A 142,222-nucleotide genomic window follows, 5' to 3' on the forward strand; every position below is an offset into this window, starting at 1 on the left:
CATATTAACCTTTCAATCTTTCCCATAATGCAGTTACCTCCAACTCCCGCCAGACCCAATTCAGAGCTGCAGTCAGCTCAGACCTTTGCCTGCTCTTGACAACACGTCCCCCTGTCCTGCTCCTCTGCAACCTGCCCCTCTTTTTCTTCATGTGCTGTGAAGGCATCATGTGGATGGGTGTTCAACTTCTGGACTGGGGATGCACAGAGCCTGAGGGACACACTTTGCAAACCTGCACCTTGCACTTTTGGGTTCTGGCCTGCAAGGTCTCCTTTATTCTTTTGGACCAAGGCTGTCTGTGGGAGAGGGCAGCCGCTGCCGGCCTGTCAGAGCAAATCAGCCTCAGGCAGTTTCTGAGGCTCTGGTATTTGAGCTTTGTTTTTCCTCTCTCCCAGGAAGAACTCATTGAAATAGTTTCTCTGGGAAAGACAAAGCATCTCGCCCATATGCTGAAGGATCACTTGGTAACTGCCTGTCTTGGTTTCCCGTTGTGCCCATGAAGGCGCCATCAGCTCTAAAGCTGACCTGTGGTTCCGTCTCCAAACAGCTATCTCAGATGTTACCCCCTTGCAGCCAGCCACACAGACTGAGTTGGAGTTCTGGCCTCTCCTAGCAGTGAGTGACCGTGTTGGAGGGGCCTTGGACACCTTGGGTAATTGCTAACTAAATATGAGCAGCTGGGGGAAGGTCTTCTGGTCCACGGGACAGCCAACGGGGCACTTCCCTTCTCTTTCCTAGTCAGGGTAGAAAGCTAGAAAGAATCCTAAAACTCACTATCCAAGTCCCCATTGTGTGGGGACAGAGGCCTGGCCTGAAGCCTAGGCCGGAGGGTTCAGTGGGAAGCAGAAGCGGGGAGACTGCATGAGAGGGTTCCTGCCAGCTTCACCAAGCCGGTGCTGCGCGGGATGAAGAAAATCAAGCCTGTCTTTCAGTGGGGCCCTGAGGTGGGGGGGCTGGAGGAGGGGGTGGCAGCTCTTTTATCAGCTGTCCCCAACAGAGGCCCTTCTCCCAGTCACCACGGACCAAAGCTCCTCCTGGGGGCTCCAGCCTGTCTGTCCAATGTTTGCCTTGCGCCTTTTCCTGGTGAGGCCACCCCCGGCACCACCTCAGGCCTCAGGACCACCTCACTGAAACAGCTCTTAGAGTGGGAAAGAAGCAAGCCCTCCACATCCCGTCCAAGTCTCTCATCTGGGCACAAGCACACACAGACGCCCAGGCCCTGTCCCTACGCCAGAATGGCCGCTCGCGTTTCCAGGCACGATGCCCCTTTCCAGGAGTGCACAGAGCCCTGGGCTGAGCTGGGGGCCGAGCTCCACGCTCTCTCAGCAGCTCTGAGCTGCACGCCAAGGAAAGTCTTTCAGATGGTCTCTGGGATGTGGAACATGGCGTCCAGCCCTAGTGTCGACCCCACACTTGAGGCACCCTGACTTCCGCCCCCTTCTTACCTGAGTATCAGCTTACTCCCATCTGGGGACTGAATATGGGGCAGATTCCAGAAAAAGGAGGTTGGGGCACCAACACCAACACCAACAACACCAATTCTGCCAACGGAGCCAGCGCAGCTATTTGTCTTCAACCACGGACAGCAAGGGAAGTTCCCGGGCTCGACACCCCCAGGCCCCGGATGTGAGGATATTGCCCGTTAGACAAAGGGAAGGCCCCAAGTCCGCAACTCATGTTTATGAGCTTAACCTTGTCCTATAAAGCACTTTGGAAAAGGCCCAGGTTCTCCCACCATGTACAGCTGCCGTTGACCTGGACAGTCCCTCAAGGTCCTTCAGCGGAAACCCGGAATGGAGTCACTGCATGTGAACCCTCGGGGTTCACTGGCTCTGGAGGTCAAAGTTGCTGTGGGTGACAGGTAACCAAGACTAAGGGCAAACTTGAAACATAAGTGAGTTAAAACCCACAAAAATAAGACATTTTAAATAACTAAACTGTTTTCTCATTCTTCCCTTATCATCTGAGGACGTTTTAGGCAAATGAAGCTTTAGAGCTTTTCTCCTTTCATTGGGTTGACAATGTTTTAAATTATATCCAGAGCTGTCTAATTTGCCTATTGCTCTAGGCTTACTGATCCTCAGGAGGTAAGACTGGATGGGTTAAAGTGGACGGGCTCGGGGGCTGAGACTGTCCATCTCTCTGAGAGTTGGGAGCAGCATTTATCAGGGGCCTGTGGTTAGCCAAGCTCGGCTTGGGCTCTGTGTGAAGATAAAACCAACTGGCTCAGATGGGCTCCTGTGGGGCATGGATATTGTTGGGAAGATAAAGCACATGAGCGTGAGAAGAAAGAAAAAAAAAAAGCAAAGCCCAGCAGAAGGAATGCAAGTGATTCCAATGCAATTGAATTAAGTGCAAACTCACTAGGAATGGGGGGGTTTGATTGGAGAAGGGGTTAGTCAGGGGTGGTTAACCACAGAAGATTGAGGAGGTGAACTCTAAGTTGGACTTGGAGGTAGAAGGGAGAAGTTAGGGGAAGCATTTATTTCATATTTGGGTGAGGTGCGTGGGGGTATGGATAAGTGAATAGTCACACACACACACACACACACACACACACACACACACACACACACAGAGCTTTGAGTAGGAAGAGGGTCAAGAGGACCAGGTTAGCCTAGACAAGTCAGTACTAGCTTAAAAAGTCACACTCAGGATTCCTGCAGCACCTCCCCCATACCCACCCCCACCCCAATGGGCACAGCACTCCCTCTTCTCTCCAACGCAGGCCTGCTGCCTGGGGTGCCATGATCATTTCCATAGCAACCAATTGCTCTGTGACAGAGACATAATTCTGACTCCAGGTAGGTTATGAACAGAAGAAACATATGAAACCACTAAGTGACAGAGATCTAGTTTTCCAGTAAGTGCCCTGCTAATAAAGAAGAGAAAATGCACAAACTAGAAGATAAATGGAACAGGAATGAGCAAATGCTAAATTTTCTATGAGGCATCAGCTGTTTGCTAAAAACAATAGCAACCTAATAGGTTCAACAAGAATGGCGCTGGCAAGGACAGCTCGGAACAGCCTCTGTCAGTCTGCAGAGTAGGGGCGATGGCAGAGCCCGCGGATGCACAGTGTCAGGGTTGTGAGGCAGAAAGAAGATGCCTTAAACGCATCATCTCAATCCTGCACACGTCCCTAGTGCCTTTACTGGAAAAACTGCACTGCTGCTGCTGCTGTGAATCCAGCATGACCTCGCCTTCATTCATTCATTCACTTATACATGCATGCATGCATAATTCAAGAACTCATCAGTGCTAGGTAGGTTACTAATTAGAAATAACTGGGAGAAAAGTCTGAATTACTAGGTATTTTAGAAGCAAAGCTTTCTTACTCTGAAAGCATGGCTGAGATGGTGCCTTCAGCAGGGAATCAGAGAGTCTGATCCAGTCTGAGTCTGCCACTCACACTCTGTATGACCTTGTGCAGGCCACTTACCAGTCTTGGTCCTCATCTTGTAGATGAGGTGATTGGTGATCTATGTGATGCTTCCAGATCTGTCTAGTTCAGAGGCCTGCTTTAAGTGTCTAAATGGTTAATATCAGAGTGAGTTGATGTGTTGGGCATTTTCATAGAGCAGAACCAAGACCGTTTACTCATTTACCATTTATTTCCACCTTCTGTTGATACTGATTGACCACTTACTATGTGACAGTCACAGATCTAGGCATCAGAAATAAACGTAAGACATGATGGTGGCTTCAGGGCCCTCATGGCCAGGTTGGGGGACAGACAGGCCCAGGCTCAGACCCATAGGGCACAAGCTGGTCTCCAAGTGCAGACAGAGCTCATCAGGTGTGGGGAAGGGCACCTCCACCTGCAGTCAAGAGCTCTCTCCACACCCTGGATGGGGCTGGAAGGAAAGGCAGGAGGCAGACTCAGAGAGGAGGAGCTGCATGGAGAGGGGGTGCTGAGGAAGCCCCACATGACCCAGGAAACTTGTGGGGAGTGGGGAGGAGGGTGATGCAGACAGGCCATGCCAGTTCCGGTGCTCTGACATCATGGTCATCCTTCTCAAAGATGTGGAGATTAACAGACCACATAGAAGAAGGGGCAATAAGTTAAGGGGGAAAAAAAAAATAAGCAGAATCCCAGGAGGGAAGAGCATAAGGTCTGGGCTTTGTGCAGGCATATTTGCCTCCAGGGGAGATACCAGTTGCTGCCTGGTGTTGTCATCACTAAGGCCTGGGGTGAGGCTAAAAGGTGGACACCTGGGGGGAGCTGGGAGTGAGTGCCCAGACTTGGAAAAGACTAAGGGAACATACTAGGCTGCCAGAAAGCCTGGAGCTTTCTGAACTCACCTGAACCTTCCGAGCTTTGGGCAGGGTGCTTTAGTCTGCCCTAAAACCGGCAGAGGGCTTAACGCGTGGTTTCAGTGCAGAGCAATGTCCGTCTTCTCAAACACCCAGAAAGATTTGGTGAGTGAATTACAGACTGTGGTGCTAAGGGGAGTCTTAGCCAAAGAGACAACTACCTGCCTTTGAGTTTTCCATGCTTGTCTACTTAACAGAATCACAAGGACTCCCATAGCCTCTCCTAAAAATTAACCAGTTAATCATTGAACACGCATTTTGCAGCAGCTAGTTGGTATTATTCGTTACACTACAAATTCTCAGGGCTCAACAGAGGCATTGTTCACGTCCTTGAGGAGTTTGTAGTACAGCCGGGAGTTTGCATATGCCAGTGAAAGTTTATATGCACTAAGTTATATCTATTAAGGGCTAAACCAGGAGTGCAAGCAGAGAGGATTACGGAGGTAGGAGAGAGCACGTGTGGGACTGTACATAGTCTCTTGGGACTGGCTGATCAGGAAGTCTTCATGGAGAAGGTGGAATTTGTGTGGGTTTTGAGAACAGCTAAATGGAGAGAAACAGGTCAGAACAAAGATGTGTTTGGGAGAGACAATGCTCTGCAGTAGCATTTAGCAGCTGCTACTTGTCTGAGAGGAAACCTGAGCACTAGCATGGAAAGAGGACATTTTCTGACATTGGAAATACTTCAATGTCAACCTCGACCCGAGTTTGATTCCTGGGTCTGCCACTTAGTAGCAGATAGGCCTGGGCAAACTCCTTAACTTGCCTTATCTAAATTGCCCCATTTATAAATTGAGAGTGTGGATAATGTTTATCTCAAAAGGCTATTGGGAGGATAGAATTAATGTGACAACAGGTAAAACACTTCCAGGAATACTTATCCCTTCTCCCTTTCTTGGCCCATCAGGAAAGCTGCATTTAAGACCAAAGGGAATAATTATTCCAGAAGTTCTCTGAGTGCCCTTGTAGAAGTAGATAAACAGATTGATCAGTGACAAAAAAAAATATGTTCTCATCCAGCCTGTGGGGTGAGTTAACCATGCATACTTTTCTCCGGATGTTTGACTTCCTGAATCTTCCCTGAACAATGCCATCTCTGTTCTGGCACCCCTGGCAAGCAGTCCCATGTGAGACAGGTTCTTGTCACATGTCCTTTTCCTGAAGTGAGTCACTAGAGAGTGGGCTGTAATCATAACCTTCACTAGTTAAGGGAGGTGAATGTGGATTGGAATGAACATAAACACGGTACAACTTGGTGCTTAATGTTCCTTTCCATGAACATTTTGCCCAAGGCCTTAACCTTGCAACTCAAAAAAGTAGGGTCGCATAATGAATGGGATAAACTGAATGACCGCTTGTAATCCACAAACAAAGGGCCTTTCAACAGCCCTTGGTCGGAGGCCTTATCTATTCCAATCAAATCTAGCCAGTTGCAAACTGGAGAAAAAAATGGGCGATCCTAATGAGAATTAGTCCCAGAAGAAAATTGAAAAAGACATTTTGTTACCTCCTCAGGAAAAGTGATAATGAACAGAGAAGGGAAAAATCTAAATAACTGCTGCAAAGACATAGAACTGAAACTGTGAGAATTGGATGCATGTCTTCTCCCTTTAGTTGTATAAGCATAAACTGATTTTATGATGGCCAGCATAAAATTAAGATCAGCAGTGCACAAATCTATGTGTAACCTTCAAGACCTTTTATTTCCCCAAATTAGATGTGACCTTAAAAACCGATGGTGTCTTCACCCTGGGCAGCTACGGTGGTGGAACAGAAAATAGTAGACTGGGATTGGGACAGGCTAAGTCCCACCCTTCACCCTGGCTGGGTGACCTTGGGCATACTCACCCTTGCTTTTCTGGGACTGAGGGTCTTCATCTGAGAAACGAATCATTTTTCTTGATAATTTACAGTTTTCTTTCAAATCCCTCCACCCCCCACCCCCACCAAGGTTTTTATTTTTATGGCAACTCAGATCTTGAACCTTAAAAAAAAAAATAAGGTAGAGAAGACAGCAATCCTTACCAGTGTCACTCTATCACCCTATACAGCTCCTCAAACACAAGCCCAGAAGGGGCTTCACTTTGGTGGAAGTCCTGGGCCTACATTTGTATATTTAAGTGGAACCCAAATACTTGCTCCCAGAGTGGTGTCAATGGTCACCCCAACTTTCCAAATTCTGGCAGGCACAGCAGGTCATTCTGTGAGCTGTTCTCATTCACATCCAATTTCCAACTGGTCCTGTTCCATGGAGCTCCAGCTGTACTCTGCAATTCAGTTCTACCAACACTCATTGCATGTTGCTGATATGGCAGGCACTAATGTGAGATGCTGTGAGCAAGCAAGCATAGCCCAGCCCTATGGAAGCTCGCACTCTAGTAGGGAACACAGAAATACTTGTAATCTGAGCCGAATGGAAGAATAATGCCCTGTGACAACACTTAGGAGGGTGACGGTCATTCTAGCTTGGGCAAAGCTTCATTGGGGAGGAGGCCTTTGTCCTGAGCTTTGTGAGACGGGTAGGATTTAGGCAGGCTGAGACAAAGGAAGAGCATGCCAAGCAGATGGAAGAGCAGGAGGGAAGGCATGGAGGCAGAAGTGTTCAAGTCATATTTAAGGAGTGGCACTTGCTGGATCTCCAAGTGTCCAAGAGTGATGAGCTTAGAAATCCAGGCAAAGGCCTTGTCATAGAAAGCCTTCAAGATTCTAAGGAATTTAGACTTTAGGGCAGAAAATAAGAAACCATGGACATTCTTGAGCAGGGATGTATCATGGTGGGACTTGTACCTCAGGAAGAGCAATCCATCAGCAGAAAGGCTTGGAGAGTGAGTTGAGGCAGAAAGAACAATGAGGGCATTATAACAAAAGTCTAGACCAGTGGTCATGGAGGTCTGAAGTTTAGTGATGAGACCAAATTTGGAAAGGAGGGAAACTTTGGACCGGTACTGTAGCAGCAGCAGAATGGAGACTCTGGGGCTGATGGGGTATGGGGATTAAATTCACACTGAGGCAGGAGAGTGTTGAGAGGGAATCCAGCCATCTTCTCTTCGTGGGCTCACAGGGTGGTTTATCCTGGGGTTGTTGTACAGAAGTTCTCTGATGTCAAAAATGAGCAGGCTTAGGGAAATTGATCTACTTTGGTAGAGATTGTGAGCTATCCACCAATATCTAGCTGCCTTACTTTATTAAAAATAGAACCTTTAATTTTTAGCTAGGCACATGCCTCCTACCCCTAGTTGGAATAAATACATTTTTCAGTTTTCTTGCATCAGAATGGGTTTGCATGAGTATGCTTGGACAGTGATTTGCCAGACTTTGGGAAAATATCATTTTTTTGTTGGCAAGAAAGCAGGCTGGATGGAGCTCGAGTGACCATCTTAAACCACTAGACAAAAACTCTTGTTGAAGATAATGGAGCTATAAGATAGTGACTGATGATGACTGTAGAGTTGCCATACCTGTCCCAGGCTGCCAACATCTGGATTTCATTGACATGAGAGAGAAATAAATGTACATTTTATTTATGCTACTGTTTTGTCTGTTTTATGCAACCAAATCTAACCTAATCAGTCCATATAATAAAAGTCAAAGGAGTATAATGCAAACTCATTTATAACTTTTTAAAAGTGGAAATATGTGTATCTTATCTAAGGATATTCTTCCAAGGATTTTAGCACCCAAGAAGCCAAATTATTCATTCAAAGATTGAGGGATGAGCAGAGTCTTGGATGGGGCAAGTCCATCAGGTCAAGTCTTGGGCCTTAGTCCATCAGACTCTATAGAAACTTCGCCAACTGTCTTCACTGCACAACCAAGCCCTCCACTCTCATGAGAGGGAAGCTCATGTCCTCTAAGCCCCATGTCTCTTTCCACTGAAAGAGCACTGCTCTCAGATTCTCGTTTTCCCCAATTCTATACAATTTGTGTCTTGTTAACATAAACTTCCTTTAAATCAGATGCAATACAACTGAGGATGACTCAGGTCTTGGAGTTGGAATCAGATCTGAGTCCTGCCCTTTCTATACTTGACATCTTAACTGGCCAGTGACTCATTTACACAGAATATTTTGGGTTGGTTTGGCAAGTGTTCACCGCTTAGATACTTTACATTCAGGATGTACTTTATCATATTAAGAGCATAGGGGATACGTTGTCTTAGGTACTAACTGCAGGGGACAAGTACAAATGAATAGCCAAAACTGAGGCTGATGTTAAAGGTTAGCTGCGGGGGAGGATCGAAGAACCAGTCCCCATTCCCCAACCCTGTAACGGACATCTAGAGGTGAAACTGGTTTTACCAGGAAGATTTCAAGATCAGTTTAAGCCTGCTGAAGTGGAGGTTCTAATCAATATCTGATAATATCTAAGATGTATTGAGCACTTTCTTTCTGCCTGGCAACGTTCTAAGCACTTAGATTCATCAAATGCATCACCTCACAACTACATGAGGCAGCTACCCCTAATACCCCCACTTGCAGACAGGGAAACTGGAAGCTGGAGATGAAGCAATTTGACCAGCGTCATTCAGTTAGCAAGTAGAAGAGCTGCTACTTGAATCCATGTGTTTCTCATTGCAGAGCCCTTAACTATTACCTTGGTTGTTCTTAGAGAGCTTCACAAAATTTCCTTCCTCACAATCTCCCTCTTATCAGAACGTATTTCTTCTCTATGACGCCAGTTCCACACTTGATGCTTTATCTGAGAAAACCTTTACAAACAGGCTGGTACTTGCCCTTTCCCAGGTGACAATATTTTAAGTTTGATAGAGGTTTTGCAAAGATATACTGATAAATCCACTGGAGGAAGGGTTAGGGGTGGAGAAAACTCTTAATCTGTAGCCTTTGCCAATTTCCATGGTGTAAATACTCCCACCATGACCAGTGCAGCTGGTAAATTTCCTGAATATTTGATGATTGCCTCCTGCCCAGCAGCTCCAGCACACCACTGGGCCGAGGGTTCTATTATAGCTAAGAGTGCCCACGCTGGCTGGGAATTCTGGGAATCCATGGCCAGCCTGAGAGAGTTCTGGCATGAGAGAGCCTTGCAGTCCCCTTCAAGGCATACCTGTAAGGGGGTCCCCACCTTCTTTTCCTCAGCTGTTTGGCCCAGGACATGCTGGGAGGTGGTGCTGTGGCCCACAGAGAGGCTGCAGACCTAGGCTCATGGCCCAGTCTCTCTTCTGAGGCTCCAGCTCCCCTTCTGGAAGCAGCGCTGTGACCAGCAGGTGGCAGCACTCTCACGTTCAACAGTCTGTGCCTCGGCAAAATGAGGGGCCTTTGTTCTGAGCCAGAGGCTGTGTCACCAAGAGAAAGGCCCTGAGGGGCCAGCTAATCAGCCTGTCCTTAGCTGACCTCCATCAACGTGAGCCAAGTGGACAGTCTCTGGCAGCGTGATATCATGAGAACAACCTTAGCAAACAGCAGAGACAGCACAGTCTCAACCCACACTTGCCCATCCTGAGGGCTTGGCCTGGGGCGGCCTCATAAAAACAGGTGGGGCTCCGTTCAGGAAGGGAGCTAAGTGCCAAGAGTGCTGCTTCCAGTGCTAAGGAGGAAACGACTCCTGCTTGCTCCCACCACCAGCTACGCTGTGGTGCTGCCTACCTTCTCTGCTGACTCCATGGGTTCTCACTTCCCACCAGGTGACCAGCTGTTCCAGCTTGCCCAGGACTGTCCTGGTTTTAGTACTGAAAGTCCCAGGTCCTGGGAAACTCCCTGTCCCCAGACAGCAGGCCAGCTGGCCATCTGAACTCCCAGTCCCCATCCCTGTGCAACGCCTGCCTGGCACGCAGTAAGCACTTTCGAAGGTGTTGCTGCTGCAGAAGGCAAAGCAGAAGTCAGGTGGGACTATAAGAGCTGACTGACCCCGAGAGACAGGTTGGTTATTTAGTTAATTGGTGTTGATTGATTTATTTAATTTATTTAGAGGCAGGGTCTCACTCTGTCACCCAGGCTAGAGTGCAGTGTCACGATCATGGCTCTCTGTAGCCTTGACCTCCTGGGCTCAAGAGATCCTCCCACCTCAGCCTCCAAGTAGCTAGTACCACAGGCACATGCCACCATGCCGGCCAATTAAAAAAAAATTTTGTAGAGATGGGGTCTCACTATCTTGCCCAGGCTGGTCTTGAACTCCTGAGCTCAAGTGATCCTCTTACCTCAGCCTCCCCAAAGTGCTGGGATTATGGGTGTAAGCCAACACACTCTGGCCTCATTCCATTGGTAAAAGCTGCTCCCTTTGCTTTTGGTCAGAGGTAAGAGCCAGAATGTGTGAGGGTGAATTCTCAAAACAGTCCCTTTCTTCTCCAGCTCACCTCGTATCTTTGACCTCCCTCCCTCTTCCTTCCTTCTCATGCTCACCCGCCTGCCTCAACAATCGCACCCTCCCCAGAGTCCAGCGGCAGAGAACTCTGTGTTCCAAGGAAGGGTGGAGCCTCTTAGAGTGGGCAGGTGGCAGGGTTGGTAAAAGAGGACAGGCTAGAGGAGGGGATGAGGCAGGCCAGGAGGTGCTCCAGCCACCTAGACATGGAGCAGCGGGATTTAGGCAGCCCAAAGAATCTGTGCAAGGTTTCCTGGAGCCCTCCTGCACCTGCCCCCACATCCAAGCAGGGACAGGCACATTCCTCTCTCCTCCTCCAGCTCAAGCCCCATTGTGCTGTGGCTTATCTGCTCACGTCACTGTGACCCCTCCGGATGGTTCACTTGGACTCCCAGTGCCTAGCTTGGGGAGTCAGGCACGGCAAATGCCACCCTGTGCTATGGCTTGAAGGAGGCCAGCAAGCTTTGCTTAAGTCAAGGCATGTGTGAGAAACTTGCAAATCCTTCTTCCCTGCTCTGGACATGGGGAGAAAAGGCAGACTTCTCGCTGTGGCCCTGCCGTGGCCCTCAGGTTCTGCACAGACTGGCCGTTGTCAATTCTCCAGGCTTATCTTGTGCTGTGTTTCCCAGCACTCACTGTGGCCATCATCCTGGCCTTCTGCCAGGCCCTACTAATGCCATGCTCTCTCCTGCCTCAGAGTCTTCACTCAGGCTGTTCTCTCTGTCTGATCAAGAATAGCAGGCAGGGTCTAGTTTAGACATGGTCATCCAAGAAGCCACTGTGAGCAGGGCAAAGTGAAGCTTTGATCTGGAGGATGTCAAGGGTCATGGTGTCCACCTGGGGAGGAGGTCTGCTCTGACAAGCACGCTCCCTGTGGCAGCACCAGCTCTCTGTCACCCTGTTAGGAAGGAGTTAATGGGCATTTACAAAGGCAAACTTCTCATGGGCTTTCTGTTTTAAATTTTCTATATAACTGACCACTCCTCATATCAAACTATCATACTCAGCGGGTTTGTATTTTCATTCCACTGGTGACAAATTAATGCAGGCATAGCCCTATTCTGGATAAAAATTGACCATCTCGGTGAAATCCTGCTGACTCCTGTCTCCTAGCCAGCACTTGGATTTGGTGGAGACTGCATTAACCTCAGGGTCTCAGTAGAGATTCTTAGGTCTTTGAGATTTCTGCTAAACGGCCCCCAATCTTCCATCTTACAGAATATAGGTCAGAAGTTTGGGCTACTTCAGCTGCCAGATCATAGTAAATAAATATTGAGTTTATTGAAGAAATACTGAGTTTATGACACAGAGTTTGCCAAATAAGCCAAATCCTATATACAATGCACAGCAACTCTGGTTATTAAGATATAGATAGAAACCCAGGCTGGCAACTATAGTCCCAGCTACTCAGGAGGCTGAGGCAGGAAGATTGCCTGAATCCAGGAGTTCAAGACCAGTCTGAGCAACACAGCAAGACCCCATCTCTAAAAAACAAAAAAGTTCAAAGCTTTGAGGAGGTGGTGAAAGCCTTTATTGGTGTCAAATACTCCATCTCAAGAGCTATAGAAAGATCTTAACTCTTCCAGAGAGACCATAGCCTCTGTGTAAGGCACTCTGTGTAAGCTCCATGAAGGACACCCAGGAGGCATGCATGCCCAGAGAGGAGCGGCACCTGCTCCCCCCCACCCTTGAAAGAGCCAGGCCATGATTCCTGTGGAAAGTGCTGCACCTCACCCAGCTGTGAGCAGCCTCTTCCAGGGTCCTTGGGGGTGGGGGAACCAAATCCCTAGGTTTGAATAGCATTTGGTCTTTTTCCAAGAGCCTGTGTCTACGTCTGCTTGCTTTTTGGGTTAGCTCCAGCCAATCCCTGTTATCTTTCACAGAGGAAGAAGTATCCAGCTGTTGGGGAAAGTCCCAGGATCTGGGGCCTTGGGCCAGTTACAGGGATGTTGGATTATGGCTGCTCTTTTCTTTCACCTATTTGTCTAGAAATGCAAACTATTCAGGTTGCCCATAGCAAAGAGGCCAAGGTTGGGAAGCTAAGGCATGAATGTGGTGAAGGAGAGTTGGAGGAAAAGGCTCAAAGAAACTCTGTTGGGTTTTGGGGGGTGTGACTTCAATCTTGTTCCTTCATTTCTACGTGGCCGAAGAGTCCCCTTGATTGACCTCACCTTCACCCAACCCCCACCCAACCTGCTTATTCACCTACACTGACACCTGCCCTTCAGTGAGAAGTCCCACCCTCCCCAGAACACAAAGTTCTCCCCAGAGTCTGGGAGGAAGATCTGGGGTGTGAAGGGATGAGGAGAGGGCAGTCAGGGCTGGAAGTGAGAGGAAGAAAGGGACGGTTTTATTGCTCCTCTCTCGTACTCTGGCTCATGCCAGAGCTGAGGTAGCAGGTTTTAAAAATGAAATGAAAGCAGCTCTCGCTTGTTAGAGTTGGTCATCCCTCTGTAGGCCCCTTTGACTCGCCTCTCTCCTTCAATAACACCAACTCCTGCGGCAACATTTATTGTGTGCTCACGGGGGCCAGGCACTTTGTGAGTCTCGGGGCTGGGAGTTGATGCTGTATTGGGGTCAACAGTCAAGGGAACAGCTAAATTCCAGCACAGTGAAGTTTGGGCCACAGTGAGTGGTGGAAATATAAAAGCTCCCCTCTGAGAATTGGAAAGCATCATATTTTTAAACAACTGTTCTTGGAGTTTACCCTCCTTCTTAAAGGAACCCCAGCTGCCTGTTCCCATGATGCCACTGCTGGAGTCTCAGCCCTGAGGTTGGGCAGGTGGGGGGTTGAGATTGTACCTTCTCTGTTTACTGAAGGTGTTCCTGTCTATCTTGCTGCCTATTCACTGCGGTCCCCATAGCTGAAAGTCAGTAGGCAGAACAGCTGGCCCGGTAGGACCCGTTTCTTCAATGAAACAGCCTGTGGCCCAGACAAAAGCCCCTGCATGGGTGGGTGGAGGCTAGGATGCTCTGGTGAGCCCCTTGGACGCCATTCCTGTAGTGGCCACATTGGAATCAAGTCCATTCACCGATGGTCTTAATGTGGACAGAAAATTGAATTTATTAATTGTAGATGTAAAAATATAATCAAACATTTCTATCCATATCATTGAGTCCTATCCAACAATAAAAAGTAACAAACTATTGATATATGCAACAACTTGGGTGGATCTCAAAGCAGTTATGCGGTGAACAAAGCCTATCTCAAAAGGTTACATACTGTATGACTTCATTTTGTAACATTTTTTAAGTGAAAAAACTCTAGAGATGAGGCACAGGTTAGTTGTCAGGAAGGAGCAAGTGTAGCCACAGAGGACAGCACAAAGAGTGGCTTGTGATGAAACAGCGCCACACAGGTGATAAAATTGCATAGAGCTACACACACACATACACACACACACACACACACACACACGAGTACTTGTGAAGTCTGAATGAGTCTGGGTTGTACCAATGTCAGTTCCCTGGTTTTGATAACGTATTATAGTCATGCAAGCTGTTACATTGGATTGGCCTAGTGAAGTGTCTGTGGGACTTCCTTGTCAATTTTTGATTGTGGTAAAATATACATAACATAAAATGTACCATTGTAACTATTTTCACAGGCACAGTTTGGTGGCTTTAAATACATTCACATTATTATGCAACAAACACCACCATCCATCTCCAGAGGACTTTTTATATCTTCCCAAACTGAAAGTTCATACCAATTAAACAACTCCTCATTCCCCTTACCTCCCAGCCCCTGACAGACACCATTCAAATTTCCATCTCTTTGAATTTGACTACTCGTATAAGTGCCTCATCTAAGTGGAATCACGGAGTTTTTGTCTTTGTGTGACTGGCTTATTTCTCTTAGCATAGTGTCTTCATGATGCATCCATGTCACAGAAACATATCAGAATTTCCTTCCTTTTTAAGGCTGAGTACTATTTCATTATCTGTATGTATAGTAGCCCACTCCCCCTTATCCACAATTTTACTTTCCTTAGTTTCAATTACCCACAGTCAACAGCAATACAAAAATATTAAATGAAAAATTCCAGAAATAAACAATTGATACCTTTTGAACTGTGAGTAGTTCTGAGCGGTATAATAAAATCTTGCTGAATCCTGCTAAGGGCATGAACCCTCCCTTTGCCCAGCGTGTCCACTCTGTCTACACTCTCCACCCAGTAGTGACTTAATAGCCATCTTGGTTGTCAGGTTGTCTGCCCCAGTATCGCAGTGCTTGTGTTCAAGTAACTCTTATTTTACTTCATAGTGGCCCCAAAGCACAAGTGTAGTGATGCTGGCAACTCAAATTTATCAAAGAGAAACCATAAAGTGCTTCCTTTAAGTGAAAAGGTGAAAATTCTCGGCTTTAGGAAAGAAAAAAAATGATATGCTGAGGCTGCTAAGATCTATAGTTAGGAATGAATCTTCTATCTGTGAAATTGTGAAGGGGAAAAAAAGAAATTCGTGCTAGTTTTGCTGTCACACCTCAAATCACAAGTTACGACCACAATACTGGTAAGTGTTTAGTTAAGCTGGAAAAGGCGTTAAATTGTAGGTGGAATATGTGAACAGAAACGTGTTCCCACTGACAGCAATTGTGTTCGGTACTATCTACAGTTTCAGGTATCCACCGGGGGATCCTGGAATGTATCCCCCCAGGATAAGGGGGGACCACTGTACCACATTTATCCATTTATCCATCGGTGGACATTTCAGTTGTTTCCACCTTTTAGCAACCTTCTGTGGATTTATAATTCTTTCAAAATAAAATGTTAAAAAATACAATCAGAAATGAAATCTATGAATTGACTCACTCTTTCACCTACTGAGCACGTAAACTAGTGTTTGTTGTTGACCTGTTGACTTTTGTACAGTTCCCATCGCAGAGAGGATTTAAGCTTGGTAGGCCTTATAGAACTTGATTTTTTCTTTTTTTCTTTTTTTTTTTTTTTTTGAGACGGAGTCTTGCTCTGTCACCCAGGCTGGAGTGCAGTGGCGCAATCTCGGCTCATGGCTCATTGCAAGCTCGACCTCCTGGGTTCACGCCATTCTCCTGCCTCAGCCTCTCCGAGTAGCTGGGACTACAGGTGCCCGCCACCACGCCCGGCTAATTTTTTGTATTTTTAGTAGAGACGGGGTTTCACCATGGTCTCGATCTCCTGACCTCATGATCCGCCCGCCTCGGCCTCCCAAAGTGCTGGGATTACAAGCGTGAGCCACCGTGCCTGGCCTTTTTCTTTTCTGCTTTTAAAGAAGCAACATGTATGATTGTTCAGACGATAGTATGTGATGTTCAGCGAACTTTAATTAACCTGGCCCATGACACTATGTACACGCTTAGATCAAGAAATAAGAAAGGAAATTCAGAGCCCTCTTGCACTGACAGATGATTTCAGGACAGACAATGACATTAACATTGAGCCAGCTCCTGACTATACAGAATATGAAGCCATTCTTTTTTTTTTTTTTTTTTTTTTTTGAGACAGAGTCTCACTCTGTCGCCAGGCTGGAGTGCAATGGCGTGATCTTGGCTCACTGCAACCTCTGCCTCCTGGGTTCAAGTGATTCCCCTGCCTCAGCCTCCTGAGTAGCTGGGACTACAGGCATGTGCCACTATGCCTGACTAATTTTTGTACTTTTAGCAGAGACGGGGTTTCACCATGTTGGCCAGGATTTCTAATGCAACCAGGTAAAAGTAATTAGCAGGAGAGGGGAATGCTTGGCTTTGGAGGACTCATCTGCATTGCAAAGTATTTCCCATTGGTGGCTTGGCCAGGCATTCCTCTGTCCAGCTGTGTAATGGTCTCAAGACTGCGGAGCATATTCACGTACAGCATAGACACCACTTCACGTAGGGGCACTGGACTGCCTAGAGTTGGAGGAAGGGACCCTGTGAGTAAGCATGACCTCATCCTGGGAACTGCATGGTGGTGGGCCTGCAGGTGGGGAGGAGAGGGTGGGCGCTCACAGGGCAAGACAGAGGCTCAGCAAAGAGAATGTGTATTGTGGTTGATGCCATTGTCACCTTTCCAAACTTGTTTCCGAAAGGCATTACGTGGAGAGGGGATGCTGACAGGGATGACACAGTCCCAGCTCCAGAAACACCATCAGCTGAATCCAGGGGTTTTTCACTTTTGTGTTTTTTATGGAGGTTTAGGTGCTTAGTAAACCCCTAAGTAAACCCCTTTATGTGTATTTTTTTTTCTAGGGATAAACCCCATACCTTTTCTCAAATCTTCAAGGTCCATGACCTGCCGATATGTAGAACCTTATGCTAATGACTGCTTCTGGGATACCTCTCCTCAGGAACTGACTTGACCCACCTTCCTACCAATGTGGCCGTGGGCAGGAGGAAGTCCCTAAATGTGCTCGAGCCTGTTTGATCCAACCCCTGTGGGAGTCCGTGTTCCTCTCTCCCCACTTTGCCCTGTCCTTCCCTTGTTCTTCTCTTCCTTCCCTGTCCTTCTTTGGCTTTGCTGCCTCTCTTCCCTTCCCATTGTTTTTCCTCCCTCCTCCTAGGTTCTCACATCGCTTTCCTGTTTGCCTCTCCTGCAATATGGATTTGACACATTAATCATTACAGCAACAGCTAAAATTCCACTGTGCTTCATTAATCCGGAGAAAAATACCATGTCAGCTGGTAAGTGCTGTAGGGTATGCTCATATGTTTCTCCCAGGGTCCGTGGTGGTGGAAATTTCTCCGTTTCTATGAGTAACAAAACAGGAGGCCAATGGAAGGCCACGGTGAGCACGGATGGTGGACGGACACAGGGAGGGTGGGAATGTGGGTGAGCATCAGTCCCTGAAGGCATTAAGTCACCCATCACGGACCCTGACAGACCCTGCGCTATTCAAGAACTCTAGTCAGAGAGGTTGAGTTGTAAAATCCTATTAGGGTTGCCAAGACCAGAACAGTGTGACTTTAATAAGGTTAAAGTTTGGCATTTTTACAGCTTTCATTATGATAAGGTTTTCAGTCACATGACGGGGAAAGAGCTAGAAAGGGTCCGTCCAAACGTAGCTGGTCAGACCTCAAGGTGTGGCCGGTCATGGCCTCCTGCCAGCTCCCCAGGGGTTCCTCATGCTGCGGGGCCGGCTTTCTAGCTGCAGTTTCTGCCCTGCGTGTGGAGAAAGCCTGCTCCTATCTTTGGCCTCTGGGACTAACTGGGGAAATGAATTCAGGCAGCTATTTTCAGACAGAAAGAGCCCTTGGCTGACTTAGAAGCAAATGCCCCATTCTTTGGCCAAAGGTGTCACCCTGACCTTGATCAGCAATCAGGCCACCAGCCACAGTGAGAGCAGAAGAGACTGTTCTACTCCCAAAGAACTGAGGGGGTTCGATGCTTTGGTTAATACCCTCCGGCCTAGAATACATACTCTATTGTCCATCTGGATTTGTCCATCCTTCAAACATCTGCTCCTCTGGGAGGCCTTTCCTGATTTCATCTTCCCTTCCTGGTCCCAGGAGAAATTCATCCCTTCTCACTCCCATGGAGCTTAGGCCATACTTCTCAAGCAGCTATTTCAGTGCCATGAGTTCCTTGAGAAAGTGCCTTCAGCCCCACTAGACCCATAGCTCTCCATTCACGATTCACCTGTGCCTTGTTTTTCTTTGAATACTCAGCCCACAGTACAGTGCCTAACACACAGTAGGTGCCCATAAATGTTGACTGAGAGAAAAATTTAGCTGGAGGCACATCCCTTCCACTGGGAAGAGGGCTTAAATGTCATGTCCTCCATGCTTGCATCATCTTTGCCCATGAAGAACAGGAGAAAATATAATTTCTAAATAGGTTACTAGTTTCTCGAAGTTGGAATTTGCATGGGTTCATGTATCTATAGCATCTACCACCATGTGTCCACCAGTGTAAATTTCAAATGCATTAATGGTCTCATCTATGTCCATTGTGTCATAATGTCAACTCATTTAGAAAATTCTTTATTCAAACTGGACAATTTAAATCAACACCATCAATTATATACCTACTCGGTGTCACAGCCAGCACTAGTCCATTCAGAAATACAGAATTAAGAAGTCCCTGTCCACAAGGAGCAGAGTCTAGTAGCCAAAGAGATATAGTCAAATGTTAAGTGCATATGAGGTCACGGTTTGCATGCTGGCTGTGTGCTGTCATGCAGGCACACAAAGATAAGGGCACAGCATGTTCCCTTGTGAAGTTTATGGTCCAGCTGAGGAGCTAAGCCATTCACTAATAAAAAACCCAAACCTCAGCTGAGTATGTACCAGGTATACAGAGACCCCTTAGACCACAGCTCCCAGGATCATGGTGGGTGGCCCCTCTCTGGACCCACAGTTGTGTGAGAACTACCAATGGGAGAAGGGCTTGGCCGTTCCTAATGCTTGGAGTCTGATGGACTCCAAAGGCCACTGTGTTTTGGTGCAGAACTGGAGTTTTTCTCACGGGCCTGAGACTGACCTGAACCATCAGTGCTGCTATGGAGCGGAACTAACTCTTCAGCTAGGCCCTGAGAGACCCCCCCGCCCCCCCCGATCAGGGCTCCTTGGATGAGGGATGCCCAGGCCTGGGCTTGACCTCCCAAGGTTATTTTGGACCATAGCGAGCCCTGCTTCTGGCACACCCTCGGCTCAGAACCAGGCCAGAACTGCACTGGATGCTGCAGGAGGCAGGAGCATTAGTGGATGACCTTCAGAAGTGGGCAGTGCTGCTTAAGGGGGAGGAATCACCCCCACTTCACCTCCACAGCATGTAAGCTTTGCAATTGGAGACCAGGGACCAGTAGAACTCGGAGGATGGCAGCGTGACACTGGAACTGGCCTCCCACGCTGCTCTGACTGGCTTTCCCCGAGTACTCGAGATGTGAGAAGACAGCCAAAGCCACCAACAAGGGGCTGGGGGCTGAAAATTGTCCCCTGTGCTTGACCAAGGGCCAACGGGCAAAGTAGCAGGGTCCGAGGAGGCACCTCTCTCACATGGAGGGGAATCAGGCTCTATCACTACAGAATAAGTGTCCTCAGTTGGAGGCCCTCCCTGCCTGGGGGAGGGAAATATCCTTGGCAGTGCCGCTCCTGGCCCCCACAGTTCTCTCAGCTGAGCCAAGAAGCAATTCTCCTTTGCCCCTGGCCACTCCTCACTCGTGAGTGGGGAGCGTGACTCACATCTGTGGGGAGGGCAGGCGCAGTTAGGTGAGCCTCATTCAAATGCCAGGCAGACGCAAATAGCACGCTTTCCTATGAATAGCTTCCCCAGCTGTTCTGCGGGAGGCTGAGCGCGTCCTTATCCAAAGTACATTTGCCCTGTTCTTATTTATGAGCTGAATCGGGAACTATGGGCTGCCTACCTTTGGCCCCTCAAGGCCAGCTTTGTGTTCTTTGTTCCCTAAAGTCTCACCCAAGTGAAATATTAACTGGTGGTGGGACAAAAGGGCCGGGTGCCTCTGAAGGCAGGGCTGGTGAAGAAGGATGCCTGGAGGGTGTGTTGTTCCCTGACCTGGAATTTTCCACTCCTCTTGTGCTCACATGACCAGGGCAGTGCTTTCTTCAAGTCACAAAATGAAGATGGCTGCCAGGGTGGCTGGTGCTAAAAAACCAGATAGTGGTGGCCATGGCTGTTAATGGCACCATCGTCACTGAAGATAATAATCTCAGTGGTACAGTGTGATGGAAGCTGTTAGGCCTGAGTGCCAGGAGGCCAGGGCCCTGGCCATGGCTCTGCCTCCACAGCAGCCTGGAGAACCTTGGGGAAGCCACTAGATGCCTTGGCCGTCTACTCCTCAGCTGTAACACAGGGAGGCTGGGAGCACAGAGGTCCTTTCCTGCTCTGATGATCTCTGCATTTATGAACTGCATTGATAGCTGGTCGCAGTAGCTGTATTGCTTTATCTGTGAGGAGTTATTAGGGTGCATCCTCTACTACCTTTGTACCTTTCTTTCCCTTCTCTCCATCTGCCTTACTGTTTCTTGGCCTCATTCCTTTTATCTCACTTCCTTCATCTTTATCTTCAGGCCGAGGACTTCTAAGCTAGACTACACATTGATTGAGTGTCTTTTGAATCGAGAGGGCCCACCTCTGCCACTTTCTAGTTCTGCCACTTCCTAGCTATGTGACCTAAGCCAAGTTATTTTGTTTCTCTGCATATCAATTTCTTCATCTATAAAAAGGGTATCGGGTTAGGGCTTTTGTAAATATCACACATAGTGCCTTGTATGTGAAGGCTCCATGGATAGAAGGCATGACATGTTTAACACGTGAAAAATGGCATACATAAAGAACTCATCTTTCTTCCCGCAGACCTCCTTCTGTCTCTGTTTCTGTTATCAGGGATACTCTCCTCCGAATTATTGGGGTTTGGGCTTGATGTCAGCTTGCCTTTTTTGTCCCCTTGTTCTCTCCAGTACGTGTCTCTAGAAGCCTTCCTTTCCATTCCTGTGGGGTCTGACAGTTGTGGGCAGAAGGCCTGCAGGTCCAGGGCTGAGCAGGGGCCCCCACTGTCTGCTGAGGTGGGGGTACTACCTTTGGGAATCACTGGAAGTTTTACTTACACAGGGACTTTGCCTGGGGGTGGTGAAGGGATTGGTTTAAATCATTGTTGACTGGCTAGGATTTCCTGAAGGTGAATGTGGACCTCATTGACTGGGGCCAAACAGACCTGAGTACACTTACTTGGACTTGCTGCTGACCTCCTTACTGTCCAGAGTCTACCTGGTGCGTTCATGTTCCCTGCACACTGCAGGTTGTGCATGAGGATGTCTTTCAGGGTGACACTGGCTTGAAAAGTTAAGGGAGGCAGCCAGGTGCAGTGGCTCATGCCTGTAATCCCAGCACTTTGAGAGGCCGAGGCAGGCAGATCCCTTGAGGCCAGGAGTTCTAGACCAGCCTGGCCAACATGGTGAAATCCCATTTCTATGGGTGTGGGAGCCTGCACTTGTAATCCTAGCTACTTGGGAGGCTGAGGCATGAGAATCGCTTGAACTCAGGAAGTGGAGGTTGCAGTGAGCTGAGATCGCGCCACTGCACTCCAACCTGGATGACAGAGCGAGACTTGTCTCAAAAAAAAAAAAAAAAAGAAAGAAAAGAAAAGAAAAGAAAAAAGAAAGAAAGAAAAGTTAAGGGAGGCAGGTACTTCCAGAATAGCCCATATTACTTTTTGGGAAAAAATTTTTTAAATTGCTTCCTCTGGAAGATGTCGCTCTGTGGGCACATAGCTCAGTGGAATATAAGCTGGGTTTCAGTACCCACTTGCCCCCTTAGTGCAGAGCCTTTGTGCAAGGTACAACCTGTCCAATCTTAAGTGAGACCTTAACTCCCATTCCAGACCTTGGCACTCGCTCATTAGATTCCAAGTTCCATGAGGACAGGGTCCATGTCTCCTTCATCAGCGAGGTCCCAGGGCCTGGCAAAGGACCTGGCACAATGCAGATGCTCAAGAGATATTGCTGGATGTTGAATGAATGGATGAATGAATCAACAATGCCTTGTAGCTAGGAATGCCTGGTGTAATTGGTACCAAAGAGCTCTGAGGGCAATAAAGTGGGGCAGTTAAGAGCATGTGCTTTGGAATCAGAAAAGACTGAGTTTGCATTTTGCCCTACCTCTTAATAGATGTATGATCTTAACTGAGTCTGACTTCCTTCATCTTTAAAATAGGGGTGTAACAACACCTAACCCATTAGTGTTATAATGAGGCTTCCATGAGATGATATATGTAAAGCACATATATTAGTATTTGGCCAATGGTGAAGTTGTAAATGATGCTTCCTGGAGAGCCCTAAGGATAGCATTTCCCCGGGGGCCTCCCCATCCAAACTGCTTTAGGGTTCCCATACCCAGTAGCCTTTCCAGTCATTCTCAGTGTGCATCTCGGATATGGAGTGAGGCGGCTTGTGGCTGCAGTGATTTGTTTGCTCTTGGCACCAATCCACAGAAACTTACTGGGGCTTCAAAACCCATTAGGCACTCAAGCATTCAGTGCTCCATGCATTTCCCAGAAAATGCTTGATTTTTGTTGGTTAGATTACAAATATGTCCTACGATTTACTGCTTCCCATTACTGTACCCCTACTTACTCTTTTTCTTGGTCTTGGACACCTGCCACCATCATTTAGCTGATCTCATGCTATCAGCAAAGGCAAGGAAAACAATAGCTTCTCTACAGGACTTTGCCCTCCCACAGGCTCAGGGGCCACAGATCCTACATGCTGGGCTAGAAAACGCATGTGCCCAGCTTCTGAAGATGTTCAGGTGAGAAATATAATACAGGCACACACTCACTGCTGCTGCATCTGTGTTTTTGAAGTCCACAGCAGCAGTCCAGCTGAGAGCACATCAGGATGTCTATCCTTCAGCAGTGCTGCAAATGGGAATTTGTGAAAGGCTCTGCTGAGGAGCTGAAGAAAAGTTGCTAAGTCAATTCAGACTGGAGGGGGAGAAGTGGGAGAGGATTTTTCTATCACTGGTTGCATATGTCCTTGGGGACTTAAAGATGATCTTGACTTTTTTAAGCCTGAAAGTTTGCTATTTTAAAACATCAATGTTGGCTCATGCTAATTCACCAAGAGATCAAGTGACTTTGCAGGGGTGGGCAGGTGAGGGGGAAGTAGGATGTGGTAGAGGAGAATGTTTATGGAATAATGAAATGGACACAGGATGGGGGGCAGTGGGGGGTCAAAAATGTAGGTTTAATCTCTGTTTTGTCCATGAGTGGTTATGTGATCAGTTGATGTGACTTATCAGCCAGGGCCTCTGTTCCTCTATCTGTCCTATGGGAGCAACACAGGGATGTGCAGAAATTATTACAGGCCATAGATTTGAGTATGTTTGCAGCACACAGGGGGTGGGAAGCCACTGCCTCCGTAGTTGGCTAGTGCAGGCAGTATTGGTTCTACAGCCTCTGCGGGGCCCAGGGGATACTTCTGAGGAAGGGAAACAGAAAAGAGAGCTGTAGACGATTCAGAGCCTTATTCCAGGCAGGTGCTCTCCTCTTGATGATTCGGTCAGGGAGCTTGCCCTCCCTGCCCAGATGACAGGATTTCATGGCAGGCATTAAAAAGCTTCTTCCATTATAAAGCAAGTCAGTTGTGGGTAGAAGGGAAGGGAGGAGGGAGACGGAGCAGGCTCTGGAGAACATGCAGCCCTAGTGTGGATGTTGGGTGAGATGGCATTGAAGCACAGGGAGGGGGAGGTGCAGAATGCTCAGACTGCTAGAGGAAGAGGAGAAGGCAAAACTGGAAAGGGAGGTGAATCAGGCAAGCAGAGTGAGCCCTCAGGATACGCAGCTGAGCCCTGGTGATAGCTGACATCCAGCTCCTGCAGAGGGAGTCTGGGTTTCCCCTGTAATCTGTGTATCAGGAAGGCAGAGCTCATGGGGTGGGGGCCCCCAGGGCTGGGAGCTGTGGGGGCAGGGTGAAAAAACTCAGCAATCAAAATAATTGATATTTTAATAAGTAAAAATTAATGCAATAAATCATGATGCACTTAAAAAGTTAAATAAAGACAGAATGTGATCCTGCAACTTGTATGACATGGTCTCACTCATCTCGCCCTAATCCGAGCCCTGTTGGCTTTTACCTTAGCAACTGAGCAGGCCTTTTTGATGAAAACTTTCCTATTCAACTCATATTTCTCAGAGACCCTACCCATGGTGTCTTAGTCCATTTTGTGTTGCTAGAACAGAAGAGCACAGAGTGGGTAATTTATTTAAAAAAAAAGAAATTTATTTCTCACAATTCTGGAGGCTGGAAAGTCCACTCTCAAGGTGCTGGCATCTTGTGAGGGCCTTCTTGCTGCATCATCCCATGGCAGACAGTGGAAGAGCAAGAGGGTGTGAGAGAGGGAGAGGAAGGGGGTGGAACTCATCCTTTAATGAGGAACCCATTCCTGCAATAACTCATCCACTCCCCCAATAACAGCATTAGTCCATTCATGAGGGCAGAGCCCTAATGACCTAATCACCTCTCAAAAGTTCTACATCTCAACACTGTTGCATTGGAGATTAAATTTCCAACACATGAATTTTGGAGGACACATTCAAACCATAGCATATAGTAACTTCAAAATGATTTACTCTTTACTGGGGTAGTACCATTAGTGACTCCAAGTAATCCTCTGATACTTTTCTTATTAAAGAAATTAAGTATACATAACATTTACACCCATTTTATCCCTGTTGGGGGCAGTCCATGGCCCCCAGGAATATGCATGCTGGGTAAAAAGGTGCACTTTAAATATTGGAAAAAGGATGCTACATGATTTGATGCATTGAAATATTGACTTGCAGCTAATTGTTTGCAAATGGTTTTATTTGTATACGTTCAGTTTCCTGCCTCCTCATCAACCAGATATTAAAGGTTAGGGGCATTCATTCATTTGTGCATTCGGCAAACATTTATTAAGCCTCTACTATGTGCCAAGCATTTGCTTGGTGCAGGGAATATAGAGGTAAATGACACAGGCCCTGATCGCCCTGATCTAGGAGTGCCCAAAAACTGATGGGGGAGATACTTGAAGGACAGTGAGGGTCATGAGGATGATGTTCAAGGATTTTCACAGGATGTTGCAGTGCACAGGGGTTGAATATATAACGATACAGAGAGGGCTCCCTAGCCTGTAGGGATGTGTGGGCACTAGAACTTAGCTAAGGGAGGAGAGGAAGAAAATATTTCAGGCAAAGGCAACTAAATGTGTAGGGCAATGACTTCCTAGTACCCTCAGGGTGCCAAGGGATAAAGTGGCCAGGGGCCATGCCCTCAGCACACCCCCTACAGGCCACTCCCAATAAATCTACATCCATTTAAAAATACTAGGCCTAATATGCTGGCTGGCTGGATGCCCCTTGTGAGTGTATGTGCAGCACCCTGCCTTTCCCACAGCATTTATCCCACTGCCTGTGGCTGCCAGCATCCTTGTCAGTGTCCCCATTGGACTATTAGCTCATGATGTAGGGATGATTCTGTCTTGCCTACTATTGTAATACCAGTGCCCAGCACACTGTGCCGTTCCAGTAAGGGCTCGATAAAACATACGTTCAATGAATGAATGAATGAATGAATGAATAAATAAATAAATAAATAAATAAATAAATAAATAAATAAATGGAGGTGAAAGCAACAAGTTCAAGGACTCCCAAGTCACTTAGCACCTAGATTCATTTATATTCCTTTTATGTTCTTTTAATATTATCTAATGTGTAGACTCTGGATATAGCCAGTGTCCAATAGACAATTTTAATGAATTATGATCCATTGACTGGGAACAGCAGACCCGTGGCCTAGGCCTTATCTAAGAGCTGGGAGACCTCTCATCTTCCCTCTCCTGCCAACAGGGTCCATATGACAATCATTACTTGTGGGATGAACCTATGAGGTTAATAATTATATTCTTCTCAACATGACAAACTGCCATTGTCTTTTATGTTTAGCTTTCAAAATAAAACTTAGAGGAATTAAGAACAATATTAGACAATCATGGATAACATCAATGCAGTAATTAAAGGGTAGGTTAAAAATTCTCTACTTCAATATTTTCTACCCATTCCAAGCGGCTAAGTAATAGATATTTTAATGAAGTAAATTTATTATTTATTAGTTTGCAACATTCAGACTATAGGGTTGATAATACCACAGTCTAGAGAAGTGCAACCTTAAGGCAGAGATGATGAAAGAATCCATAATTGTAAAATCCTAGGACTTCCATTTACCTTTTATAAATCCCTGGGCAAGTTACTTATTCTCTCTGAGCATTTCTTCATTTGTAAAATGGAAACACCTACTTACCTTAACCAGAGCTATTCTGGAGATCAGATGACGCAATGAAAGTCAAGATATTTTATGAACCACAAAGTGCTATACTAGTATGAAGAATTATTATTCGTTATTTGCTGGATCATATTCTTACAAAAAAGAAATATGAACAGTAATCCTACAGGATTCAAAATTGCTAGATTTCTAGAGACATGGCGTGGTAGATAAAGTGCCCTTCTGCAACCCTTCTTCTTCCACCAACCCAGACCTAAAGACTAAAGAGCTGGGAAAATTGATAGCCTTCTAGAAACTTCGCTTAGCCATCTGCAGCAGTAAACCAAGACAGTGTAACTATTTGACTGAAGGCTTGGAAACACTCAAAACTCTGTCAAGGTAATTTTGCTATAATTGTAAGCAAAGAGGCCTGAATGTGATGCCCATTAGAAAGCAGGAACCAATGTCTTCTGTTTTGCTTTCCCAAGTCAACTGTGAGGTGGCACTGTGCCTCAAGTGTGTTCTACAGGGAACTCACACCAAAATTACCTATATATTGGGTAGAGGATATTGTACACTGGGGAGAGGGGAAGGAGGGTGTTGTTAAGATGCACATTCCTGGGCCCCACACCCCAGAACCATGAATCAGAATCACTGGTGATGAGGGCTAGAAGTCCGAACTTTTAATATATACCCCAGGTTTCACAACAACTACTTTTTAGAGTCTGTCTGATAACAATCCACTTGGGGGCATCTCTTCATCTTACGGCTAAAACAGCTTTGGAAAGATTTCAGAGAGGAAATAAATAATTTAGGGAAAAAGGACTTCTTCATAAAAAAATTAAATATGTATAGGATTGACTGTATGAAGTCATGATTATGGTTTATAAATATTTGAAAGGCACAAATTCAAATGATAGAATATAAATGTTTTAATTCAGGTACCAGACGGCATAAGTAGGAGTAATGATGAAATGACATAAGCAAAGAGAACTGGGGCCAGATATCAAGGAAAACATCCTGACAGCATAAAAAAAAAAAAGTTATAGAATCATTTCAAATGGTCAAGTTAACCAAAATATTAGTCCATTTAGTGGAAAAAACCAGCTGGGCAGCAGTTGAAAAAACAACCAATTGAGTGGTTAAATTCTCTCTCCCTCTCTTTTAAACTATTGTTTTGATTTTTGAAGTTTTCTGATCCTAAGTCATAGCAATCTAATTTTTACTTAATAATTAAATAGGTGACTCATGAAAAATGTTTTGGGTAGGAAGTGCCTGCTAGTCCTAGCTAAGATCTAGGTTTAGGAGAAGCAGAAAGTAAGCATAAAACTGCCTGGAGCATCATTACCTCCCCTTCTGGGAAGAGTGTGACATTCATTGAGAACTATGTGCCACGCTCTCTCTCATTTAATTTGCCCAGCCTTGTCAAGTAGATGTCATTTCCATTTCATGGATGAGGAAAGTCAGGCTTAAAGAGTACAAGTTAGTAGGAAATGAAAAGCCTGAAATTTGAACCCTCGTCTGTACAACACCAAAATCCCTGCTTTTTCTCCTCAAGCAAGTACTGGGTACACAGCACTGTAGTCACCACTGGTATCTTCTTTCTGTATCTAAAGATTGGCAAGGTGAGCTAACAAGCAATGACTCATACACATGATCAGCCTCCAAGCAATCTTCATACTGGGAAGCTCTGTGAGAAATTACTGTTTCTCTCATTTCGGATCCTGCTATTGTCTACAAAAACTTGATGTGTTTGAATGCTAGCAAGGACAGAGTTAATGGGGTGGCCTATGGAAGGGAATCCACTTTGGGCAATCTTCCAGGCTGAGAGGAGGTCACAGACCTAGGAGCATAATAATGGAAATATGTCCTCCCATTACCACTCCTCCCTCCTTTTCTCTTCACCATCGTCTTCCTCTTCTTCCTCCACTAACAATCTTATCCCCATCATCTCAATACCACCTCTATCATCACAACCACTGTCCATTGTCACTGTCATCACCATTATCATCAGCACTACTGAAGGGCAACAGGCTAGTCAGAGACGACACCAGTGGCAGCCAAGAGATCTTTATTGGAGGCTCAGTGTACGAGAAGACGAAGAGAAGGGGAGAGAGAGAGAGAGCTGCTGGGGCTGAGTATTTATGTCCTTTAGGGTGATGTGGTGATTGGTGTTTGGTCGAAGGGCAGGACCTAGGGGCTAGCAGGAGGTGTTTCCTTTTGATTGGGTGCTTATTTGGAGGGCTGTGCTTGGCGGATTTAGGTGGCGCCAAGTGGAGGGGGAAGAACCCGGAACCGATGCCTAAGATGGCGTCTTTGATTTATCCAACAACTACTATCATTACTGGCATCACCATCACCACCATCATTGCCACCATCTTACCATCATGACTGCTACCACTAGTACCACCATCACCATCATTGATTTATGGAGAAAAATTGAGTTTTCTGTATTTGATATTGCTCATGAATACTACTCACCACCACTTCCATCCCAAAGACCCCCAAATAATACTCTGTGCTAGACAGTTTTTTCTTTAACACCAGCCACACTTTGTGGAGCATGAACTAGACCAATTATGCCAACATAAAAACAAAACTGAGCCATAATTCCTCACCACAATCTTAGCAAAAAACAACCATGTACCAAATTATTAAGACTTCAAAACTCCTTTTAAAAGAAAGCAGATAATAAACAGATATAAAGGAAGCTCAGCTTTCTTCATACACCCCTGTGGCAGCCCCTGAAGCAACACAGTCATTAGGTTGAAAGAAAGAAGCATCTGATAAACCCCAGACATCCTGGTGCCAATTTGCGTCTCTCCCTTTCTGGCCTGTGCAGAACTCAGAGACAGCGTCTAAGAGGGCGGCTCACAATCTGCCTCAAACAAAAACACATGACAAATATAGTTCTGCAGTGAAGACTTTAGCCCCACGGGGAAAGCTGAGACTCAGGAGCCTGATGGCATAAACAAGGCGAAAGGCTTGGTAGCAAATCTGAAGACTTGTTTTTGGAAGCTGAAAACTTACTTCGGCAACAACAGTCCTCCATGGCTCCCTATTTGTGCTCTTGCTGGCGAGGCCTGGGAAGCCCTCTTGGGGCCTCTGGGGCTTGTAACCAGCCCTGCTTAGGTAAGTACACTGTGCAAATAAGCCCTCTGGGGCTTACAGACGTGTAAACAGCTCTCCAGCTGACCTTCAGACACAAACTCGGGATTTAAAACACTAATTTCAGACCCATGAGTCCAGAGAGGGTCTGGGCTGGAGGAATGGGGCGCCCAGAGAAGGGGTCCCAAAATGATTGGTCAGTGGGCGGAAGGGCAAGCCATATGAAAGAGGGGAGGCAAATGAGCCAACAGGTGTGAAATCAGCTTCCACAGGACCTGGAAAGAAATGGATAATCAATACAAGGGCAGTGATTGCTCCAGGAAACATAAGTGTTGCTGACAAAGTAAAAGGAGAGCGAAAGGGAAAGGGATGATTGGAGAGGGAGGCAGAAGGAAGGAACGAACAGGCAAGGTTCAGGAGGGAGCTACGTAAGTATTTTTCAAGAAACTTGTTATAAGGGGCAAGGGGTGAATTTCTTTTTTGCCTGCCCTGTCCAAAATCACAATGCAAAATGAAGCAGCGTTGCACAACGTCATCGATGTTAATACTGCTGAACTGTACATTTAGAAATGGGGAAGATGGTAAAGTTCATGTTATGTGTATTTTATCACAATAAAAAAGTAGGAAAAAAAACTAAGTAGGATTAGGTGACAATCCCAAAGTACTGGGATATTCTTATCAATAAAAGAAATGGAAGGTAAAGTCTTACTGAGAGCATGCATACTGAAAGCACTTGGCTGTGTCTCCCCATTCTGACATTTTAAACAACTATCCAAGGCATTAGGGAAGAAAGTGTTTTCCATATGGATTGGCTAAATCTCTCTTTTCTATGGATTGTTTTGGCTTTATGTCTTGACATCCCCTTCCAGGCATGGTTGGCACGACACTGGCTCCTGTGTCTTCCCCAAGAGTCCCCCATGCATTAAATCCTGCAAGAAATGACACTGAGTCATGTTCTTCCCACAACACGGTTTCCTTCAAAGGAGGAATTCTTCCTTCCTGGGTGATGCCCCAACTAAGAGCCTTTGTACTGCTATAAAAAGAGGCATTGACTTTTCAGGGTTGTCCTTCCTCCGAAAGCTCTCTTTTTCCAGCATGGCAGCCTCGCTGCCCACCATTTTATTTCCTATTCTAACCAGTGAAGCCCACAGGGGAAAGAGCAGCAGGCTTTTGGGGTTCAGTTTAAACAAATGAGGTGGCACAGTGAGGATGACTGGGACAAGAAAGAAGCTTGTAAATAATCTGTAGTTACCATCTAACTTCCTGCCAGTTTTCCAAAAGGATTACGTATTTTTATTTTAAAATTTTACAATTATCTGTTATTTTAGGCAAAATAGGCACATCGGCCAGTTAGACAATAAAGTGAGTTTCTAAAATGCAAAATCCATTTCTTCACTGACTTCATCATGAGACTGCAGATGAGTTCCTACAGGGAAAAAAAAATCCCCCAATTACTGGAGATAAAAATTTATCACAAGAAGAGGTTAAGTTGAGGTCAGTTCTGTGGCAAACATAGTAATCTGTTATTCTTGCAAGATTCTTAACCTGTGTTGAGTCAAATGGTGAGGAATAGGGTGATATGGTTAAAATATCACAGGATTTGGAGTTAAGCAGGTTTGGATCCTAGCTCTGCCTCTAGCAGGTATAATATTAGGTCAACTAAACTCTGAGCTTCAGTTTATATTCCCATGAAAAGATAATAATCATATCTATTTTTGTAGGATCTTCAATGAGGCTTAAATGAGACAATGTTGCTGGGCACAGTGCCTCACACCTGTAATTCCAGCAGTTTCGGAGGCTGAGGCAGGCATATTGCTTGAGCCCAAGAGTTCAAGACCAGCCTGGGCAACATGGCAAAACCCCGTCTCCACAAAAAATTAGCCAGGCAAGGTGGCATGCACCTGTAGTCTCAGCTACTCAGGAGGCTGAGGTGTGAGGATCTCTTGAGTTGGGGAGGTTGAGGTTGCAATGAGCCATGATAATGCCACTGCACTCCAGCCTGGGCAACAAAGTGAGACTCTATCTCAAAAAAAAAAAAAAAAAGACAATGTGGCAAAGTGCTTGATATATATGATAGGTGCTCATAAATGGTGGCCACTCTTACCTAACAGCTCTCTTTCTTTTAGAGATAAGAACCAACTTATATTAAGGGCTTATTGTTTGCCGTTCACTGGCTATAGGCCCTCTACATACCAATAGTGACTACTATTTCCTGCATACAGGAAATGTGACAGACATTTATGTGATTTATGACTTCACAGATAATCCTTACAGCAGCAGCTCTGCACAGTATCATTCTCCCCTGTACAAATGGAGAGATGGAGGCTCGAATTCTCACACGACACCCTTGCAGCACTTGAGCCACTCCAGGATTCTCTTCTGCTGGTCACCCAACTATTCTCCCAGGTCACTGGGGTTACTTACAATCTTGGATTTAGGGTTGGCAGATTTAGCAAATAAAAATACAGTATGCCTGGTTAAATTTGAATTTCGGGTAAACAGATAAAATTTTAGTATAAGTACGTCCCATGCAATATTTGGGACATACATTCAAAAGGCAATTCACTCCTCTATATTTCATCTGGCAATCCTACCTGAATTCCATTTGCAGAGTTCTCCCTGTTCCATTAGAAATGATCACACTTGAAAACATTGGATGGTTCTATCCGATTTCCTGACAAATAGTGCTCCCCACACATTCTCTAAATCAGAGGCATCAAGTATTCACCAGGATGTGTTTGAAATAGCCCTATGAGCATTTTCCTTAAAAATGAGAATCTATGCATTTATTTCAGCTTAGATCTGTAAATATTTTATTTGCTGCTGCTACTCAGTTAAAACCCCCAGTTTCATCATATTCTGACTGGCAAGTGTTTGAAGTGTCTGATTTTAAAACAGCTCTAGTTCTCTTTTAATTAGATATTTAATTTAACTGGCTGCTGATCAATAGTTTCAGGATATTTGTTTTCAGCTTGATGGGAATGGCAAAGGACCATTTGTGCATAAAATAGCCCACTAGTTATCTTTGTTTTCAGTGATGCCTTTGCTCTTACTGTTCTTTCTTAATGTCACAACTGTTGGCTCCCCAGCAAGTTAAATATCAGCCCTGGTAGAAGCTGATCTGATGAGTCTCCTTCTATATCGAAAATGCTGGTAGAAACACTGAAGCCAGGAAAGCAGAGGAATAAAGGAGGGCAGGGCATTGAGGAAATGAGGCCAAGGGTAGAGCGATCATACTTGAACCTGCCAATCGTGAAGCAGGAATCTGTGCTGCCTTGGGAATGGAGAGGCTGGGGAGGAGTCTCGAGCCGGCCCTTTGGCTGTGGCCAGGGATGGGTCATGGGGAGTCTTAGCCCAGCTCATTCCAACATGATACCCTCATGATCCCAGATGTTCCCATTTGCTTTCTTCCCTGAATAAAAAGAGAAAGGGATTTCTATATCCAATCCCCTACCAAGCTGTGTACTTAGGTAGAGCAAATCCATTGCATTCATGAAGATTCCATCAGACCTGGGGAAATTCTTAAAATGGCAAAGACATCTATAGCATATCATCTCAGTGAGGTCTCCTCTTCTCTTTACATGTTCTCTCATACCTCAAGATCCCATCCTTTCAGATTTCACACAGTTTTCCAGACAAATATCTGTAGAAATTCACAAACTGCTTATTCTGAGGTTTCGCACAGAGCTTATGGTAGACGTGATCATGGCACAGATCTGGGTCACTGCCAATGCCATGTTCCACTCTTCTTCAACTTAAGACTCCTATTTTGAAGAATGAATGACCATTTTTTAAATATCTCTTTGCTTCCATCATCAGCACCAGCAGTTATCATTCTTGTGGCATCCATTTTCCATAAAGAAACACAAGTTTTTGTCATTCACAAGTTTCTACATGAAAAGCAGCAAACAGAGGGTAATAAAGCTGTGACATGATGCAGATGCGTCACAGCTGGCTCGGCCCATTCAGCGACAAAAAGATCAGTGCTCAGAAACCAGATTCTGAATCCAACACATGACTCAGATTTATGCCTCTGGAAAATTAGAAATCATGATCAGTTATAGGTCTTTAGACAAACCAACTAATATTAAATGCAGGAGTGCAAAAGATCATGTATGTGGAATCGCTTTGTATCATCCTGTATCCCTGACTTGACTAGAACCAGCCATTTACCAAAGAAGCTTGTTCCCAGTCATTTTTCCAGTGTTACACAGTGAAAAGGTAGGTGAGTTGAAGCTGTGGTAAAATAGTATGCTAATCCTACTACCATTGCCCAGTACCTGTTGCATACCAAGTGCTTTACATCAGATTTTGCACCGTGGTTAGGGCTGAGCATCCCGGGTTTGAATCCTGGCTCTGCCACTCCCTAGCTGAATGACCTCAGAAAATTTACTTCATCTCTCTGTGACTCAATGTCCTCATCTGTAAAATAAGGACATGAATAGTGTCTACCTCACAGGGTCATTACGAGGATTAAAGGAGCTAGTATTTGTGAAGTGTGTAAATCAGAGTCCGGTATGTAGTAAGCACTAAGTGTCTGGATTTCATGTATATATATATCTCATATATATAATAAGTATATATACACACACATATACATTCAAATATACACCCATACTTATATTTATTTACATTGCTATGTATGTGTATTTGAATGTATATATGTGTGTATATAGTCACATACATGCATGTGTGTGTACATGTGTGTGTGAAAATTTATGTGTTTGGTTTCTGGTTCACAGCCAGTTCAGCTGTCAAGGGTGAGACTCTTTGGGTGGGTTGCCTATAGAGAAAAGGCAGGAGAGACTTAACAGGACATCTCTCTTGCAGGGGCTCTTAGCAACTCTGCATTGCTTTCTCCTCTTTCCCCAAGCAGATGGTAATCATAGAGACCCACAAGCCAAGTTAGATCTTCAGTGGAGTAAGTGATCTTTAGCAACTGTATCAGACTTGGCTAAAGTGTATTTATTCATTGAGGGCAATCAGCAGAACCTGGGCCAGGGCAGTCACCCAGAAGTTCATAGGTCAGATTCCCTGGGTCTGTTTGAGGCTAGATGTCTCTGAGTCTCCAAAATGCAACCATTTCTAATGTGGAACAGACAGAGAGAGACACAGGCAGGGCGGGAAGGTGAATGCTGAGGAACTAGGAGGCCAAAGGGAGCCCCTTGCCCTGAAAGCAGTCTGGCAGGTGTGATGACAGAGGCAGGGAGCCGCTGCCATCACTGACACCCAGGTGTTTCACTGCAGAGATGATTCCAGATTGGCCCCTGATCTTAAAGCCTCTGGGTCTGAAGGTCCAGGACTCTGCTCAGCGCAGAGGTCAGGAAGCCCATTTCTCCAGGCTTGGTTTCTGCAGGGGCCGGTGCTCTCCCTCTACCTTGTAGGGTGGGGACCTAGCATTCAACATCTCAGTGCACGGGTGTCTTCTCAAAAAGACCTGGAGGGCAGGCTCTTTCTGCCTCTTCTGGGATGAGCATAAGGGGGAGTTGCCTGTAGGAGTGGAGATGATGTCCTTCACTGCTAGAGAATAAAGCAAGGAGTTTTGTGGGTTGAGCTAAGATCATTTAAGAAGCCCCAAAGCCTAGAATTTGGGGATTTTCCAAGTCAAAGGAGCCAGATGCAGATAAAGGATCCTGGGTACAGAAGCAAGAATCTGAGAACCGGGAGAGAAAAGCAAACACCAAGTGGATTGACAGTCAAAAGAGGGTTTGCTCTTCTAGACTGGAATGGTTCCCGGGTTGGGCAGCTGAGCTCTCCATGAAGAGCTTAAGGACACAGAAAGCCAGCAATCAATCTCCTGAGATCAACACATCAGCTCCCATGCTTCACTCTTCTATCCACATGGCCAAGCCATTGAAAGGAAATGATGTATCTGAGCTTTAGATCTCAACTGTAGCTACTAGAACCCTCAAGACAGGTCTGGGTCCCCTAAAGTCACAAGAGTGCCTGAAGGAATGAGGATTTTTTTTTCACTGGCTTCTCCAGGCTACTTCAAATGTGGTCATACCTTAGAGTTAACCCTACTTCCCTCGAGTTTCTCTTTACTGTTAGGCCCTGTCCTGGGGCCCTCGTCTGTCCTGGTTTCCTTCACTTTTGTCTTATGATCTCTTTGTAGACTCACCCTCTTTTTTGATAAATTACACTTATTTTAAACTCATTGTTGCATTAATCCTTAAAGCAAGTGTTCCTTTTAAATGACCGTTGGCATAAACCTTTTTTAAAAAATTTATTTTTTTAAATTTTATTTTTTGTGGCCAGGTGTGGTGGCTCATGCCTGTAATCCCACCACTTTGGGAAGCCGAAGAGGGTGGATCACTTGAGGTCAGGAGTTCAAGACCAGCCTGGCCAATATGGTGAAACCCTGTCTCTAGTAAAAAATTCAAAAATTAGCCAGGCATGGTGGTGCATGCCAGTAGTCCCAGCTACTCAGGAGCCTAAGGCAGGAGAATCGCTTGAACTCAGGAGGCAGAGGTTGCAGTGAGCTGAGATCATGCCACTGCACTGCAGCCTGGGTGACAGAGCAAGACTCCGTCTCCAAAAAAAAAAAAAAAAATTATTTTTTAATGGTATAAATATACATAACATAAAATTTACCACTTTAACAATTTTAAGTGGCATTAAGTACATTCATATTGTTGTGCAACCATCACCATCATCTATTTCCATAACTTTTTCATCTTCCCAATCCAAAACTCCGTACCTGTTAAAAAAACTCCCCATTTTCTCCTCTCCCAGCCCTAACAACCACCATTCTACTTTTATCTCTTTGAATTTTACTACTCTAGGTACTTCATGTACATAGAATCATACAGTTTTTATCTTTTTGTGTCTGGCTTATTTCACTCCAGTTTCATCTATGTTGTAACATGTAGCAGAATTTCCTTCCTTTTTAAGGCTGAATAATATGCCATTGTATGTATAGACCATATTTTGTTTATCCATTCATCTGTTGATGGACACAGCTTGCTTTCATGTTTTGGCTATTGTGAATAATGCTGCTATGAATGTGGGTGTACAGACAAGGAGTGGGAGATTTAAAAGCACCCTCTTCTTCCTAGGCTGTAGCCACAGTCATATTTGGAAGAGGCTCTACCATTGTTAGGCCATGTTCCAGATGCAGGGATGGTTTCTTCAAATCCTTTCCTGTCCAGGACAAGCTGAAGTCCTCCCTAATTGTTTCTCCTTAAGCTTCGAGCAAAGCAACCCAAGCAACCCTGCAATGAATCTGGAATCAGGAGGAGTAGGAGCAGCCAGAGGTGAGGGCCCATTGGCTTTTCTTTCTAGCTGCAGACAGATTGCAAATGCTCGAGTGCAGGGAGAGACGGCTGGCTGCTAAGTTAAGAAGGGCAGAGAAGAACAAAGCCCCTGATGGCCTGGAACAATTATAAAGAAATGAGTGTGTGGGGTGGGGGAACGGGGGAGGGATAGCATTAGGAGATAGACCTAATGCAAATGACGAGTTAATGGGTGCAGCACACCAACATGGCACATGGATACATATGTAACAAACCTGCATGTTGTGCACATGTACCCTAGAACTTAAAGTAAAAAACAAAAAAAAAAGAAAGAAAAAAGAAATGAGTGTGACCCTAATCATTTAAAAACAATAGTATTGACCTGGAAATAATAGAATCGGTGACAAAATGTGGATATAAAATTTGTCCTCCAAGTTTTCCAAGTGGAGAGGCAAATTTTGAAATGTACTTGCTCTCAGTTTCTGATGGGTCTATTTCACATGCCTCTGTGCTGGAGTGGGAATTTGTTGCTCCCAGCTGTACTGTGTGGTCTAAAAGCGTTAAAAAGAGCCTTACGTTGCTGCAGACTCTGGAAGGACCGAGGTACCTGCTGGGGATGCCCAGCGTTGCCTGCACTGCCTCATGGTACAGTCTCTTTGGTCATGGAATGGTTCTTTATTCTCTCAGGAGCATTTGGGGTGACCTCTGAGGGCTGTCCTGTTGTCAAGCTATTCCTGAGAAGGGATGAGGTTTCCTTCCTAACAGAGGGTTGGGATTCCACTGGCCCTGCCCCAGCTGCACCCTGAATGCCATCAGCTCAAGTGCACCAGCGCGCTGACGGAGCTGGCAGGTGACGTGCAGCTGTGAAGCATTTGTTGTAGGAACGGAGTCACAGATGGCAACAGGGCCCATCCTGCTGCGTTGTTCTCTTTACACCATTTTCACAAGGGAGGGGTGGGGTGGGGAGGGGGGCATATTTATAGTTTGTGCTATAAATAAGCTAAGTCCTGGGCAGCTGCTGTTCAGCTTAGTGACCTTATAGTTTTGAGTGTGAACACACACTGAGAGGGTGGACAGGATCTCTCCCTGAAGAGCTGAGGCCCTTTTCTTCTGGCCCTGCGGTCTGGAGGCCCCAGTGGGCGTGAGGCACATTGAGCACAGCTACCTGCCTTCCCAGTCCTCCTCTGTTCCATCTGATCTTTCAGATTATTATTAAGCTGATAATAATTATCTTTCAGATCATTATTGATGTTACATTGTTACTAATCATCTCCCAACTCAGAGATAGATCCTCAAAGCCTGTTGACTCCATGCAGCCTTGGATGGCAGTAGTTTAGCAATGCCCCTGTAATCTGGGTGTCTCCACCTCAGGGCCCTTCCCAACCTGCCACTGTGTGATTCTGTGATTCTCCCTCTTCTCAGAGTGTTCCCTAGATACTGGCCACTCTGGAGGTGTTTGTGGGCCACACTTTATGGGCAGTGCATGAAGCAGCAGCAGGTGGCGGGAGAGGCTGGTATTAAGAGAGGCCTCAGCTACAACCCCCATGGAAGGGAATTTGGCAATATCTAACAAAATTACATATGTATTGACCCTTTGGCAATCCCACAGCTAGTAATCCATCCAAAAGATTTGTTGGCACAAATACTAAGAAGATGACACTCCAAGTCATTCATTGGATTATTGTTTAGCAGTAAAAGATTAGAAAGTAATGGAATGTTCATCAACAGGGAAATAGTTGAATAAACAATGGTATATCCACATAATGGAATATTATGCAGCTACAAAAAGAAATGAGGAATAATGATATATACTGCTATAAGCTATCTAGAGGCTATATTAACTCAAGTTGGAAAACAAGTATAGTATTTTATTTTTATTTAAGAAAAAGGGGATATAAATACATATATTTGCTTGTTTTTGATGAAAGCATAAATCATAAAATTTAAGGATTACCGATGAGGGAGGGAGTGAACAGGGTAGAGGCAAACTGACTGTGAAAGTGATAGTCTAAGCTTCAGAGCCCCTTACTCATATAGATCTTTTTCAAGGCCCTAAGATAAGCCCCTAGTAAATTTTGTATAATTTTTCTTAGAGGCATTGCAATTTAGATAAGATTTCTTCTTTAGACACCTTCAATTGTGCCTCACTTGCAGGAGTTGCCCCCCAAAAATTTGTTGAATTAATGCATGAAATCACATATGTTGATGATAGATCAGCCCCACCACATTTTCACTTTTTGATCCTACTCCTTTTTTTATTTTTTAAAATAATTTTTTAAAAATAGAGTCAGGGTCTTACTCACTATGTTGCCCAGGAATCAGGTGCCCACTTGTGACTCTGCTTTTGAGCTGGCCCAGGTGGACTGCTCTGAGGAGGGAAGGGGGCAGGAACAGGAAGGGACAGTGAGACAACTTGCTCCATCTCACTCAGGACACAGCCCTGCCCAGCCCCAGGTTCCACTAGAGGAGTCTCTCAGGGAAAGCTTCTGTCTCAACCTCCTTCTGCCTCTCCACCCTCCCCTCACCCAGGCTCCTGCATGTCATCCCCCTACCCACTGCCTTGAATCTTGGCTTGAGCCTCATGTCCTTCCCTGTCTACAACTGGTGCTTTGGTCCAGGCCTTCTAGTTTCAGTTCTGACTGTATTAACATCTCACCCCTCTGGAACTGCATGAGTTTCCACCCCAAGACCAGGCAGGCCTACATGTTCTCATGTCTAGCTTGGGCCTCAGAGATACATGGTGGGGGCCTGTTCTCTTGCCCAGTCTGGCCAGGGAGACTGGACATCGACATGTGGCTTCTGTTTTTTCTGCCTGACCTCCCTTCCCTTCTGCACCCTTTCCAAAGTCCTCTCCTTCCCTCTTTCCCTTTCTTCTTCTTCCTTCCTCTTCTTCTTTTCTCCCTCCCTCACCCTCCGTATCTATTACACTGACCACACTGAGGCTTTAGCCCTAGCAAGCAGCCAAGCAGAGTGAGCTCAGAGGCCTTGACTGAGACAGGGCTCCTTCTGGGAGTGGTGGGTGGTTGCCCCTGGGCAGCCTGGGCTGAGAGGTCAGCAGGATAAGGCCTCACCATAGAGCCATGTGGAATCTCAGGAATCTGCTGCGGAGTGAGTCTGTCCTGAGGGAAGAGAGCCTGCTCTGGCCTGAAAGCACTGCATGGGGCTCCTCAGTCTGCACCGCCGTGGTGCACCCGACTCCTAGGTGGGAGGAAACTGTTCAGCCTTCCTTCTCTTCCATTCCGATCTCCCACTACCATAACCACACCAGGGGGAGGGGTCTGAATTCAGCTCATCTCAAAGCAATTTGGAAAGACAGATGCAGGCTGCCTGTGGTGAGTTTCTAGAAACCAGCTTTCTTCCACTGGCTGTTAGCATTGGCATCGAGTGGGCTGCATAAGCAACATTTACAGAATTAATGGGCTCTGAGTCTCAAGTGAATACAGCAGAAACAAGAGGGGCCATGTCACTTTACATTATAAGACTCAGAGCACGGAATTTCAATCTCTCTTGACCTGATCTGTTTACTCACTTGTAAAGTAGGGGAAGTTCTAGAGCAGGACAAACAGGTTAAATGAGATGAGGGTTGAATGCTGAGCATAGCTAGCAACTGCTCAATAAATGTGGCTCCTGGAATGACAATTACTATTATTGCCTGCTGCCAGGGTAGCAGCGGGCAATGGCATCAGTGAAGGGCTGGAACCCGTAAGCTTCAAGCTTTGGTTTTTCTCCATTCTTACTCTGGTAAAAGTCCCAGGAAGAGGGTAAGGAAATGAGAGACTTTAGGATTCTATTCTTTATGGCCTAGGAAAGTGACACTGTTTCAGAATGGGCCATCTTCTTGCCTCTGTTTTTAAAATCAAAACTAGCCCTGAAGAAGATTTAGCTCTGGGTCCAAATCTGGCCTCTGCCTCTAATTGTGTAACTTTGGGAAAATTACTTACCTCTCTAACTCTTTATTTATCTGTGAAATTCCTATCTCATAAGAATGTTGTGAGGATTACATGAGTTAATACCTATGGAGAAGTTAACACAGGGTTTGTGGGGCACAGAGCATGCACTCAATAAATGGTCATTATAATTATACTTAATTGCCATTTTAGGAACTTGAAGTCTCAAGAGATGACAAATAGTCAATTTTCAAAAAATGAAGAAAAGAAAAACCGGTTTCTTCATGTTTGCTAACCCTATCTAGATCTGTGGTTTTGGCCTATAAATTCACCATGTTTAAATTCTCATTGTGCTGATTTCCGTCTTCTGGAAAATGATTTCACAGTGTTTACATCTCTGAACCATCCTATCAGAGACCTTATTACTCCTATTTTTTTTTTCTTTTAAGATGGAGTCTCGCTTTGTTGCCCAGGCTGGAGTGCAGTGGCGTGATCTCGGCTCACTGAACCTCCCCCTCCCCAGTTCAAGCGATTCTCCTGCCTCAGCCTCCCTAGTAGCTAGGATTACAGGCCCCACCACCACACCTGGTTAATTTTTAAATATTTTCAGTGGAGACGGGGTTTCACCATGTTGGCCAGGCTGGTCTTGAGCTCCTGACCTCAAGGGATCCACCCGCCTCGGCCTCCCAAAGTGCTGGGATTACAGGTATGAGCCACCGCGTCCGGCCTACTCCCACTTTGTTTCCAAGGATAGTCAAGTGAAGGAGTGGGAGTGGAGAAGGAACAAAGAAATCTGTAACTGCTTGTGATCAATTAGTTGTAAATATCAATACCATTGCATTGAGAAGGCTGAGGTTCACAAAGGTGAAGTGATTTATCTAAGGTTTTACGTCTGGTTTGTAGAGAGCCAGGACCCAAATCCAGACCTTCCCCTACAGACCCTGACCCTTCCTCTGTCCTGTGCCAATGCCCTGAGGGGACCCTTCCCACAGTCCCCTGGGCCACACCCTGCTCCTCTGACCCACAGGGCTGCTGAGATCACCTCTTTCAAAGGGTCTGCTTTGGTTCCACTTTGCCATTAGAATAAAGCTTTGGGAATCTCAAAACTACAAGTCCCAGACATGATTATGAAACATCACAGAGTGCCCCTGGGATTTCATTGTATTAAGTCAACAAGCTGCTTCTATTTGTACAACAGAGAAACTGTCAACTGCTGGGCACTTCTATGTCTCTTGACAAAATTTCCGATGCTGCTATGTATTTCACTCCTTCCCCTTTTGCCTGTCTTGTACTTCTCTCTATTCAATTTCCTACACAGAGCAAAAGAAGCCCCCAGATTGATAAGATCCTCATTTAATAGAAGATAGAAAAGATTAGTCACAACAGGGCTCAGAACTGAACCAATTTTTCTGCAACCCGAGCCTCCTGCCTAAGATCCCTTGGGGGTTATTAGCTTAGCCTGTAAGATGCAGGTTTTGCAAAGTGATGTGGCTTGTTGATGATGCTGGAAGATCAATGCTTGGCCTGCATTCAATAGAGAGAGGAAGAGCTCAGAATGCTGCAAGGAATCAGGCCAGCTCTGCTAAGGGCAGAGCCCATCACAGGGCCTCAGGTGGGGGTCTGTTGTGGGCAGAGGCGGTGCAGAAGTGGAGTGGGCCAAGATGAGGCTGCTTTGCAGAGCATGTCTGGGAGCCAGTATTTCACCAGTAGCCAAGCACTCACCAGCTCCATCAGCCTTCATTTACCAGCATCTTATTGAGTGTTTCCTCTATGCCGGGAAACTGCTCCTCCCGCTGAGCTTTCACAGCAATTCACTTGCAGCTCATCTAGAGCGTGTATTTTGTTCTTCCTAACATTATGGTCAGCTTTTTTATACTCTTCCACTAGATTTTGAGTTTCTTTAGATCTGGGACTGTCTCTTAATCATCTCTGGCCTTTGAGCCTTGCAGAAGTAAGTGCCCAGTATGCATCTGTTGAATAACTAAATTAATAAATCAATGAATCAGTCAATTGCTCAATAAGCATTTACGAACTATATGCTCTGGTAGGGTCTTGGCAGGATGACTGCTTTTCTGAGATAGAAGCTCCATAATGGAGGCCTTCTTATAAAGAAATTCTTTATTACTTGACTGTCCCCTAAAGTAATTGAAACTTATAGGCCACAAGTATGGAAATGGCTGATGCAAAATGATTATAATTTGGTAGGTGGGATTAGATGCCTATGCTGTGGTTGAAATATAAAAGTTCAGTTCTCTTGTAGCGAGATATTTTTAGAAGTTTGGGGGGTTACTTATGCATGGGGAGCCAAGTCCCTGAATGACTGGTCATTCTCATTAAGAATCAAGATGATACCAGGTGGCCCCATAAGAGATAGCCAATGTGGCTATTTCTTAGGATTGGCTGCAACTTTAGAACATCTCTTTACTTGGTGTGGGTGGCTTAGACTGGGACCATCTTTGGAAGTTCTGTTCTTCCCCAACATGGGAGGATCTGACTTGCTTAGGTGAGAATGACAGGCTATCAGAAAGCACCCCCATAGATACTTTTCACCTTCAGCTTGTACCATGACCTAAATGAAGTGATAAGAAACGGTATTCTTTAATACACCTTTTGCCCAGGTGTCCCCGCTTCCTTTGCTAACAGTTATTTGGAGGATGAAAATGGAATTTAACTTATGCTTATGTTTGTTTGGGTCCTTATGTAAAGGGCCACTTGCTAGAAAATTAGTTCTGAGGCACAGTATTAAAACAGCTACCATTTAGTGAATTTTTACCTGCCAGTCACTGGTAAGCACTCTGCATGCATCATCTTTCTTTAATTCACGAAGTACCACTATGAGGTGGGCATTTTAATTACTATTGTATAATTGAGGAAACTGAGTTGGTGGCACCTGACTCTAACTTTTCCAAGGGTCACCAGGTCCCATGCTGAATAAATGACAGAGCCAGGATTCCATCCCAAGCCCATCAAACAGCAATGCCATTCTCATTGCCACCATGTTGCTGGGTGCTCTGTCAGTGGCTGTGAGCATCTGAGGATGAATATCTTCTGTTTCCCCTCTAGATGCTCTGGGAACAAACTTGCTAACATCACAGGAATGTGTCTCAGCCCTCACTCCATCAGATATTCCTATGCAATTGCACTACAAATTCACCTGGGATTCCTTGGGCATATACACCCTTAAAGGTTAACTCAAAGGGAAGCTCAAAATATCCTGTGTTAAGACTTAGATTAGATACTAGGAATTTTTGTTTTTTCCCTTTGATGAGCTGAAGGCCCTTAGCTGTCAACGGCCTCCCCAAACTCACTTTTACCATTCGAATCCAATGACATGGCATGTTGACAGACGAAGATGTGTTTTCCTGCCCATCTGGTTTGGCTTCTGCATCTGTGAGACAGGTGTGTGCAGGGAATTTTAGCAGTCCTTTAGAGGAGCAGCAGGCAGGGGTGGGCCATCAGTGTTGGCCACTGAATGAGGCTGGAGCTTCAACTATGTCTTGGAGAATAGCCACTACATAGTGAAGGGCTCCTCTGACCTTACGGACAGGCTCATTGAAAACCAGTGAGACAGGATGCTCAGGATGTGGAAATACAGCTCCCTAAAGGAGGTGAGTGACCTTCCACATACTTCTATTTCCTTTTGTCTTGGAGTGCTCTTATCAGAAAGTCATCTGACCCACAATTTCTCCCCACCTCAGTCAATGATGTTGGAAATTCCTTCAGGATGTGAGGTTTAAAGTGCAACTGCCCCTTGAAAAGGTGCCCTTCCATCCGTGTGACCTGTAATACTATTCATATTTGCATGGAAGTTTACAGCAGTATGGAAGTATTTGTGCTTCCTCATCTCACTGTGAATGCTCCTAGCAATCCATAGGCGATATACCCTGTTTATGTCTTGGTTTATATAAAAGGAGAGCAAGGTCAAGAGAGTTGGAGTGACTTGCTCCCAGGCAGTAGGTGACAGTGATAGAACTGAGACCTGGAGTTTATGGTTCCAAGCCCAGAGCTCTTTTCACCACACCAGAGCTACTTCAGACTTAGTCATATTTGTGTACACTGAGTTATAGGTGGCCATTGTCCCAGCAGCTGGTCTTGCTAGTAGAAAGAGAGGGGAAAAGCCTGAGGTACCTGCAGGAAGTGGGACCTAAGGAGACACAGGGAGGACTGAAGGTAGAGGAGGATGCAGGTAGGGAGTGGCATTCCAGTTGCCAAGTGGTGAGTCTGCTTTTAGCTCAGAAGTGGCCACGGGAACCCCTCCTAGTCCTATAAGCCCTTAAAAATTTTTTTTTGTTATTGTTATGACTTGCCTGGAGCAGTGAAATGTTTTCTCCAGCTAAGCAATAATAGAAGACAATGAGCAGATGCCAACTCGGTGATCCCATGGAAAGCCTTCTGGACTGTGGAGTTTACACAAGAGATGAGATCAGAGGAGCGGCTACTGGCTTGGTGGACTGAGAGCCCAGCAGAGCACCCCAGGGTCTGCAGAGGCCAGATCCCCAGCTGTGGGGGCACAGGCAATCCTTCTCAGGCACAAGAGGGGCGGTGAGGGAGCCTGTTTACATTTCTTGCCCTGGCTGGTTAAAAACAGTTCAATAGCACCATATCGTGTATCCTTGATAAGAAGAAAGATAAAAGGAGCAAGTGCCATTGCACCCAAGCTCATGCTTTCTTCCTCTCTTTGCTCCTTCATTCAGTCCTTTGCATCTATTGAGCCTGTGGGAGAATGCTGGCAGGTGCTGGGGATTCTCAGATCCTGTCCTCAAATAGCTCCCAGTTTAGATGGAGAGGCAGACATGTCAATAAAGGAATTGTAATTAAGAGTGTTAAATACCCAAAAAGAAGATAGACCTAGGCAGAGCAGCAACAGGAAAGGGGCAGAATTAACTCTAAGGGAGGTATCCACAAAGGCTTCCTGGAGGAAGAGTCATCTGAACTGGTTGTACAAAAACTGCACATGTCATGAGTGCACAGTTGATCAATTTTCACAAACTGGAGTAAAACCGTGTAACTAGCGCCCAGATCAAGAAACATGACTAGCACCTGCCACCCTCATCAAGGGGCAATACTCTCCTGACTACTAAAGCATAGGTTAGTTTTGCCTGTTTTGAACTTTATATAAGTGGAATAATTCTGCAAAAACTCTTTGGTGTCTGAGCTGGAGCTGAAAGGACAAATGGGAATTTTTCAGGGGACAAGTTAGAAGATGCCATTGTGGGAAGAAGGGGAAGTACAGTTACATGTTGCTTAATGATGGGACACATTCTGAGAAATACATCATTAGGCGATTTTGTCATTGTGTGAACATCATAGAATATACTTAGACAAGCTTCGACGGTATAGCCTTCTACACACCGAGGCTACCCACAGATACTTAACCACTGTGCTACAATTGCCTACGGTATTTGGTATCATAACACAACAGTATTCCGAAAGGTACAACTTGAGTCTGTGAGCACTACCATGCTGAATAGTGTAGGCAATTGTAATGCAATGGGATTTGTGTAGCTAAACATACCTAAACATAGAAAAGGTACAGTGAGAATATGGTATAAAAGATAAAAAATGGTGCCCTTGTATAGAGCACTTACCATGAATGGAGCCCGCAGGACTGGAAGTTGCCCTGGGCAGGTCAGTGAGTGTGTGGTGTGTGAATGTGAAGGCCTAGGACATTACAGTACTGTAGACTTTATAAACACTGTACACTTAGGCTCCACTACATTTATTTAAGAAATTTTTTTCTTCAATAATAAATTAACCTTAGCTTACAGTTATGTTTTACTTTATAAACTTTTACTTTTTTAAAAAACCTTTACTCTTTTGTAATAACACTTAGTCTTAAAACAGGAATACATTGTACAGCTATATAAAAATATTTTCTTTCTTCATATTCTTATTGCATAAGCGTTTTTCTATTAATTTTTTTAACTTTTTAAACCCTTTTATCAAAAGTATAGACACAGCACACACATTAGTCTAGGCCTAGACAGGGTCAGGATCATCAATATCACTCTCTCCCACCTCCACATCTTGTCCCACTGGAAGGTATTCAGAGGCAATAACATGCCTGGAGCCATCATCTCCTATGAGGCAATGCCTTCTTCTGCAATCCCTCCTGAAGGACCTGCCTGGGGCTGTTTTACAGCTAACCTTCTTTTTTTTTTTTTTAAATAAATAGAAGGAATACATTCTAACAATAAAACATACAGTATTGTAAATATATAAACCAGAAACATAATCATTTTTATCATTATCAAGTATTACGCACTATATGTAGTTATATGTGCTATACTTCTATACAACTGGCAATCTGGTATGCTTGTTTACACCCTATAAAGGTTAACTCAAAGGGAAGCTCAAAATATCCTGTGTTAAGACTTAGATACTAGGAATTTTTGTTTTTTCCCTTTGATGAGCTGAAGGCCCTTAGCTGTCAATGGCCTCCCCAAACTCACTTTTACCATTTGAATCCAATGACATGGCATATTGTGTCATGCATCATGCATCACCACAAACATAGGAGTAATGCATTGAACTTAGCATGGCTATGACATCGCTAGGGGATAGGAATTTTTCTATCTATTATAATCTTATGGTACCCCCATCGTATATATGTTCCATCACTGACCCAAACATCATTATGTGATGCATGACTGTATCTTAAAGCAGGGAGGTGAAATAACATCATGTGTGTGAATACTGTTGGCTTTCAGCACTGTTGGGCCATGAAATTCCATAAACTGTTAGGAAAGAGGCATGAAATGAAATAGGAGAGGAAGGCAGGGGGAGCAAGATCACAGAGAGCCTTCTATGCCAGGTAAAGGAGTTGGGCTGTGAGCCTGGAAACCTGTGATTTCCAAACCTGGCCGGCCATTGAAGTCACCTGGGCATCTGTTAAGGCCTACAGGTCCCAGGACCTACTGTCCGCAATTTGAGATTTCCAAAGTTCCTCCAAGTTTATGCCCAAGAACCCAGAAAAAAATGCAACAAAAACAAAAATAAATAGATGGGATCCAATTAAACTAAAAAGCTTCTGCACAACAAAAGAAATAATCAGCAGAGTAAACAGAAAACCCACAGAGTGGGAGAAATTATTTGTAAACTATGCATCCGACAAAGGACTAATATCCAGAATCTACAAGGAATTCAAAGAAATCAGCAAGAAAAAACAGATAATCCCATCAAAAAGTGGGCAAAAGATGTGAATAGACAGTTCTCAAAAGAAGATGTACAAATGGCCAAAAAACATATGAAAAATGCTCAACATCACTAATTATCAGGGAAATGCAAATTAAAACCACAATGAAAGGGCAATCTTAAGGATAAATAAAAAGTGAAAATCAGGCACACAACTAATTAATAAGATTCAAACTGGATCATGTGTCTCACTGCAAACCAAAATTTGGAGAGATAAGTTTCCTCATCTTCATATGAAGAAACTGAGGCTGTGAGTAGTTTGGATCCAAGATTGAATAGCAAACAAATGTCAAAATTCAGATGGATAGAAATTGGCCTTTTTCTGCAGCTCTGTTCTGTGACTATGCACAGCCAGCCACTGAAGGAAGCCCAGCATGTTTTGACTATGACCTGTGGCTCCATATGTACCTGTTGGGATTGGGCTGGAGGTCACGCCCAGGGTCAGGTGCAGCTAGGAGTATTGCTTTGCTGAAGAGTCTTCTACAGGTCACAAAAGGGCAGGGGAGGACTGGCTGTTCTTTCTAGAACTTTTGCCCACATACACATCAGGCTGTTAGGGGTGCAGCCTTGACTTTGGATACTGGCTTAATCTTCTCATGTGTTGAGTTGGTCTGGGGGAAAAAAAATCTAGAAATGGAGTAAGAAAAAGCTAGCACAGATTCCTTTAGCAATGTGTGGCCAGCAAGGTAAGCAAGATGTGCTTTGAGATAGAAGAGATGTCAAAGAAAAACCAGATCCGCCTGACACTCAGAGGAATCTTTAGCCTGCCCCTCCCTCAGTTTGCTCGTTTTATGGCCCTCAGAACACGAAAGAATTACTTGGGCATCTGGAACACAAGGTTTCCCAAAGGAACTTATTACAGGGTTTTTGGAGCATGTACTAAAGATGAGACAAGTGACTGGATTAACCAAAGCAAGGGGATTGAGGTCAGGTAGGATGACAGGCACACAGAGCAACTTTTAATAACCATAGTGCCAGCATCCCACTTCCAAAAGGGCCAGGTCTCCTAGTCCAAACTCAAAGGCTGGGGCCACCTTGTAGAGGAACAGGAGGGCATGATGGCCCCACATGCCCCTTCCCAGGGTGCCCTTTCTTGCCTCTGCCTGTTTCTGGGTGAGGCCTCCTCCTGGTCACATCACAGCAGGTCACAGAGGACACACTGACCCTTCTTGCTCTCCAACCCTCATCTCAATTGACTCCTGAAAAAATGATTTCTCTCAGCACACTCTGAGCAGTTAGGATGCTTAAAGGGAGTGTAAGTCCTGAAGAAAAGCCTAATCAAATGACTTGAAGCCAAAAGGATGGCAGTCCAAATGTCTACATCATCTGAACTGGACAAGTCTGACATCAAGCCCAGAGTTGGGACTGCTGTAGCTTCCGCTTTGAAGTGGTTATTGCTGAGCAGTGACTCAGGGAGGCAACGGAGAGTGGAGGGAGAAAGAGGCAAGGCAGCCAGGATCTGGTCTCCCTTGTCCTCACAAATCCAGCACCAAAGTGACATCAGTGGGGCTGGGGCTGGGCTGGGCCTAAGACTGTGGCTGACTGCGTACCCCTACGCACTACTGATGAGCTTCCACTCACATTCTCAGGCTGTGCATTGGCCAAATGGGTCTCATCCACATGAGTTGCATCCTCTGGCTCCATCACTTCCCTCCTAGTACTTTCTGGTAGAAGCCCCAGGTTCTTCTGATCAAGGCTGCCCTTGTTCTATCTGGACTGAGGTGTGAGGAGGTGGTAGGGGAACCCAGTTTGAATCTCATCTTGGACTTCCACATCCCCTGGTCCTTCCGGGGGACCCACGTCCAACTATGTCCCCAACTTCATCACATGGAGGTGAGTGGCAGGGGAAGGTCTTCATGTGTTTCCTAGTTCATCATCATCATTGTTACTATAAGCACAAGGCATCTTTTTGTACTCTCCATCCATCTTGTTATTGGACAAATAGGACCAGTGGATGAAGCTCTTGTGGGAGCTTTCACTCTGAGATGCACAATGCTGATGTGCATCTCAAGAAAGAAATGACAAAATAAACATTGAAATCTACATGTATCTCATAAAAAATAAAAATAATTCACTGACATTCTACACATTTTTAAAAGCAAAGGGCTACCCTGAGGACACACACGACCTGCACCGTCGGGTTGCTCCTGTGTGCACTGAGTAGCCTTCCGCAGAGAAAAGCAGAGGGCCTTTGTGTATGGGCTTCTAGTGGCATGCGAGAAACTGTCCAGAATTCACAGAGAAGAAAGAGAATGGGCAGGAGGATACATCAATAATATAATGGCTGAGAATTGTTCAGTACTGATAACAAAAATAAGTAAAGTGACTGAGAGAAAGAATAGTTGTTTTTGTCTATTTCTCCTTGCAATTAAATAGAGAAAATAATAATAATATTATTATTATTATTTTAATAATAATGGGTGGACTGAGGTATAAGGTATAAGGATGGGTGGACTGAGGTATAAAGGACAATTATGAGTGCTAAATGGCTCAGGGCTTCCTTGCTTGGAAGAAAATGGGCAGAGAATGGTGTGCCTGCTGTAGTAAGTAACCTCCGAGATGTGGCTGGCAACAGGACATCCACTTCCAGGAGTCTCATAAGCAGAGCTCCAGCTGGAACACAAGTACAACAGAAGGTACCTTTGGAGACAGGGAAATATGAATGCCATTGAAACACAATAAAGCCCATGAGCATGGGTGACATTCCTGTGTCCCTGGGAGTCCAGTGGCACTGGGTTTGCCTCAGAACTAGCAGGAGACATTTTTCTCCCCAGGAGCCAGGAGCAGAAAAAGCTGGTGCTAAAAGGAATACTACCAAGCATGTGAATTTTCTTGGGACGCTTTTTTATTCATCAGTTGTCCCCTCTCTTGACCCTCATCTCCTGGCTCTTCTACACATCTGATGGGGGCCAAATTCATGCTGGACTTCATTCCTCCTGGCTACCTGTCAGGGTTGTACGTCAATCTGATAAATGAAAACCTCCAGGCGTCAGCTGATCATGGTCCTTGAGCATACTGCAGTAGAGGGAGAGAGACAGAACTGGTTCTAAGTGCGGAGAAGTGGAAGAAATGGATACAATACAGCAAACAGGGCCAGGTGTGGTGGCTCATGCCTATAATCCCAGGACTTCGGGAGACTGAAGAGGGCAGATCCCTTGAGGATCAAGAATCAGAAAGTTGGGTGGGTGTGGTAGCTCACGCCTGTAATCCCAGCACTTTGGGAGGCCAAGGTGGGCAGATCACTTGAGGTCAGGAGTTTGAGAAAAGCCTGGTCGACATGGTGAAACCCTGTCTCTACTAAAAATACAAAAATTAACCGGGTGTGGTAATGCGTGCCTGTAATCCCAGCTACTGGGGAGGCTGAGGCAGGAGAATCCCTTGAACCTAGGAGGCAGAGGTTACAGTGAGATCCCTCCACTGCACTGCAGCCTGGGCAACAGAGTGAGATTGCTGTCTCAAAAAAAAAAAAAAAAAAAAAAAGGAAAGAAAAAAGAAAGAAAAGAAAAAAAAAGGGCAAAAGACTCAAATGGACACTTCCCCAAAGAGGACATATAGATGGCAATTAAGCACATGAAAAGGTGTTAAACAGAATTAGCTATTAGGGAAATGCAAATTAAACCACAATGAAATACTATTACACATTTGTTAATATGGATAAAATAAAAATACTAAAAATACAAAATGTGAGCAAGGATGTGGAGTAACAGAAAATGTCATACGCTGCTGGTGGGAATGAAAAATGATGTAGCCATTCTGGAAAACAGTTTAGCAGTTTCTTATAAAGTTTAAGCATTAATTTATTGTACAACTCAGTAATTCTGCTGCTGGGTATTTAGAGAAATGAAAATTTGTGTTCCTGCAAAAACCTGTACAAAAATATTTATAGCAGTTCTATTCATAGTCTCCCAAACTGGAAACAACCAAAATTTCCTTCAACAGATGCACATATAAACAAACTGGAATATACAGTGGACTACTCAGCAGTAAAAAGGAATAAACTATTAATATATGCAACAACATAGATGAATCTCAAAGGCATTATGCTGAGTGCAAGAAACCAGTCTCAAAGGCTGCATAGTGACTCTGTTTCCAGGAAGATAAAGATACGCTTTTCTCCGCTCCTCAAGATAAGTAGCCTAGAAATCATATATAAAACAAGCGTAAGAAAACTGAGGGGTTCAAAGAGATAAAAGCAGAACTACCATTCAACCCAGCAATCCCATTACTGGGTATATACCCAGAGAAATATAAAGCATTCTACCATAAAAACTCATGCTCGCAGCTGGGCGTGGTGGCTCACGCCTGTAATCCCAGCACTTTGGGAGGCCGAGGCGGGCGGATCACGGGGTGAGGAGATCGAGACCATCCTGGCTAACATGGTGAAACCCCGTCTCTACTAAAAATACAAAAAATTAGACGGGCGAGGTGGCGGGCGCCTGTAGTCCCAGCTACTCGGGAGGCTGAGGCAGGAGAATGGCATTAACCCTGGGGGGCGGAGCCTGCAGTGAGCCGAAATCGCGCCACTGCACTCCAGCCTGGGCGACAGCGAGACTCTGTCTCAAAAAAAAAAAAAAAAAAACAAAAAACTCAAGCTCGCAAATGTTCATTGCAGTAATATTCACAATAGCAAAGAAATGGAATCAACCTAAATACCCATCAATGACAGATTGGATAAAGTAAATGTGATACATATCCACCATGGAGTACTGTGCAGCCATAAAAAAGAACAAGATTATGTCTTTTGTGGGAACATGGATAGAGTTGGAGGCCATTATCCTTAGCAAACTAATGCAGGAACAGAAAAACAGAAAACCAAATGCCACATGTTCTCATTTATAAGTGAAAGCTAAATGATTAGAACTCATGAATGCAAACAAGGGAACAACAAACACTGGGGTCTACTTGAGGGTAGAAGGTGGGAGGAGCAGAAATGAAAACTATTGGGTATTGGGCTTAATACCTCAATGATAAAGTAATCTGACACTAGTTCACCTATGTAACAAACCTTCACATGTAACCCCAAACCTAAAACAAAAGTTAAGAAAAAAGAAAAAAGAAAGAAAAGAAAATCGGGGTTGAGAGAAGGCAGACCAGCTAGTGATCTTAGGATTTGAGGAACAACAAGGGGTTGAACTTCCTGTGGTATTTTTTTGTTTTATGTTGTTGTTGTTGTTTGCCTTATATATCCAAAAATGGGTGCTCAAGAAACTGGCAATCTGGAAATGGTGATGAATGCAGACAAAAAAAAAGCTCCAACAAATGTCTTTTCTCTCTAGCCAGACAACTAAGGAAAGGGCATCTTGACCAAACAGAAACATTTTAGAAATTAACTGCTTTACTGTTGACAACCATTGTGAAAAAAAACCAAAAAACAACAAACTTGTAACCTCCATACCAGCAATGATCAAATGTGGAGCCTAAACATTTAACAGGCTGTAAGAAGTTGCCTGTCCTGCTCCCCACTGGGGTAGCATCAGGACGTGCAGAGAGTCAGGGCTTTTCATCATTACACAGAGTAAAGAGGCCATTCACTCCCATGGTGCCTGTGGTGGCCATGTGGAGATCAGTAAGAAGCAACCCTAACTCACCGAGCCAGGAGGTTGTCAGTGGAGGCACAGTGGAGACTTAGAACTCCCATCCCGGCCCAGCAGTGATAAGGAGCTCCAATCTCAGGTGTCAGTGGAGGCCAAGTGAAGAGCTTGGTCTTCTATCTCCACCTCACTGTAATAAAATAGTGTCTCTCTCCCATTTTCCTGCCCCAGCAATGTCAGAGAAAGTCCGTTAAAATAGAAGACTTAAGTAAGATCCTGAATCTCATAACTTAATACCCCAAATGTCCAGGTTGCAATAGAAAATTATTTATCTTACCAAGAACCATGAAGATCTCAAACTGAATAAAAAGAAAATGATCATGGGATGCCAACACCAAGATGACCGAAATGTTAGCACTATCTAGCAAGGAGTTTAAAGGAGCCATCATTAAAAAGCAATTATGAACATTCTTAAAACAAATGAAAACAGAAAGTATAAAGAAATAAAGTATAAACAGAAAGTATAAAGTATAAAGAAATAGAAAGTATAAAGAAGAACCAAATGAAAATTTTAGAATGAAAAAATACAATAATGAAAGTAACAAGCTCAGTAGGCTCAATAAGAAAATGAAGGAAAAAGAGGGAAAAATCATCAAATCTGAAGATAGCGCAATTACCCAAATTACCATCAATATGAACAACAGAAAAAACACTGAGAAAAAAATGAATAGTCTCTGCACTTTGGGGCTGTAACAAAAAACAAAACAAAACAAAACAAAAAACACACATTTTGTCATTGGAGTGAAGAGGAGATAAAGGTCAGAGCTGAAAAAGCACTGAAAAAACAATAGTTGAAAATTTCCCAAATTTGGCAAAATACCAAAAAAAACCCTATAGATTTTTAAAGCAGATTCTAAAAGTCTTATCCAAATAGGATAAAACCAAAGAAACTTATGTCAAGACATATGTTGAGCAAACTTCAGAAAATTAAAAACAAAGAAAAAATTCTTCAATGCAAAGAGAAAAATAATACTTTACTCATAAGAGAAAATAATTCAAATAACAGTGGATTTCTTATCAGAAACCATGGAGGCAAAAGGAAGTGGCACAACATTTTTCAAGTGTTGAAACATGTTAACTCAGAATCCTATATCCAAGGAAAACATCCTCAGGAATGAAGGGGAAATGAAAACATGCTCAGTGAACATAAAGTCAAACTAAGAAAATTTATCACTAGCAGATCTACTCTAACAGAATGCCTAGACAAAGTTTTCTAATAGTAGGAAATGATAAAAGACAGAATCTTGGAATGGCAGGAAGAACAAAAAAAACATGGTAATCAAAAATATGGTAAAGATTCCTCTTGAGTATTTTAGATTTTGTTTGATAATTGAAGTAAAAATTATAATACTGTCTGAGGTGGTTCTAAATGTGAAAAGGAAATATTTAAGAAAATTATAATAAGGAGAGGATTAAAAGGCATAAAGGAAGGCTAAAGTTTCCACACTTCATGTGTACTGATAAAATGATGGTCTGTCACAGGAGTAGAATTTTTAAAAAGTGATGGCAGCAGTAGACTATGAAATGTACATATAACACAATACCAAAAGAAACTACTGAAAAAGCTATATGAGGAGATACAGGCTGTGCGCAGTGCCTCATGCCTATAATCCCAGCACTTTGGGAGGCTGAGGCGGGTGGATCACTTGAGGTCAGGAGTTTGAGACCAGCCTGGCCAACATGATGAAACCCTGCCTCTACTAAAAATACAAAAATTAGCCAGGTGTGGTGGACGCCTGTAATTCCAGCTACTCAGGAGCCTAAGAGAGGAGAATCACTTGAACCCAAGAGGTGGAGGTTGCAGTGAGCTGAGATCATGCTACTGTACTCCAGCCTGGGTGACAAAGCAAGACTCCATCTAAAAAACAAACACACAGACAAAACAAAACAAAACAAAAACACAAAGATCTAATCAGCATTTATAGAATACTGTGCCTAACAACAGCAGAATATACATAAGTTTTTTCAATTGTCAGTGTAACATATCCCAAAATAGATCAGATCCAGGGCCATAAAATAAACTTCAACAAATTTAAAAGAAATCATACAGACTGTGTTCTCCTGACCACAATAAACTCAAGTTAGTGATCAATAACAGAAAGAAAATGGAAAAAATGACCAAACACTTAGAAACTGAACAACACATTTCTAAATAGTACAAAATCAAAGAGAAAGTCTCAGAGAAATTAAAAAGTACATTGAACTAAATGTAAATGAAAATGCAACAAAATTTTTGTGGGACACAGCTAAAGTAGTGCTGAGAGTAAAATTTATAGCACTAAATGCATACTCTTGGAAAAGGAGGAAAGTATCAAACCAGTAATCTAAACTCCCGTCTCGGGAACATAGAGAAGAAGAAAAAAATAAGCCCAAAGCAAGCAGAAGGAAGAAAATCATAAAATTAACCACAGAAATAATGAAATTTAAAACAGAAAAACAGTAGAGGAAATCAATGAAACAAAAAGTTGATCCTTTGAAAGATCAATAAAATCAACAAACCTCTCTAGCAAGACTGACAAAAAAGGAGTGAAGACACAAATTATTAATATCAGGTATGAAACAGGGCATATCACTACAGACCATGGAGGCATCAAATGGTTAATAAAAAAAGATAGTATGAACAACTCTACACACACAAATTTGACAAGTTACATGCAATGGACAAATCTATTCAAAAATACAAACTACTACAACTCACCCAATATGAAATAGATCATTTGCATAGCCCAAAGCTACTAAATAAATGGAATTAATTGGTAGTGAAAAAACGCCTAACAAAGAAATCTTCAGGCCTAAATGGTGTCTTTGGAGAATAAAAAAGAATAAAGAAGAATTTAATTCAATTCTACAAAATATTTTCCAGAAAATAAAATAGGAAGGAACCCATCCCAATTTATTTCATCAAGCTGGTATTACCTGCATACCAAAACCAGACAAAGACAGTACAAAAAAAGAATATTACAGAACAATATCTTTCATGAATACAGATGCAAAAGTTTCTAAGAAAATAGGAAATAGAACTTAGCAATATATAAAAAGAATTATTCTATTGCTAAATAGAATTTAGCAATATATAAAAAGTCACCAATTAGAGTTCATTCCCGAGATACAAGGCTGGCGCAATCAATGTAATTCACTATGTTAACAGACTAAAAAAGAAGCAGAAAAATTAGATGATCATATCAACTGATGTAAAAGAAAAAGCATTCAACAAAATTAAATGCCTATTCATGATAAAAAGTTTTTTTGAAAAACAATAATAGAAAGAAACTTCAACTTGATAAAAAGCATCTACGAAAAACTTGCAGCTAACATTGTACCTAATTGTAAAGACTGAATATTTTGTTCCTAATATCAGCAACAAAACAAGGATGCGTGCTCTCACCACTCTTATTCAACATAGTGCTGGAAGTTCTGGCCAGTTTAATCAGGCAAGAAAAGGAAATAAAAGGCATATAGATCAGAAAGGAATAAATAAAACTGTTTCTATTTCAGATGAAATGCTTATTTGCATAGAAATTCCATGGCATCCACAAAAAAAATTCAAAACTAATCAGTTAATTCAGCAATGTAACAGGATATGAGCCAAACATACAAAAATCAGTCATACATCTATATACTAGCAGTGAAGACTTGAACACTACAATTAGAAATACAATATCATGTACAATAGCCTTAAAAAAAGAAATACTTAGGTAAATCTAATAAAATGTACAAAACTTAAATTCAGAAAATCACATGATGTTGATGAAAGAAATAATCTAAATAAATGCAGAGACATGCCATGTTCATGAATTGGAAATTTATATACATATATATATGTGTGTGTGTGTGTATGTATGTATTTCCTATATATATATTTCTAATATATATATTTCCTATATATATTTTTCCTATATATTTTCTAATATATATATTTCCTATATATATATTTCTAATATATATTTTCTATATATTTTCTCATAATATATTTTCCTATATATATATTTCTAATATATATATTTCCTATATATATATTTCTAATATATATTTTTCTATATATATTTCTAATATATATATTTCCTATATATATTTCTAATATATATATTCTATATATTTTCTAATATTTTATTTTCCTATATATATTTTCTAATATAATATTTTTTTCTAATATATATTTTCCTATATAATTTTCTATTATTTCTAATATATTTTCCTATATATTTCTAATATATATATTTCCTATATATATTTCTAATATATATATTTCCTATATATATTTCTAATATATATATATTTCTAATGTATATATGTTTCTAATATATATATATTTCCTATATATATATATTTCCTATATATACATATTCATAAAACCCATCTCCTGCACAACATGAATTGGAAAATTTAACAAAGATGTGAATTTCTCCCAAATTGATATACACTTATTGCAATACAATAATCTCTCAATATTTTCAGGGAATTGGCTCCAGGACACCCTCCTCCATACCAAAATCCTTGGATGCTCAAGTCCCTTAATAAAAAGGCATGGTATTTGCATAAAACCTAAGCATAGCCTCCTATATACTTTAAATCATCTTTAGATTACTTATAATACCTAATACAATTAAATGTATGTAAATAGTTGATATGTTGTATTGTTTTTATTTGTATTTTTTATTGTTTCATTATTTTTTATTTTTTTAAAAAAAATTTTGATCCTTGGTTGGTTGAATCTACAGATGTGAAACCAATTGATACAGAGGACCGGCAGTACCTATCAAAACCCTGATAAGATTTTTGCAGATATGGATAGAATCATTCTAAGACCTATGTGAAAAGGCAAAGGAACCAGACTAGCTAAAATATTTTGGAAAGAATAAATAAAGTGAAAGGAAACCATCTGCCACATTTTAAGACTTACTGTACTGCTACAGTGATCAAGTCTTTGTGGTATTGGCAAAGTAATAGACACATAGACCAATTGAATGGAATACAGAACCCAGAAATAGACCCACACAAATATGCCAAACTGATTTCTTTTGGTCACAGCTTTACTGGGATATAGTTCACACACCATACAACTCACCTACTTAAAATGTAAAACCCAGTGGTTTTTAACATATTCACAGAGTCATGCTACCATCACCAAAATCGATATTAGACCACTTTTATTACCCCCCAAAGAACTTTGTACCCTTTATCAGTGACCCATACTTTTCTGCAACTCCCCCTATAGCTCTAGACCAACCACTAGTCTATTTTCTGCCTCAATAAATGTGCCTGTTCTGGATATTTTATGCCCAACTGACTTTAACAAGAGTCAAGAGCAACTGCATAGAGAAAGGAAGGCCTTTCAACAAATGATGCTGGCACCAATGGACACCTATAGGCACCTATAATCAATCAATCAACCAACCAACCAACTAAATAACCAATATTGGCCTAAATCTCACACCCTTAAGCAAAAGTTAACTCAAAATAGATCGTGGACTTAAATGTAAAACACAAAAATATAAAACTTTTACCCCAAAACGAGGAGAAAATCTTCAAGGTCTACAGCTAGGCAAAGAGTTTTCAGACTTAATACCAAAAACATAATCATGAAAGAAAAAATGATAAATTGGACTTAATGAAAATTTAAAATTTTTGTTCTATAAAACTCCTGTTAAAACTATGAAAAGACAAGCTACAGAATGGAGGAAAATATTTGCAAATCACATATGCAGCAAAGGATTAGTATCTAGAATATATAAAGAACTCTCAAAACTCAACAGTAAAAAAGCAAATAATCCAATTAGATCATGGGCAAAAGACATAAATAGACATTTCACTGAAGAAGATATACAAATGATAAATAGCACATCAAAAGTTGTTTAACATCATCAGCCATTAGGGAAAATAAAATTAAGATGACAATTTTATCACCACACACCTATCAGAATGGCTAAAAACAAATCGTGATAACATTAAATGCTGATGATGATGTAGAGAAACTGGACTACTCACATATTGCTGGCAGGAAAGTAAAAAATGTTACAGCCAGTCTGAAAATGATTTGTCAGTTTCTTTAAAAACTAAACATGTAACTACCATATGACCCAGCAATTACACTCCTGGGCAATTATCCCAGAGAAATGAAGACAAATGTTCATACAAAATCCTGTAGACTAATGTTTATAATAGCTTTATTCATAGTAGCCAAAACCTGGAAACAGCCCAGATATCCTTCAATGGGTGAATGGTTAAACAAACTGTGGTACATCCACACTGTACAATAATACTTAGCAGGAAAAAGGAATGACCGATAATACAGACAATAATCTAGATGCATTTCCAGAGAATTATGCTGAGTGAAAAAATCCTATCACAAAAGGTTACATACAGTATGATTCCTTAAATATGGCATTCTTGAAATGACAAAACTTTAGAAATGGAGAATAGATTAGTGATTGCCAGGGATTAAGGAGTCAGTGGGGGTGGAAAGGAAGTGAGTGTGGGAATAAAAGGACAATGAGGAATCCTTGTGCTGTTGGAAATATTCTGTATCTCGACCTTATAGTTTTGCAAGATATTATCATTAAGGGAAATTGGGTAAAGTGCACATAGAATCTCTGTATTATTCTTTACCACTGCATAACCTACATTTATCTCAAAATTAAAAGTTGAAGGTAAAAAAAGATTACATACTGAATTATTCCATTTATGGGACATTCTTGAAAAAAAATAAAACTGTGGAGATGGAGAACAGATCAGTGGTTATTAGGGGTTAGGAGAGCTTCTCTTCTATGATCTTGCAGTATGAAGTTGCCATACCTGGAAGCAGAACCCAAGTCTTCTAATTTCTGAGAGCATGATCTCAAAAAGCCAGGGAAGATGGCCGTTTTAGTATCCAAGGGATGTTTTTGTCCATCTAGAGAAAGAAGCATTTCACAAGGTAACTGATCATTCAGGGGTCCCACAGTGTGGTTAAGCAGGACAGGAATAAACATCCTTGGGTGTTTCCTGTCTCCTGCATTTGGCTTCGGCAAGGAAAGCCATTTGCTTTGGAAACCAGTCAGAATTAAGCCTAGTGAGAATTAAGTCTACCTTCATCAAGAACCCATCTCCCTCAGGCTTCTCCAGGAGGTTATCTAGGTCCTTTGGTGGGGGCTGATGTAACTGCCAGACTCTGGGGCAGCTTAACGCTCCTACCAGATGACACTGCTGTCAGGGGCAGGACCCCTGGGTCCCAGTGATGGCCCTATCGCTTACTCCGTCACCTCTCCAATAAAAAGCGGGGGCCAGACTTGCTCTTGGGCCCTTTCAGCTCCTATGTTCTGAGATTCTGACAGCTGAGATCTCTGAGGCCTGCAGCTACCTGGGGCCCACTGTAAGCACCCCAAGGGCAGGACTGGAGCTGGCCCCCCACTCTGTGCTCAGAGACAAGTGAAGGCAAAGCTACGGCAAAGAGTGGGTAACAGAGGGAATGCCATGTCATCTGATCCTTAGCTGATTAATCCTTTGAAAACGCACTCTGAGGACATGTTCGTGAAGGACGTCACCGAGGTGGGGGAAGAATGCAGCCTGTTGTCTGGGCCCAGGACACAAAGGCCTGTCTGTTTGCACGTGGGCACTCCTGATCCAGGCCGGATCAGCTGCTCTTGTTTCCTCCTTCGCCATCACAATACAACTACAGAGTTACAGTCTGCCCTTCAACCCTCGCCCCAAGAGAACTGGGCAATGGGATTTCTGCCCACTGGGTGCCCGCTGAGCACAGCCAGTAATACCAGCCTCCCGGCCCACTTGGCTCCTAGTGAGTCTAGAATTTCAATAGCCTGCTGCTCCCTGCCCTCATTTACTGCCCTCTCTTATCTTCCCTTTCTCTCACCCTCCCAGACACACGTGTGAGTGGCAGATCCAGGGTGATCTGGACCCTGCTGATCATCAGTGAGCCAAGCCTGGAAGCCTGAGCCATCACCAGCTGGGTGGTGGCCAGCTGTGGCTCCGGGCCACTCTAGAAACACTTGCCTTGGGCTGCAGCTGCCCTGGACTACTACCCTGATCCCTAGGAAACAGGACATGGGGCGTTCTCCTGAAGAGCCCTTGCCAATGTCCAGCAAGAAGCCAGTGTGGCATTGGGATCGGAAAGCCTGGAGTGTGAATATGGACTCTGATGTGCTGACTTACAGAAGAAGCATAGGCAAGATTCTTAGTCTCTGTGAATCTTGGTTTCCTTGTTTATGTAAGATGAAGATAATCATTATTACCCCATAGGGTTGTTAAGAGGTTTCCATGGGCATTCAAGCAGTGCTTAGCATGGGGTAGACATAGAGTAAGCACTGACATCACACACACACACACACACAGACACACACATACACACACACATGCACCTCACACACACATCAGCCACTCAAGACCATTCATTTGTTCATCAGTTGAGTGCCTTTTACGTGTCAAACACTGTGCAAGACACTTGAGAGGAATCAGTGATCAAAACAGACAAAAATTCCTGGCATCATGTCATGCAACTTCCAATGCAGGGAGACAGACAAGAAACAATAAACATGATAAACAAGGAGAGTATAATAGTATAGTATGTCAGAGGGGCTGAGACTGTCAGGAAAAAGAACAGAGCAGGGTAAGAGGAACCAGAAGGTGGGAGTAGGGGAAGGTCCAATGTTTAACAAAGTGGTCAAGAAAAGCCTTATTAAGAAGGTGACATTGATGTAAAGATCTGAAGGAGGTGTAGGAGGGAGTCAGGCAGATTTGGGGAGAAGGAAGTTCCAGGCAGAGGGAACAGCCCTGCAAAGTGCCCAAAGTGGAGGTGTGCCTAGTGTCTCCATGCAATAGGAGGAGGTTGGCTGTGCTGGGAGAGTGAATAAGGGGCGATACTGAGAGCTGAGGAGAGGGATGAAGGGAGGCTAGATCCGGAGGACCTTTGCATTGTCTGCTGGGGCTGCCTACCAAAGTTCCACAAACTGAGTGGCTTAAACAACAGAAAAGTACCAAGTTCTGGTGACCAGAAGTCCTTATAAGGTATCGTGTCCCTGAATTTCCCAACAGGTTTCTTCTTCTTATTCCTCTGCAGAAAGGTATAATTTGGGGACCCTTCCTTTTATCACCTCTCCTGCCAGGCAACATGGGCTGGTCTTCTGTGAGCTTTTCTTGCCTGCCACTGGTCCTTTCTTTCTTCCTTGAACAAACTATTCAGGCCTCAGAAGTCTCTCATCCTATCTGGGTTTATCTGCAGCATTCCTGATGGGGAGTCAATGTGCATCTTATGGCTCCACTCCTTCCTGCTGTGAGCACCTGAGAATGGTCATATCCTTGCTAGTTTTCTTATCAGTCTTCCCTGACCTGAGAGGCCCTTTCCTGCCTTTGGTTTCATTCTAGTTGGGTTGGTTGGCCCTACCCTGTATCCAGCTAAACCCAGCCCACTGCTTCTCTGGATAGGTATTTGTAGAAGGATCAACTCTAAAAATCAATCCAATTATTATAAATAAAAATCAATAATAATACCCAGTGTGGCCGGGCATGATGGCTCATGCCTGTAATCCTAGCACTTTGGGAGGCTGAGTTCGGCGGATCACCTGAGGTCAGGAGTTTGAGACCAGCCTGGCTAACATGGCGAAACCCTGTCTTTACTAAAAATATAAAAATTTGCTGGGCGTGGTGGCGTGCACCTGTAATCCCAGCTACTCGGGGCACTGAGGCAGGAGAATTGCTTGAACCCCCGGGGGTGGAGGGTTGCAGTCATTGCACTCCAGCCTGGGCGACAGAGCAAGACTATCTCAAAAAAGAAAAAAAAAAAAAAACAGTGCTAGTGATGGTTCCCTTGTGGCTGGTCATGGCATATATCATTATAATGATTTAGGAAAGTAATTTGGTAATATGTGTGAACTATCATGAGATCTAAGGGTGCTTGTACCCTTTCATTCAGGTATCTCACTTTTGAAAATTTAGCTAAAGAAAATAAACCTGAAGAGGAAAATACTTCATGTAAATAAAAATAGACATCATAGAAATTTATAACATGGAAGACTTGGAAAAAACAGTGATGACTAATATTTATTAAGTATTTATTATATACCAGGCATCATTAAGTTCCTAATATATTATTTCACCTAATCCTCACTACATCTTTATAAGATGGGAGCAACGAGATAGAACCTGCAATGACCATGTAACTCCTGTAATTTCCTCAGGCACCTACCAAGTGCTGTAGTTTGGTCTACTGGCCTTGAGGACTGCCCTACAGCTACATTAATCTTGATCTTGTACCCAATCCTTTCCTGCCCCTGCCCCCTCCCTCTAATAATTAGGCTACCACAGGGTAAGTGCTATGACATAGCCAATTAATGACAAGAATCACTACCAATTCTTGCAAGCTCTCCTCCTCCCTCCGTATAAAGTTAGGTTAATGACTCTGACAGGACTTTAAGTGAATTGGCTTGATTTTTGTAATTGAAAAAATTGAGGGTAGGGCATTACTTTAATTCCAGCTCCTCCTTCAAACCTTCAAGATCTTCTGGATCCCAACTCTTTTGTTTAATATAGTAACTATCTCTCTCAAGTTTTTTCACTGTAGATCCCATAGCATATGCACAGTGCCAAGAGACCCTCTCTAGGTTCGGATAATAGTGCTGAAACTCTTCCTTTCCTACCACCTTTTTTTTTTTTTTTTTTTAAATTAGGCTGTGTGCAGTGGCTCATGCCTGTAATCCCAGCACTTTGGGAGGCTGAGGTGGGAGGATTGCTTGAGCCCAGGAGTTTGAGACCAGGCTGGGCAGCATGGTGAGACCCCCGTCTCTACAAAAAAACAAATTAGTTGGGAGTGGTGGTGTACACCACGCCTATAGTTCTAGCTACTTGGGAGGCTGAGGTGGAAGGACTGCCTGAGCCTGGAAGATCGAGGCTGCAGTGAGCCATGATCACACCAGTGCACTCCAGCCTGGGTGACAGAGCAAGACTCCATCTCAAAAGAAAGAGGAAGAAGGAAGGAAGGAAGGAAGGAGAAAGAAAAAAGGAAAGGAAGGAAGGAAAGAAAGAAAGAAAAAAGAAAGAAAGAAAGAGAGAAAGAGGAAGGAAGGAAGGAAGGAAGGAAACAAGGAAGGAAGGAAGGAAGGAAGGGAAAGAAAGAGAGATTAAAGTACTTATGAACTCCTCATGTAGTAAGCCCAAAATTGAGCTTTTATCAGCTATCTGGTAGGTCCAAACCATGGGTTGAGTACTGGGTTAGTTCTTTGGCAAACTGCCTGAGTTCTCTGACCTTGAATAGGCATGACGATCCACTTTACAGAGTTGCTGAGCAGATGATGAAGAAGTAGGTGACAGTGCCTGCTACAGTACTTGGCACATCACACACATCCTCAACACGCATCCATTCATTCATTCACTCATTAATTCAAGCTGGCTTCTCCTCCATCATTCACTCAACATATGTTGCTAGAAATGTAGATGCAGAGCAGAACTGGTCCTGAGCGGGTCCCTACGCCTGACAGCTGCTGGTGAGTGTAAGGTCCTGGCCCGGATGCAGATCCCAGGTCTGATTCAGTGCTTGTAGCCCCACCATTTCTATTAGGAGAGGCTGGCTTCCTTGCACCCTGCCCGCCGCAGCTGGCTGCCTTTTCTCCAGAGGTGCAGAGAGTGAGGGAGGCACGAAGTGGGAAGTGCTGTCTTGGCAGAAAGACTGCTTTGGCCTGTATGGGGCCATATACACTTGAAGAATTAAGCTTTTCTGGTTTGGAGTCAGTCTATTCATCTTTTTTTTCTTTTTTTTTGAGTGGAAACATTATGTTTACTGAGTATATGTTCTTCAAAAGCAAGAAGTGTTTTTCCATCTAAAATTAACACTCCCTTTTAGGAATGATTATTGCCCACAGAGATTCCATGCTAAAATCACAATCCCTTTAGTGGCTATATCTTTTGAAAAAAGGAATGGGTCAAGTTTCCTATAGGAAGTTGCTGTTGAGCTCATGTAGGTTAATTATTTTTCCAGTGGCACCCCCTCCTTGCCCATCCTCTTGTCACCCACTGACAACCCTAACTTGTCACCCTTATTCCAGACATCAAGCTGAGTCCTTGAAGTGGTTGGAGGGACAAAACAGAATTCCTGGAGACAGTGTCCTAAGGGAGTGCCAGAGGCACTCATTTGTTTGACAACTAATTTTGGAGGCAGGTGCTCTTCCTTGTCTTAGGATCTTCCAGTCAGCAAGGCTGAAAATCTTCCTGCCTCCTGGAGCTTGCTTCTGTGGAAGAAGGCAGTCAGCAAACACACGAACAAAGACAAGTTCAGGGAGCTGAAGGTGCTGGAAAGAGGAGGAAACAAGGGTTTGTGGGTAAAATAATGTGCCCAATGTCGTGCACTTTGTAGGGGACAGAGCCAGGACTCAGCATGACGTGGATCTGACACTGGAATTCACCTGACTGTGCTACACAGGATCTCCTGCATAGCTAGTGCTTCCACCAGCAGGGGTGACAATTAGACCTTACCTTTGCCTAGTATTTTATACACTTCCAAGCGATTTCCAGCACATCACCTCATTTCACCTTGGAACATTATTATTTCCAGCTTTTCTTCTGTGGCCTGCCACGAATGTAAAGGAAAATGGTAGGAGCCGATCCTCGAGCAACGGAGCCAATTAAGCTCCCTGCAAATGTAGAGCAGTTGAATCCCCATGACATGAAGGACGAAGAAAAGCCTTGAATTGGCCATGTCTAGAGCAGAACCTTGTGGGCCGGAATTTAAATAGGCAAAGGTCTTTGCTTTCTCCTCCTGTGACTTACGGAAACTAGTTCTTATTCAGTCTCTGCAATGTGGAAAAGAGTCGCTGACAGCAGCTCCTGTATTCTTAGGTGCTGTGGGAATATGGCAGCAGCTCTCTGTCCTTCCAGTGTCTCCTGGGAAGAACATCTTTCTCTCAAGTGAACAGTGCTTACCCCTTCAAGCATCCAGTCTTAGCAATAAGGTCAGCGTTTGACTGTTTACAAAGTATTTTGGCATACTTGATCATGTTTGATGCTCACGTAATCCCACTGTGTAGCTTCTCATAATCTTTGTAACTTTTGGATAGGGAAACTGAGGGTCAGGCTGAAGCCACCCAATGGGTATGTTTCTGTGGGAATGGCAGACCAGCTGGGCCTTGAGACTCAGGATTCCTGACACCAAGATTCCTCCTCGCTCTGCCACTGAAAGGACGTTTGCTTTTGTGCTGGCTTTGGAAGGAACACTTTCTAAAATGTGTTATATATTTGCCTGCCTCTTACAGCAGAGGACACTGGGGGTAGGGAGTGTGTGGGATGGTGTAACATTTTCTTGACAAATATAGGTATTTTTATGAACACATGGCTCTCCATTCTGCATAGCATTGTGCCTGGGTATTACTTTTTCTTACTCCACCTTTTGATACCACTGGGCCTGCTCAGCCCTTGTCCTCTCCTAATTTTGAGGATTCCAATCAGAAGATGCTTATTACAAATTGTTGTAGGCAAATTCAGTAAGAGTGTAGATTGCTATAACTCATCTGAGGGGCGTTTAGGCAATGAGTTTAAGAAGCTTTAAAAATATTTGGCCAGGTACAGTGGCTCACGACTATAGTCCTAGAACTTTGGGAGGCTGAGGTGGGAGGATCGCTTGAGGCCAGGAGATTGAGACCAGCCTGTGTAACATAATGAGACCCTGTCTCTATTTTAAAGGAAATAAAAAAAAAATTTAAAGAAGTTTATAATTTTTGATCCCATAATATCCTAAAAGAATATTCAGAAGTGTGCAAAATTATTTCTGTATAAGATTATTCATCATGGCATTATTTATAAATTTTGAAATGGAAAGCAATCAATATAAGGAACAATTAAACACTGATTAAGTAAAACACATGACATCCATGTGATAGAATATTACATAGCCATTAAAATTGCAAAAAAACCCAATCAAATAGCAGTATGATATATTCATAATGTTTGTCGTAAAACAGCACGCACCTTCGAATCACAATTTTGAAAAAGTAATAAATAAACACAAACAGAAAAATAACAGGAGCATATACACCAACATTTCATAGGAGTTGCTTCTGCATGTGGGGCGATGGGTAGTGTTTTTTTTTTTATCAAGGCACTGAGTAAGGGCCAGGTCAATGGGTATGACTATCAGACATGAAAGTGGCTTGATGAGGCTGAGAAAATGTTTTTGCTGGTTTCTGAACTGGGGGCTCTGTTCTGAGGGTCTCAAAAAAGCTGTTATGGAAGGAGAACTATTATTTGCCTTAAAGATTTTAGTCTTGCTGGAGAGCAAATAGCCCATCAAACTATGAGAGAGCACAGGAAGGAGGGGGTGTCCATGTGGGCCCCACAATGACAAGAGGCAGGAGCTGTGTGTGGGCAGCTGGGCCTCAAAGGGCAGATGGAAAGTCAATAGGGGGAGGAAAGGGGGCGGCAGAGCCCTGCCTGGGTGGCAGAAGGGTTTCCTTCTGCTCCTTCCCTAGAAATCCAAGCCGCTTGTTGTAGCTCTGCTTGGACCAATGAATCCCAGAAGCTGTGTGCTGGGTCAGAGCACGTGTTGCCAGACCATCTGTGAGGAGCCTGACCCAGCCTGGCATGCCATAGGGATGCCCGTGGAAGGGCACAGCCCTACCCAGCACCAGCTGGGAGGGAACCTGCCTAGCCGCCCATTGCCCTGAATAAATCTGGGTTGCAGCTGCCAAAGCAGTTTGCCCGGTGCTTGTGCTGTCCTGCTGAGCAGCCCGGTGCCGGCTGGGCAGGAGTGTGGAGGGTGCACGAGGTATGGCTGAGGCCTCACCGTGGCATCTACTGTCTGAATAAGAATTCCAAGTCTCCATGTGGCCCTTTATTACTGATAATATGCCGTGGGTTGTGGGCAGCAGCATATTCATAGGAATACTAAGTGCATACAGGTGCATGTGCCCCAGGCCACCACCCCTACCTCCCCACATACACACACACCAGGCCCTGAGCATCTTTAGATTGGTGGGTCAGTGGGAATGCAGCCCCTGTCCCTTCTTGTCCTCATCCCACAGCCCAGCATGGAGGTGCCATCCTTGTGAAGCCCCGTTGCGGCTGACTGGGCTCCTGGCAGCTCCATCTTCTGGAGTGAGTCAGCCAGATTCTGGGGCCTTCGCTGCTCTGAGAACCTGCCAGAGTTGGGACAAGCCTCTGTCTTCCTGGGTGATTTGGGGAGGTCCACGCTCACTCTGCTCACCCGCCCCAGCTTCCTCAGCTTCACAAGAAGGATCAGGCAGGTGAGAGGAGTCCCTGGCTTACCTCAACCTAAGTAAGCCACAAAGTGAAGTGTGACAAGGTTTAACTGCCAATTGTAGTTGTTAATGTTGGTGTGTTTTGTAGTTAACTGCCAAAAAATCTTCTAAGAAGATGAGATGCCTTTTATTCATTCATTCAACAGATATTTATTCATTTAATAGATATGCATGTTAAGTGCTAGAAGAAATGGGAATGGAGAAGAAAAGACCCAGCAATTCCACTTTCATATATATGCACCCAAGATAATTAAAAATATATGTCCACACAAACCTTGTACACAACTGTTCATAGCAGAATTATTCATAATGGCCAAAAAGCAAAACAACCCAAATATCCATCAACTGATGAATGGATTAATAAAATGTAATGTATCCATAGCGAAATATTATTTGGCCATAAAAAAGGAATAAAATACTGATAGATGCTGCAGCATGGATAAACCTTGAAAGCATTCTGTTAAGTGAAACAAACCAGATGCAAAAGGTGTTATTTCACGATCCCACTTACATGGGATGCTCAGAATAGACAAATCTCTATAGATTTTTGTAGACAGAAAGTAGATTAGTGGTTGCCTAGGTTTGAGGAGGTGGTAGATAGAACCGAGGGGCTAAGAGGAATAGGATTTCTTTTTCGGGTGTTGAAAATGTTCTAACTGTAGTGTGGGGCTTACCTCTGTGAATTCAACTCCAGGTTGAGGGGTGGATGAGCATCACTCAGTTGGCTGGGCTCTGCCCTCATTGTTCCCTTTGGCTGGTATCCCTGGGGGTGTCTTGATTCCAAGTGGGCTTGTTGCAGTGGCTGCTAGACTACAATAAAGCCTCGGTTTCTGTAGATGAGGGCTAAGGCGTGAGGTCAGACCATGTGCAGGGCAGTGATTCCTGTAATTGCTAGAAAATCAGGCTATCATAGGCATTTACTCCTCCCTCTTCTGAGGCCGTGAAGGGTGGATTGGTGGCAAAGACATATGGTGTGACCTGATAGGATACCCCCCTGCTCCACAGCCTCCCAGTTTCCTCAGTCCTGCCAGACAACATTTGGGCAAACCAGCACAATCCAGCCTCTTTTTTATCCACTGCTGTCACCCCAAGTAACTCACCCTTGCTCTAAACACCCCTGCATTTTCCTGCAATCATCTCTTTTGTTCATACCATGTTTTCTGCCCTAAATGAACTTTCTTTATCATTGCCTGTTAAAATTCTACTCTTCTGTTAAGATGTGGACCGAACACCATCTCCATTCCTCCCACCATCCAGCATCAGGATGCATCTCTTCCTCTTCTGTGACTCCCATCACACCCATTATCCTTTGTGACTGGGTGACAGCACTGTCGCTGTGCTCATCTTCCTATTGTGGATATTTCTGTCTCTCCCATGGACGGTGAGCTCCCTGGGGGCAGGTATGCTCTACAATACCAATATGTGTCTTCCATGGTGCCCCATTCAATGCCTTGCACATGGTACGTTTTCAGAAAATGTCTGCTGAATTATGGTGTAGGCATTTTTCTAACCAGATGGGCTGTGTTCTGCAGGAACTCAGCATACAGGAATTCACCATTAATGAGTTTGAAACAAGGGGAACTGATTTTACAAATGGTACCTGTTTGCAAGATTTTTAGCCCTCTCAGTCCATTTACTCACTTAGGGCTGCATTCAGTGGTCAACTTCTGCTTCTCTATATCTCCCTGTACCTTCCTTCAGATCAGCTAGCACATTGCTAAATGCCAGTAGCTTCTGCAAGATAACCTAAGTACAGGGTTTGCACCACTACTGGGAGTGCTCTAAGGGCTGAAGAGGGAGCTGCTAAAATTGAGAGATTTTCATTTCATTATGTTCTGTTCAGTTAAGTCATCAGTGATATTTCTTCTTTAGACCTTTATCTTTTCTGTCAAACATAAAAATATTCCAACCACTTGCACCCATATTGGTGAATTGCAGGAGGTGACATGATGAATTTTTTAGCAGAAAACTTGTTTTTCCTCTGTGTGATTTGTAAAGGTCTGTTGTCCTTTTGCAGAGAATTTTATTATATGTTAGTGCCAATTTGTTTTCCAGAGGAGCACATCTCCAAATTTATAATGAAAGACAAGCAAAGTGGGACTTCATGGCCTTGGCTGGACACCAAGTGATAGCTAATTTTTGCAGCAGGGAAGACGAAATAACAAGTCCCTGGATTGCAATTTTGGTTTCTCCTTCTGTTCTCAAACAAAATTGTTTAAATAATAAACTCTTATCTTCATCATAATTATTAGTTAATGAATGCATGTCTGTATTTCAAAAGTATAATTTTATTTTTTAGATCTTAAATGTCATCCTAGGATTGGCAAATACCTTTGGGCTGCTGACCTTTGATTAAGGCAGAAGATGCTGGTGAAATAAATTAATAGTTCATTTAGCCAAATGGACTGGAAGGACAAACAAAAGTCTAGTTGACCAGCTGTTACTCCTGAAGGCTCATGTTAGCTACCATGTGATCTTTAGCCAGTACAGAGAAATGATGAGTATGTCCATTTGGTAGAATGAATGAGTTACATTTAAAACTATATATTTTATATTTACTTGATTAACTTGATTTGCTTGGTTATAGACTCTGAAATAAGGAATGTCATTGTAACATAACTCCAGCAACCATTTTGGAATCTCATTTGCTGCCAAGAACAAATGAGGATCTTAATTTATTCAATTTCTTATGTCAGAATATAAACTTTACACAATCCAAAAAACCTTTTCCCATGTCTCCAAATGAGGATCTTAATTTATTCAATTTCTATGTCAGAATATAAACTCCACACAGCCCAAGAAAACTTTCCCACGTCTCCCTCCCTTCCCTGTCATGCTTGTTCTTGTCTGCTCAGATCCTTCCTAGTGTGGAGACTCTACCTTGCACACATGCACCCTCACACATGCACACACACTCCTATCTCCATTCTTTGAGGACTCTGATCTTCTTCGGCCTTCAAAGGTGCTAATAGGTTAATTTATTTCTCATCCACCCAAGTCACATATCATATTTCTTCAAATCTAAAATGACATTGATTGCAAGATGCTACATTCATTTATGTACCATTAAAAAATTATAACTGCAAGAATCCAGAGATTTGTTAGGCCCTGATTTTAAAGATGTTTTAGAAATGATACAGTGTGAGCCTTGCCATCAATGAAATGTATTTAAATTTTGAAGGGATCCTTTTGGAGGCAATACCTTAGAGACTCCAATGGTAGAGTGTCAGGCATCTTGGCGGACTGCTGGGGGAGGGGTTTGGAGTCAGATGATGACTGTGTTGTCACACAGTCACATCATGTAGTAAGCTGCTTATTTCATATCTCCAGTGGGACTGGCTCTAGGTGTGAAGATCCAGTGTATAACAAAGTGAAACATACACAAGAAACATGTAGGAGGAGGTGTAGATCTGTCTACAGGAAATTCACAGATGTCCCGTGATGCTGTATAAATGTCATTGACCAGAGAAGCCTGTCCCACAAGTGTTCTGAGAACAACCTATAGTCAATCTCTTTGCCTAGGCACTGGGCTAAGGTAGAGACTTGAGTTCTAACTTTTGTTTTGCTGTTCTCCAGCCCAGGGGCCAAGTGTCCTGGGTGGATGGTTTTTGCCCTTCGTCCTCAGTTCCTCAAGGGAGGCGAAAGACCGTGGGCCTTGGGCTTCAATCAGGATAGCTCCACTTTTATCTCTTGGATATTGTTTGTCTGTGATTCTCTATTTTTAAAAAATGTTCCTCTGCTAAATGAAAGCTTGAAAGCCATTGATGCAGATGAACTTTATCCTTTTGTCCACTGCTAAAATTCTCAGATTTATTATTTCACTTTAAAAAGGTAGATTATGGAGAAATAGTAGACACTTTCTTCTTTCATGGTAGCATCAAGACAGGAGGGCCAAGGGTTATTCATGTGAGAGGTTGTTCTGTTCCAACTGCTTCCTCCTCACTGTTCCTGCTGCGGCCTCGCCTATAAGTGAGCCCTTGGGAAGGAAGCAGATTTGCCCAGTGTCTTGGTCTCCTATTGCTGCTGTAACAAATCACTACAAATTAAATGGCTTAAAACAACATAAATGTATTATTTTACAGTTTTTTAGGCTAGAAATCTGACATGGGCTAGAATAAAGGTGTTGGCAGGGCTGCACTTCTTTCTGGAGGCTCTAGGGAAGAATCCATTTCCTTGCCTTTCACATTTTCTGGAAGCCACCTTTATTCCTTGGTTTGTGACCCCCTTCTTCCATCTCCTCCAGCAATGGCGAGTGAGTACTTCTCACATCTCCCTGATTCTCTTCCATAGTCACATCTCACTCTGATTCTCTTCTGCCTCCCTCTTCCACATCTAAGGATCCTTGTGATTACACTGAGCCTGTTAAATTCAGTATAATCTTCCTATTTTAAGATCACTTGATTATCAACCTTAATTCTATCTGCAATCCTGATTTCCCTATGCCATGTAAGTCGTCTTTGGGGCCATTATTCTGTCTTCCACACCTAGAAATAGGAGTTGTAGTGTGACAGGGCTCGTGAGAATCAGAAAAAAAAAAAGTGACGCAAAACAAGCTGCAAATCTATAAGCTAGCCTATTTTGAGTTGTGACCTTGTCCCCATGTTATTGCTAGATAATGTTTATTAAACAAGGGACTTACGGAGTAGCACATAAATATTTCATGTGGGATTGGTGTCACAGGTTGGGCTTCCCAGAAGCTGACCCAGAGATGGAAACTTCCATGAGGGACATTTATTAGGAATACTCTTGGGATTAACACCTTTGGAATAGAAGGAAAATGAGAAACAATTTGTGCAGAGAGAGGTTGGGCTGCAAAGCAGTCTCAGCAAAGGCCTCTGCTGACCCCATAGGGAACTTTGAAGGTGGGGTGAGGGTGCCAGACCAGTATACCTCATTGGATGTGGGCTGCTCCAGGAAGCGGGGTGAGGTGTGACTTTGAGTGAGGCATCTCTCTTCAGCTAAGGCACTTCCTGTAGAGGTCTGTCTGCCAGCAAATCCCCAGCAGCTTGAGGGAATAAGTTCACCAGTTCTAAAGAGAAATCTGGGTGGTGCATCCCAATGCCCACTACAAAAGGACTCTAGTGTAGGGAGCTTGTCAATGAACTGGGGGGAACTCTCCAAGGCTTAGGTCCTAGAGCAGAGAAAGTGTGGATAGGAAATGTAGAGATTTGCCCAGACAGGCAAAGAGTTGATTCAGAAGGGATATTTTTTCATCTTCTACCTATACCCTAGTCACTGCAGAACTCTGAGGCTTCCTACCCATAGGGAGACAGTATGCCTGCTGGTCACCTCCTACTCATCACTGGGAATCACAGACAGAACAAGTGGTGGCAACACCGCCCTGAAGATTCTGGACAGTGAGTAGATTTACACAGAGTAAACAAGAAGCTGGACTGAGTTTGGTTTAATCTGTCACTCCAGAAACCCACAAGCTGACAGCAGAGTCAATTCCACAGTATTTATGTGCCTTGATGGCTGCTGCTCATGGTGGCTATTTCCCGTGATCACATCTCATTATTCTGTATTACCTTGTCATGTGGAGGAGGAAGGATATCATCATCAATATTCTCTGAATTCCTAAATTATTTCACTTCTTCCAAATGAAGTCTGTCTCACCAGCCTTGTGACCTTGGCATCCCTCAGAACTCTACCCAGGGCTGGGAGTCTAGTTTAGCCTTAAGTGAAGGCAGAATAAGTGGCTCCCCGACTCAGGGTCACCAGAAAAATCCTAACCCGTGAGAATCTTCCTACCCTGTTTTCTGATGTCTGAAGTCCCACCATTAGGGCACAAAATTTTCAACTTCAAGCTCTGATCCCAATTAAATGTAGACACATTCAGAAAGAGTCACTATCTCTCAATGAAAGTGCATTTTAGCCAGGCGCGGTGGCTCACGCCTGTAATCTCAGCACTTTGGGAGGTCGAGGTGGGTGGATTACAAGGTCAGAAGATCCAGACCATCCTGGCTAACACGGGGAAACCCACTAAAAATACAAAAATTAGCCGGGCGTGGTGGCGGGCGCCTGTAGTCCCAGCTACTCAGGAAGCTGAGGCAGAAGAATGGCGTGAACCTGGGAGGCGGAGCTTGCAGTGAGCGGAGATCGCGCCACTGCACTCCAGCCTGGGCGACAGAGCGAGACACCGTCTCAAAAAAAAAAAAAAGTGCATTTTAGATGTTTCCTGGGGGGGAAAATGGGATATAAGTAACAGTGTTCCAAGTACCAAAACCTCCCTGAGTCACCTGTGAAAAGCCATTTGGCAATAATACCGAAAGCTTTTAAATGTTCACACTCTGACCTAGCAGTTTCACTCCTGTGAATATAACCTAAGGAAACTGATCTCAATACTGAAAGGACTTTATACACAAGAATGGGCTGGGCGGCCTGGCTCACTCCTGTAATCCCAGCACTTTGGGAGGCCGAGGCGGGGTCGAGGGAGAAGCACCTGAGGTCAGAAGTTCGAGACCAGCCTGGCCAATATGATGAAACTCCGTCTCTACTGAAAGTACAGAAATTAGGTGCGCGTGGTGGCAGATGCCTGTAATCCCAGCTACTCAGGAGGCTGAGGCAGGAGAATCTCTTGAACCTGGGAGGCGGAGGTTGCAGTGAGCTGAGAACGCGCCACTGCACTCCAGCCTGGGCGACAAGAGCAAGACTCCGTCTCAAAAAACAAACAAACAAAAAAACAAAAAGAGAATGAATAATTTATAATGGTGAAGCTTTGGAAGCCACTTGAATGTTAAACATCTCCGAGATGCTCAGAGAAGTGACAGCGTTATCAACCCAATTTTTTAAAGTCCTGCCATTAAAAATTATAGGTAGGAAGCGTTTGTACTAACACGGTGAAAATGTTCATGTTACTAAGTGGAAAACAACCCTGGATTCAGCTTAGTATGTGCGTTTTACCACCGCTGTGTAGAAACAAATCCATACACAGGGACATCGAATGAAGTGAAACGCATGCAAGTGGTAATGGTGCTGTGCTTGGAGGCAGAATTGGAAGCAGTGTTAAAAGTTATTTATCATCATTCGTGTTTTTAAAATGCCGTGTGATGGCTGCAATACTTCTGTAACAAATGATGTTTAAGCACGGAGCCCTTCACTGGCCGACGCGCGGATGGGAGATAGGAGCCGCGCCCAAGCTCAGGTGGCGGCTGCGGGCAGGGCCGGCTGGGGCCGCAGCCGGGCGCGCTCCCGGCGGCGGACCCTCTGCTATCCTTGCAGACGGAGGCCGCGCCAGGTTGGGAGGCGCCACGCAGCCTCAGGCCGAGGACCCGCCGCGAAGCGCCGCCTCCGCGGGTTGATCCTCGGCAGCCGCCGTAGCGCAGAGACGAATCCGCGCTCCCCCAGGCTGCCGCGCGAGCCACCCGGAGGCTCCCACGTGAGCGGCGCATCCTCAGGGCCTGGGTGGGCCTGGCCTCCTTGGCTGTGAGATGGCACTGCGACAGTGCCCACCTCGTGTGCTGTGTGAGGGCCGAGTGAAATCGTGCATTTGCGGTAAGAAAGTGCTTTTCACGGTGCCCAGTCCTAATATGGGCTGCCAGCCTAAGTATAGAGTCACAGTCCCAGCCCAAAGGCCGGCTTCCAGGTGAACCCCTGTCGGGGAGACCACCAGACGTAACAGCCCCAGTCTACACTCCTGCACCGAGCAGGGGACAGTGTGGACGGCAGAGAGGTCCGAAGTCCCTTTAGAATAAGGATGGTGCTTCAGGGTTGTTAAAAGGATTAAATGAGATGATATCTAAAGGGATTAGCACAGTGGCTGGTGCTAAAATAAATCATTTTCTCTACTGCCACTGCTCTTACAACCAGACGCCTGCAACAGCCTGCTGGTTCGTCTCCTCATGTGTAAGCTGGAGTTAGTAGGTGTGTTGTGAAGATTGAGAGAGTACGCATAGGCAGAACCTGGCGTTTAATATTTGGGAAGTGGCAGCAATTCTTTCTTCACTAATCTACAGGCTGCACTGTGGTAGGCACATACCCTTAGCACCGATTCTTATAAGTGCAGGTAAAGAGGGAGAGAAGATATATTGTGTAAGTCGAAGGAGCCAGCCGTGTCCAGGGCGCTGCAAACCCTCAACAGTACTGTACCAGGGCCCTCTTCAGTGAATGAATCTCCTCTTTGGCCTGTTTGCTGTCTGTTTGCATTTGCTGCACCGATCAGTTCCCAAACCTGGTCTCTAAAGTCAGGAGCTCAAGGATGCTTGTCCCAATCCTAGAAAACAAGTACAGCATACACCAACAGCAGCATCCCTAAAAGCCAGCCCTACTGGCAGTGCGGGCCCTGCAACCCGTAGGTAAGTGGGACACTCTAAGCTTCTTGGAAACAGCTAACTCAGGGCCTGATTAGCTTACTCCCACCTCCTCTCTTCAGGAAATCAGACTGTGTAAAGTAAGAGAGAAAAGAAAATTGACATAAGTCTATTCCACTGTCTAATGAAATGTGTTTCCCTTGTGTTTAAAGTGAATTGTGGGCTGGCATGATGGCTCATTTGCCTATAATCCCAATGCTTTAGGAGGCCAAGGCAGGCAGATGGCTTGAGCTCAGAAGTTTGAAACCAGCCTGGCAACATGGAAAAACCCCATCTCTACAAAAAATACAAAAATTAGCAGGGTATGGTGGCGCATGCCTGTAGTCCCAGTTACTCTGGAGGCTGAGGTGGGAGGATGGCTTGAGCCTGGCAGGTCGAAGCTGCAGTGAGCTGTAATCACGCCAGTGCACTCCAGGCTGGGTGACAGAGTCAGGTCCTGTCTCAAAAAAAAAAAAAAGTGAATTGTAGTACCAGCTGCATTTATAGAGCCCTTTCTCTTTACAGTCATGGTGCTAAACTCTCTGATTTCATTTAATCCTCACAACCACCCTCACAATGCTGTGTCCATTTTACATATTGAAAAACTAAGACTCAGGTTAAGAGAGACTTGTTGAAGGTCACAGCTAGTAAGCTGCAGAGAACCAGAAAGTGAATCTGGGTTGATCTTGACTCTAAACAGTTTGCTTTTAACAACTATACTCCTTTGAACATATTTACCCTATTTTCTTCATTAAGTAAAATGCCTTCCGTATCTTAATTTTCAGAACCTCTAATAAAACATTTTGCAGAACATATTTTCTAAGTATCCCTGATCCCCACAAACCAGGCTGCCTTCTCTAACCTTTTAGTCATTGCAAATACATAATAGATGCATGCCGAATTTGTGAGCTTGGCACCACACATGATAGGCTTTGGTTAGGGAATTCAGCTACAAGCAACCAAACCCTCAGAGCCAAAGCCAGGGGTGCTAGGACCCCTGGCCCTGCAGTGGCCCTGATATGGCCTTTGTGTCCTGCCTCAGAGGCCTTTCCCTCCCCACAGTTACTGGGACAAAATGTCCTATGCTTTCACCCTTATGTGGCTCCAGATGTAGGATTTAATTTTTTAAAAATCTGCAATACTGCAGCAGAAATGTAGTTATGAGTCAGGGATGTGTATGTGTGTGTGTCTGTGTGTGAAAACCAGTCTCTCAGCACCAGCTAAAAATGTGAAGCAGCAAGTCTGTGCTGGGAATTGAGGACACCATATGCTTGCATTTCTAGGTCTTCCTAAGAGTTATATAACTGCCCCCAAAGCCAGGGGGCAGGAGCAGGGCCAGCCGTGGGAGACGTTTCCAAAGAGGAATGCTGAGGAAGGACTGACCTTGAGGAGACAGGGAGTTTGCCAGGCTGTGGAATGTTCCCAGCCTTGGGGCTTAAACAAAAACTGTATTCAGAGGGTGAGTGCTCTGTTGAGAGCAAACCCTATCTGCCTCCTGCTTTGTCTCTGGTGCTTATCAAGGTGAGCCCTTTCTCTGCAGGTTCTGGATATTGAATTTAGAGGTGGGCACAGCTGCCAGAGCAAGGCCCTAGTAATCCTCCCAGCCATCTCTAATTAGCCGACTTCAGGGCCCTCCCCGCCCCCCAGCCTTCCGTGTCCTGAGGGTCAGGCAGAGGGGAGATAAGAGCTCTCAACTATTCATAGAATAAGGTTGCAGAAAGGCACCCTGGGAGGAGAGCTGTGGCAGGGAACACAACCAATCAACAAAAGTTATCAAGGGCTCACTCTGGTCACCCTTGGGGGAGGGAGGTATCTGATGGGCCCCATCCTGCTGAGGGCCTCTGTACAGTATTCTTTCCTAGAAAACACCCTCCCCACCATCCTCGCTCCCCACTGCAGATCTTACTTAACTAAAGCCCATTATTCTTACAGGCCTCAGTTCAGAGGCCTGAGACCTAGAGCAATGTTTTTCAAACTGTGGGTCATGACCCATTAGTAGCTTGTGTAATTAATTTAGTGGGTTACATCGAGCATTACCGTCCCCCACACCCTCCAAAAAAACAAAGACAAAAAAGAACAAAGGAAACAGAAAAGAGGCTATCTGAGCACATTAGACACCATGAAGTTAAGTGTTGTTAGTTATGTGTATGCAGGATCGTGATATAAAAAGCCAAATTCTTAGTGGTGATTGTGATTAAAAAAAAAAAAAAAATTCAAAAACCCCTGGCTTAGAGGCTGCATTTGTCTATATCCTTCTCACTGCAAGTGTCAGAAACCCTGGCTCAATCTAACTTAGACGAGGAGGACATTTATTATCTCACTTAAAGGGAAGACTAGAGGCGGTGCAAGCCCCAGGGTGGTTAATACAGTGGCTCAACTCTGCCACCAACAGTACCATGACTTCATGGTGGGTTTTATCCTCAAACTGGTAGTAAGATGGTTACCGAAGCTCCATGTCATATCCAGAGAACACTCAGTGGGAGGAGAGACAGAGACTAGATCTTCTTGTGTCTCTGAGGAGTGAAGAAATTTTTCCTGGAAGCCCTCTGGCTGAATTCACTATCTCAGTAGAGAATTGGTCACAACTGTATTCCTAAATCCATCACTGGCAAGGGGGTATTGGAGTCTCATGAGTAGATGAGACTGTGCAGGAGATCCCCCTGGAGCCGAAGGTGGGAGAGAAAGATGGATACAAAAGTGATAAAAAAAGTAGGACCAAATGACAGAATGGGAGAAGATGCTTGCAGTGTCTAAAACTGACTAATAGCTAGAATACACAAGGAATTCCTACAAATCAGGAAAAAGACAGCAACCCCATAGAAAAATGAGTAAAAGATACGAACATGCAATTTTTAGAAGAATTAACCCTAAAATCTTACAAAATATGATAAAATGCTCAAAATCATTGTTAATCATCAAAAATATGAATTTAAATGAGACTTTACATATGTTAGGCTGAAAACAATTATTAATAGAAACCTGCGAGGTCTGAGAAAATTAAAAAAAAAGAAAAAAGAAAAAAAGCCAGCTGGATAATTCCAGTGATTGGCAGGGTGTGCAGACGTGGGAACCTCACGCTGCTGGTGAGACTGTGGATGGGTGCAGCCATTCTGGAGGGCAGTCTGGTCTTCTTGGTGAAATTACGTAAATGAATATATAATGTGACCCACAGTTCTGTCCCAGGAGAAATTCTCACAAAGGCCAGGAGAAGACCTGTGTGAGGATGTTCCTGCAGTCTTATTAGTGGTGGAAGGGAGTTGCCCACCAACTGAGTGTCAATTATTGTGAAAAAGAATAGGTCAGATGTGGGGCGTGCACACAAAAAGCACCGTGCAGCAATTAGAAGCAACTGGAGTATCATAGGAAGGATCGGGAGTACTCATAGCAAAAAAAAAAAAAAAAAAAAAAAAAGAATCTACTTGGTGGTTATGAGTTTTTTTGAAAGGTCATTTTTGATGAACATGCATACTGAGATGTATAATGGGTGAAACCATGTCTGGGATTGTCTTAAAATACTTCTGAAAGAAAGAAGTAGGGATGGAGAGGAGAGACTAGATAAAACACAATTGGCAAAATGTTGGTAAAATTGTTCAAACTACGTGATGGCTACATGGAAGTTTGTGATATTATCTTCTCTACTTTTGTGTACCTTAGAGAATTTTCTTGATAAAAGTTTAAAAGTGCATACACACACACAAAACAATACCCGTGTTGCAAGAACATATTGAAATAAGAAGATAAACATTAAAATGCTTGGTTACCTTTTAGGAGAAGAAAGGAAGGAGAGCTGAGTGTGGTACAAAAAAGTGAAGAGTGCTGGCTTTGGAAGCATGTATGCTAAAATTGGAACCACACAGAGATGACCATGACCCCTGTGCAAGGATGCTGTGCAAATTCATGAAGCATTCCATATTTTTATAAGTAAATAAATGGAAAAAAGTGTAAAGAAAAAAGGTCCAGAAAAATTGGGATACCCCAGTGGAGCATGGGATGGGTAAAGACCAAGAGGATGGCATGCACATTTGGCAGGCAACCAGCAGGGCCTGCCTGGAGCCCATCTTTATTTTCCCCAGGAGCCTCCTCCCAACCCCTGAGGCTTGGTTAGGCTCCAGCTGTGGTTTTCTGTGGTACCAGGGGATTTTCCTCTTCTGGCACTTACCACACATCATCTTAAGACCTGCTCATTGCACTGTCTTCCCCACCAGACTGTAACAGGGAGTGGGCCTGTGTGTCTGTTTTGCTCAATTCCATGCCCCCAGCATGTGGCACAGGGTCCACCATTCTGGGTGCGCTCTAAAATCTGTTTAGTGAAAAACAGTAGTCAATGTTTGTTGAGTATTATCTCACTTTATTCTCACAACTCTATGAAGTAGGAAATAGTATTTACACCCATTTGATTAACAAGGAAATGGAGGAGGCTCAGAGAGGTTAAGTGACTTGCCTGAAGTCAGAGCTAAAGTGTGGCAGAGCAAAGATCCAGGCAGACCAGCTGCCATTAGAACCAGTGTTCTCAATCCCTGCACCATACTATCTTGAAGAGGGATGGAGGCCAGTGGTGTCGAGAAGCTAACACACTTGAAATATTTTTCAGTCACCATCAGACACTCCCAAACCAAGAGCTAATGTGGTGGTACAGGCTCTGGGAGCTGTGTGGTTGAGAAGGGAGTGGAGTGATCAGAGAGATAGGGAACATTGGAAAAGAGATTAATAGAATGTGATAGAAAGTGATTACAGGTGAATCCAAAAGCATCTTCCCTAAATTGTTATGGGGTTGAGATGGTAGGCTGAGGCCCAGCCCACCCCTATGGGGGTGTCTCTTGCCTTCTAGATAATTCTTAATTAGTGGTTCTCAACTGGGGGTGATTTTGCCTCCAGCGGACGGACATTTGATAGTATCTGAAGACACTTTTCCTTGTCACAACTGGAGGGAGAAGGGTGATTAATGACATCTAGTGGGTAGAGCCCAGGGAGGCTGCTAAACCTGCTAAAATGCACAATGCACAGGATAGCATCCCCCAAACAGATTCATCTGATCAAAAGCTTTAACAGTGCCGCAGTTGAGAAACCCCACCAGTTCTTAACCTGAATGATGGTTCTGACCATTCACCCACTCTGCTTCCACAGTCTTTCTCTCTCAGCTTCCAGAATCTCTAAATACAAGGACATGGCAAAGACACAGTGTTGTCAAGAGAAGCCTGCGTGTGGGCTAGGCGTAGAGAGCCTCACATGATGGCATTTCCTTTGATGGTTCATTACAGCCCAGGGCCACTGTATCATCATCCCACCTTTCTACTCTCTGATGCTTAGTCCCAGTGGTGTGCTGGTTAATGTTTAACAACCAGCTCTCTGGGAAAACAAGTCCTGTTTTGTAGCATTTGACAATTTCCATGGTGTAACTATTCCAACCTTGGCCAATTTAATGTTACCAATGAGAAGTCACCTTGTTTGCAAAATTCCTGAAAATTTAACAAATGAGCTGGTGTGAGCCAGCTCCTGCACACCACTGCTTAGACCCCACCTTCCAATCTTCCATGTTCTCTCATAAGCCACATAAATGCATACCCACTGAGTCAATGGCTTAACACAATGAAAGTGGGTTTCTCACACAATAGTCTGATATGGGTGTTCCTGATTGAGTGGTTCTCCCACATGGCCCTCCTCCAAGCAGCGACTCAGGACCAGCCTTCTTCTGTCTTGTGGCTTACTTCCTCTAGAAGTTCTCAAACTTCAGTATGCATCAGAGTCATCTGGAGAGCTTAAAATGCAATTCCCCAGAGTTTCTGACTCAGTGGGTCTGGGATGGGGCTTGTGGATGTGCATTTTATAAACAGTTCCCAGGCATTGCTGGTCTTGCTGGTTGGGGGACACATTTTGAGAATCATTGCTCTGAGGCAATGATTTGATTTTTTTTTTCTTTTTTCTTTTTTTTTTTGAGACAGTCTCACTCTTTTTGCCCAGGCTGGAATGCAATGATGCGATCTCGGCTCACTGCACTGCAACCTCTGCCTCCCGGGTTCAAGCAATTCTACTGCCTCGGCCTCCTGAGTAGGTAGGATTACAGGTGCCCGCCACCGTGCCCAGCTAATTTTTTGTATTTTTAGTAGAGATGGGGTTTCACTATGTTGGCCAGGCTGGTCTCGAGCTCCTGACCTCAGGCGATCCACCTGCCTCGGCCTCCCAAAGTTCCCAGCCTGAGGCAGTGATTTTATACGTTGGCAGCACATTGGAATCACCTGGGAAGCTTTGTTAAATCCTGATGCCTGGTTCCACTTCTAGAGTGTCTGTTTTAATTCGTCTAGGATGCAGCCTGATAATGGGGGGGGGGGGGCCGGTGGTTGTTTAAAGCTCTCATGTGATTTCAATCAACAGCTAACGATGAGAACCACTGCTTGAGGGCCTTCCAATTTCTTCCACCATGCATCTGGTAGGTATAGAAAGAGAATGCTTTTTTGTGGAAGGGCTTATGGGCCAGGACTGCAAGTGATATGTACATCAGGCGAACTCCTGTTCCATTGCCTAGAACAGTCACATGGCTCTACCTCCACAAGGTGAGGTGAGAAATGTGTTCAAGGTGGGTGCTTAGGAAGAAGAAGGGGTATGGTTTGTTGAACAACTAATAAGTTTCTGCCATGCCTACCTAGTAGCTACTTCTTTGGAATAAGTATACCTAGCTAGCTGCTCAAGTATATGGACCCACAAGAATCTGATGAGTCCACATTAGTATATGGGAGTCTCTGGCTTTAGGGTATGTTGAGGTAAAAACCACCAGTGGCAACACAGGGTTCTTTTATGTCCCTAGTAGGAAGCAGCTCGATCTAATGGAAAGATTAAGGCTTATAGATATGTGTTCAAACACATTCTTAACCACTTCTTACAGGCTACTAACCTCTCAATTTCCCCTCTGCAAAGGGGATTATATTTACCTCTAGCTACTTCATAGTATGAAATGAAATAAAAAGCCCTCAAAATAGTGCTGTAGGCAGTAGTACATGTTCAATAAAATGTTGGTTTCCCTTCCCTTAGAAAACATTGCCTTGTTGGCACCAGTGATAAGGGAGCTGGATTGGGTGACCAGCAAGGACTCTGGGCTTCTCTCCTGGCACATGCACATGGGGTGAAGAGCTGGCTGTGAGCATTTTGCTGTCTTTTCTTTGGGAGAGAACCCATACACAGAAGACTTTTATAGTAAAGGATGAATGTTGGTTTCTGGGACAATATATAGTTGGCAATAATGTCTTCATATGCCTGTCATTTTAGCAAAACCTTAAAAACTTGCAACCAGCTGGGCGCTGTGGCTCATAGTTATAATCCCAGCACTTTGGGAGGCCAAGTCAGGAGGATCTCTTGAGCCCAGGAGTTTGAGAGCAGCCTGGGCAACATAGTGAGTGAGACCACATCTCTAAAACAAACAAACAAAAAAACACCAACAACAAAAACTTACAAGCAGTTTTAAATAGAGCAATAATTTATACTACAAAGACATTCTCTGCATTTACCGAATAACCTCTTTAAACAGCTCTTCTTTCCTACGCGCAGATTAACTGTACTGCGTCAGAGTCCTAAATGGGGAAGGGAAGAGATGAGAAGGGATGAGATCCCTGCTTCTTATAGAAGACAGAGCCGGGAGGGACAGTATTAAAACTTCTGTCAGCTGAAGGACAATCATGAACACAGAGGAGGCCTCTCTACAGCTCACAGGAGGCAAGAGAGACATCCCTATACGCAGACAGCCGCAGCCTGGGAAGCAGATCTGCCCATTCACCTAACAGGAGAGGCAGTGCCGAGCTTGCCTGGGATTAGAGCCTCCCACCTTCTTGCTCCCCACTTACGCAAGTTGCAGCTTGATCACCCAGCAGCTCCTGGGGGCAAATCCATTTGAGTAACTGTTCAACAGCATGTGCTTAATTTCCAAGAAACTTTCCATGATCTTATGTTTTAACACCAACTCTAACCTTCCCTGTTCTTTGTTTTTCATAAAAACACTGCCCTTCTCCTGTTCTTGGTCCCTGCTAGTGCTTTCTACCACCACAGCCAACACTTCCCTAGCATGTTGGGAGCCCAGGATTCGAGCCCGTCTGGGTTCAAGGCAGATTCGTCCAACTCCACCACTTTGTGGCTGTGTGACTTCAGGCAAGTTACTTCACTTCTCTGAGGCTCAGTTGTTTCACTTGTGAAATGGTCAGTTTAGGACATTGCCTGGCATGTAACAACCACTATACAGTAAGTAGCTACTTCCATTAGGTGGGAACAGCAACGTGTTCCCCTGTGTTTATCTTCAGGAGACACCTGGAGCACAGTTTGGGGTGGAGATGTGTGTATGGGTGGGTGTAGGAGGTGAGTGGCCTTTTATTGAACTATGACGAAGAGCCAGTCACTGTACTAAGCCCTTTCCACATTTTCCTTCACTTAGTCTTCACGATAGCCTCATGAGGTAGGAACGGGGGTCACCTCCATTTTACAGACAGAGGCTTGGAGAGACCACATGTCTTGCCCACATTGTCCACCTAATATGCCTAGGATCCAGGCTTCCCAACCCACTGCTGAGACTTACGCTGCCTCCGGGCACATGGGTGAGGTGGTGGGGCTGAAAAGGAAACCCAGTGCTTGAAAGTCTGTGGGCACAAATCCTGTGCAGTCCCACCAGCAAGCCTGAGCCCAGCCAGGAGATGCCTCCCACTGTGAGCGCCTGAACATCTGTGCACTCAGGTTTGCATCTAGGAGGGTGGCACACAGTGTAGCTGGTGGGAAATGTGAGACCCACCCATTCCAGTCTTGTTCCAGCCTTGCCTCCTCTTCTTAAACACAGGACACCATGGACAAGTCCCTTTGCCTCTATGCCCTCCTCCTTCAGTAGGGAGTGTTGACGCCCTGTGCTAAGTGCTCAGTTTTCTTTGTGAGGCACTGAGCTGAGCACCAGGGATAAAATGGAAAGAACAGATTGGCTTTATGACCTCATAAAGCTTAGCAGGAAAAAAAGGGATATTAAATCAATAATTACACAACTGAGTAATATAATTAATTGGAATTGTGAGTTCTTTGAAGAAATAGAGAGTACTCATCAACTATCTGATGGGAGATTTCAGTCTAGTTGGGGGAAGGGAGGGGTTTGTTGTGAGAGCATTAGAGGCCTAGGACAGGGACTAAAAAGCTCTGGAACCAGGCAGGTCCAGGGCTGATGTTCCTCTTGGTGTCTCTGTCTTTGTGGATCTCTTCTTTACCTAGTACCTTTGCTTGCCATGGGTACCCACTCAACTTTCTAACACCCTAATTCCATGCATGACTCATTCTTACATTCTCTAACTTCAAAGTCTTGAGAGAGGAAAGGCCTTAACTCACAGACAGGTGGCAAGCCGGGGCATGGATTTCCCTTGGGTAAGGTGTCAGCCCTAAGCCAAGAAGTAGACTCAAAGTGAATGTTAAATGTTAAACATTTAACAGTAAAATGTTAAAATGATGGCTGTTCGGGCAACAGAAAAATGTGCATGCATCCATTCATTCAATAAACATCCATAGCATTAGATGCTGGGGAGGGTATAGCCTGGTCCATGTAATCTAGGAATTCATTATCTGGGAACAGGCAAATCAACAGAAGTGGAAGTGCTACACTAAGGTGTGCAAAAGTGAGGATCCAGACCCAATGGGTATTCACAGGGTGAGTGGATTTGCCAAGTGAATGAAGGTCAGGGGGAAGGTGGGTGGGTTGGGAGAATGCCAAAGGGACTTACAGGATGGCAGAAGAAAGGGTGTCTGGCATGTTAGGGGACTGCACAGGAGTTTGAATGGCTGAGCAGAGGTGGGTTTATGTGTTGGGGTCCAGTGTGAAGATGGATGGTGGAGAGGGACAGCCATATGGGCTTGGAGGATGGATTAGAGCATTAGTTCTTAGATTTTGCTGTGCATCAGAATCACCTGGAAAGCTACTTTTAACAGATTGCTGGGTTTCACCTCCAGTTTCTGATTCAATAGGTCTGCATCAGAGTTTGCAGTTCTAACAAGCTCCCAGGTGAAACTGATGCTGCTGGTCCAGAAACACTTTGAGAACTACTGGATTAGAGAAAGGCAAAATTAGGGATATCACCAAAAAGCTGCTTCAGGCACCCAGATGTAAAGGGCACCGGCAGTAGAGAGAATGAATTATTCAACAGCAGCCACTATGAGACTCCCTTTTATGCATAATTTCACTTAATCCTTTTAACAGCTCTGAAAATTCTAGAGTAAAGGAAGCACAAAGAGGCTAAATTATGTGCCCTTTGTCATCCAGTGATGGGTCACTGTCTGTGTCTGTTAAAAGATGCAAAGTCCATGTTTTCTACCACAACATTGGAATCCACAGTAATTGGGTGGGGGGCAGAGCAGGAAAAGAGAGGGCTCACCCACCTTTCTGGTTTCTGGCTTAGGCAGTAGGGTGCCAAATGTCATCAATGCCTAAAGCATATTTATTTGTGGAACCTCAAACTTAGGCTTGCCATTGGTACTAAGACTCAAGTGTGCCATGCTCTTTCTGAACAAATGCAGATGTCCAGGACACACTGGATTTGTACATCTGGGGCTCAGGAGAGGACCAGATCAGAGCTGGAAATCATGCCAGGAAGAGTGTGAAGCAGGGAAAGAAGGTGTGGAGGCCCTCCCTGAAGAAATGAGGGGTCGAGCAGGTGAAGAGGGGGCTGAGAGCTAAGGAGTGCACAGAGACAATGACAGAAAGACGGGAGGTCTGGTTTCAGGAAGGGTGTGATGGACGCAAGAGATGCAGCAGAGGTCAAGGAAGGACTAAGATGCATCAGGAGGTCAGTATGGCCTCAACCAGACAATTTCGGTGGACTGGTGTTCATGGGAGCTGGAAGAGGCAGAGGGATGATGGGGAGGTGAACAATTAGGAGGAGTGGCAGCGACTCTTCTAGTTCGTCCATGAGGGAGGGTGACAGCTAGAGAAAGGGGTAGGGGTCAGGATATAAGAGGGATAAGACTCCAATTTAAATGCTGAGAAGGACCTTAAGAAGTTGAACATATCAGCGAGGACTCATATATTGAAAAAGATATGTGGTCAAAAGTGTTAGGAAGGCATTTAAAAGGGGGGTCAGAGACAGAGATCTGTAGGGAATTGACAGTGCTGAGGGCCATTGGGAGAAGTTGCTTGTGATGGCTCTGGAGTGATTTTAGCTCCTAGCGACAGGGCCAGCAGGAGAGTTTGAGCGTAGAGGTAGAAATGAGAGCCCAAGCACTCCTGCTTTTAGAAAGCTGGGAAAGCTCTAACCCACAGCAGGCCTGGCTTTGGTGCCAGCTTTACCCCTGAAGAGCAGCTCACTTACCTGCTCTTCCTAAATCAAATGTTTGGTTGTAGAACTTTCTATTCAAAGGATTGTCACACAGAAAAGGGCAATGTCTGGTGGAAAATCGGGTGTGAAGTTCAGAGCCTTCCTTTTGCCTGACTCCCTTCAGGGTTTCCCAGAAGACCAGGGCTTCTCAGAGCTGTCAGAGAAACACTGGCTTAGTGTTCTCTGGGGTCCCCTTGTCAGAAGCTAAAGTCTCAGAGTGTTTCAAATCTTTTGCATCAAGAAATGCCCATGACCTTCATCACAGCAGCGTATGTGCACTGGTCTTCTCCAGGGATGCCGAAAGTAGACATACAGGGAGTCGTGGTATGGATACCACCAGTGCCAGCCTGACCTCACAAGAGACGTCTTGTGTGACTGGCCCTGCCGTCACAGCTGGGCCAGTAAAGTGCCTTCCAGGAGGATCCAGTTGCTACCTGACTCACAACCTTCTAATCCCATGATCTTTTAGTTCTGTTAGTTTCCTCCTAGTTTCCTTATCTTGATCTGAGCAAATGGCTCATTTTAAAGATGACTTGCAGACAAATGTAGAGATCATCCCAGGGGAAAGTGCCCCAAGAAAGGAGAGTCCAAGACCACCTGCCCCTCCCAGTTCTGCGGCTGGAGTGGGTGGGTGCAGCAACCACAGCCCCAGCGTACAGGAATCACCCCTGCCTCCTCCTGCATCGGCCCAGCTTGGAAGTGCACAGCAACCAAGCATGAGGACTGAGTTAAGCTTTTCAGAGAAAAAAGACACTATGATCATCTGGCAGATCACGATCACTGTTTGGTGCCAGAGGTAAGGAGTTTGCTTGTTGTGTTTGCTTGGAGGCAACACTTGGCAATGACAGCCTGGGAGAAGCACCGGCAGTTAACAGCACTCTGCACCACTCATGGCTGAGACTGAGGGGAGCCTTTTACAGCAGCTCTGAAAGGAGGTGTTCTCAGACTTGACCCTGAAGTAAACACATCTCATCTCTTTCACCTTTTTCTTAAGTGCCTGCTGGCACATAACCACTTGCTGAAATTGTGTCATTGATGCTAAATTAGGAACACACTATATGGAAGGAAGGGAACCACTTCTCAGCACACATGCCCAGGCAGACTGTGTGGGATAGATTTCTGCTTCTCAGATAAGCCCTGGGCTAGAGACACTTGAGATGTGGTGGTGATCTCTGGAGGGAAAGCAGGAAGGCTTCAGGTCTCTGTTTTAGACTGGAAGAGAAGGGCCTCATCTGCAGTTTATTATACTCTGAGGGTCTGGAAATCCTTTAGGCGAGGTGCTTTTCCATCAAAAAGCCAGATGCTAAGGCAGCAGCCAGAAAAAATGGGTCAGGTAAACTCACCTACTCCAAATAAAAGAGCACGGGCACAATGCTTCCTTTTAGCCAGTGGATTCCAAACGTGAATGTGAATCAAAATCACCTGAGGGCTTATTAAGCCACATTGCTGATGCATCTCTGACTCAGTGGGTCTGGGCCTGCCTTCCTAGCAAGCAACCAGGTGATGCTGATAAACTGCTGGTCAGGGACTCGTGTTGAAAACCACAGCTCCAGATCACATAGACATCTGTACCAAAGAAGCGACGAGGGCACAGACAAATTCCATTATAATAGCCATCTTTATTTGTAAAAATCCAGATATAAAATGTATTCTTTCAGTCTTTCCGGGTGTTCCTTTTTTACAAAAACAAAAAGGCACATAAAAACCTTCCCCGCTGTCATTTCCACAGATGGATGGTTTTCAGGCAGCCCTCCCCCCTCCCCCCATAGAGCTACATGCTTCATTCCAGGACGTCTTGCTTCCCCACATGCTGCGGTGCTTTCCTACCAGGGTAGAGTTCCAAACTCCAAGACTGAAGTACACAAAGAGGGGGTGGGTGACGGATGCAGAGTGTGTGGCCTGATGCTCCACGGCGTGCAGGACGGGGGACTAGTAGTAGGTTTCCTTCTCCACCCAGCCTGTGGGTGGCAAAGAGACAGACAAGACACACTACAGTGAGTCTTCCTTGCTCCAGCATTACAGAGGGAAACGGATGAAAACCAACCGAAGGATGATGGGGGTCGGGTGGGTTAAAATCCAAACATGGGACCTCAACTGTACTTACTTAAATGTTTTTAGGAATACCAAGTTACCTGGAAAGATGGTTTAGATTTCTGACAAGTTTTCACTAAATCATACTTGGTTTGTATTTTAAAGTCTAAAACATGACCAGTCCTCAAACTGTAACTGAGATCTACATTCTGAAGATGTGACTATGGTCAGTTTGCTGGTCCAATCACCTTAACTAATCAGACTGACCACTGAGGGAGCCCAGACACCCCGAGGGAAACAAAAAGCCAATAGAACTACAGCCCCTCCAGCTCCTCCTCCAACCAAAGTCAGAATGTGCATAATTACCTCCAGGGCGTCGCCTGATGATGAGTTTTCTGACTTCGTCATATAGGAAGATGAGAAGAGAGTAGGGGAAGGCACAGAACCACCAGGTAGGTCTGGAAATAGAATGAGGTACCAATTTATGTGCACACAAACACAGTTCAAATAAAGAGAAACTGCACGTCACCAGTGACAACGAAATAATCAGCCTGAAAGGAGAAGCCAAGTACAGTCACAGTTAACTACTGAGTCATTAACAGAACAAATAAAAATGTCTTAAAACAGACTGCTGCTCCATGTGCCCAGGGCCTAGAGACGCAGAGGAAATCACTCTGCAGACTTTGTAATGGAATCCCTACTCATCTTCAGTTTGGATTTCATTAAGACTTGGTTTATAGGATGAGCAGAGTACATTGTCCGTTAACCATCCCAGAGCAACTGAACATTTTCTTTCTTTCATTTCTAAAGTGTTTAAGAAACTTTTAAGACCATCTGCCTAATATCCCAGCATTTGAAGATAAAGACCTGCCAGTGTGGGTCAAAACCAGTTTATGCGTTCCCCAAATTTGATCTCTGACAACAGCATTTGGGATATGCAGCTCTGTGTTCTGAGTCCTGGTCCTGGGGACTGAAAAAAGCTGAGCCCAAAGGCTTCCAGGGGGCTGGAGGCTGAGCCACACAGTCTCTAGCCTGCTGACAGGCTCCAGGCAGCCTCCGTGATCACAAGCTCCCTGCTATGGTGTGAGAAAGGCTGTCCCTGGGCAGGACTCCGATGGTCTCCTCTTCTTCCTGTGTGTCTGACACGGCAGCTAAGAGAGATGACCACATTTGACTCAATCACCGAATAACTGAACCACCTTCCAAAATTGGGCAGAACCTGTCAGAACAATCTCTTTGGCGGTGGCAAAAAAACCATGGAAGGACCCAGAAGATGGAAATGCCCCCTTTTCAGTGTAATTTTCCATCAGCCTTTTTGGAAAGCTCTGTGACCTCTCCCAGCCCCATCTTGATACATAATGGCCCAAGCTGACAGAATTCAATTTGGAGATGGCTGGCCCCTGCGGTACACCAGCTTTGTGTAGGGAGCTGGGGATGCACAGAGAAGAAGGACACTGTGGCCCATGCCTTCTAGATTAAAACCTAGCAGGGAGGTGAAATGACAAAGCAACAAGTAATGCCAGAGAAGAGGTGCAAGTGCACAGGCCCTGGAGGGACAAGCTCCAAGGAAACGGGCCCTGAAGGGACTATCAGGATTGGCAGGGTAAGAGGGAACAGAAGGAGGGATGTGGGGAGGAAGGATCTTACCAAACAAAGGCAGAGGAAGAAAGCTGAATTCGCCTAACATGAGCTTGGATGGGTAAGGGGTACAAGATAAAGCTATAAAGACAGGTTGGGACAATGAGACTGACTCTGGATGCCAGTCTCATCTTGCACCACAGACGATGTCTGCATATACCCCACAGGAAGTGAATGAGGCTGATGGGTTTTGGTTACTTTAAGGATAAGATGAGCTGAAGGAAGTGCTGGCAACAGGGGATTGAGAGATGGTCCAGACGGGTCTGAGCAAGGATGAGGACAGCGGGAATTCAAAGGAGACTAATGCTTTAAATCAAAAGCTTCAAAGGAACTTGTAAATGGGTCCCACAATCTGTGGCATTGCACGTTTTAATCAAGTTGCAGTTGCTTAACCTCAACCAGGTATCAGTTACCAGGTATCACCAAGCATACTCAATGTTGCAAAAAGCTAATGGAGTTTGTGATAAACCCTCTATTTGAAAATTCAAGTTTATCTGAAATGCAAAGTCATTCACTGTGTTTAAGGCCAAAGACTAGCAGTATGCTTCCTTTGATCAACTCTACCCATGACTGATTATAAAGTAAAAGGACCTCAGATCTGTTTCTCCAACCTTCTTTCTTTGAGAGCAGAGAGAGGATTCAGAGTCCTAGAAAGGTGGATGACTTGTAATGGGACAGTGACTAAGCAAGCAAATCAAGATTTGAGCCTGGGCGCCTAAGCTCCAGCATACCCCCAGTTGGCCTCTAAAGACAACTGGACTACAGCTGTGGTGGACCTGAGTGCTCAATGCGGTTCACTGTTGAGCAATTCATGGAGCTAGAGCCTGTGTGGCTTTATCTTATCTTGGGCCAAATCCTAAGCACTAGCTGCTGTCATGGAAGCCTCAGGATTTGTTAGTCTGATTTACTGACATGTCAAGCTTCCCCAGTTTTCCGACCCATAGGAATTTTTGTACATACCACTCAAAATTCTGAAAATAACAGCTATTACCACAAATAATGGGGGGAAAAGCCACACATACTATTTCATACTTTTTGGAGCTACAAGAGGATCAACTTACTTGAGGGGATACATCCTAAGAGCAACACCCATTCCAGGGCAGTAGGAAAGGAAAGCAGCCAGGGCCGTCTCTTCAAAGAGGCCAAATATCAAGATCTTGTTCCTAAAATCAAAGTGGGGGAGAAAAAGCTTCAAAGATGCAAATAAAGGTTTATCTTCTAATGCTATGCATTAAATTGGCAGATCAACATCTTTATGTATTAGCTGTACTTGAAAACTTGGAGGTCAGATGAAAAAACTAGAAAATTACATTTCTTGCTTCCTAAATCTGCTCTATAAACTAGAGATTCCAGAAACCTGGCTATATGTGTCACATGTTTAGTTTTTGGCAAAGGGTTTACAAATCACCAGTCCCCTTCTTTGAGCCAAGGCCTTGACATGTCCTTCATTACTTACTTCATCCCCTGCTGGAAGACCGAATTCCTCCTGGTCTTACAGATGACCAAGTCGGCCCACTGCACCACCACGATACTGACGAAGAAGGCTGTGTGGCAGGTGAACTCCACGATTTTCCTCTGCTCATAGGTCTGAAATGCAGAAGAGAGAAGATGAGCGAGCTCTGGCTCTTCACCTGCATGGCTGGTGGCAGTGTGGCCTCAGTCTTCTGGGGGTTAAGGAGCTCTGACACTGGTCAGGTCAGAGGCGCCCACTCACCCACTGCTGCCCGTAGCTGTCTTCCACATCGTTGATCCAGCGGTCATCCCAGTCCACTCGGAGACCCAACAGGTGAAGCGGGAGGAAGCCGTTCTCAGCCAGAATCACAAAATAAGTAAAGAAACCGCCCAGGGCCTGGATCATACCTAAGTTGGAAAAACAAACCCGATTACTAGAACCCCACACACAAGGGTACCTGTATAGCCTTCAGCTGATTACTGCGGCAGGCCTGGGAGAGCACATATGGAGGACTGTTTCCCCCTGGTTGATAAAAGCACAGTAAAGAATTGCCTGGTCACTCACAGGCTATGAGGGATGGGATGAAGAACCCCAGGCATACACTCCAATCTCAGGGCCCTCTGCTTTTTGAGTCACTTTTTGGAGCCTACACAAAGACACATGTGCCTTGCTCTCAAAATGCCCACCTGTTACTTGACCAGCTGCTTCTAAGGGCATGACCTTTAGGGGAAATCCACTTCCCTACTTTTTAATCTCTGACAAATGATAACTTCTTTTCCATCTTTCAAAATGCCTACATGCTGCCATTTTTCTAGCCACTGTGGCACTTTCTGACTCTTCTCCACACCTTCAGGACCCTCCTCCCCTGGCATCCAATTTAACCACGCTGCTCCAAGTTCCTCAGGGCAGGGTTTCATCCTAAACCACCAGAGACCTAGTGTTCCTTCCTCTCAAAAGTAGGCCTCCTTGGAGAAGGTCAGGATGGGCCACCAGCCAATTACTTTGTTGCCAACAACTGTCTAATGAATCTTTGCCATAATTTCCACAATGTTCTAATCTGTTCTACTTTATCCAAGTGTTCACAGTTATGTGACCCATTAATCCAGGAGAATAAGACATCCATGGTGGCTTCACCAGGTTCTCTTGAAGGAACCCTAGGCAGAGGATTTAAAAACAAATGGCATGCTGATTGCCCACCACCTAGACCACCTGTTAGCTAGTCATGCTGCACTGCGGGGGCAGAAGTCCAGTGTGAGCTGGATGGAGGATCACCCTTTGGTGGTGACCTACCAGCCAAACTTTCAAACACATATACTTTCTCCAATGCCTGACTCCATCCAAGTGAGTGACAGATAAGTATGTATCTCCAGGGAAAGCAGCCTGTGCGTCAGTACACACAATTCCTCAGAACCATGCCTCATGTTCCGCAAGGCTCAGTGAGGAAGGACATCCTCATTTCTCAGGCAGAGTTGAGCCTAGTTCCAAGGTGCTCGGTATAGAAAACCAGTTTCCACAAAAGGTAACTGGGCAAACAGCAACAGATGTATTCTCACATGGAAGAGAGTTCAGAGAAACTCCACAGGCTCACCCTGTTAGGGCTCATCCTAGACCTGAAAGTCGCCCTGGATTTGCAGTCTCTGAAATCAACCTCAACCTGAGGTGGACACCATCACCTCAGATGCCTTAGATGTGCCAGCTTACCACTCCAGGCTGCAGCTTACCAATCTGCCCATAGGCCATGCTGATCAGCCGCTCATTCACAAGTTTGTCTGTTTTGGGATTTCTGGGCTGTCTCTTCATGATGTCACTCTCAGCCTGCTCATAAGCCAGGGAGATGGCAGGAACCTGGGAAGGGGTGGGGAAAAGGAATTTAGTTACTAAAAATAAGGAAGCCAATATTGTGAACATTTTGTTATAAAATTCTTGCCCTCCCATTTAAAAATCTTTTAGGTGAGTATACAAAAATAAAGATTCCCATCTGATAAACAAATGTTAACTGCTGCCTTGAAGAGTGGTAATACTGATTCTGTGATACTGGGATTGGGACACACACTGGATATTGGTCCTGAGAATTTCTTTTCCCAACGCCAGCCTCATGGATGCCGGGAGCACAGTGCCAGTGAATGAAGACACAGCTCACACCTCACTACTATCGATCTGTAGCTGTTGTGACACTCACCATGTCAGTGCCCAAGTCAATGCAGAGGATGGTGACAGTCCCCAGTGGTAGTGGAATGTTTGCAATAATAAATATCAGGAATGGGGTGATCTCGGGAATGTTACTGGTTAAGGTATAAGCAATGGATTTCTTCAAGTTATCAAAGATCAGACGACCTATGAAAAGCAAGATTTTTTACTGTTAGCTTATGAGACAAGCACACTGGAAACTGAACATATCCAAGAAGTATACAGAAATGGATGCTAATGGGCAGTATCTGAATAAGATCTTGGTGTACACCTTCAATAGCTCTCACCTTCCTCTACTCCAGTCACAATTGAGGCAAAGTTGTCATCCAAAAGAATCATGTCAGCAGCTTGCTTGGACACATCTGAGCCAGCAATCCCCATAGCAACCCCAATGTCTGCTTTCTTCAAAGCTGGAGAGTCATTCACACCATCACCAGTCACAGCCACGATAGCACCCTACCCCAGAAAAGGGAAAATGGGTTAATACCCATCACTTTTTCTAGCGATGGAAATAGTGCAATGCATGGCCCCACTGAGCACTCATTACAGACACTGCTCCTTTCCTGTTGAGACGATGAAGCCTGAGAACTGTCACAGGGAAGTATTCACACAGGCCCTACACCAAATAACAGAACTGAGAAGTGACAACAAACATAGCCCCCGGCATTAACAAGAGCTACTCAAAGTACTGACTCTGGTGGGTGGCACTCCAGAAAATCCCATTCCTGTATGCACGCCCTGTAGTCTGACCACTCACATCTCTATTGCAAATATTAGGACCCCATATCAGATGACTCCACGGAGGGGTCAGGCTTTGGGACACAGTGGACACCTGGACTTTAAGATGCTTCTGTCACTGCTAAACCATTAACAAGTCACCCTCTCTATGCCTAGGAGCTTCCTACTGGCCTATTTATACTGAGTCTAATACAGTGAGGTATGCATCCATCACCATTGCTGTTTCCACTGGAACTCCAATCCCTAAAGGCAGCAGTGCCCAAAGCAGCCTGATCCTTGTGCTGGCTGACCTGTCTCTGGCAGCCTTCCACAATGATGAGCTTCTGCTGAGGGGAGGTCCTGGCAAACACAATCTCAGTGTGGTACTTCAAAATGTCATCCAGCTGCTCGGAGGTCATGTCCTTTAGATCACTGCCATGTACTACGCAGGCCTTGGCATCCCTAGAATTAGGACAAAAAAAAAAAAAAAAGTCACACATCACATCACCAGCACGTGTCCATCACCTCAAGAGGGGATATTCTTATGCAGATCACTTTGTAAACAAAACGAAGAAAGAATTTTCCCCAGCACGTAAAAGCTATTAAGTGTTCGGTACTTTACAGGTTACAGAGCATTTTCTCATTTCAGGCTCATGATCTCTAAGGCAGGCCTGTCTGTATTCTTCCTTTCCCTATCTTTATAAGACATGCTGAAATATAACCAAGTTTTAGCTGGGTGTGTGGCTCATGCCTGTAATCCCAGCACTTTGGGAGGCTGAGGTGAGCGGATCACTTGAGGTCAGGAGTTCGAGACCAGCTTGCCAAAATGGTGAAACCCCATCTCTACTAAAAATTCAAAAATTAGCTGGGCATGGTGGTGGGGGCCTGTAATCCCAGCTACTTGGGAGGCTGAGGCAGGAGAATCACTTGAACTCAGGAGGTCGAGGTTGCAGTGAGCCAAGATCATGACACTGCACTCCAACCGGGGTGACAGAGCGAGACTCCAAAGAAAAAAAAGAAATATAACCAAGTTTTAAAAAATGGCAGAGTTGACAAGACCAAACTCTCCTCTAACCCTAACATAGGGTGAAAGGGCCCTAAACCTTAAAACCAATTTGCTATTATCTATTTTACGTCATTGCCAAATGTTTCCTGTGTTTGCCTGAATGGCCTAAGTAATTGTCCCTTCCTTATTTTATTATGTTGTGTGGACCTGGAAAGTGTCAAGATGCTAGGTGCTAGGCAGTAGAGCTCGGTGGTTAACAGCATGAAATCAGAAGCTAGACTGCTGAATTTACTGCATGACTTCACCAGTTGTGAGGTACTTCAAAAGCCTCTTGAATCCTTACCTTCCCTGCTCTGCAAATAATAGGTCACCATATCAAGCTCTTAGAACAGTAAATACCATCTAAGTGCTAATTATTATGACTTGCTCTTACTTAAAACCCTCCTTAGGAATGACAAGGTTGCTTTCTGGCAGTGCAGGTACATTTCCTACTCAGAGCAAGCCTAGATGCAAACCATTATAGAACCATGCTGAAGATTTTAAACCATCACTTATTTGCTCGTTCACAGCAGACTGTAATTTGAACTTCCTGCCTTACCTGGGGTTCACCTGGCTGACTGGGATGTTGAGGCGGGCAGCAATGTCTTCTACGGTCTCATTGCCTTCTGAGATGATGCCCACACCTTTGGCAATAGCTTTAGCTGTGATTGGATGGTCTCCTGTGACCATGATGACCTGTAATAAACAAGACAATGTGTTGAATGCAACTGCCAAGTAAATGACCTTAAAGTCTTATATCCAGTAGGCAAGAGTAAATACTAAGGATGATTCGGCTTAGACTATCAAAAGGAAAGGAATGCAAATATAAAACTAATAAACATCGATTAGCCAAAAATATAAACATATATATCCACAGAAAGGAAACACAAAGGCAATACTCAGGTTTTATCTTGGTACACAATCACTAGCATACACAATGTCTATTTTTCCTTCTACAGAGTTATATAAAAATACTTGAAAATTACTAAAACCAGCAAAAAAAAAAAAAAAAAAAGGATAAAAATCTGATGCTGGTGGGACTGTGAAGACACCACATGCTACTGGCTAGCATTCTCAAATTGGCACAATTTGGAGGAAATGCTACATGTGACAAGAATTCAAAATTGTTATTTTTTGATGCAGTGATTATACTTAGAATATACTTTAAAAAGAAGCAGTCAGAATGGTGAGGAAATAACTTCTACAGAGCTTTTCAGGGCAGTATTAATCCTGAGAGTAGGTCGGGTGTGGTGGCTCACGCTTGTAACCCTAGGTGGGCAGATCACCTGAGGTCAGGAGTTTGAGACCAGCCTGGCCAACATGGCAAAACCCTATCTTTACTTAAAAATACAAAAATTAGCTGGGCATGGTGGTGGGTGCCTGTAATCCCAGCTGCTTGGGAGGCCGAGGCAGGAGAATTGCTTGAACCTGGGAGGCGGAGGTTGCAGTGAGCCGAGATCGTGCTATGACACTCCAGCCTGGGCAATAGAGCAAGACTCTGTCTCAAAAAATAAATAAAATAAAATCCTGAGAGTAAAAACGGAAACAAATCAAATACCCAGCAACAGGATATTAGTGCACTTGAGTAATATTCAGCTACTTAAAAAAAGACAGATACAGAGAGGACACCAAACACTCATTAACAGTTAACTGAAAACACAGAAGATATGCCATTCATTGCATAAGGTACATTAACTTAGAATAATGCAAGTATTTTAAAACTTCAAGTCTTTTGCTGTTTTTTACTTTGCTTACATTTCTTTTTTAAACAACTGCTTTCCAAAAAAAATTTTAATTCCTTGTGTGTTTACACCATCATATTTTAATACTATTTGGTCCTTTCTGGGTGGAAGTAAAGCTTTGGAGATGAGAAATTAATACTCCAGGTGAGATAAAACAGCTGGCCATCTGGACCTCAAAAGGCAACATTCACTGAGTAGGGTGTCCCAAGGCACTAACAGATGAAGCCAAGGAGGCGCCCGGGCACTACCTTAATTCCAGCACTTCGACATTTGCCCACGGCATCAGGAACGGCCGCCCGTGGAGGGTCAATCATGGAGATGAGCCCAACAAAGCACAGATTATCGATAGGGAAATTCACATCGTCAGTGTCAAACTGGAACCCTTCAGGAAACTGTTCATCTGGCAGAAAGAGGTGGCAGAAACCTGCGAGGAGGACAGGAGCCTTTGAAAATTTCAGTGACGCCGGGCAGTAAGAAGGACAACAGCAGCCTATTCAGCCCACCTACCTTTCTCTGGAATGTTTACTTTGGAAAATTTTTGAAGTCTATATTTTTATAACAGAGTGAGGGTTTTGTTTAACATTTATGAACGATAGAGTCACTGAAAAAAAAAAAAAAAGCATTCGAAAGACAGAATCCATCACACCAGGCCTCAAAGGAATTGGAAATTGTTTAATGTGAAGAAGACTGAATTGATAACACTAACTTTGAGCACCAGGATATTAGGGTTCTAGACTTGCCCACTGATGATGACATTAAGTTATTTGGATTTGGCAAATCATGGAATTATCTGCCTCAGCTTCCTTCTCTGGAATCAAGGCCATACCTCTGCTCTCTTGTTCATTTAACTGAAACATTACCGAGCACCAGTGTGGGACATCATGCTAGCTACTTTTGAGGATAAGTACAGATCAGATGCATTCTGCCCAGAGGGTTTATCATCTAGTATAGTAAATACAAGAATCAAGATAATGTAAGACATTCTTTTCAATGTTGTATGATGTTACAATGATCTTTAACGTGCCATGTGGACTCAAAGAAGAGAGACTGCTTCCACTTTGGTGTGGTGGAGGTAGGGAAGTGAAAAATACTTAAGAGAAGATAGCAATCCTTCGGTTGGATAGACACATACGAAAGATACCATGAGTTAGATTTACCCAAGTTAAGAGAATAGGAAGCATTATATAAATAATGAATGTAGTATCTGTCAACCTACAAAGTATTATAAATGCCACTTTTCCAAATACATTAGACAATGGGTAAAGTGAACTTCTCAGCCTCAGTAGCTGTCAGGGTAGAAAAAAATAGGTAGCATCTTAGACTAAAAGTTTACCGTTAGTCTAGTTTCTGAGCTGAGCACATTAAGTGCTCATGTAAATTCACACCCATTCCAAGGCAGTCAGGAAATAGTATATCTAACTTAGACACACTAAGAATTAATTAACTTTAATTTAATTAGGCTTGTTAGTCACGTCCATAGCAACAAAGGTTAGATAAGAAAGATCTTCTTCCACCACTTTTTTTTTTTTTAAAAACCAACAGAACTGACTAGCATGAGACCAAAGGTCTAAGTACAAGTCAGAAGCAAACCATCAGGACATTGTTTCTCACAGCCCAATACGCTGAACATTTCTCCAGCACTTATTGTTTTCAAAATAATAGGGGGCAAATAAACAAATAGGAGGATTGCCCCTAAAAGATGTAGAGGAAGGTCAACAAGACATAGAGGTTCATAGGATCATTTGTTAACTGTCTACCAGACTAGGTTACTGGATAGAAACGTGCCCAGGCACTCTGTTACCAGGTTATCTGCATACCTAGGACTCGTTCTCCGAGGCCCCCCAGCTCCAAATAGGCGTTCTGAAAGGCGTCTTTCAGCTCCTCATCCAGGGGCTGCTCCTTGCCGTGGAGGAGGATAGAGCTGCAACGGTCTAGGATCCTTTCCGGGGCGCCCTTCATCACCAACAGGTGTCGGGGCTCCGACGTGTTGGGGTTCTTATGAATGGACAACTGTGAAGGATTGTTGAGATATAAACATTGGATGGTTGGATGTGTGGCAGTCCATGGTGGAAAACAAAGCTTCACTTACTATTTAGTATTTGCTATAAAAGACCCAAGATCCCTTCTTTCTGAACTCTCAAGTATCTTATACCTGTAACATACTTTGAATGCTACAGAAAAAAAAAAAATGAGCACTATGATGTATTCATAAATTCCTGACACTCGTTCACATTAAAAAAGAACACATACAAAATTTCAGAACACAGGGACTGGGGCACACTTGTGCACACACACCTCCAGCCCCCTCCCCACACGCCCACACCCACCCCACATGCCCACACCCACCCCAAACCACAAGTATTCAAAAGGGCTCAACAGTGTTTTGCAAGAGGCTTCATTTATCCTGCTGATATTCAACTAAATTATGACATTCTATATGTAATCAAGGGCAAAATTTAAAGCTAAAGCTTATAAAACTCCAAAGGGAGAATATTTCCTCTTCCTGCTCATGTACCTCCTCTCTTTGTCCCCCAGCTTGCCCTCGCCCTCCGTGTACCCATCAATCTTCAGACCTGGTACTTGTTGGTGGAGTTGAAGGGTATCTCGACGATTTTGGCGTATCTTTCTCTCATCTCCTTCACGGAACCACAGCACAGCTCTATGCACTTTAAGAGTGCTGACTCAGAGGCATCTCCTGCAACTGCCCGCTGTGAACAGAGACATCATCTGTAAATTATCTCCAAAAAATTTCACTGAGGCATCACTAAAACACAGGAAAAATAACTCAAGACACATTCCAATCTTGTCAGAGGTAGCAGAGGATGGGCAAGAAGGAAGCAGCGGTGTTAAGTGGGACAGGAGTCCCTCTAGCCCAGACTACTGCTGTTCACAGAGCTTCAGACTCAAACCCCAACGTCCTTCCCTGCCCCACAGCAGCTTCTAGTGAAAGAAGGGTGTGGGAAGGTGTCACCTTCCCTAGAAGAGGTATAACACACCCTTCCAACCTACTGCACTCTATTTCTATCTTTCCCTGGCCTACTGAAAAGTCTCAAAGCCAATGCTATTCCCAACTACCTATTTCTGGTTACTTATCTGAAAATACCAAGTGAGAGACTAAACATTTATAGCACCTTTCATTACCGCAGAATTCATAAGAAAATGCTTAAGGTCTCAGGACTGGGGACAAACTGCCTGTGTCAAGGGCAAAGTAGAAGACTGTATATTCTAATCATAGCTGCGCAAAATTAACTTGGCCTGAAGGATGTGAACTGAAAGCTATTACCAGCTCCAACAGTAATAAAATCGAACCACGTAACATTTTAGTTAAAGCCCACGCTTCAGTGACACACACATTTTCTGTGATACATGATGACACACTTATATTTTGACATACTGAAAGCATTTTCAGTTGTAAACAACTTTTATATAGGTAAACCTTTTAGAACTTTAACATGTAAGGCTGCATATGCAGATGAACATATCAATGCTCAGAAGTATAGCAGCTCCACAGAGCAAGGAAGTTGGCTGGGTTTGGAAAGAAACACAAAGTAAGTGGGGGACATTTTAAATAAAAGCCAGTTATTTTAATAAAAGCCATTTTTAATAAAAGCAGAATAGGGCTGCTTCCCCCTCCCCGCTTTTTAGTAATAATGCCATCAACATGGCCAAACTCCAGAAATACTTGGAATGCAGCTTCTGCTACCTTTCTGGGGTTTTTAATCAGGAAAGATTTGATCCTTGTGGGACCTGATGCTCAAAGCCTAGAACGTTTCCACTTTGAGGTAAAGAAAAACATAAAACATTTATCTCAAGTTTTATTCCCAAGATAAACAACATTATCCTCAAATCAGTATCAATTCAATGCCAAGAAAATCTCCTTTGCAGAATAAATGAACCCTGTCCTCACCACAGAAGGCATTTGAGTTACATCCAAGCCATATTCCCTTTGGCAACTTAGTTTATACCCACAACTACTACAGGCAGCTTCGCAGAGAATGTGGGACCGAGAGCCTCACATAGCTTTCTTCTCCTACAGGACTTTGTACAATTCACGATCCTTCTGAGACTGCACCTTCACTTGGGCAGCATAGTAAAATCTCAATCATTTCAAACTGCATCAGAATTCCACAGGCTAAGGCTGGGCTTATTTTGGCCTGGAGCTTATTTTTACATCATTAGTAAACAAGCTAAGAACCAATAAGATAAGATAAGCTGAGCTATTTCAGGAAAATAAATGGCTTAAAGGATTTACTGGAATCTACTGTATCCTAATATGCAAATACGATTATGGAGTCATTACAGCCCTCAGCTCTCACTGTCCACTAGGTTAGGTGATAACATATAAACTCAGAGTAGTAAAAGCAGATGAATTAGGTTTTTCACCAATAAAGACTGTCTTCCGTCTCCTCCCATCCCACTTTGATCAGATTTTTACTGCATCTTCCCTTTTTAATCAACCTATATGGAGCAGGGGGTCCTATAATACATCAGGATCTACAGGCAACACAATGTAAGTTACACACAGCAAAGTACTGCACAGACCACTCCAGGTGTTCTACAGTGAACAGTCACACAGACCACAAAGGTAATTTGCTACTTTTAACACTCAAATGGCAGTTCTCATGTGCTGTCTACATCCCTCCAAAAGGCAACCCATTAGTTAACTCTTGAGTATACCTTAAGAATAGGTAGGTTTTCCTGGTTAGCCTGAAACACTGCCCTGTTACAAAGACCTGCAATTCTGGACAGAGCAAGCCAGGTAGCTGAAGTCTTGTCAAAAGAGACACCTGATGGAGGCAAGAAAACACAACAGAACAATAATGCATTAACTTCAAAGGCTATGTTCTCAGTTCTCCTATTAAAGTCCCATAGAAATCTGCAGTGATACATCTCATTTCCCAATTAATGAAACCAATCACATTTTAGGCATTCTTCAATCACGTTTGTAGGGCAATTTAAAGTTTCTACTGACATGCAAAAAGTCAATATCCCATACCCTTGACTCTTCACTAAATGATAAAAAAAAAAAAAAAGAAAGAAAGAAAAAGCTGAAAGCTTAAAAAAAAAAAAAAAAAGAAATTTCATGCAATTTCTTAAAAGAAAAAAAAACCAAGCAAAGTGAGCAGGTGGCTGAGGTGTGTGGTAGCCCTGGCCTTACCACTCTGATTCTCTGTCGTATCAGCTTCATGGATTTGATTGTCAAACCACATGTGGGCCACTGTCATCCGGTTCTGAGTCAGAGTTCCAGTTTTATCTGAGCAGATGGTGGATGTGGACCCCAAGGTCTCCACAGCTTCTAAGTTCTTCACTAAGCAGTTTTTCCTCGCCATGCGTTTGGCAGTAAGTGTCAGACAGACCTAAAAAATATTAGGAAGATTATTACTTCACTCAACCAGGTTGGAATTCTACAAAGATTCTTGCTATACCCTAATGTGGAAGAAATTTGTCTAAAATTAAATCTCTCCAACCGTCTTCTGAAGTTTGAAGAAATAATAAGGGGAACCCATACATGAGGCTTCCCCTTCCTTCCAGAAAAGCAATCTATTAAGAAAAATAGTAACAGGATTCTACCATATTCTATCCCCCTACTTGATCCCAAGTTCTTCTCCTTTCTCCACTGCACTGTTCTGGACCACGTGATAATTTAAAAGCAAAATGTATGCTCTGGGGTTATCTTACGTATAAACAAATGCTGAGGTTTTCTCACTGTCAAAACTCATCATGTGATGTGGCTCTCAAGAAAAACTATATCAAACATCCAGAATAAAACATAAGTTGGCAATACCTTAGAATAGGATAGCGGAAGAGTGTAACATTCATGCAAGCTGATCTGAGTCAGGGTGACCATCACCTGCCTCTTACCGTGACAGTGGCCAGCAAACCTTCTGGCACATTGGCTACGATGATACCGATGAGGAAGATGACAGCCTCAAGCCAGGTGTACTCAAGGATGAGAGAAAGGATGAAGAAAGACACACCCAGGAACACAGCCACACCCGTGATGATGTGGATAAAATGTTCAATTTCTGCAGCAATGGGGGTCTGGCCTCCTTCGAGCCCAGAAGCAAGTGTGGCAATTCTTCCCATCACAGTGCGATCCCCAGTGTAGACAACAATACCACGTGCGGTGCCTTAAAAAGAAGGGGAGGGAGAACTGTACCTAATTGTATCTAACCTGAAGGAAGCCACAGATTTTACACAATTACGTAGGATGACTAAAAAAAGAAAAAGAGTTGATAAAAGCACACTTTTTAAGGGCCAGCTCTTTGGTTGTACATGCTGTTTGGCAAAGGGACTTCTCTCCAGTAGCAGGACAGCAGCTCTAACACCCATGCCAGACTGGTGTTGCTGACAGAATAGGCAGGGTGGAAGTGGAGGGAAGGGAAATTGCCACAAGGTTTCCTGCCAGCTAGGAAAACACCTCTGCTCTGTGCTTGACACAAGTTATCAGAAATGGAGCCAATAAAACAAGAGATCGTGCCTATGGTTTTGATTTTGTTAATGCCCAAGAGAAATACCACGCCATGCTCAAAGTGCCCAAAAATGGCCTACCTTCAACACAATTGGTTGAAAAGAAGGCAATGTTCCTCGTCTCCAGGGGGTTTTCATTTGTGAAATCTGGAGACCTAGTCTGGGGTTCTGATTCACCAGTGAGTGAGGAGTTATCCACCTATATGTGAGGAAAAGAACAAAAATGTCATGTGAATACACCAGCTTTATCATGGGCTACTGTACCCCTCAAATCAAGCTGCCCAAACAGCAGAGCTAGCTATGAGGTTTGTTAAAATAAAAGATCTACCTTGCAGCCATTTGCAGATATGATTCTGAGGTCAGCAGGAATTCGGTCCCCTCCTTTTACTTCTACCAGATCCCCAACCACAACGTCCTCTGCATTTATGCTCATTTTCTCACCATTTCGAATCACAAGGGCTTGCTTTGGAAAGGAAACCATTTACACTGTTAGTATACCAACAAAGAGAAGGTAGTTTCCAAAACAAGAAAATAAAATAAAAAATAGTCATAATCCTAATTACCTGAATACAAAACAAAGGTATTATTCACTTTTTTATTTACACAAGTTACAAAAGCTTGCTCGCCAGTTTAAGAGATACTGCTGTTACATGGTGTGCCTGTATTCAGAGTTTACATTTAAAAAGAAAGGCTACCACTTTTTGGATAGAAGGAAAATAGGTTGGTTTTGGGTGGGGTAGAAGACATCCATCTCTCTGATGAGTCATATAATACTTGGAAAACCTTAACTTCACACTAATTCACAGGCTGACATGCTTGGGGATGTCAAGTCATCCACTGGGGAAGGACAAAGCGTCTGGTACCTGAGGGACCATGTTTTTGAAGGATTCCATGATCTTTGAACTTTTAGCTTCTTGATAGTAGGAGAAGCATCCAGTTATGATTACAACGGCTGATAGCACCACACCCAGGTACAGCTGGAAGGGAAAAGACAAGTTAGGGCCCATGGCTCTACACAATAATTAGGGACATTCAATTAATTTTTTGACTGAATAAAAAACAGATTTTTAATAGAGAAACCAAGATTTCAGAAATACAGAACTCATGTTTTCTTCTTTATCCTGCTAAAGACCACACAAGAAGGGTCAGAAATGGAGTCAGTCACACCAACACTTGATCACTAACTGAACTTTTGGAAAGGTTCTAGATGCATCAGTTTCTCCTGCTTTATAAAACAAAGATTGTTTTTCAACCAACTTGTGGATTTTGAAGAATGGCCACCAAGCATTTCTGGACAGGTGAATGTGCCAACATGAAAAGCTGTGCTCTGCCATCCAGTGGGTGGCGGCTGGGGCCTGAGCAGAGCTGCCTGCTCACACGAGCACATGCAGGTGGGCATCCCACTTGTAAGAGCATCTACAACATGGGTGGTAGAGAGAGGAAGTGGAAACGAAGGAAGAATGGATGAGCCTTGAAGGCAACAGCTGTTCATAACCATTAAGTAATGAGTTCATAACCATTAAGTAATGAGTGGTAATTGAGAATAAGTGGGAGACAAAGACGGAGAAGATATCTGATGTGTACTACAAATCCACATGCTGAATTACAGAACTCACATTATCATTTTGAGGTTCCTCTTCTGTAGCAGCTTGGATGCTATAAGCCAAGAAACAAAGAATCGCTCCAATCCACAGTAACATTGAGAATCCCCCAAAGAGCTGCCGACAAAACTTGATCCATTCAGGAGTAGTGGGAGGGGGAGTGAGGGCGTTGGGACCATCTCGCGCCAGGATCTCAGCTGCACGAGCAGATGTTAATCCCTGAGAAGCAGTGGAATATAAATAACTAAGGCAAACTGTACCAGCACTTACAAGCCAATATACCTACCTGGTAGCTGGACAACTGCAATAAGGATTTAAGGAAGAAACAAAATGTGGCAAGCTATAGAGAAAAGGTAAAACCTAGCAAATTCCTCCATGAATAATTCTGCTGATGAGCCAGCCCCCACAGGGTTCAGGCAAACAATATGCCCAAAGAATCCATAACACCCAGATTAAAACTCTTTAAATTGATCCATCAATAAATTTGAATTCAGCCTGGTTTCTTCTAAGTTTTAGATCAAGGGATTAATGTCAAATTGCATTTCTGCCAAAAAGGTATCTATTTTCACAAATCCATTCAGTTTTGCAAATGAAGAGCTTTGGGTTTTCTGTGTATTGATTTTGTCGGGAGGGGAAAAAACCCCTCTACAAACATCAAAGGAGGAAAAAACTTCCTGTAGAAATCCTTTGGGTTAATAGCCAAGTTTTAAATATACAGCTTGATTCTTTGCTTGTCTGGCAGGGAAGGGCTCACCTCCATGTGCATTTTAGCCAACTCCCAATAAACCTGTTGACTGAAAAGTACTCACCGGAAAAAACCACTCTACCAAAGCCTGCTATTTTTCTTTTTTTTTTTTTTTTTTTTTGAGACGGAGTCTTTTTCTGTCCCCCAGGCTGGAGTGCAGTGGTGCGATCTCAGCTCACTGCAAGCTCCGCCTCCTGGGTTCACGCCATTCTCCTGCCTCAGCCTCCCGAGTAGCTGGGACTACAGGTGCCTGCCACCTCGCCCGGCTAATTTTTTGTAATTTTAGTAGAGACGGGGTTTCACCGTGTTGGCCAGGATGGTCTTGATTTCCTGACCTTGTGATCCGCCCGCCTTGGCCTCCCAAAGTGCTGGGATTACAGGCTTGAGCCACCGCGCCCGGCCAAGCCTGCTATTTTTCTAATGGGCCTTAAACCCAAGATTCACTGACAGCAGGCAATAACATATAAGCTCTCATTAAGAGATGAAAATATGATCACTTTTATACTCTCAAAATAACAAGTCAAAAAAGAAATATTTTTGTCTAAAGTATCTATCTGTATTTTGTGCTCATGTTACCAAACATTTGAGTGCTATCTACATGCCAGGAACTGAATTCGGTGCTTTAATTAACTTGTTTAATTCTCATGACAATCCTTTTTTAGGCATTATTAACCTCATTTTACAAGTAAGGAAACAGACCCACAGCATTTGAGTAATGGGCATAGGTCGGAGAGAGCACACTTCATTAAGACTCTAATAAAAACTTAAGTGAGGTGTGAAGTGGCTAGAGACCGCCTGGCACACAGTGAGCACAGAGTCACTGTTGGCATGTTGTTCTGAGTTGAGTTGAGGCCTCCTCTTGGAGCTTAAAGTGCTTGTGTCAAGAAAAACGCTCTCAAACCACGTTCTTCTCTACTTTTTTTTTTTTTTTTTTTGAGACGGAGTTTCACTCTTGTTGTCCAGGCTGGAGTGCAATGGCACAACCTTGGCTCACTGCAACCTCCACCTCCCAGGTTTAAGCAGTACTCCTGCCTCAGCCTCCTGAGTAGCTGGGATTACAGGCATGCACCACCACGCTGGGCTAATTTTGTATTTTTAGTAGAGATGGGGTTTCTCCATGTTGGTCAGGCTGGTCTCGAACTCCTGACCTCAGGTGATCCACCAGCCTCAGCCTCCCAAAATGCTGAGATTACAGGCATGAGCCACTGCACCCGGCCTCTTCTCTACTCTTACACCACAACAATCAACACAGAAGATGACTTCTGTGAGCAAAGGTGTGGTGGTTTCTCCCTACCACCAAGGTTGCCTCCAATTCAATTCCAACACTATCTACCTGGAAAATCAGAAAAGTGGAACAAGATTAGAGTCCTGCCTTGCGACAGGTGAAAAGGAGGGCAAGAGAGAGATCCTGTTTCTTGAAGCCTGCTGCTGAGGTCTAACACACCCAACATTATAACAAAAGACTGTAATAAGGGCTATGGGAGTTATGAACCAGGAACTGTGGACAAAAACCAATATATATCAGAATACCACAGTACCCATGGCTCTTGATGCCTTACTGAAAAAAATGCTATATATTGGCTTGCTATTCAAGTTATTCCCAGACATTTCAGTGATTATCTGGAAATAAGACACCCCTAGACTATTTACTTTTGTAACATTTGCTACCCATTTAATATCAAAATCTTCTACATAACAAGGATACATAACGCCTATTTTATGAAAAGGTTTCTTTAATTTTTGTACAAAACAACTTCCAAATAAATGACAGAATAACTAAACAAATGATAGTATAACCATAACACATTGCAATGGGCTAGCTGGGAAAAGTGCAAAAATGTGAGCTGTTGAAGATTCAACTAGGTGAAAGATTCAACTCAATTTAACAAATGTAGAAAAATAAAGGGAAAATTTATTATCAAAAGGTCAAGGCATAAGCATGGCTTTGAAACCAACTGCAAGTCCTGGTGTTCCCACTTACTAGCTCTCAACTACTATAAAATAGGGAAAAGAAAATAACATCTACTTTCAAAAAGTTTCAGGGAAAAGAAACAGTAGCATATAAAAGCCCAAATTCTGCGCATGTCACATGGTAGATACGCAGATGGTGCCTGTCATTTTCTTACTAGAGCCCCTGAGGTTAGACCTGTATGTAATACAGGGGAAAATATAATATGGAAAACTAGGATTTTGTACAACAGCTTTCAAACTAGAACTTACCCGGCTCAAGTCTGTTCCATATTTACGATGAAGTTCATCAAGGCTAAGTTTATGATCATCCTAAGGGGAAACGGAAACAAAGAAAATAGTTAAACAGTGTAGTATTAAAAAATGACAGAAAAAATAGCATTACTCATTACTATCATTAAGCTTATTAAACAAAGTGCAGATGTTTTCTTCAGTGCAGAAGTTGGTACACTTTTCACCATCGCTTTGTGGCTTCGCAACCACACAGCTATCATTGACAGCTCTTCACTGGAAAATGGCTAAAGCTGAGTGACAGTGGCCCATTACTATTTGCCATAACACTTCAGAGAAACCCAGCAGCTCTCAGGGATCTAGTAAAACCTTATCTGCCTTCTCTGATGACCAGGTCGATTCTAGACAGGTTAAGTCTATGGAAGCTTCCATTGCCTGGAGAGGCTGAATTTCCCAACGTTTGATATAATACAGAGAAAAGCAAAGACTCATGATATCAACCTAAGTTCCTTCTGTTATCTCTGGTTATGCCAGAGTGACTGAATAAGTTTTCCTACCCTCTAACAGCTTTTAAAAAGTGTATGTTCAATATTAACCTCTACGACTAGATGAGATCTGTACAGCTGCTGTGATCTCTTTTAATATATAGGAGTTCTTTGACCAAAGAATACAGTGAGGTCTGGGGGATTAAAAATCATGGATTTTTAGTAAGGAAGGGAATACAATATTCCTCCTAGTACTTACCATAGAAACTTCTTTCTTCAGTTCATCCATGTCCCTGTCTTTTTTGCCCTTTTTGCCCTTTTTATCACCTTGTTCTGAAACAGCTGCGGGCTCATACTTATCACGTCCAACCTGTAGGAGAATGTGGGAAAAGTGAGGCTATGAATTATGAACCTCATCTGAAACTGAAAATTCTGGAGCAGGGGATTTTGGTAGTTTTTAAGGTAGTCATAATTTGGAATAGTCATTAAGATAATAGTCACGAAAATGTATGCCAGTATATTGCCTACTACATAAGCAAAGCAATCTACTATTAATACATTGGCTCAAGATACATTCTCTCCATCCAAGAGCATTAAGAACACTTCTGAAGCTACTGGTAGGCTTCAGAATGGCCCTGCCAGCGCCACTTCCTTTTGGGGTTAATGAGGAGATTTTTGCTATCAAAATCCCTATTCTGCAGCCTTCCATCTTCCCTACTGAAATAATGAAACTAACTTTACATTATTAACTTAGAGTGCAATATTGTGCTTATGAGTCCGTATTCTCAATCAGACAGGCTTGAGTTAAAATCCTGGGCTTTACCACTTACCAGCAGTGTATCCTTAGGCAAGTTACTAACTCCTACATTTCAATTTCCTCTTCCACAGCATGGAGATAAAGAATATTGCCAACCTCATTTCATGTTTTTAAGGATTAAATGATACAATACATCTAAATGCTAGTACTTTTATATTGTTTATATTCTTTGCTTTGAAAAGACATTATTACATATCAAATTTAAATATCTTTAGTGCTCACATAAGAACACTGACCTTTACCAGCTTCTCATATTAAAAAGTCAGCCTAAGACTCCTTAAAATTCTTTGCATAAGAGATAAAAAAGGGAGCGCCCAGCCCATTCTGTAGCCTGAAAATAAAATCTCCAAAATGAAAGTCTCTGGAAATGTTTTGACATAAGCAGGATGTAGGAAAAGCGTGTGCATTATCACATAATTCACAGGATCCACCTACGCCTCTCGAAAACTGGAACAATTTTTAAAGAAAATGTTGATTCTATAGTTTAAATTTAGATTGTTCCACTCCCCCACCCCTGTTGAAAAATCCTTGAGCTTATCTACACAAAGCCTGAACTTGGTGCTCCAAAGCTTAGCGGAGCAGAAGAGCCCCTTGTTCCAGACACCTCCCCCTGAAGCAGCCTCCCACAACTACAACTTAAGGCCAAAAAGTAGACATTAGCAATTTTCTTAAAATGCATGACATATGGTGCTATTACTATTATTTTGTGGTTCTCCTTTACTCATTTCTAACTTTCCTAAGTGCATTACCAGCTACTAAAGCAATAATTAGGAACTCGTGTCCAGATTATAATTTTATTGTGCTGAAATGAAAAACGAAAATCAAAACGTATATGTGTGTTTCAGTCATAACTAATACAGTTGCAAATAAAATACAGTGTTCACTTAAATTTAAAAATATCCTCTTAAGACTCCAAGGAGAAATCCTACAAATTCACTGGAGTGGCCCACATGTAGAGACACATTATTTACCTTTTTAACTTCTGTGGTCACGTGTGCAGCACTACTTGACTAATAACTTCTTCCAACTGGGTGAGTTCTTTAGTTTCTATCTTATCTATTAATGAAACAGGTCTAAAGATAGTCAACATTCTTGACATCCTCTCCATTATGAAGCAACCACATCTGTTGGTGCCTCTTTCGGTACAGCTCTTGGTGCCAGAGTTTAAATGAAAAATAGTAACACATACAAATGGACAAATAAAACAAAAAGGAAAAGGCAGGTCATCTACCAGAAAGGAACCACAGCTAAAGTGGTATTTCCTTCATACCTTTAATGAGAAAGCACAACACTTAAAAAACATTTTAAAGACATTGCCTAAAGAGCTCTAAAAAATTTATGTGACCACTTTGTATTGATTTTCTTTTTTTTTTTTGGGATGGAGTCTCACTCTGTCGCCCAGGCTGGAGTGCAGTGGCACGATCTAAGCTCACTGCAACCTCCGCCCACAGGTTCAAGCAATTCCCTGCTTCAGCCTCCTGAGTCGCTGGGATTATAAGCGCTCGCCACCACGCCTGGCTAATTTTTGTATTTTTAGTAGAGACGGGGTTTCACCATCTTGGCCAGGCTGGTCTTGAACTCCTGACCTCGTGATCCACCCGCCTCAGCCTCCTAAAGTGCTGGGATTACAGGCGTGAGCCACCGCGCCCAGCCTGTATTGATTTTTAAAATACAGCTCACAGATTCTCTCTGAGCAAGTTGAATATCATTGAAATATATTTCAATAAATGAAATAGTTATAACCCCTCAGCTTCATCATCTGCATGCTTTGCTTATTCTCAGACTTCCAATATCTTCCACTTCAGAAGAGAGAGGATAACTAGAGCAGCTAGGCTTTGAACACGTTCCAAAGTTTTACCCCAACTTACAAAATAAATGTCTTGCCCATAGCTTCACCACTATCAATGCTAAAGTTAGCTGGGAATCTAGAGTCCCTAATAATTCTCCCTTTTCTTTATCCATTCATGCTAGGTAAGGCAAAGTTTTAAATGAGGCCATTTGTGGGTGAGACACATGGTAAGTATTAACAAGTGAAATTGCTATTTCTTCAAAATTTTAATTTTTTCATTAGGCACTGTGTGTCTAGAAGAACCAGGCACCTTATACAATTTAGTTCTTCTCCACAAGTAAAATAATAACTTAATATTAGCTTATTCTGGTGGGAACCAAATATTACTTAAATCCCTATCAGTCTCAATTACCGCAGTCTCAAAGCTGCAAAATTCAGAGTCAGGGAGTGCACACTGGGTGAGATGAACAGTGGTAGAATCAGGTAGGACAATGTTTCCTTATTATTTTTTAAGGCATTAGGGAAAAAAAAAGGTCATGGGAAGGGTGAATGATAAATATGGCATTTCCTCGATCAACTACAGTAAACTTCCTGCTCATCTGGGCAATGGGCACACACTTCCTACTTTTTCAGTTAGAAAGTTCAGGTCACTTCCCCCCTCCCAGAGGACTGGGAGTGATTAATCCTCACTCTCATCATGTTCCATGTAAGGGCACCCCCGCCCCTTTGAGCATCTCTGAGGAAAGGTATGATGGAAACTCAACGGATTATACCATTCTCTGAAGGGCTACTCATAAAAATGAAGTTGGGTTATGGGTTTTGTTGTCCCCTTCCATTCTAATTTAGGAAGTGGAAAGTCACAGCAAGGGCAGGGGCTTACCCACGGTGACACAGCTTAGCACAGCGTCATCATTTCATCCTGTGCTTCCCATGGATTCTATCCTCTCAAAGATTAACTAAGAATTTTGCTGTTTGATCTGGGTAGAGGGAAAAGGTGCCCAAGACATGAGAAGATAAAATTCTTGACAGGAGGAACCAAGGTTAAAACATGTGACAAGGTTCACTCACTTAAAAATATATACCAAATCCTCACAGTCCTCACAATGAGTAAGACATTCCCAAGACCTGCTAGAGCTGAGGATGTTCCTTCCTCTTTTTTGGCAATTAGCTATTTAATAGGGACAGGGTTGGGGATAGATATGACAGACATAGAAATTATCCCAAAATAAGCAGGAGCTTCCATCCCAGAGGTATATTGCTTCAGGTCTGCATAAGCTACAGCCACCGCCAAAGGCCTTAATACCCATCGCAAACACCAGCCTCCAACAGGGCAGGATGCGAAGGCTTTCTCAACCTGCATTTTTCCCACCATATCAGCACAATGTCCCGTGGCCAGCAGGGAGCTCAGAATTCTTGAGACTTCTGAAATTCCTGCTGAAAAAGTCTAGAGGGTACTTGAAAGTTCAAGACCCACCATTCCCTCCAGACAGGTCTGCTAATGGTGTTGAGTCTGCCAATTTATTCTAGTGTTGCTACATGCTGGCTACATGACCTTTGCCTGTCAGCCTTAGTTTCCTCATCCCTAAAATGGGAATAACACTTGGTATAACTATTAAAGAACCTAGAGAAGGCATTTTCATAGTCTGATTAGTCAAGAAACCATCAACTCTGAAAAATAAAACACCTTAAAAACTGGACTATTTCCAAAGCCCACAAACAAAAGCTTTTGACAGGCAAGAAGGGCCAGAAGGACGGCAAAAGGAAGTGCCCCAAATGCAGCCCATTTCAGAGTTGCCAAGAAGATTGCAGAAACAACACCTCTGGACATGATTTGGCAAATACCACTTTAGCAGGAAAGTTGTGTGATGGACTCTGATCTTGCTGGTTCCCTAGAGTCTGCCAAGTCTGGGCTACTCTTAATGTAAAAGGTAAGGGGGAGGGGTGCTTTCTCATTTTCCTGGTCGATACATTATTAAATCATGCAACACAACTGTGTATGTAGAAGTATTCTCAAAGCGCTACACAAAGGCTATTATTATAATTTGGTCTTAATTAACATATACATTACTGCCATTTTTCGCTTTCTACGAAAATTCTTTTCAAACCTTTGAAGAAAAAACTCCTTTGGCATTATTTTTCATTTGATCTTATCAGTGAAAACTTAAAGAAAATAACAGTCAAGAAATGATCTAGCCCAGTTTATTACATCTCCATTTGCTTCTAAATGACTAAGTAGTTTAGTTTATGTGCAAGGAATTGTCTAGCCAGGGACTGGAGGGCTAAGGGATGGCCGGGGTTGAGGGAGGACACTGTCATAGTACCATGGCTGCTATCCAGCCCCAGCAGCAGCACATCACTGCAGGAGCAGCAGTTCTCTGCAGAGGAGGTGAGCCTGAGGGGCCACCATGCCTTCATATTCCTTCTCTTGCCCACCCAAATATGCATCCTGGAGAATATAGTTTACCAAGGCCAAAGCAGTAGATCCCTTTGTGAGCCCAGTTTAGTATATACAAACTTGGGCAGCCCATCAGCCAGCAAGGGTCAAAGAACAGCGACAGCTCTAGCCAGCAGGTTCCCTCAACCCAAAAGAACATGACTTAACCTTCCTCCCCAATCTGCCTGCATGTCAATTCTTAATGAGCCTGATAGCCTACCCTACCTGCAGTACTGTACATCCATGATCATTCAAAAAATAAAAATTCTAAAAGGTGTAAAGAATCAGTGCACTTTAGATATACTTTTGCTTTTACAGTTATTAAGAACAACCAGACAAAAACTTCAGTTTCTTCAATGGAATATTCTACCTCTACATTAGGTGCATGGGTTATGAAGGGTTAAAACTTTATACTTATTCCTTAACTCCCCCTATTTGCTGACCACCTTACCTTCCTTTTTTTCATTTTACCAGATTGCTCTGGTTAGAGACAACTGATTAATAATCAGCATATGTATTATGAGAGGACCAGAATTCCCAATAAGTCCTGATCACTCCTCAATTAGTACCCTGAAGCCTAGGCTACAAAGGAAAATGACTGCCAGGCTGAAGAGGATAAAGGCTGTCCAAGGCCCTAAAGAAATGTCACATGGATTGAATAATAAAACAAATATCGTACCATGGAAGCATCATGTGGAAGATAAAAGAAACACACAAGAGGATAACCCCAAAGTGCATTAGGGACCTGCCCCTACATGGTAACAGACTAGAAAGAAAAACCACAGCTCACCGATCTACATAGCAAGGACCACTAAGTCACAAAATCTTACACTGATTATCAGGCTCCCAAACAATACAAGTCCCAAGGACAAAGCACAAGTTACCATGAATCAACTTATCAAATCACCGAGACAGCCAATAGTCATTACTAAATAGGGTTTGAATAAAAGCAGAAAGAGATCACGTGCAGATATATTTCATCGTAAGTCACAAAGGAACTAGTGAGTGAGGTCTAAAACCAGATAAAGAGATTCACTGTAAAGTCACAAAGGAACTAAGGAATGAGGTCTATTGATCAAAAATCCCTTTGCTCAGGACGCAAATAAAAACCAAACCAAAGACAAAGTGTAGGGTGAAGGGTACTTCTTTCGTAACAGAATCTGCTATCCGAAACACCAAATAAATATGAAGAACTTCTTGTGGATTCCTGACAACAGATTTCAGCACAACTAATGAGGTGAGTCATATGCTAAGAACAGTCTCTCTCTGACTCCAGCCAAAGAATACACACTTCCTCTCATACACTCAATTCATAGCAACGTGAGAAAGTTCAGACCTGACTAGGTTCCATATCCCTCCCCCAAAATATATAAATGGAGAGTTTTAAAAATGAGTGAGTAGGTTTTACAGTTCTCTCTACTGCACATTATCATGTACTGGACATGTACTTTCAGTGTAATCTAGAATTGGACAGCTCTGGCAGGGATGGGAAACATTTTGCCTGGTGCTTTGCCGTCCAAACCCAGCCACTCTGATTACTGTGAGCCCATCTGATCTGACACTCGGGTTTCTTCTTCTAGCCTGTTGGCTGGCAGAGAGCCCTGGGCAGCTAGAAGAAGTGAGCACAGCACAAATGTTCAGGCTCCCTCTCATCACAGAAGGCCGAAAAGCCCATTTTATTTCGCAAGACTTCAAAAACGTCAAAATGATTATCAACCGCGAACAAAGTCCTTCACCTGAAAAGTGAAAGTAGACAGAAAGATGCTATTGAACAGGAGATTTCCTTGTTGAGCGAAGATAACAGTTGCAATAATGTCAATTGACACCTCTACTTGACTTTCCTATGAAGGGCAATTAACAGTATTTCCCATTATTTTCAAACCTTAATATGTTCTCATGGTGACAGAAAAACTGCTCTCTAATTTTGAAAGGGCTAATGACTTACTGACGAACAACAAACCCAATCTGTAAAGATTTGATCTTCTCTTGGCTCTAATTACTATACCTATGTAAGCCCAATAACAATAGCCACAACTCAGGCTGGCACGGCACTCCTTCCATAAACAGAACATAGATTACTTCACTTGATCCCCAGGATGAACATTCTATCCAAGAGCCAGATGAGAAACTGAAGCTTCAGGGCTTTTATTTTATTTTATTTTTAAACCTGTTTGTTTTTAAGTGAAGAAACCAATTTTACTTTACCATACAAAATCCTTCAAAGCTATTTTAGTTAAAGCCTTTCTTATTCTTAAGTTTAGATATATTTAAAAGAACATAGCCTGATTTGAATAGAAAAGTCACTTAATCTGTTCATTTGTTGCTACAATAATCAGAAAACAATGACTGAGGGTACTGGAATGGAGCATGGATGAGTGCCAAGCCTATTGTGCTATATGATGTTGAGTTCACTTTTATTTTTAAATGCAATTTAGGAATAACCTTCCCAGGAATCTGTATATATTTTAAGTGTTAGCCCTCATCTGGGGAAACATCTAACTGGATTTTTAAAGGCATCTTTTTTTGTTGTTGTTTTTTTGGTTTGTTTTTTGGGCTCTCAGGTTTACCACTCTCTCCCCATCTTCCCAGGTTTAGGAGGCAGGCCTCTCCCTTTCCTACCCTCCCACCCGAAGGTGAGTCACTAGAGTGTTACAAGCTTACTGGCAGGGAACACTACAAATTAACAAACAGTAAGTTCCCAAAAGGGGATACACCCTTATAAAAGGGTACAGAAAGAACCTAAGAAGCAGGGAACTGTTACACGCTGAACAACTGACAGGCAAAGGGTGAGGCACAAGTGCTCTCTCCACCCCCCAGCTCTAGGCACTAGTTCTTCCTGTAACTTGCTCCACTAGCTCCCGGCCAGGCCCCGGCAACTTTCCACTCTGAGGCCTCTGCCTTACAATGCTTTAAGTCTAAAGTACTAGCTTTATAGCAGCCAGAGGAGCTTTAGTCACACTTTCAAGCTGTGCTCCAAAAGGGCAGCTGATAACATTACCATACAACCAGGATTTCTGCTGACATGTGCATCCCCCCTGCCACCTTCACTGGAATCTTTTTTCCCTGCCCCTGCTTAAATCACTACTCATAAGCTATAATTTATTTTTTAGGCAAATAATATTCAAACTAAATCCAGAATGCAGTGAAAGACCTGGTGAGACCCCCCTCCTCATCTTTCACACACTTGAGAAGACAAACTTTCCCACATTTCTAAACAGTTATGGTGTGTACCTTTGGTGAGTGAAACAGTTGCCGGTGGTAGGCCTAGCTGACGGTTTAAGCCGAGTCACTGGCAATAAAACCCACTAAGAAAAAAAGAGACAAAATCCTATTTCATCCAGGAATGATTCAGCAAGAGCTGTTCTTTCATTTTCTTACCAAATGCTTAGGAACTAGACTTTTAAGGACATATAAAATCACCTGAAATATCATCAAAAGCTAGGCCACAAAGGGTACTGAGGAGAGGAAGGGAAGAAATTTACAATGACCTTAAAAATTAGCTGCCGGCACAGGCTTCCTGGTTAACCAATTATCAGCAGGGCTTTAGTCACTCTCCACCCACATTTTAATCCCCATGTGGAAAAATCCCAACATGAAATATTCTTCTGAACATTTGGACGCTCACAGTAAGTCACTGAGGACAAACACACACACACAAGTAAACTAATGTTCAATGTATCCGAATACTCAAAATGCTAACTACCAGCCAGCAGCCAAGCAGTTCAACATCCCAGTGTTCGCAGCTGTAATTTAATCTTGTGTTTGCTAGCCACTATACATTTTGTTGTAAGACATCTGGGTTTAAGCTCTACTAACTATTCAGGTGGGTTACTACCGCATCACTACTGTGCATGTGTGTCTGTGTGTGGTTATAAGAGACATCTAGATAAATGGACATAACTTAGTTAGCCAAACCATCTCCATGGCCTATTAATTCAACATCACAAATACCCCAGTTTCATCCGAAGAATAAGTTTTGAGTTCTGTATGAAGAACTCAATGTTAAAGAGTAAATGTATGTTCAGGCTCGAGGAGACAGGCTGTTCAAGAATCAGGGACGCCTAGTCTGTCACTAGCCAACCGTTTGACCTTGAGCAAGTCACTTCACCTTCCTAGGCTTGGGGCACACATCTGTGATCTCTAAACCTCCCAAAATTAGCTCAGGAAGTAAACATTTTCTTTTTCTTTTAAGGCAGGAGAGACAAAGAATGAGCTTAAGTGCTTGTTTGTTTACAGAAATGATCAAGGGTTTGATGGTGAGGTAGAAGCACAGGCCACTAACCCAGACTCCATCAGGGGAATGGAGAGGCCCTGTACTCCGCTCTTTGATGCCACTTGACCTGGACCGGCCCTCCACGCTGTATGCTTTTAAAAGCGAGGCGAGTTGTGCATTTCCACTTGTGCCTGTTCTCCCCACCAGGTCCAAGCCTTTCAATTACCTCCTTTAAAACTCATTTAGAGTCCCCAAGGAGTGCAGCCTCCCTCTGCTCCCGTCACTCTGTCTACACCCAGAAGCCTCAGGGCCTTCAAAGACCTACTCAGAGTCTGCACTGTGCTAAACCCTGGAGACAACGAAGTGGATTCTCTCCCATTTGTATTCTCATGACATGGTCACTTTCACCCCATGAATTCCGAGGTTATTCTGTGTAAATTTTTCTCAACTGGACTTTGGCTCATTTGGGGTCCAGGACCCAGTCTCCTGCAGTAGCTACGGGTAATAGCTACGGGTAATCAAGTCTTCGCTACAGAAATGTAGGAAAGCGGCGTTGTGACGATATTCCCACCACGCTCCGCGCCGCTCTCCAGCCCCAAGACCCCTCGTTTCCTTCAGCGACCGCCCTTTGGTGCTTCCGCGACGCTGGAAACCGGCAGGGCATTCCTACCACCGTAATTGCCTGCAGCCTCCAGTCCTTTTTCGGGTTTATTGTACCCCGAGGCCCTGGTGGGTCTGCCCATCCTCCTTCAGGGCTCGTCCCTTCAAAAAAAATCTGCAGGCCTCTCCCCAACGTCGGACGACAACTCCAGTTGCTATCGGTGCATCCTGTGTTCACGGAAAGTGGCCCAAGAAAGCCCTCAAAAGTATACCTTAAAGGCCATCTTAGGGCAGTGAAGACACACCCTTTCTGGCACCAGCCTGCCCAGCCGGCTTCGCACTCAGGAGAAGCCAGTTTTTTCTTTGGGGGAGGGCGGCCGCCTCTGCGCAGAGCCAGCTAAGCCCCAGCGCCTCCAGGAGGAGCCCCGAACCCGGAGGCTGCCCCCGCCGGAGCCGGGGCCGCGGCGGGAACCGAGGCCCGGGAGGGGCCCCAGCGGAGCGCCCCAGGGGAAGGGGAGGAGCGCGCCTTTCCTCAGGGCACGGAGGGCGGAGGGAAAAGGAAGGAGAAGGAGGTGACGGCGGTCACAGGGAGGGGAGCCAGGCTCAGGGATGCCGGCTCGGTCCCGGGGCCGCCCCCGCTGCTGCAAGCCCCCTCCTCCCGGCCCCGCGGCTTCCCAAGCACCGCCTCTGGGAACCCCCGGCCCGCTCGGCCTCGGGGGCGCGCAGCCCCCGCCCGGGGTCCGCCCCCCCCCCCCAAGCAATGCCGCGCTCCAGCCCCTCGGCGCTCCCTTCCCCCGCCCCCCCCGTTACTGCGCTCCCTCCATTTCCAAACTGCGTCGTCTTTTAAGCCGCGCGGCTCTGCCAGCCCACTCTGCGCGGCGCCGCTTCCTCCTCCGCCGCCTCCCGCTGGCCGCGGTCGCCTTCCCGACTTCCTCCTCTTCCCCTCGAGGGCTCCCCAAGCCCCCTCCCCGGGCGCGCCGGACACTCACCCCCTTCCCCATGGTGGCGGTGCTCGGTGCCCGGCGCCGGGTCCTGTCGCTGGAGAATCAGAGAGAAAAGCACAGAGCAGCTCCCGGCCGAGCGAGCGGGGCCGGGGGAGCCGAGTGGAGGGAGCTAGGGCTGCCGCGGGGCGGGAGGGAGGGAGGGCGGCCGGCGGCTCGGGCCGATGCCGCCGCCGCTGTTGCTGCCGCCGCCCGGGCTGCTACCGCTGCTGCTGCCACGTGTCCGCCTCCTCCCGCCGCTGCTCCGCGCCCCAGACCCCGCCGCAGCTCCAGCCCGCGCCTCCTCCTCACTTCCTAAAATATGCAACCTGCGTGCTGGCCCCGCCCACGCCGCGAAACGTCACCGTTACCGGAGCAACCTGACACCGGCCGTGGGCCTGGCTCCGCCCCCTCCCGAAACCCCGCCCACGGGCCGGGACAGCGCCTGCTACGGCCAGTCCTGGCTCCCGGCAGGAGGGCGCCCGGGTCTGGGACAAGCGTGTCCACCGTGTCCTGGGAGGGCTGCGGGGCGCTCCTGCTGGCTGAGCAGCGGGGACTCGGCGGCCTTGGCCCTCCCACGCCCCTCCTCCCGCTGCCCTGCATGACCCGCCTACTATGTAGGGCCCAGGAGGTCCGCAGTGGGTGCGGTACGGTCTCGGAACTGGGCTACCCCAATCGCCGCCGACCCGGCACCAGAAGTCGTGGGCAGAACGGCTTTTCCAGCGCTTCGGCGATCTCCTCTGGGACTCAGGGATGCTGGAGGGGGCTGGCGCTCGGGTGTGATTGCAGCCAGCGCCTGACTGAGGGACTCCGCCCCTCTGTGGAATCCAGGCCCCGCGCCCACCTGCGGATGGCCTCCCCAGGCGCTTGGCGCTTTCAGAGTGCCTCCTGTGACTTGGGGTCCTCTTTATCCACTTCCCACTTCGTCATAGCTGGAATGGATCTGAACTGGCATCGCCAGAAGTTTCAAGCGCCCTCCTCCCACCACCTCTCTGTCTTTAAGATTCCAAAATGAGAATCCAAAGGGCGACCAGCGAATTCATTCACGCTATTGTGTGAATGTAACCTGCTTGTCCAGTGTGGGGATTCTCTTTTTAGGGAAGAAAAACCTGAAACCCTAAGGAATGCGTACTTTAGCTAGAGGAGCTAAATCAAGGGGGAGGCGTTTGAGGACTTGCCAGGTGCCTCTCCACGCCTCCACCTGTCGTGGCAGCATCTCCAGCACAGCCTTGGGTTCTCTGGGGGGTCCCAGGAAACCATCCCTCTCCCCGGAGATCCCTGGTTCCACTGCACTTTGGGGCTTCTCTGTCATTATAGCTTTTGCTTCTTAGCAAGAGGCTGCAATGGCTGAAGTTCTCCAACATTTTAAAAAACAAAGTATTATTAACAAGGTTTGCAGGAAGTCAAGTACTCTGGGAAAGGCCAGGATACTGACTTTCTAAGCAAAGGTTCCTAAGTTAAAGCCAACTCTATCAACTTCAAGTATTCATGTAGCATGAACAAACAAGGATATGAAGCTGGAAAAAATGGGGAAGGAAAGAAAGAAGGGAAAAACTAGAAACTGTGTTGTCAGTTACATCATTAGGGTAATTCTCATCCCTTCTTACAAGACAGTTTCTTACAGGAGTCTCTTCTTCCTCAAGAATGTATTGTTAAGGGTTGATGTCTCCTACAGTGATCTAGAGACTTGGTTCAATCATTCTAGGCCATGGAGAGCAGAGGAATTGTAAATAGAATTCAAAACCCTGACTGCCTGGAGAAGAGCCCCCAAATTCAGAACAGAATTTGGGGGCTCTGGACTGTTAACTCAATAGAGGGTTACAGAGTGTTCAAGGATCCATCTCTAAGCTTCTAGAAAATGCTTTCTTTACATGCTTGATAGCCTCAGTTACTGTACTTTGTAAGATGCTTTTGCTTGCTAAAGATAGCTTGTTTAAGATTAATTACTCCTGGGCCGGGCACTGTGGCTCACGCCTGTAATCCCAGCACTTTGGGAGGCCGAAGCGGGCGGATCATGAGGTCAGGAGATCAAGACCATCCTGGCCAACCTGGTGAAACCCTGTCTCCACTAAAAATACAAAAAAAACTAGCTGGGCGTAGTGGCACATGCCTGTAATCCCAGCTACTTGGGAGACTGAGGCGGGAGATTCGCTTGAACCAGAGAATCGGAGGTTGCAGTGAGCTGAGATGGTGCCACTGCACTCCAGCCTGGCAACAGAGTGAGGATCCATCTCAAAAATAAATAAATAAATAAAAATAAAAACAAGGATCAATTACTCCTTGGCCCCTGGTCTGAATGGGAAAAGTGCTGCAGCAACAACTAAATATACAAAGCATGAGTTGGAACAATGTCGATTTCTCCTGCCAGCTGATCTCCTTTTTCTCCCCTCATAAGTAAACTTCCCATTCATTCACTCAACAAAATAACCCTGATAGATCAAGGCACTTCCCTTTGTCTCTAGAGCTATTTATTTGGCAACTGAAAATTGCTGAAGGTCCTTTCAGGAGGATCCCAGAGTTCTAGCTGTGTTCCGGTGTGAAGAAAGCGCAAAAAATATAAGAAACATTATCTTAAATCTGTATTTTGCTTTTGATGCCACACAGTAATTTCAGATGTACAGTGTCCTTGAAGTCTTTGAGGTAAAGAAAAAGGTAAGGCATAACCAAGACTGAGGTGCAGAAAGAAATCTCAGATGTGAGAGAGACACCTTGGAAAATAGGTAACCAAAGGAGGAAAAGTCCTTTTTTTTTTTAGAAAAAGCCTTCTTTTCTTCCCTTGGAAGAGGGGCTTCTGAATGAAATGAAACCTTATAGATGAAATATCAAGCTCCCTCATTTTATGATGAAGAAACTGAGGCCCAGGGAGTAATTGGTATTGAATATTCCAAGAATAGTGGCAAGACTTTCAGGTAGCTTTTCTAACTCCAGTGCAGGCGACAGATTTGGATTCTAGAAGAGAGGGTGAAGAAAGCAAAGGCTCTCTATTCTGTCTGCTGCTTATCCTATCAACTCTTTTCAAGCTCCTAGCTTGGGGCACAGTTAAACTGATTGGCCTGGAGACTCAGCATTTATAGACCTTAAGGCTGCCAAGTATGGATGGCTTCGAGGAGAATTTGATCACAACTGTGGATGGTTGCTCCAGTCATTGTGAATAGAGTCAGCAGATGTATGAAAAATATGATGCAAGTCAGTTTTTTGAGCCCAGAACGCTAGCACTTTGAGTATTTGCTGAATTGAACAAACACACCATTGCAATTAAGGGCTTTAAAATATGAGTTGGAGCCCACACTAACTTAGCATTTTCCATAGGACACAAAAATTTGGGGAATCTATGAGCTAGAGATCTGGAAGGACAGAATTTTCTTTGGCTTTGCGTGCTCCCGAGTTAGCATGGAAACAATCATAAGCATGCATCTTTATCCTTTACCTATTTCCAACATTATCCAGAATTTTCCATGTTACCCAGAAATCCATTCTTGCTGCTTTAAAGTCAACTGTCTTCATCATTCAAAGTTCCTCCTAGCCATTATCTGTGCCTCCATTGCAAATCTCTGTGCCTCCATTGCAAGTCTATTTCCTTTTCTTCTGTTCAGCAGCAAACATATCACCTGTCTTTAAAAGCACAGTTCTGGGAGCATTGCTGACTATCAAAATCTGTCAGCTAAATAATTCTGACTCCTATAACTTTTCCTCCCAGACTCTCCATTTTTACTTTTTTTTTTTTTTGTTTTTTTGAGACAGAGCCTTACTCTTTTGTCCAGGCTGAAGTGCAGTGGTGTAATCTCGGCTCACTGCAACCTCTGCCTCTCGGGTTCAAGGAATTCTCCTACCTCAGCTTCCTGAGTAGCTTGGATTACAGGCACGCACCACCGTGCCTGGCTAATTTTTGTATTTTTAGTAGAGACAGGGTTTCACCATGTTGGCCAGGCTGTTCTCGAATTCCTGACGTCATGTGATCTGCCCACCTCAGCCTCCCAAAGTGCTGGGATTACAGGAGTGAACCACCACGCCGAGCCATTTCTTCCTTTCTTTTTTTTTTGAGATGGAGTCTCGCTCTGTCGCCCAGGCTGGAGTGCAGTGGCACGAACTCGGTTCACTGCAACCTCCGCCTCCTGGTTCAGGCGATTCTCCTGCCTCAGCTTCCCTAGTAGCTGGGATTACAGGCGCCTGCCACCACGCCTGGCTAATTTTTTGTATTTTTAGTAGAGACTGGGTTTCACCGTGTTAGCCAGGATGGTCTCGATCTCCTGACCTCGTGACCTGCCCGCCTCCGCCTCCCAAAGTGCTGGGATTACAGTTGTGACCCACCATGCCCGGCCCCCCGAGCCATTTCTTAATCCTTTTGAAAGCTCCTTAGTATTCTTTTAAACATATTTTCTCCTGTTAGTGGTGGTTGAAGACTTCAAGTTGTGCCTCTGGGAAACTGGGAAATTTGAAAGAGTCTGCATTTACTTGGTAACTGTTATAGGTTATCACCAACCACAACAGAATCAAGTCCTTGGTGTTTTACTCAGCATCCTTTTAACCCAGCTGCCCTTTAAATAATTTGCTGTTATTAATAGCGGTCTTTGTAAATAAAACAGTAATAAAGGATTCTTTAGTTGTTTCCTGTGTGTTTTATACCAGATCCTGAGCTAGGATTCTGCCTTCTCCTTTAGCACTCTCTCCCAATACAGTTCTACTCCCCTTACCCTAGTTCACAACACTATGTGATGTTACAATATCCTACATTTAAAAACTCTCCAATTGTTTTCTGCAAATCAACAACCACTGAGGCATTGGAAAAAAAAAATCAAATGGTAACAAAGAAGGGATCTGGACTGAAAAATATTCCACTGCCAGAGTCCCATCTTCATCCAACCAGCAGAGACACAGCTTCAGGCAGCCTTACAGCTCAGAAAGGGCAAGCCCAAAGCTGGGAAGAGGTGGCTGGAGGTAACTGGCATCTAACCCTTCCTGCTCTCCAGGGGGCACAAGCACTAAGAAAATAAGTGCCATCATCGTGGTGGATAGATTTGCTATTCTTGGCCTTAAACTCTTCCATGGAAAAACAATTGAGAGAGTTCTGTGGAAGTTGGTCCTACTGGGAATAATACTCTTCCATAGATGCCTTTGCATTGAAGCTCGGTTTCAGAGACTGTGCAGATTTTCGTTTCAGTAAAGAGCTACCTTAAGAGGAGAGAATACAAAACCATCAAAAAATGGTTTGGTTCATTTATAAGAATGGAAGTTTTTGCAACAGCAGAAGTAACCAAAAAGTAGGTCAGGCGCAAAAATAGTAACCAGCTCAATTCATTTTTAACAGCTTGTGTTTTACTCTGGAGGCTTCCATTTTGGCGATGGTGACCTCTACATGTGGACTCTTACAAATAAGCCCCTAAGAAGGGTTCCCCCTTTCCCCCCCTCTTATAAACAGCATACTCCAATCATTAACTTTGGTACTGTGTAGTATTTAACAGAAGTAAGAACTAATTCGTGCAAAAAATCAGAATAAACATTATTGAGTATCTACTCTGAGCCTAGCACAGTGCTTGTTGCTGTTGTATAAAGATAACTAAGACACATTCTCTACCCTCAAATAGCTCACCATCTGGCATAAAAGAAAGACATGCAAAGAGATATTAGTAACACAGTGAGAGGTGCTGTATATATGCAGGCCTTCATGGGGGCATGAAGGAAGAAGTGGCTCTGTCTGCAGAGTGGGAAAGGCTTCCCTGGCTGGGATTGTGAAAGATGGATAGGAGTTCACTGAATGGCAGCATGTTAGGCAGGACCAGGGGGATGCAAGCAAAAGTAGCACATGGGTAAGGTCTTCAGGACAGAAACAAACCGAGTGTTGGAGGACTGGCCAGAAGATTAAAATGAAAAGAGCCTAGGTTGTGAGAGGAATGGCAGCAGGAAGTAAGCTTGGAGAGGTGAGCAGAGTCCAGATTGTGGAGGACTTGAATGCCATCAAAGGGCTTGGACTTTATCCTATGGGCCATAGGGAGACACTGCGGGGTTCTAAGCAGGGGCAGGTCATGATCAGATTTGTGCTTTGGAGAGATTTCTCCAGTAGATATGCCTTCATAGCCAGCACATGTATGAAAGCTTCTCTGATCACATTATTGAATTCAGAATCTCAAGATACCTATATCTCCTTGTATATTTTTGTCATAGTGTGCTAATTTTATTTTCTCCCTTTTCTTGTGCACACACAGGCAGCATGCCTTAACCCCCATTACCATCCCTATTATCTCCTACTTCTCTTGAACAGAGCTTTTGAATTGCTAGATATGATGAAAAACTGGAATTAGGACATAATAATTGGTCAACATACAACTCCTTAGCCCTCAGAAGATAGTTCAATTTGTGGGGATGGCTCAGGCATTTTATCTGATTTCCCAGTGTGTTTTGCTAAGCTGAATTCCAAATAGGCCAAGGACTTCGTTGGTTTCCAGTTCTCTCAGAGTCCAGCGCTTGATGCAACTCCACTGACTAAAGAAATGTTAAGCTGCCTGGTAGGCAATCTCACGTTTGAAGACCAAAATTATAGAGGATAAAGAAAGGAAGGAAGAAGCCAAGTTAATGAATAATTTAGCTTCAATTGTCCAGATACTGAGGTGAGAGGGTCACTTGAGACCAATGATTCAAGACCAGCCTGAGTGATATAGTGGGACCTGCCTCAAAAAAAAAAAAAAAAAAAGTTGTCCAAATAGCTCAAGTTAAAGATGTCCCTGCCTAACACATCTCAGCTTTTTACTTTTTTGACAAGTCCCTGTCAACTTAACATTTGACGTCTGGTCATGGACACAGTGTTAAAGTTAACAGTGGAGACAGAGATGGTGGTGGCGGTAATGAAGGTGATGGTAGGAGGTAATGGGATGGTGGTGATGGAGGTGGTGGACCCAAAATAGTTGATCACATGACAGGATTCTAACCAAATACCTTCTTCAAACAATGTATGTAAGCATGAAGCTTTTTATCTAGAAAAACTATCTAACTTAGTAACTCTACCAGTGGGCTGCTATGAGAAACAATTGACATGATATACTTAAAGCACTAGAACATTGCCTGCCATGTAGTAACTGTTCAAAGAGAGTAAGCAATGATCTTGTCTTGATTCCAAATTCCTACTCAGCCTGGGAGATATAAGGTCCAAGGAAGAATGAAGGCAGCTACAAAAATTTGTCTACAGGAGAGAATGAGAACAGAATTTACTTTATGCTGGCTCACCTCTTCCCACATCAATCTCATTTATCCAACAAAGAACCCGTCTACTGAAACACAGCCAGTCAAGTGCACCGAATTGGGTGGTAGAGGTCAGTCAGCACTCCATCTGTCTGAACTGGTCTGGTTATTACCAAACTTCAGGCGAGGACCAGGAAAATAAGTCCACTAAAACATCAGAGCCGTAGCCCAGCTGATTGATTTTCATCTTCAGAATAAGAAGCCTGAACATCCAGGATCTAGACTGCACGGGCTTCCTCAGGAGAAAGAAAGCATTGTCTCTAAATGCAATTTAAAACCTTTAAAACCTTTTCTTATTTTTCCTTTTTACTTAAAAAAAATAAGATACCATCTGCTAATGCAATCACTAATTAGTGAGGGAGAGTTATTCTAGCTTCCTAAGAACAAACCCAAGAGGAGGCTGAGTTTCAGGACCGTCACTCCTGCTCCAGGAATAAGCAGCCGAGTCAGGCAGACACAGTGCTGCAGGCTGGAGCTGCAGGGAGCTGGCAGAGGCCAGGGACCCAGTTCCCTCCCCTGCCTCTAATCTCATAAACCAGAAGTGCTCAAGCTCAATGTATTCTTTTTCCCCTGTCATTTTTCATAATGGAAAAAAAAAGCACTGTTAAAGTTTTGAATTAAGAAACAGTTGCCATCTGGGTAATTGAATTCTGCTTGAAGCAGGCCACCTGGTTCACATCAGCGGCTCTTGGCAGGTATGGAAGTGTCAGCTAAGGTCCTGCATTGACTTCTAAACACAGGCTCACATTCCATGAGCAGTGGAGAAACCTTAATTTCAAAATAGTGAAAGCGGTTTTATATCAGGTTACCTCAATGCATGGTAGATTTCTTAGGCTGCAGACACGTAAAATTATAGCAGTAATGATTGGTCATGTCCATTCCTAGCCACGTGCTGCCTTAAAAAAAAAAAAACTGCAAAGCCAATTCCCTTTGGCTTCCTGTTTGGACATTCATGTCACAGAAATATGTGTGACTTAAATCACCTTGCTCTCCTAGAGGATTCAGGAGGCTGAGTGTTTCCAGCTCCTCCAATAGTGGAGAGAGGAGAGGGCAGCCTGGGAGAGATGTCAAGGATCTACCTCAGGTTTGGATGCCAAATCCTACCCTTCTCTGCTGCTTTCTTCATTGCCAGTTTACTCCTGTTCCTCCAGGGGAGGCACAATCATGCAGCATGAATGGTTTGTGGAAGTTGCCGTCCTGTTCCCCCACCTCAGACTCTCATTTATTAAGACAAACATGCACCTCCCCAGCCGGAGCTGTCTGGGCCAATGATGCTGTCCATCTACTTGCACAGACAGAGCTGATGTCAAGAGAAAGGGTTGGCTAGGACAAGATATAGCATAAAATAGAACTGCTGTGAACTTGGGTGGTCTTGAGCAAGTCCTTTGAGTCCATTTCCCATGTGTCTGAAATGTCTGCAACAGAGTTGAGTGCAAGTAGGAGCTTTGCTCAGGCAGCGTTGGATTCGTGAATTGAGAGGGTAGATATGCATAGGATAGAGCTCTTGTTCACAAGTAGGTTGGGTTTTACAAAGAGCACTGAGCTTATGGAATGAGAATTCTACACCAGAAATTTCCCCTCCTCTTTTACAGGGTGAGATTGATGCTGAGAGGGTACATGTGCTTTCTCCAGGGTCACAGAGCTGCTGCTTAATGTCAAAGCGAGATCCCCAGCCCCTTCTCTTTCCACTGCATCACGCTGTTTCCTTAACATTAGGGGCCACTAGAAAAGAATCAATTCTGAGAGCAGAAATATTTTGCTTCTAAACAAAAAAAATGAGGCTTATCCAAAACATGTAATTTAAAAGACCAGCTCCTTTAAAACAGAATTTTCCATGATGCCCTGTGTACTTATGTGTCACACAAACACACACACACACAGACAGACACACACAAACTGTTTTCAAGTTGAGAGAATCCATGGAAGCATCTTCCTTTTAACAAAATTTTGTCAAGGTAAAATTATTGTTATTATTATTATTATTATTATTTTTTTTTTTTTTGAGACAGTCTTGCCCTATCACCCAGGCTGGAGTGCAATGGCGTAATCTCGGCTCGTGCCTCAGCCTCCTGAGTAGCTGGGATTACAGGCATGTGCCACCACACCCAGCTAATGTTTGTATTTTTAGTAGAGATGGGGTTTTGCCATGTTGGCCAGGCTGGTCTCAAACTCGTGGTCTCAACTGATCTGCCCACCTCGACTTCCCAAAGTGCTGGGATCACAGGTGTGAGCCACCACGCCCGGCCTTGTCAAGGTAAGGTTAAATTAAAAATTTTTTACAGGGTTCACAGGCTCAGGATTAGCTCCCTCAGCTTCTTTCCTGGGAAGCCACTTCTCCCTCCAAAGACAGTCCCCTGGGCCCTGCATCACACCTGCACAGGGGCTCCTCAGGCTGCTGGGTGATGTTGCTCAGCTCCACTCCATGGCCATCTTGGCTCCAGTAGAAGCCAAGGAGAACAGGAGGATCCCACAGAAAAATTCTGATGAGGACAGGCAGGGCAGCTGCTTGAGGGCCTGTGCCTAGTGTGCAGGTGGAGCAGGCCTGAGCAGATACTGGCAATGGGGAGTGAGGCTAACGCAGCCTCACGTAGCCTGGACCAACTCCCAGCAGGCTCACTCAGCCTCATGATCTCCTTTCTTAATCCAATAAAGGGCCACTTGCCTAAATTTGAAAAGGTGCCATAATATTATTTCATCCACAATATCCTGTCCTCAGGCATTTAAGTTCATGAACTTCCTCCTCAAAACTAATTTCTGTCCAATAAGACTCTTCCAATATTGATCTTGAATCACTAACATTTTCAGCCTGTGAGACATTATTGTCTCTTCATTCTCCTCCTTCTTGCCAAATGAACATTATCTCAACTATCCTGGTTCCTTGGCCCACTCTTGCTTCTCTCACTGATGCCATGGAGTCTATCTGTCCACATCTCTGCCTTTATGTAGAATAGCCTCTTCTCCTGGCTTTAATCAGGTAAGACTCCAACTTCTCACATCTGAATCCTTGCTTAGAATTCAAAAAAATCAGATTCCTTGTGCTTTGGAATAGAGCGGTGGTGGGGAAAGTACTGATTCTAGGTCCACTTGCTGGATAGGGATGCAGGGAAGCTGGAGGGACCTGGAGTCTCAGTACCCTAGGGACAGAGGCTGTTGTCTTAGCAACACAACTCCCCTCTTTCAACACAGGCATTCAGAGATTCCTTGGGTAACCTCATTTTCCTTGTTCAGGCTACTCTTCTTACCATATCTCACTGACAATAAAAGATTAGGCTTTTGTAGGAGACCCATATTATGATTTTTTTCCTGGGTACTCCCACAACCTCTACAAACATCAAGGAAACAGGTCTCTCCTAGGTACTTTTTTTGAGGGTATTGGAGCGTTGGCCAAGTATAAAATATCCAACAATACTGCAGTACATTTCTGGAAACCACATGGAAAATCCTAAAACTGATCTTACCCGTGGGATCTGTGTTATAATTGGATGTTGCATTCTTGACCAAAGACTTGGCATCAGATAAATCACAGATACTAAATATGTCATAGAGGCAAAGATTCACAAAGATTCACAGTTTAAATCAGTAGTTCTCAACCCTGGCTGAGCCTTAGGATTGTCAAAAGAGGTTTTTTTAAATACCAATGCCTGGACATCATTTGGGACCAGTTAAAGCCAAGTCTCTATGGGTGGCGACAAGTAACCAATTTTTTTGTTGTTGCTTATTAAGAGCCAGGACCAAAAGAAAGACATAGTTGTCATTTGGCACTTTAAAAAGTTAAAAGAGCCACTTGAAAGTAAGTGAAAAGATTTACTGATTCTCCAAATGGAAATTCAGAGATCCCACATTTGATGAACGCGCCATCTCACATGGCGGTGAGACAGGGCATATGGCACGTGCTGTCCACCAGTACGTGAACTAGTGCCCCTAGGTGCAATGTTTGAAGGCTAATGACTAGTGAGTTAATACATATTTACAAAGATTTCATGATGAGCATAATGTCTCTGTATTGGGGACTGGTTTAGGAGTCTTTGGAAAAAAATAGGTGTAGTCCCTGTTCTCAAGCATTGTTCAGGGAGACAAGAGCACAGTGATTCTGAAGTTAGGCTTCCAGCAATTTAGCAACATGGAAACATTGCCCTTTGCTGACAGTAGGATTCGTATCTGAAATTATCTCAACCGAATAGATCCAATTGTTTAAAAGTTTTGAAAATCTGCAGCTATAGCTGGGCGCGGTGGCTCATGCCTGTAATCCCAGCACTTTGGGAGGCCAAGGCGGGCGGATCACGAGGTCGGGAGATCGAGACCATCCTGGCTAACACGGTGAAACCCCGTCTCCACTAAAAATACAAAAAATTAGCTGGGCATGGTGGCGGGCGCCTGTAGTCCCAGCTACTCAGGAGGCTGAGGCAGGAGAATGGCTTGAACCCGGGAGGCGGAGCTTGCAGTGAGCCAAGATTGCGCCACTGCACTCTAGCCTGGGCAACAGAGCAAGACTCTGTCACAAAAAAAAGAAAAAGAAAAAGAAAAAGAAAATCTGCAGCTATATTCCAGGATTCTTCCCTTCCCTTAGTAGAAGGTTAGAGACAGCTGACCCACGGAGGGAAAGCCTTGGGCTCACTCACACACTGGGCCTCCTCTAGAGACACCCAATGCAGAGAGGAAGGCAGTCCCGCAGGGCCAGACACCCAGAGGCCCCAGGGAAAGACTGTCCCTGAGCATTTCTCACCAGGTTTATGTAAGTAAAGAGGAGGATAAATCCTGCCAATCCAGGAGGTTGGTTTCTATTTCAGATTCCAGTTCTTTGCCATGAATTATATGATTAGAAGCCGGGCATTTCATGATGCCTCAGTATTTCCATTTAAAAAAGAATAGTGTCTATTCTTTACCTATTGAAACAAATACCTTACAGATAAATTAAATTCTGTTCAAAGGTATCTAAGCATTATTATGAATTTTTTTCTGATTTTTAGACTGACATGTTTACTAAAGACAACTCAGAAATTACAGAGAAATAGTTATATAAGAAAACAAAACTCACTCATAATCACACTCATAATTCCATAATCATTTTAAACACAAGAAAACACAAAGACATTCTCTATGTGTGGTTTTATACCTGTTTATACAATGATCAAGATTATATAATGAACATTTTTGTGTATCTTAGAATAGCATTTAAAACAGATTATTTCATGACTGCATGAGAGCTTGCTTTATGGCACTACCATGATTTGTTTATTCATTGTTAGATACACAACATAAATATTTTTTAAATTTAGGGGAAGGTTAATAATCTAAGAAATTTCGTTTACTATTATTTACTATAATCCATCTGGAGATTTTAAAAATATATGGACATCAGTTGGAAATAATCTCAGAAGCACAGAAAATGAGATTTAAAAAACAATCAAGAGCAATTTTATTTTTAAAGGTCAGTTCACTTATAAGAGACACAGAGAACATGCAATAATTGCCTGTAACTACATTTCCATTGACTTCTGAGTGGTAATTTTATCTTTAACACCCCCTGCTGGTTTGCCTTATGGTTTTAGTGTTATCACTTTCTTTTTTTTTAATTGTAATTTCATTAGAAGTCTGACATTTTCCCAGTCCTATTCTCTTCATTCTCTCCCTCGAAAAATAAAGTAAGAGGGGTATAAGCAAAGGAAAACCAGAACAATTGATTATTACTTTATAGAAATTCTCCCCCGACAACTCCAGCCACCTTATGTAAAGGAAATAGGCTAGAGAAGCACAAAAGAATGAGGAGATATACTCAGGCTTTCTTTTAAGAACTTTATAACTTGTTGCATTACTCATTTATTCAAGGCCATTACCATAGACTCTATGTCTCATATTACTCCACAACAATTATCTGAAAGATAAACCCAGGAACGTGTGGATTCACAGGTCAGGGCCAATGTATGGTCATCCTTTTTTTTTTTTCCTAGGGTTACAGGCAGATCAATTCAAAGCACTGCTTGTGATGGCACTTACCTGAACAGTTGTTTGTTCCACCAAAGCACCTTATAGTAAGTTTCTTTCCCCTCATTTTGCTTCCTACCACAAAGATGCCCTCTAATGCCCATGTGTGATATAAAAAAATCAAGAAACAGCTATTACCTTATTTCTGATAGATCTGGACTCCCTTTGTTCATTCAGATAGCATTTATTGAATGTCCATTCTGTGCTTAGCACTGATTGAGGCACGTGAACAAGATAGGTCATGTCCCTGTTCCTCTAGAGTTTCCAGCCTAGTGGAAGAGATAAATAATAGCAAAGGAAACAAACAAACAAACAAATAAGCAAGATAATACAACATAGTAATCAGCTCAAAGAGAACCATGAAGCAGGTGGTCGTGGTATGATAGAGTAGCTAGGGAAGAGGCGGGGTGGTGTGGGGAATATTTTTGTTAGTGTGGTCAGGGAGGGCTGCTATTGAAGAGGTGCCCAGTCATTTACCTTCAGTCTTTCAACAAGAGTGCTGCAAGCTTCATTCTTCAAATCCTCTTCCTGCCATGACTCTCATGGCTTAGTCTAATGCCTTCCCTCTATCCTTTCTGCTTTGGGATCCTGGGAAGGGTTTGCAGGGGCTCCACACCCCCAGCATTTCTCATGATAGCCTACTTCTTACAAATCTACATTCACTTTACAACCATCTTTAATCCCAGTATCTCCATTATGGAAACATGAGATGAGATTGGAAATAAAAGGGATGCCTATTTGTTTCAACTATATTTTAAAATGTGCATATTTGCATATGAATACAGATAATTCTATTGTGCTATTTGGGATTCTGCTAAAATCATCTCTCTGCAGAGGAAAAGTATTGCAACACCCACAGTAGCTTTCACCCTCACACAAAAGACCAGATTTCCAGAGAAAATGTTTCTTGGGCTGCTTTAGGAAGTCCAGGGCCAGTGATGGTCTTCAGGGTGGTGGGAACTTCTCTTTTCAGCCACAACTGATGAACGTACATGTTATCTGGAGACAAGATTATAAATTTTCTTTGATGTCCTTGACTGAAGTAACTTTGGTAATAGTTTTTAATCACTGGAAAACAGTTTTTGAAGTTCATAATGCTTTCCTGCCATTACTCTTCTCTTGGCTGTAGCTGATTTAAGTATTTCTTGCCTTTAGATTCAAATAGCAGGGCTTTGGTTCCATGTGTCAAATTCTGTGCATGATAAATCTATTTTCTCTTTGAATTTTTGTGACAACCTCATTAATCATGTGTTAGGAATGAGGAAGCTGAGATTCAGAGGGATTATGGCCAGGCTCAGAGTCAGAGGTACAGAAAAGATTTCACTCAAGTCTTTTGATTTCAGTTCAACTGGGTACCTCTCAGGCTATAGCTGTCTCCTGTCCATGTGTATATAGCACTGAACTAAGACTTTAGGAAAGTAATATGAAATTTAGTATTCAGGTAACCATCTTAATGAAGATTCCAGTTTTATTGGGACTGCTAGTTACCAATGGAACAAGATGTTGAATATGTGCATGAATATATGGATATTAAATATGATTACAAACAAGAGGGCATATCCCTCAGGTGTTGGCTCCCTCTTCTCATATGCAACCCTGAAGAGACCACAGGGTACAAATATCAAATATAGCATGAATTTATAAAATTATATATAAAGATATAATTTACTGAAGCAACAAGTGTCTGGTATTATAGTAATAAAGAATGTGTGAATCTTTACTGAGAAAAACACTTTAGCTCTATTGCTCTATTAAAGGAGAAAAGAAAAGAACTAAACAAATGACTAGGGCAATTTATTGTTGCTATTATGTCGTTTGTCTCCAGATTTTTTTATATATTTCATGACAATTCCAATCAAAATCACAGTAGGAATGTCTGAAATTATAGTAAACTGATTTTAAATTTTATAAGAAAGCATAAAGTCTCTTGCGTAACAAAGCAATTTTGAAAAAGAACAAAAGAATAGAACCGTTTTACTAGAAAATGAGATTTGAGAAAGACATAGTAACTGATATTATAAAGTTTAGGTGCAGAATAAGCAAAGAGACCAAAGGGAAAAATGAAAAGTCCCCAAATCAAACTGTGCACCTGTGAAAAATAAGTAATGATGGGGACAGCTTGACAAGTGCATAGCAAAAGAAAAGGCCAATTTAGAAAATACTTCAGAGAAAAGTATTACTATAGGGAGAAAAATACAGTTGAATCTCTGTATTGACCCGTTTAAAAAAAAAGCTCAAAATGGAGTAATTTCAAAATGTGAAAGGAAACCTGTAAAGTGAATAGAAGAAAATGTAGGGGAATATCTGTTTGCCCTTGGGTGGTAGAAAAATTATTAAAGCCTCATATGCTCAAGCTGTCAAGAAATAAATTGATGAATTGTACACTAATCAAAAATGAAAGACTTGTGTTCAATGAAGGGCATCGTGAACAAAGTTAACAATGACAAGTGACTGGTGACATTCTAGAAGTCTCTGCAATGCCTAAAACTTTTAAGGTATCAATAGCTAGAATGTACAGGAGATTAATGCAGGTCAGCATTAATAAAGATAGAAAAAAGTGATAGAAAAAAAAGACGATGCGGATAGGCAATTCACAGAAGGGGAATCCTGAGTGGTTAATAATCTCCTGAAGACATAGATACTCAATCTAACCATCAATCAGAGAACAGCACAGCAGAGCACTATTGAGACGGTACTTCAAATCCATCAGATCGGCAAAATCTATACAATCAGACAACACCAAGGGCTATTGAGTATAAGTTGGAACAAAACCTTTGCCCTACTGGTGTGGAAAGGTAAATTACTATAGCTCTTCCAGAAAGCAGTATAGCAATTTTTATAGAAATCTTGTATGCACGATCCTATGACTCAGCAATCTCCTTCCTGAGTACACGCCTCAGAGAAACTGTCCATAGTGGAAACTGAAAGTTTCTGTTGAGAGGCCTAGGTGGATGGATCACTTGAGGCCAGGAGACCAGCCTGGCCAACATGGTGAAACCCTGTCACTACTAAAATACAAACAACTAGCTGGACACGGTGGCACATGCCTGTAGTCCCAGCTACTTGGGAGGCTGAGGTGGGAGAATAGCTTAAACCTGGGAGGCAGAGGTGGCAGTGAGCCAAGATCACACCGCTGCACTTCAGCCTGGGTGACAGAGCAAGACCCTGTCTCAAAAAAAGAAAATAAAATTTCTCTCCATGGACAGTTTCTCTGATCCTCATATAAAACAGTAAGTACAGTAAATTTGCAAGGAGGTTCATGAAAGAGTTTTTCAGGATGAGGGTCCATCCTGAAGTACATAGATGATGTTTGGTGTGTGCATTTGACAGAAAAGTGTGCAGCAGGCAGAAGTATTAAATTAGATTGACATGTAACACACAGATATCTCTCAAAAACATGATGTTGAAGGAATTAAAGTTAGAAATCAAGTAAGATTTCCAGCACAATGTAATTTATGTAATTTAAAAGCAAAGACATATAAAGACTTTCTTATGGTATACATTTATCTAAACAAACATTTGCAATTTGGACTGGAAGGACACACATTAAATACAGTAGAGCGGGTGCTGGAGAAGGGAGAGAAGTGAGAATTGAGGCTGTAGGGTGAAAAGGAGAAAATAAAATAAAAAGGGGCCCTGCGCAATATAGGAAGGATATGACGTGGACCTAAGAGAATGAGTGATTCAGTACTGCATAGAAACTTCCCAGGAGGGGAAAGGTCAGAGTGGTTTGGGAATATCCAAAAGGCTTTTCAAGAAAGAGTTGGAATACGAATAGTTATGGATAAAGTAATTAGTACATAAAGATGATGGTTAATCACGTCCAGGATGTCCAGAATAAAAGTCTCACTGAGAGTGAAATTAGAAAGAATCAAAATGCAATAGAAAATCCTACATAGACATGTCTACATTTCAGTAACATTGTATATACTTTCTTTTCTCATCGATCTTGTTCTTTTAAAACAGAAATCTATTAAAAGTGGCTACTACTATGATGCAAAGCTGAGTGGCAGGGCTTACTTTTAAGAACTTTTCATGTATGTATTAGAGATACATATGTTGATTATGAAAAATGAAAATACAGAGTCTTATAAGTCTTCTACTTTAGTTTTATTCTTGAGGTGCTTATTTTTAACAACCTTCCTTCCTTCCTCCCTTCCTTCCTTCCTTCCTTTCTTCCTTCCTTCCTTCGTCCCTCCCTCCCTCTCTCTTTCTCTCTCACTCTCTTTCTCTTTCTCTCCTTCTTTTCTTTCTTTCTTTCTTTCTTTCTCTTCTTTCTTTCTTTCTTTCTTTCTTTCTTTCTTTCTTTCTTTCTTTCTTTCTTTCTTTCTTTTTTCTTCTTTTTTTTCTCTTTATCTCTTTCTGACAGAGTCTCACACTGTAGCCCAGGCTGGAGTGTAGCAATCATATTGGCTCACTACAACCTCCACCTCCCAGGCCCAGGTGATCCTCCCACCTCAGCCTCTCAAGAAGGTGGGATTATAGGCATGCTCCACCATACCCAGCTATTTTTTTTGTATATTTTGTAGAGATGGGGTTTTGCCATGTTGCCCAGGTTGGTCTCAAACTCCTGGGCTCAAGCAATCCACCTGCCTCACCTTCCCAAAGTGCTAAAATTATAGGCATGAGCCACTGTGCCCGGCCATTAACAAACTCATGCATTGTAATTGAGTCCTTGTGTTGCTTATAGAAAAGTATACATTCATTTTGATTCAGAAAACACACAAGGCTGAGTGTGGTGGCTCACACCTGTAATTCCAGCACTTTCGGAGGCAGAGGTGGGCATATCACTTGAGCTCAGGTGTTCAAGACCAGCCTGGGCAACATAGCAAAATCCCATCTCTACAAAAAATATAAAAATTAGCTGGGCATGGTGGTGTGCATCTGTAGTCCCTGCTACTTGGGAGGCTGAGGTGGGAGGATCACTTGGGCCCAGGAGGTCATGGCTGAAGTGAGCTGTGTTTGTGCCACTGCACTTCAGCCTAGGTGACAGAGTAAGACTCTGTCTCAAAAAATAAAATAAAACAAAGCAAAATAAAATAAACAGAAAACTAAAAATATAATGGTTAAAAATCCACCTTCTTAGTTATTTTGACATCCAAAAGAGAGTTTCAAGGTAGGTAAAATGAGATGACAGAATTAAGATAAAATATTACTTGTACAGATGACAATATGGACCTAAAGTGACAAGATAAAATTCAACACGGATAAATATTAGCTCCAGCATTTAAATTAAATAAAATCAATAGCCCAAATAGAGAATGAGAGAAATCTGGCTCTACAATAGTCAATGAGAAAAGGATCTGGGGTATTTAGTTGACTGCAGGCTTAATTTGAGCCAATGGTATGTGTCTGCTAAAAAAATTAGCTCAGTATTTCGGCTGCATCAGTGGAAGTGCAGAGAGCAAGTCACAAGCAACCACATTTAACTGTACTCTGTGCTGGTCAAGTGTCATCTGGATGATAAGTCCAGTAGTAGACATCAAAATCTGTTAAAAAATAATAGGCTTGGTTATAAAAATAACACATGTTGAAAAAGATACACAAATGACCAATAAGCACATGAAAAGATGCTCAATATCATTGGTTATTAGGAAATGCAAATCAAAACCTTAATGAAATACCACTTCACACCCAGTAGAATAAACATAATAAGAAAGATGGGTAATAACAAGCTTCGGCAACAACGTGAAGCAATGGAAAGACACATACCTTGCTGGTGGAATTGTAAAATGGTGCAGCCACTTTGGAAAAACAGTTTGGCAGGTTCTTGAAAAATTGAACATAGACTTAACATATGGCTCAGCAATCTTAGACTCCTAGGTATCTAAGAAATGAAAATATGTTCACACAAAAACTTGCAGCATTATTTACAATGCCCCCAAAATGGAAACTACTCAATGCCCATCAACTGACGAATGAATAAATAATGTATATATCCATACAACAGGATACTATTTGACAATAAAAAGGAACAGAGTGCTGATACATGTACTATAATATGGGTGAATTTCAAAACCAATCTTTTCAGTGAAATAAGCTAGACACAAAATGCCACATGTTGCATTATTTCATTTCTATCAAATGTCCAAAATAGGAAAGTATGTAGACACAGAAAGTAGACAAGTGTTTGCCTAGGGCTGGGGTAGGAAAGGGAAGTAATTGAAATGGGAGCAAAGTATCTTTTTAGGGTGATGGAAATGTCTGAAGTTAGACTGTAGTGACAGTTGCACAGCAATGTCAATATACTAAAATTCATTGAACCATACACTTGAAATGAGTGAATTTTATGGTATATAAATTATATCTTAATAAAGACATTAGAAAAAATAGTACATGTTCATCATAAAAACTCAAGCAACATAAAAAGTTAAGCGAAGAAAACAACGAAAAAGGAAATATAAACAAACAAAATGCCCCAAATTCTATTACCCAGAAATAGCCATGATCAATATCAATATTTAAGGAATATCTATATATCTATGTCTCTCTCTATATATATTTTTTTTTAATTTTTTTTTTTTTTTTTTAAAGATCGAATCTCACTCTGCTACCCAGGTTGGAGTGCAGTGGTGCGATCTCAGCTCACTGCAACCTCTGTCTCCCGGGTTCAAGCACTTCTCCTGCCTCAGCCTCCAGAGTAGTTGGGATTACAGGTGCCTGCCACCACGCCCAGCTAATTTTTGTATTTTTAGTAGAGATGAGGCTTCACCATATTGGCCCAGGCTGATCTCAATCTCCTGACCTCTGGTGATCCACTCACCTCAGCCTCCCAAAGTGCTGGGATTACAGGGGTGAGCCACCACACCTGGACATTCTAGATATTTTTTAAATGCACATCGACAGGCACAAACAGAGGTAATGAGAGAGAAATAATTTTGCACAATGGTATCATACAATTTGTGTTTTTTTCTATTAAATTATTAAAACAAACTTTTCTTGAATTTAATGGAATAGGTGTGTTTTTTTAGGAGGTGACTAAGAAAGAAGGCTCCAAAACCAGACTCTTTGTGTTTGTATTCTGGCTCTGCCACTCATTAGCTGTAAGATCCTGGCAAGTTCTTTTACCACTCTATGCCTGTTTCCTCATCTACACATAATGCAGTTAATAACATCTATCTCACGGGTTTGTTATAATAATTAATGAAACAATTTATGTAAAAAGGTTGGCACAGTGTTTGACACAGAGCAAGCATTCAGTAAGTACTTATTACTGTCATATAGTAATTACTATTGCAACATCTTTAAGGCAGGGAGAGTAGGAAGTCCAGGATGATGAAAATTTAAAATCGTGTCATTCAAAGAAATAGTTAATGGTCACTGGAATGGTTCACCTGGAAAGAAGGATAAGGGGAAATATCATGACTTTTTATATTCGAAGGCCAGGCCGGGCATAGTGGCCTGTAATCCCAGCACTTTGGGAGGCCGAGGAGGGCAGATCACCTGAGGTCGGGAGTTTGAGACCAGCCTGACCAACATAGTGAAACCCCCGTCTCTACTAAAAATACAAAATTAGCTGGGCGAGGTGGTGCATGCCTATAATCCCAGCTACTTGGGAGGCTGAGGCAGGAAAATCTCTTGAACCCGAAAGGCAGAGGTAGCAGTGAGCCGAGATCATGCCATTGCACTCCAGCCTGGGCAACAAAAGCGAAACTCTGTCTCAAAAAAAAAAAA

General features: G+C 43.8%; 2 protein-coding genes, 2 long non-coding RNA genes and 1 other non-coding gene across 5 annotated transcripts; 3 read left to right on the plus strand and 2 right to left on the minus strand.

Annotated features, from left to right (window-relative positions):
• The first annotated feature begins 16,431 nt into the window (after positions 1–16,431).
• Positions 16,432–70,834, plus strand: LOC116467942 (uncharacterized). The gene is made up of 4 exons (XM_032151555.1): positions 16,432–16,524; positions 17,152–17,272; positions 66,176–66,288; positions 70,645–70,834. The coding sequence occupies exons 1-4, from the start codon at positions 16,432–16,434 to the stop codon at positions 70,666–70,668; spliced, it is 351 nt and encodes a 116-aa protein (XP_032007446.1). The 3' UTR covers positions 70,669–70,834.
• A 5,110-nt stretch (positions 70,835–75,944) lies between these two features.
• Positions 75,945–84,875, plus strand: LOC131383526 (uncharacterized). The gene is made up of 2 exons (XR_009213653.1): positions 75,945–76,083; positions 84,414–84,875. It is a non-coding gene; the product is annotated as an uncharacterized LOC131383526 (long non-coding RNA).
• On the minus strand, positions 76,980–86,095 carry LOC131383527 (uncharacterized). The gene is made up of 4 exons (XR_009213654.1): positions 85,639–86,095; positions 81,037–81,177; positions 79,322–79,537; positions 76,980–77,334 (listed from the first exon to the last, which is right to left on the minus strand). It is a non-coding gene; the product is annotated as an uncharacterized LOC131383527 (long non-coding RNA).
• On the plus strand, positions 80,691–80,794 carry LOC116469995 (U6 spliceosomal RNA). Its single transcript, XR_004248441.1, has one exon. It is a non-coding gene; the product is annotated as a U6 spliceosomal RNA (small nuclear RNA).
• A 3,693-nt stretch (positions 86,096–89,788) lies between the features above and the next one.
• Positions 89,789–121,638, minus strand: ATP1A1 (ATPase Na+/K+ transporting subunit alpha 1). The gene is made up of 23 exons (XM_032154887.2): positions 121,346–121,638; positions 110,763–110,873; positions 110,040–110,099; positions 107,090–107,293; positions 106,337–106,450; positions 105,802–105,936; positions 105,555–105,672; positions 104,865–105,133; positions 104,161–104,359; positions 103,680–103,789; positions 101,576–101,710; positions 100,820–101,012; positions 99,251–99,426; positions 97,820–97,956; positions 96,527–96,677; positions 95,786–95,954; positions 95,491–95,645; positions 95,033–95,156; positions 93,573–93,718; positions 93,315–93,445; positions 92,920–93,021; positions 90,587–90,678; positions 89,789–90,147 (listed from the first exon to the last, which is right to left on the minus strand). The coding sequence occupies exons 1-23, from the start codon at positions 121,355–121,357 to the stop codon at positions 90,119–90,121; spliced, it is 3,072 nt and encodes a 1,023-aa protein (XP_032010778.1). The 5' UTR covers positions 121,358–121,638; the 3' UTR covers positions 89,789–90,118.
• Between the last annotated feature and the right edge of the window lie 20,584 nt (positions 121,639–142,222).

The sequence above is a fragment of the Hylobates moloch genome, unplaced genomic scaffold (assembly GCF_009828535.3).
Source record: "Hylobates moloch isolate HMO894 unplaced genomic scaffold, HMol_V3 SCAFFOLD_5, whole genome shotgun sequence".
NCBI classification, from domain to species: domain Eukaryota; kingdom Metazoa; phylum Chordata; class Mammalia; order Primates; family Hylobatidae; genus Hylobates; species Hylobates moloch.

Excerpts from the sequence above, each read along its gene's own strand:
- ATP1A1 (XM_032154887.2), bottom strand. Across the intron at positions 99,427-100,819 it reads CCTCGGAGAACGAGTCCTAG|GTTTCTGCCACCTCTTTCTG; the intron begins GTATGCAGATAA and ends TCCTCCTCGCAG. Across the intron at positions 90,148-90,586 it reads CATCAGGCGACGCCCTGGAG|GCTGGGTGGAGAAGGAAACC; the intron begins GTAATTATGCAC and ends TGCCACCCACAG.
- LOC116467942 (XM_032151555.1), top strand. The coding sequence starts at position 16,432 with ATGGTCTCAAGACTGCGGAGCATATTCACGTACAGCATAGACACCACT. Across the intron at positions 16,525-17,151 it reads GAGTTGGAGGAAGGGACCCT|GTTCTCACATCGCTTTCCTG; the intron begins GTGAGTAAGCAT and ends CCCTCCTCCTAG. Across the intron at positions 66,289-70,644 it reads CATCCAGTCTTAGCAATAAG|AGGAGCACATCTCCAAATTT; the intron begins GTCAGCGTTTGA and ends TTTGTTTTCCAG.